The sequence below is a fragment of the Hippoglossus hippoglossus genome, chromosome 10, assembly GCF_009819705.1.
Source record: "Hippoglossus hippoglossus isolate fHipHip1 chromosome 10, fHipHip1.pri, whole genome shotgun sequence".
NCBI lineage: Eukaryota > Metazoa > Chordata > Actinopteri > Pleuronectiformes > Pleuronectidae > Hippoglossus > Hippoglossus hippoglossus.
The window spans coordinates 10,627,461-10,729,410 of NC_047160.1; the positions used below are offsets into that span (position 1 = coordinate 10,627,461).

The following is a 101,950-nucleotide window of genomic DNA, read 5'->3' on the forward strand; positions in this document are numbered from 1 at the left end:
ACACTGGTGTTTTCTCTTTATGTAGCCACCAGTATACTACTTCCTGTATGTGCACAGTAATACTGAACTACTAACGTACAACTAACACTAACTGCTGTCCTAGAAAAAACAGCTTAGTAACAACTTTCAAATGTTTGTAAAATAATGTTATCATACTACTAATTTGTTTCTTTAACCCAATGAATGAGAAAACAAGTGAGAGTGGGTTGGTAGAGGATCTGTAATGTGCTGTGTGTGCTTTAGTAAACATATTCCTGTTTTAAAAGGTATACAATATATTTTTCGTACACTAAAATACTGCTTAAACGTATTTAGATTCAAGTGATGAGTTACATGAATCAAATATAACCACTCACGACAATTGACAATAACGTGTATGACCATATAGTGTGGCCCAGTGACCACAACAATCTGGTAAAATGTCTTCTACAGAAGTTGCTGCATGAAAAGCTGAACCTGAGGATACAGGAAATGTCAGCTATCCTTTAGTTCTAAGGGCAGCAAACCTTGCATTTATTTTCTCATCTTACCTACTTAAAAAAAAAAACCCGGTTTCAAGAATTTGCCTCACAGCACAAAGACATAAGAGTGAGCAGATGACATGTGAGAGACGGCAATTATCAGACTGAAGCACACACTGTTGCAAGCCTGCACGTCACCCTGCAGAGACACATGTCCAGTCTGCAGCTGATAATCATTAGCTGTGAGCTACTTAATTCAAAATGTGCTTTTGTTTGCCAACCACTGACTCCAACTGTCCTCTCGTCTTCTTTAAACCAGGGACATCATCGCGGCAAAATCTCTAATAACAAGTAAAAAACATCAGGCAATGCACATGCTTCAGGTTTAACTCTAACAGGCTCTTTGCAGCCTTTTTTAACAGCAAATCTAAAACCCAGATACCAAGAAACCTGTAATAGTACATTTCTCCCAGGATCATGTCTAATTTATAATGATGATATAAATACAGTCTTTAAAACCTCCATTTTGTGTTATTTTAGTTGATTTTTCATAGATAGGTAACATTTCAATGGGTTGTGATCTTATGGTTTGCTATAATGACAAATATATTTAACATAAAAATACAGAAATATTGATCCAGTTTAAAAAGACATAATATAATAAACAGAAAAACACCCCCTAAGGATTAAATGTCAACTAGTTGAGTTTTTTTAATGCATATAGAGCAGAAATCTATATTTTCCCTGTGCTACATTTGGCATCCATGTTATGCTCCAAACAGGAAAACACAAATTTCAGTGACATCACAAAAATGCTCATAACCTACTTTGTATCTTAAGAAGACAATGCCATAAACAACGATAACACGTCGAATATGTTCTGTGGCTGCATCTCAAAATGTTAAAACAAATAAACAACAACTCACCCACACAGCCTGTGTCGGAGAGGCACTTTTTAAGGAAACTGGTGAATCGGGGGGGAAGCATTTCACTGTGAGGCTCGGGGAATTCCCATAACCCAGTAAAATGGCCTGTACTGTATAGTCTGAACAGAACCCGGTGTGTGTGTCCGACTTAGCGGTTCCTTCGTGCACCAACAACACGACTCATGGAAAAATAATTAATAACAAGTCAATATTGTATCTGTATGTTATAATCTGGACATCAGCTTGCAGTATGTACACCACACTGCATACAGCAGAGCATGTCAACAGAACTGAGTGACTCGAGGAGGCCACACAACTCTGACAAAACTAAGAGCACCATTCAAGAAAAGTGTGCATGTGACTTCTAACTTATACCAGCTTGTAAACACAATAAAGTACATGGTTTGTTTGCATGATCACATCTCGCCGCCGTGAGACTCAGAGACTGCAAATACAAACGTCAGAGACTGAAGCAACACCCATAGTTCACGCTGACATAACAGCTACAGTCTGTTTAGTTCACGCTGTTCTGAACAACACCACAGAACAAAGTTCCCCCGGCCATCAAAAAAGGGAAATTCAAAGAAGTGTATGTTTTGACATCCCCTGAGTTTTTAACAATGTGCCATTGGAGTAATCTCTCGAATCTTTTATAATCAACAGCAAATGGAGCAATTTCAGGTTGGGTGTGCCAATAAAACCAGTGTGTGTGTGCGTGTGTGTGCGTGTGTGTGCGTGTGTGTGCGTGTGTGTGTGTGTGTGTGTGTGTGTGTGTGTGTGTGTGTGTGTGTATATGACTGCTGCAGACTTTGTTGCCTTGGATTTTGGCGTAGTGCAGGGGATTTCCTTGCCACATACGTTTTTTTTCTTCCCTTTCCTCTTTTAACTCAAAGATGGCCTGACAACAGCTGCACTCACACATACACAATGAACTGACACACTAAAAAGAACAGACAGCTGTGTTGAACTTTTACAGTTTACAAGTTCAAAATGTGACGCATGAAATTAAGTGTTATAAGAGTAAATGATATATTTTTATGTTTGATCATTTAAATGTAAAGGTGTTTAGATAACTGCTTGCATAATTGAACATCAGGGCTGTTGTTTTATATTAAACATGCAAGAAGAAAGAGAAAATACACCATTCTTTGTTTGATTTATTTATCTGATACCTTAAAATCACAGTAATCATTGGATGGCCAACAATCTAAAGGCACTGCTTGAGTTCTTCTTGTCTCATATGCTGCACAAGTGAAGCTCCTCTCTATGCTAATGTGGACATTTAAAAGTTACATATGACTTTGTAAAAAAAAAAAACAGAAGACATCATCCAGACAGGTGGGACAATCAGACAGGTGAGCAGAAAACTGGCATTGAAGGTCTGGGACGGGAGGTCACAGGCCACCTGGTTTGGCTGAGGAGTGGCAGCAGCTGGGAACAAATAAGATGCTGACGTTTACCGACGCAGTTTCACTCCACGTTCACACTTTTTGTCTTGTGGTTTGACACCGAAGTCTGCGTACGAAGCTACAGGGACATGACGTGTTTAATCTTCCCCTCCGCAGAGCACCAGCAGCGTTTTACGGTAGTCTCCCGAAGTGTCACCCTGAAACAGATGACAAAAAAAAACCACACACACAGGCGGGAGCTTAAATTCATGGGAAATACTCCGTTCATACGTCTGCTCCTGACATTCAGCACAGAGCTTAAACCAAAAAGCAGGTTTTACTTCTCACTCTCGCACAGAAGCAGAACTCTTAAAGTCACTAATACTGAAAAGAATGAGAGTCATGGGGGAGAAGCAGGACTCAGTCAGTCAAAGTCACAAAATCTATAAAAATAAGTGAGTTAAAACTGGAATTGCCCTTCACATCAGCTGACACTCACCCTTTTCATCATCATCACAATTCAATAAAACTGTTATTTTTAAATAAAAAGTTCCTCATTTTGAGAAGTGGGCTTATGTGTGAGTTTGATGAGAAGACAGATCACTCGTGTCTGTGCGGTACAGATATACAGGTACAGATACACACAGCAGCTGGTTAGCTTAGCATAAAACACTGGAAACAGACAGAAACAACTAGCCTGTGAGGGTGATTTACTACAAAAGACATTTGATTGGTTTGTAACTTCAATTCCAAGTGGGTTTCTCAAAATGTCAAATTATTGCATTATATTTCAACTTATTTTTGTTTTTATTTACTCTGGGATGTCAGTGACTAACAAAATTTTTGTACATTTATAATATTGCCAATTTATTAAATGAATCCACAAATTGCTTGAATCAATGTCTCTTCTGTCAATCTCAACATATGCTATTTAATTTGAGCAGTCTCTCTGAACAGAGCTACACAACTCTCAAAACTTAATGTATGAAATATTGTATTTTTTGTCATTTTAACACTTGAGATTAAGCAAGATATGGCAACCTTTGCTGTTGCATAATCTGAGAATATTCCTGTTAAAGCCAATCCAGGGCACTCTACTTATTTTTGATGTGTTAGTGTCACGGTGATTTCATTCGTGAATTATTATAGAACTGCTTCTGGGTACTTCCTGCCTCTGCGGCTGTCAACCAATCATGCAGCGGATATAGAGAGGAAGTTAAGCATGCAAGGGAAATTCCTAAACAGCTGTGCAGTGACCACAGACCTATAGTCCACCGCAGGAAGCTATAGATTAAAGCACCGCACCACAGCAGAAGAAGGATGTGCATCACACACACAGTCACAGAGCATGACACAAACTCCACAGAGACTCACATGAGATGAGACCACGACAAACCAAGCTGGAGTGTTAGTAGACATTGTCTCAGACTTACGATCATGGTTTCTACCTGGATGAATTCATGGAGGGAGGTGTCGTGTGTTTCCTTGAACTCCTTGCGAATGTTGAAAAGGTCGATCTCGCTACGGGACACCATGATGCGGATCAGAGCTCTGTCGTCTGTGCCAAGGCCCTGCGGGGGAGATCAATTCAGACTTTGTGTTTTCTGGCAGCTGCTGCTAATGTTTAACTGTGCTCCAAATGAAGAATTCACAGAATACGACCTAAATATATTACATGCACCAACAAATATGACCTTATCACTTGCTTCTAGTGCCAAGGGCCCAGGTAATGTGCATTAGGCTAGAAATAATAAATATATACTACAGCATAAGCTTTCAATCTTTAAATCACTATGAATAAATACCTTCATGGCTTTGTACAAACGGTCTGCTAAGTAAGAAGGCTGGTTCTTCACACTGCGAACTGCAAAGCAAAGAGAGAGCAAGCAGGGACTGAGGAGGAGTCACAGAGTCGAGATTGTCAGCAGTATGAATTGTGATGTGCAGAAAGTTACATGTCAAAGTTGGTCATTACCTATTGCATAAAAGGAATTTTTCACATCGCCCGACATTTCGTTTTTGATAATCTGTTCAATGTCCTTATTGGTGTATCTGACAAACTCCTGGAAAACTGTGAATAGAGCAGAGAATGATCAGATTTATATATTTCTTTTAAATATTGGTTCCTCGCTGTGATCCATCTGTCTTGACCTTTACCTTTCCTGAGATGGGGGAAGCTCCTGGTGCACAGGACACTCATGAACTTTACCTCCATGTCATCAGAGTCAGCGTTGCATGCGTCGGCAAGTTCCTGAAAAGGTTTAGGAGGAACAAGAACAAAACATTTAAACCCATTCTTCTATTTCACCACTTTAACACAATAAAATGTCACAGACTAAATCACCTGAGCATCTGTGTTGGCTCTTTCCATGTCTGCAGAGCCCTCCTCTCTTGCACCCTGAACAGAGTTAAAAAAAAGTAAAATATGAATTTAATTATGCATAACTAAATATCACTAGGTCACTGCCAGAATGTTTAGTTTTTTCAATGAGTAATTGTGAAAGAAAATTGTGGAGGCGACCAAATCTGCTACTGTCATCAGAAAGACTGCAGACAGTGAGTAGGTGTGGAAATCAAACACAGTCGAAGTTCTCATGATGGCAAGATTCACCTGCACGAGGGAAACGAGGATGCGGCAGAAGAGGCCTGATGTGTCTGACTGAATGGCGTCTTCCAGAGACTTCTTATAGGCTGTGAAAGGATATAGATATAAATATATATATATAGTTTTCTCAAACAGGGAAGTGACTTTAAAGCCGTCTGTGAGTTTTCAAACTCACCGTCCCGATAAGCAGCATTCATGGCCTGTATTTCCTCGTTGCTCCTGGTGACCAGGATCTCGATGAGAGCGTGTTCGTCTGTCCCAGCACCCTGTTGAAATTCATTTTTATAAAGTGAGTCCCCACAAAAAAGCAAAGAAGTTTCACTAACTATAATTAAAACCCTGCAGTTGTATGCCTCCACCGATGAGTGCATTTTCAGGCTACTGACACAGGCTTCAGAAACTATTTTTTTCCAGCATCATTTGAGGTCACCATGACCTTTGATCACTGAAATGTAATCGGTTAATCTTTGAGTCCAAGTGACAGAAGAAAGGAAGAAATGTCCTTAAGACAGACATGAGATATCACACTCAAGAGGCCAAAGACATGTTTGGTGAGCCCACCTTGTCCTTGACCTTTTGACCACCCAAATCTAATAAATTAATGCATAAGTCTATGTGAACATTTGTGCCAAATTTGTAAGGATACTCCTGTGGCATTGAAAGGTCACAGTGACCTAAAATCAAATTCGAATCAGTTCATCCGTGAGTCCAATTGAACATTTGTACCGAATTTGAAGAAATTCCCTCAAGGCGTTCTTGAGATATTGTGTTCACAATGGGACGGTCACAAAACATGGTGTCTATGGCCACTGGCTGTGTTGTATGTTGATTTGTATCAATGACTTCTCATAAGCGAATTCCTCTGAACCCAATTCTTCTCTGTTCAGAGTAAAGGGTGAATCATGGTTTCCAGAAGAGGAAATGCTGTCAATGTCTGATAAGTTATAAATCCATAAAAATGCAAATTTATTTGACTTTCAGATGCGTTCCGTGTTTGTTGATTTGTATCAGCTGTACCTCCATTGCTTTCCTCATCATTTTGGCATCGAACTCTGCGGGAGTCAACATGAGGGCGATGATCAGCCTCTCTAGGTTCTTGGACAGTTCAGACTTCAGGTCCTTCATCAGATCCTGAGAAAATAACAAAACTAAAATTAGAGACTTAACAGTTTTTTGAATTCAACAGAAGTTAATCTGCAGCAAAAAATGAAGAGGTATCAGATGTGCTACAACTTGAATCCTCATTTATTTTTTATTTATTTTCAAATATTAATTTCTCTCACCCTTCCCAGTAGGGATTTGAACGCCTGCCTGATCTCTTGCCTCTGGGCATTGCTTCTCTGTGCAACAATGTCAATGATTGCATCTTCATCTGTGCCTGTGGTTGAAAAAGAGGTGATAACAGTTGAAAAATGTGTCTTGAAGAAATTGTGGTAACAGTGTAAATGTGCTGTAGTTTTCAGGGGGCTGCATACCAAATCCTTTCATTGCTTTCCTCAGAGCTTGTGCATCAGCAGCAGGGTCAAAGTTGTGTGTGGGGCCGATTGTTGGCCTTAGCTAAATAGAGGAAATGACAAAATTGGCAGAATGAGAATCACTATTCCACATAAACGCAAATATAATGTGAAGTGGCAAGTCGAGACTGTCAAGCTTGAATTGAATATAGCAGATAAACATGCAGAGGCCTGCAAAGCATGCAACATGTACATTTTAATTAATGGTTTACTGTTAAAAGGGTATTTAGATCAAAACAATCCTAAAACAGCATGCTAAGCTTTATGGTAATTATCTCCTGACATTTGAGTGGGATTGCACCCTCTTGAGGTTAGAAGCCACCAACAATTAAAAGGTGGGCAGACTGAAACACAAGTCAGTCACGAACAGCGTGAGACAGCCTTTTGTTGACAAAAATGCTGAGATCTTTTTGACATTCACCAACTCCTCAGACGAGGTGACATGAGCGGTTGCTTTGGGAGAACATTATGACAAAACTTTCAGTGAACAGAATTCTGATATCCTCCCATTGACAAAGCCTTCACTGTGCAATGCAAGATGCAGATCATTGCAGGGTAGGCGTACAATTAAGGTGCATGCCACCGCCAAGCCAAACATGCAATGACACATCTAAAGTGAGAGCAAACGGGGGCCCAAACCTGCACTTTGGTCATGGCACTTAATTCCCACATCTTGTAGGCCATCTGAGCGGCTTCAGGGAAGAACTCTCCAGCTAAGCTGTAATGATCAGTTTGACACAGCACAGGAGACTCAGCAAAGCCAGAAACCTCAAGCTGTAAATGGTGGATACATTTCTAGGAAGGGGAGACTATTATACTAATATAAATAATTAACTCAACACTGCTTTACAATCAAACAAATGGCTCCATTACAATGACAACAAACGTCTCTCTATGTGGTAATAAACATTTTCTGCAGCTTTAACATTTCAGTAACTCTTGAAAAGTGGTGTTCTAGCACCCCCTTCTGGTGGCTGCTTCGGTCTGCAGCCTTACTGTGACTTACTCATCATCTCCTCCACACAAATGAAGCAGAGTCCTCTTGTAATCCCCTGATGTGTCGTCCTGTTTGGTTTAAACACACACAAAATTATATTAGTGTCAAACTTTATCTTATTCTTCGAGCATTTGAAAATCTTGGTAGTTTTTTTCCTCACCATAATCATGTTATAAAGCGATTTCTCGTATCTGAGGCGGAAAAACTCTCGGATGTCCAGCATGTCTATTTCAGAGCGAGAAATCATGATCCTGATCAGGGTGTTGTCCGCTGTGCCGAGACCCTGGAAATGAAGGAGGCAGAATAATGTGGCAATGATACAGAGTCCTGACCAATTTCAATACAGAGGATAAAAATGTGTTCTAATGACTGTGTTGCTCAGGAAGGTCTGTAAATAGCTGGAACCAGACTGAATGTCTCTTTTTACATAGTGTGCGTTTACCTTCATTGACTTGTAAAGGCGCCCGGCAAAGAACATGGGGACGCTCCTTATGCAATGGACTGTGATAGAACATCAGGAGAGAGGCCGGCATTAGTTGACAACTTGACATCACACAGCAAACTCAAGCCATGAAGTGGTGCGTTCGCTGCAGGAATGTCTGAAGCTTGTCGAGTGTGCTGAGTGTTTCATTACCAACGGCCAGCATCAGCCTCTCAAAGTCTCCAGACAGCTCGTTCTTGATGCTGTCCTCGATGGACACCTCTGCAATCTTCTCGTATGCATCAAAAACTAAACCAACAACAGACAGTCAGCGAGGCAGCAACTGTGTTTGTCTTGTATTGGTTACACTGATGGATTGTTGTCATTTCACTCTTCTAAATGTAAAAAAACAATCTCTCAGGACTTTAAACACAATGCATTCAAGAGACACGATCTGCTTGTACTGGAGCAAACTTGTCAGAAGTTACATTTCCTTCCTTCTTCTGCCATATTTCATTCTACCTTTACCTAAAAACATTTTGCACAGTTAAAGCAAATGCAGTTTTTTTCCTGTGATGATCATTTTTAAACTTGAGCAGGCCTCAGTAGAGTATATATCAACTGTTGAGTGTCGCTGTGATGAATTTCACTACAACTTGACATCACTCGACAATTACACTAATTTAACCACTTTTAATGTGCCATTACCTCCTGAGGTCAGTGTGGGAATGTGTCAAATGCCTCGGTGTTGTGTTAATTTCCCCGAGAGTCGTACTCACCCATGTGGAGGTGGGTCATGCTGCGGTTTCCCAGGATCATGATGAATTTGGACTCGTCGGTCCCCCACTGCTCCTCTCCTGCTGCAAACAGGTCCTATGCAGGGGTGAGAGAACACAGCATGACATGAGAATGAGTAAGGAAAATAAAAGTTTGAGAAAATCCCCTATGGTCTATCATTGTATGCAGGGCACGTCTAACTTAAAATTGCATTTATACAGACAAAAGCATATCAACATCTTTGGTTGAACTGCCATGAAGTTCCATACATTACATTTTCATTAATGAAAGTAATACTGTCTTACCACATCACATTATCTTCTTTTTTACTTACAGTTACAGTAAAATAAAAACTGTTTTTGTACTTTCCATTAGTCAATTAAATTCATTTCAATAAGCTTTACTGGAATGACATTTATGATCAATGTTTTTTTTTTAAACAAACAAACAATCTTTAACTGTTTCAAATTCTCACTTGTGCATCCTGTTCCACCAGGTCTGCGTCCACCACTCCTGACTCATCTCTGGTCCCCTGAAACCATGGCAACACAGTCACCATCAGACAATAAAAACAACACAGTACTCTGGCTACGACAGGCGCTGCATGGCTGACAGGATATTTCACTGGTGATCACATCAACTCCTGGGTGAACTGACCTGAAGTAAAACAACCAGCATCTTCTTAAAGTGACCCGAGGTGTCCATGATTATGTCCTCCTCCATGTCTCTGCCATAGGCTACAGACAAACACAGATGTCGATGTGGAATGTTGACAGATGCGAAACAAATGGCATCCTTTTAAACATTCCTTACCATCGTTGTACGCTGCAACCATCTCGTGCATCTGTTTGTTGTTTCTAGATGCCAGGACTTCAATCAGGCACCTCTCGTGTGTTCCAGCTCCCTGAAAACCGAGCATGGACTTAAAATACCTAAAGTAACCTCTGGAGTATGAGCAAGAATCTGACAATGAGGTAAACGTCTTACTTTTACTGCATCGTGGATTTCTTTGGCATCGTGGTAGGCTGGAGTTCTCATCAGACTGACGATGAGCCGCTCAAAGTTGCCTGTCAGCTCATACTTCAGATCCTCAATCAGGTCCTGGTGAAACATTAGATTTATGTCTAAAAGTGAAGGAAGTAACTACCTGGCATGAACAGAGAATAAAAACTTATAATTTGGATGAATAACGTGATGATGAGATGTATTTTTGCACCTTTCCAAAGTTGCTCTTGTACGCTGCAATCGTTTCCTGCCTCTGTGCGCTGCTTCTTGAAGTGACCAGGTCCAAGATGGCCTCTTTGTCACTACCTGAGAAACACAAGGCATCATTTTTAAACATCGAAATCACATCACTTATACTGATCTCTGATTGTGTCACTGTCAATCACAAATGGGGGCAGTTGGGTTTTTCTATAATATTTAAGGTAACGACCTTACTATGTGAAGTGTATTGAGATAATGTATCTTGTGATTTGTCGCTATACAAATAAAATTGAAGTTAATAGTATTGATGTTGAAAGAGGACCATTACGCCTCCATGGCCAAAGATCGTGGATCAGTGAGGGACTCACCAATGCCTTTCATAGCATTGTAAAGCGCCTCAGCATCAGCGCTGGCATCAAAGTCTGGAGCATCTGTTATTGTGCCTCTGAACACCTGCAAGGGAAATAGTTTGAACTTTTTTCAGAGGTGAGACATTTCTAAGTGAGATGAGTCTAAGACAGAGAGCACAGTGATGTGACACAGCACGTGTAGAAATACAACTTTGTCACTCTAAAGTTATCTCTCTATAATCTAAAACTTTGTTGGTTTGAACAGCAGCCAACTGGACTGTGGTTACCGATGTGAGGCTACTAGCCACAGTTTAGGTCATAGCATCAAAATAGTGGTAGAAAAAACATTTTAAATAAGTATGTAGGTCTTGGTATAGGGTAAATATGTTATTTTCATTTTTGCCACACTAGCCACATGTCTATAGGGATGTCCATTCATTCACTGTGTAATGTGAATTTGGTAAAAACCAGTCATGGTTCCAAGAGGATAAAACCTAATGAGTTTGATGATTCTGGGAGCATGTTTCATTGTGACCACGTTAGCACTCTGGTGTCTGTATTTAGCTTAAAGCTTCTCAGTCTGCAGAGATAGTTATCACCCCGGCTGTGACCAACTTCTTCTTCTTCCTTTTTGATATTATGAAGTTGAGAAAGAGGTTGGATGTAAACTGGTTGGATATGAACCTTCTCAGGAAATCAGGGTGTCTTTCAGGGTGTCTTTCAGGGTGGGAGTAGAGGACTGTGTAAAAAGTGGAAGAGCCATGGAGATGAGGCCAAGTCTGCCATGACAGCAGCTGCTGTGTGTGTATGCATCTGTGTGTGTGTGTGTGGGTGTGTTCGAGTGGCAGGGAGTCAGGTTTCACACTCAGCACCTCTCTTTGCAGGGGTCTGACATACAGTGGCTCAAATACAGTGAAACAAGTCAGAGTTTACAAACACACCATCGATCATTAAGCTTATGCATAAAGACGCTGTGTTAAAATATAAATATAAATATAAAGTAACTGCTCACATTTAAGACATTTTCGTCCGATGAAGTTATGAGCTTTGACTTTAGCAAATAGGAAAACTTGGCCTATACGTACTGGAGCTCAAACTGCAGCTGCTGCCGTAGAGATTACTGCATTGAGGCAAACTGCCAAAGTGTTCCCTCCACCCTGCACATGCTCTGATCCTCTGCTTCACGACAAAGACCATCACTCCTCACGACAGCTGGGAGGCTTCACCCACATCGTAACAGGACCACATTACAACCACCAAGCAACAGACGTCTCAGCCCTAACGAGGATTTAACATCACGAAATACATTTCTACCCATTCCTTCCTTCCTCTCTGAGTGTTGTTTGTCTCCTCTGTTGCCAGGGCCACAACTTTCCAGAATACATTTAACGGCAAGTGCGTGTTTCACGTCAGGTAGGAGAAGAATGGCAGCGCACTGACCTACAGCTTGGACAATAACGTTGGATACCTGCCACATGGTTTAAATAACTCTATGAATACATCAACTTTGGAAAGACGCTGTAAGGTGTGTGTGCCACTGGTATCGTTGACACCCTACACTGCTGCCTTTATGAGGAGGAGGGCTCACATGGTGACAGGTGGCAGAAAAATGACCTGACTCTGTCCCACACCTCATTCAAGGGTGCACAAAACCATCAATGTTCCATAGCCACGAGATCTGCTCTGCAGCACGATATATATTCCACATCATACTTACATAATGCAAGAGGAGAAAGGATCAGATCACTTACCATTTCTATATTTGGTCTTCTGTGTCAACACTGCAGGAATCAATAGTTTGAGGCCTGGAGAGAGAGAGAGAAAAGCTGATGTAGGTCTGGGGGACAGCATTTGCAAAACATCCACGCCTGAGTGAAGGTGTCACTCTCCTCCGACGTGTGGGAAAAGTGTGTTGCAAAGAGACATGGAGATGAAGCTAATGAGGTGGTCCTGTTCAATGTGTTGCCTGACAGATCACTGGTCACTAACTCAGAGCAGGAGCACGGCACCAGAAAAATAACAAGGAGTTTCTCTTATCCTTCACCTCCCATTCACCTAAAATGGAATTAGCAGTAAACCAATTGGCAGGAAAACGATCTCGTCACATTTTCCGTGCGGACACACTCAAACCTATAGTGCGGCCTTTCAGAAGAGTAATGAGGCACAGCTAGTATGAATAAGCCTGTTCCAGATCAGCTGACTTTCACATACTACAAACAGTAGAGTTAGAATGTAAATGAATGAAATCTGGATGATATCAGTTTGACACATGTTTGACTCTGTTCAGATTTTTCTAAGTAGAAAGAGGGGGTTAAACTCCATGCTGGGTTTAAATGTTGTACTGTTTGTTTAAGAGAGAAGATAAGCTCTGTAAAAATAGCATGCACACTTTGACTTCATGTCATAACCAAGGTCTGGTGTGGGGGGCCATGGGGCCTTGGCCTCTCTATACTCAGAGCCACACCCTTCTCCTGTACCCCACTTGGCAGAATAAACTCCACATCCTTTATATCTAACTAACGATGTATTTGTCCCCAACTTTTATGCTAAGATACACTGAACTATCACTATTGCTCACATTTACTTATAAGCTTAATTAAATCAGGGGTATGTTGCCGGCTGCAGCAATTCATTGGCACAGGCAGCAATAATGACGCATCAGCAAACTTGAAGAGGCAGCCGAGATAAGACTGGTGAAGAATCACAGATGTGAAAGCTTACCTTCTCTGTGCAGGAGGTGTGTTGGGTTGTAGTGGTCCTGCTGTCTCTGCTCTGTCCCCGCTAACCCGCTCTGTCTGTCTGTCTGTGGGTCTGTGTGTCTCCCAGCTGTGTGTCTCGCAGCCGAGGTCCCGTTACGTGTCCACCTCCTCCGTGACGCAGCGACTGCAGCGCACTCTCGCGGCGCATCTCCAAAGTGTGCTTGTGCTTGTGTGTGTGTGTGTGTGTGTGTGTGTGTGTGTGTGTGTGTGTGTGTGTGCGTGCGTGTGTGTGTGCGTGTGTGCGTACGTGTGTGTGGTGTGTCTTATACAGTCTGTGCGTCCTAACTAAAGTGAAATCTACCAGACGAGGCAGGCGTGCCTAAATTACGCATGGTTTTACGCACACGTTTTTCTGCATCCAAAAAGACGCATACAGCAGCAGTTTCCTGTCTTGCTTTCTTGTTTCCCCTTCCAACTGAAGACGTGAAGCAGCAGTAACTCATAAAAAAATGATAACATTACAGACCTTAAATGTGATTTTAACACAGGTGGGGCGGGTGGGGGGGGGTGGGGGGGGGGGGGGGTGACACCGATTCTGCGTGCTCTATTTCTGTCCTGTCAGGCGTCTATTCCAGTAAACGGGGAGAGACATCAGCACAGCCTGGTGGAGGAGGTGGGGGGAGGTGTTACTGTCAGCATTGTTGGCTACAGAAGGCTCAAAGTACCAAATGTGAAAGAAATGTACCAGTAGCTTTCACAATCCCCCTTAAACTCTCAGTGGTGGTTTGATGGGGGTCACAGACAAGACATATCCCACAGTTTAGGTCTGAGTTGACTTGTGCTGAGGGGCGGAGACCAGATAGATATGGCCCACTTCAGACAATGATGCAGCACTTCTGGGCTTTTTGTGGCCCACACGAAATGGACATGGGCCTAAAGTGGCCTACATGTAAAATAGCAAATATAGACCAAATATCCCAAAACAAGTGTGGGACTTTTTTGGCAAACATGCAGTGCTCTAGGCAAGGTGTAATCTGGATGTGAACCTAAAGTGGCCCATGTGGTAAATGGTGAATATGGCCCAAATAGCACAAATCTGACTGCCTTTGGTTGACATGCAGTACTGCTATTGCTTACTTGTGGCCCAAATCTGGCAAACAGGAGCCGATCATGAATGCCATCATTCCACACAGTCTTGTACCTGACCTCCATTCATACAGCTATTTTAAGAGATCATGTTGTATCCAGGAATGACTTCAGCACAACCCTCAAAAGACAAGAGGGTGGATGGATATTGTATCCAGTCTTTAAAGAAATATAATTGTTTGACTTCTTTCTCCCCTTATTCTAATGTCATCATATCATACTATCCTGGAGCAACTTTCATTTTGCCTCCCCCAGTGTTCAGACAGGGGACCATATGAGGCAGTGAAGGGTAATTGTTATGTACTGCCCTCTTGTGCTTTGAAAATGCATTGCACTGATCAGGAAAGCCATTTAGGAAATTGTTAGGGCCTTCGCACCGACAGTGCGAAGGCCTGCCAGTGCTGCTTGCAGCCCTAGTTTATATTATTATGGTTTATCTTATTTAGTTTTATTTTATTTCTACAACACAAGACAGTACGCAAGAGGTTAAAGACAAAAATATATACAGTAAAATAAAGCATAGTTCCTTGCTTGGGGTACACTACATCAATCAGTCCTTCAGAACAGTGCTTCTTGGCTCTACCAACAGGGTTTATATGTATTCTATTTATGATCTAAAACAGAGCCTTAAAGGTCCAGTGTGTAAGATTTAGGTGAAAGGGATCTATTGACAGAAATTTTATATAAAATTAAATGCTCTTCAACATCTATCAGCTCCAACACGATCCGCTTAGTAACACTTGCCATCGTTCTGAAGTAAACAGTGACGCCAGAGAATTTGTAAATAAGTGGACCAGAAACCGGAAGACACTCAACACCAGCATAGAAACTCTACTGCCACTAGCATTCTGGCGGTGTAATTGCAGCACGACTCACATTCACCTGGGCTTTAGGAGAGCAGAAACATAGAGGTCAGACCACAACATGAAAACCACTCATCAGCAGGACAAATTTGGAAGGACAGACTAGAATTGGCAAATAGTATAAGCTCTGGAACGACGTTTTGTCAACCGGTGAGACCAAGATACACTTCTGCCAAATTGTGGAGAAAGAAATTATCTGATCATGATCCAGAACACAAAAGTTGATCACGGTCACTCTCTCATGTGATGTGAACTCATGATGTCAGCAGCAGAAATAATTCAGAAGGCTGCACTAACACGTTGTCATCATGCGGCAGGACATTGACACACTGCACAACACAATCAATCAATCAAATTTTATTTGTATAGCCCAATTGACAAATCCCAATTTGTCTCATAGGGCTTAAGAAGGTGCGACATCTTCTGTCATTAACCATCAACAGGAGTAAGGAAAACCAGCCCGAAAAAAAACAGGGGGGAAATTGTCTGATATAGATGAAGGGAGCAACACTGACGATTGAAATAGAGAAGTCATTGCCAGTAATGGTAGAATCCACGATCCAGCATCACAATCTCTGAGGAGAGGAGCCACCAGAGACAAACAAGAGTTAGAATGACACTCGCTATTGAGTACATACCTTTGCCAAGGAGATATGCACCCAATTTAAATTGAATCAAGCCACACCATATTTCATACAACAATAGATACCAGTAAAAGTGTGCTTGGTTTCTTTCAGAAAGATAATTGCATTAATTAATGAGAAATTGACAAATATTTTGCAAATGTTATTTCTTGTAATGGAAAACAAGAAAAAAAGACCTGTATCTGCCCCATAATTTCATCCACTCAAAGGGGGTTCTTAAGTGGTAAAGTAGTTTTTACGTAATCCTCAAATAGATGTACAAACAACCTCCCAACTAGAAGAGGCTGCAGCAAAGTGAGAGAAAAGCTTCACTCATGAAAAATCAAACAGTTTGTTGAAATCAGTGGATCACAGCCTTGCAACCAAATATTCAGTTAAGTTATTTTAATTCAATACTTTATGTTTCTTTATTTTTGCTCGCCTAAAATGCTGTTTGATACAAAAGAGGCAACATCCTGAATTGTTAAACACATCAAGATGTAAATACCAGGGAAATAAAGCTGAAATCCTGAATTTTTCTTTCATATTAATTTTCTGATTGTAAACCCAAATGTCTCCAGCGCACAACAAAAACAAAGGAACTGTCTTTTTCTTCCAATAGTTGTCAAGGGTATTAAATAGAATTATTTAAAAACAATATTGTTCGTCATGAATGTACCTATTGTCCCATAAATACTTGTGTGTTGAATGAATAACATTGTTATTGTCATTCATCTTTTTTCAAACTAACTATTTAGATTTAACATGGTTTTGCCCTGGAACACTGTCACAACTATAGTTTACACCAGACCACCAAACTAACAACTTCTGAGGTTTTACTGAGATTTCATGTCATCCACTTGGTGATTTAAAGGACAAATAGGGTTAGTTTACCCCATTTAACTCTGTTTTTGGTCTCCACCAACTCCAAGCCAATGACATTCCTATTAATTAAATATATCATCAGCTGCTAAATGCTCCACTGTGGTCACCAGCTTGTTAGCTAACTTTTTGGATCACTTGTTTGTTACATTGCAAAAATTTGAACTGATCATATAATAGTATTTATTTGTATTGCTTTAAGTACTTTTTTAAATCATGAATAATTTGCTAAGAAAGTGCTCCAAATGTAAACATACATGCTATCTATGATCTAAATATGAAATCTATAAACATTATTATGATTTGTTTCACTCCAACACTGTGTTAATTGATCAGGGCCATGAATCCTGTATCTATATTCAGAAAGACAGAGGTAGATGTTACTGTACTAGTTATATTTATTCATAAAATTTAACATATTTACAACATTCACATCACTAAAATATTTATAATATTGTACAAAGGGGGAACGGGGGAGGGGTTTGTTTTGAGGAGTAGGAAAAGGGTGAGGGTGGCGGGGCCAAGGAGGGAAGGAGTGGGTGAGGTAAGAATGGATGAAATAGTGTGTAAGATTTAGGTGAAATTGATCTATTGACAAACATTCAATATAAAACAATTGACACAGAGAGTGAGACATACAGAGACACCCAGAGAGTGAGACACAGAGAGATAGAGAGAGACAGACTGGCTGGTTTAAGAGAGAGAGAGACACACAGAAAGAGTGAGACACACAGAGAGACACAGAGAGAGAGACATACAGAGAGACCCAGAGAGTGAGAGAGACACAGAGACACCCAGAGAGAGAGACAGAGAAAGAGAGACAGACTGGCTGGTTTAAGAGAGAGCGAGAGCGAGAGCGAGAGCGAGAGAGAGAGGGACTCCCCTCCTGCTATGTGTGTATCTGGTTGCCATGGAAGCTCAACTGAATGCACCTGTTCTCTCCCCACTGGGAAGAGACAAATCTAAACTCTGAGTGCAGCACTCAAACAACTATAATTCAAAAACTATAAGTCCTATCTGTGAAATAAAGACACCGTGAGAATCCCAAGACGTTGCCACACACACAGATATATTTGGGATTTGTGAGAGTAAAAAAATGGGACCGTGGGAGCGAGTTATGCGAGTTGATGCTCCTTCCAGAAATGTTTTCTCTGAAATAACATTAGACCCAATGGAGAGGGATTGGTTTTTCCTTAAAGGAGCTACACACCTCATGTAATGTGCTCCTAGCATTAGCTTAAGCTCCCGTCAACTTGTCCTTAAACACATTCAAACTCCCCATAAACCAATTAAAACTCACTAGTAAAAAAAATGCATTTTCTGAAATAAATGACTGGGAAAACTTCCCTCATCAATCACCATGGCAACCAGATGCTTTGATATGAATTTGAATCTGAATTTGATTGGCAGTGATGGCAGTTGTTTTTTTATTACTTTCTCTGCAATACTATAGTTAAATACCAAGGTTAATCTTCCCACTGTTACAAAAATCACATTGTTTGGTAGAATAAGATGTGAAATGTGAAAATATCCTGGTGCTAAAGATGTGTTTTCCACAAGGCCTCGCTCTGCCTGGCCTAGGCGACCTAACGCTACTTAGCATCACGCTATCACGTATCACTCATTCATTATCACGTATCACAACATAAAATGACAAGAATACCACAGGAATCAAAGATAAGCAGCAGAAAACACAAAACAAGCCAACAACAATATTCCCACATTTGTCATAGAAGCAACAGAAACCAGCACAGAAACCGGCACATTATCAACATTTAACAGCAGCAGGTAACAGCAGCAACTTCATATTATACAGTGGTCTCATTTCAAACTTAAATTATGAGCCTGAATTGTATCGGTTAGCATGCTGGGTAAATACAGAGAGAGAGTGAGACAATGGCGGGCTTCCTGTTGCTTTTTTCAAAGTGCACCTCTAGACTTTTTTGTTTGTCTGGTCATGATACACCTGTGTATCGATTTTTGTGAGGTTCGGTCAATGTGAACGCGTTCTAGGGGGCGCAGGGGGCGCTGTTAAGCCATTTTGCCACGCCCATTTAAAATTACTCCGGAATACGTAAATTTTCACCACTTTCTAATTTTCTGCAAACTTTGGTATTTGAGCATGTTAAAGCCCTCAAAAAGCCAATTCATTTGCCTGAAAAAAAATTTAAATAATAATCCTTACAATTTCAATAGGGCCTCCCACTGTCTCCTACTGTTCGGTGCTCGGGCCCTAATAATACCTTTGTATCTAATTTTGAAAATATAGAAATTAACTACCTTTTATTTACATTATACATTATGCAACAGCCCCTTTTATAAGTGGACATTGTAGTGGGAAAAAAAGTGTGGTGGAAAACTATTTTGTAGTTGAAAAGTAACTTTTTGTTTACCTGTCTGAGACTTTTATGACCTGAACTGTTTGTGACCTGAAACCTATGTGACCTGTCTTGATCTCATGATCAACACATTACTATATATGCCACTATATATTATGTATATAGTATTATTATTATGATTTATTACATTATATCGGTACACCATTAGGAGTAATAGTGTCTGTCTAATTCCATAGATACTCCCTTCTCTCCAAGCAGTACCCAAGGTCAGGTTATAGATAAAGGAGCAACCAACAGTGCATTGTACTGTCTAAGTTGAAGGGATGACGCAAGTAGAGGAAGATATACTGGGATGCTGTGGAAGACATCTTCAGACTTGGGGGTGACAAATGCTAATGTTACCCTGTTTGCGTTTTTATATTGTTTCATGTTCTGGTCTCCTTGATGCATCAAGTCTACATTAAAATCGTCTGCATAAGACATCAGCTGCTGCCTGAGTGGAACATGTATTGATGAGATATTAATTTCTTTGATGTGATAAGGAGAAAGGGAAGGGAAGCTCCATGTGTCCCCTGACATTCTAGACCTATAGCAGCATAACTAAGAGCAGGTCTAAGACAAACCTGGATCAGCTCTAGCTATAAGCTTTATCATAAAGGAAGGTTTCAAGCCTACTCTTAAACGTACAGAGGGTGTCTTCCTCCTGAACTGAAACTGGGAGATGATTCCACAGGAGAGGAGCTTGATAGCTGAAAGCTCTGGCTCCTACTCTACTTTAGAGACTTTAGGATCAACAAGTAAGCCTGAACTCTGGGAGCGCAGAGCTCTAGTGGGGTGATATGGTACTATCAGCTCTTTGAGGTATGATGGTGCCATATCATTTGTGTTTTACTTGTAGGTTGAGGAATACAATTTTAAATTCTATTCTAGATTTAAACGGAAGCCAGTGTAGTGAAGCTAATACAGGAGAAATGTGATCTCTTTTCATTATCTGAAATTAACGTTTTAGCCCATGTGGACTTTTTTTGGAAGAAACCCTCTGACATATTCAATGTGTCTATACACAGCAGGGATTGAGAATTAATCTCTGTGACAGTTGCTCTCAATTTATAAGAATGAACGTCCTTAATGTATGAAATTCCTCTCTTTATGAAAATGTTTTATTCCAAATCATTTAAATTCAGGAAGTCCCTCTTATGGCCTGTCTCAAAGCAGTTGCATTTATCTTATTTCCCAGATTTTTACGCTATCTTTTCTCAACCACAAAAAAATGGATTTTATGAGTGAATGCCACTTTATTGAAAGATGTCCAGTATGGTCATGATAAGACCTGTCACATGATCAGAGTCCAGGCCTGAACAGCTACATATGTCAATATTAACTCAGGGTCATAGCGCCTCCTACTGATTCGCCATGAAACAGGAGGTTTTTTTAAGATCCACGGTACATTGTCCAAACAGCCCAAAACCTGAACAGATCTATTAGTCTGTATGTAGTGATAGTGATAGCGCCACCTACTGGCAACAGGAAGCAAGCCTTATTTTACAACTTTACAACAATATAACAATTTACATTAAATTTTCACAGTGTGGTCTGCACTTGATGGCACGGACTGTAATGCGTGATTATTATCCATAATAGATGCATCTTTTTTGCATAATTAAAACAGCATTACACATTTCTCCTAAAATACACAATATATAACATCTACTTATCCATGCTACAAACTTATACATTTGAAAGTACTGAATGAAATACAAAACTCATGAAAACAAAACAAAATAACAAATGGAGTGAGCACAAAAGCATTTTTGACATTCTGAATAGGATTTGCTGTTCACTGTTCTCACCCTGTGCCCTCAGTGCAATAATGAGCACATTATGATCCAAAGTGGTCGGCAGTGAGAAAGGCTACTTTGTAAGTAAATCCATTGAGTGGGAGGGTCACACAGGCCTGTGTTGTAGATATCGCAGTAAAAATCATGTTTCCTTCATCCAAGTCAACAGAGTGGATATTTTTGTACCAGTGCGCTGTTTTCAACTCACCACTCCTCAGTCACTCCTCGTGGGCCTGAGGACAAGGTAAAGATCTGTCTATTTGAATATTATAACCACCAGCAAGATAGATTCAAGTCAGTATCTTGTGCTCTAATCTTCATCTCTGACTTTTATGTTGTACAGTATTACATCTGAGCTGTTTCTTTAATGTGCTGTAGAAAGCGATAAAAAACACATCATTGACTATTTACTGATCTTCACTCTGATTACCATCAACCCTCTGATCATAAATCTGCACAGCACGTGTGTAGTAGCTGGTGTTAAGTTAACTATTACCTCCCCATTGTCCTTCTGGAAACAGTATATCAAGAAGCAATATCTGCAGATAGGAGAGCCACAAGCTTTATGTTTGGTCAAAGGTACTTTGGCCGTGGACGCAGGCTGCGTTCCCACTCGCCTCCTGCCAGCTGAGGTAGATGCCAGGAGGGATTAGGTGAGCCCAAATCCCCTGATGGGAGATGAGAAGGTGAAAGCTACCTCTCAAAGAGTAAGTGTGCAGCCTGCTGCATGCATGTAAGCCATGAAAGCTGCTTTGTCCTCCACCATTTCATTAACTCACAGTGTGGCGAGGTCACACTTTCAGGTAGAGAAGTGGACATGGCAGGAAAACTCCAACATAGCTGCAGTGATAAGTCCCCAGTCTTGTTTCGGAGCAACACATGTATGTAAACACACAGTGACAACATACAGTAGAGTTTTGGGGGCATGATCTGAAGAAGAAACAGTTGCAGGCTTCCACAGGTACTGGATGTGTGTAAAAATGTTTCTATTATTGGTACAGACTTTTTTAACTGGTTCCTATTCATGAAGGCCAATCCCCAATGTCATAGAAGAATGTATAAGTTAAAGATTATCTTGAAGTCATAATCATGTGAAGATTATCAAACCAGCTGCTCTCACTTGTATTACAAGTTACCCACGGGACTAGTCACTTTCCTTTTCTGTACATAAGATCCTAGAGAACTAAAACAAAAACTGTCTTTTTAATGTCATCAGAGGTGAGTTAATTTTCTCTGTTTCATTAATTTCACCAACCCCTCCCACCCTTTAACCCAGCACAGTGTGGAGGGATGAGACGGAAGAGCAGGGGACAGGTCTAATATTAATTTCTCAATTTTATTCTTTCCACTTCGCTTTTAGCTCTGACCGATCTCAAATTATTCCGAGAAGAGGGATAGTCTCGGACAAGATGCTGCTCCAACGACGTGAGAGCACACTTTGAAAACTAAATCTTTAATTTTATTGCCAGGTGAAGAATAAAATGTGGAATGTTCAGGGAAGTATAATTGTGTAAGGAATTAAAGGTTGAGTAAAGTGCAGTTCTCCGGGAACAGGGGCGTTGTTTTCTGTGTTGTGGGCGGCAGTGCAAAGTCAAGGCATCAGCACTATCATATCAGAGGGGTGATAAAGAAGGACACGTATAAAAGAATATTGTGATTTATGGGAGTGACGAATCCTATTATTTATTCTCTTCCAAGCACACCTGTGAGGCAGGGGACCACACAGAGGAGGTGAGTGAATGCATTCATCCTTTTTTTGGGGTTTAAAGTCATAATATTAGTAGCACATGTCATTTAAGTTACATATATATCATATTAATCCTATTTTTCCAATCTTCCTTTTGCCTGGGGCCACTGTTAGAGTAAAAAAAGATATATTTGAAAATGGAAATGTTCTACCGAGAGGATGACCTGACAATTATTCACTGACATGTTCACTGATCTACCCGTCCTTCCCCATTCCTTTCCCCCAGCTCTTCCTTCCACTCACTCTGTCAACAACAGCGACCCTCACTCCCCCCTGTCTCGTCCTCTACAGTGTGATTCCCCACATCTTTCCATCCAGATATAAACCCCCCTCCACTATAGGAGCATGCCGTGCGGCGGGGCGAAGTCCTTTCTGGTGAGCCTGTCCCGGAGGAAGCCCCTGGAGCCCGAGGGGGAGCAGTCCACATTTAACCGATGCCTGACCACCCTGGACTTGGTGGCCCTCGGTGTGGGCAGCACCTTGGGGGCCGGGGTCTACGTCCTGTCTGGAGAGGTGGCCAGAGACACCGCTGGGCCCAGCATCATCATCTCGTTCTTCATCGCCGCTCTGGCCTCTATATTTGCCGGACTGTGCTATGCAGAGTTTGGCTCCCGGGTTCCCAAAACAGGCTCAGCGTACCTCTATAGCTATGTGACAGTGGGAGAACTGTTGGCTTTCATCACCGGGTGGAATCTGTTACTCTCCTACGTCATCGGTGAGTGTGATACACAATAATTATTTATCAATGACAATAGATTATAAAGTCTTTCATTTGCTAATATGAGAACTAGTCCTGTTCTAATAATTGTTGATTGCTGAATCAAGATTCTTTTTCTTTGTCTTTATGTACAAAACTATTAGGAGGAAATCATTTCTTCAACTTAGTCTTTGTCTTTGTCTTAATATTGATATATGTGACTTGAGATTCCCATCCTCTGAAAATAAAAACCTGTTATTTTCCTCTTATGTAACATGTTTGGTTCATGGGAAGCCCATAAATGATCAACATGAGACCTTTAAATGCTCCTTGACCTTTTACTAGCTGTCAAAACAGACTCTTAAAGTTACTTCTTTAAAAAGTAATATTGGAAGTTTGACGATTCAAGTATGAAAATTTAGCTTTCATCAACTCAAAATGCTATTTGCCTTTTTTTATGATCTGCATGGTTTGCATGTTAATGACCACTAAAAAGCAGGAGAGTGGTTTTAAATGACTGAGCCATAAAAGTGTGAATCACGCATGAGAGGGAAAATCACCATCAGTGTTTTCTGTTTATGACTACAGTTACACAATGACTCAGGCTAATTGCTTTATTGCATGTGTCTCTCACCATCTGTGCAGGAACATCCAGCGTTGCACTGGCGTGGAGCGGGACATTTGATGACCTCATAGGGGGCGTCATATCAAAATACTTGGAAGCAAATGCAGCCATGGGCCTTCCTGGTCTGGCACCTTACCCAGATCTCTTTGCTGCAGCTCTCATCTTGCTACTCTCAGGTAAAATGAAGGCGCTGGTGTCATTACGATGGTGATGAGAGGGTATAATACAAAAATCATACACCTCATTTGTTTTGTTTTTTTCCCGTCTCAAGGTCTTTTGGCCTTTGGAGTGAGAGAGTCAACGACAATCAACAAGATCTTCACAGCAATCAACATCCTGGTTCTGCTGTTTGTGATCATCTCTGGATTCATCAAGGGAGACATCTCCAACTGGGAGATCAGTGAAGAGGCTCTGATAAATGCCACTGTGGAACTCAAGTAATATAAGAGTGACATAGTCCTGTCTGTTTGCTAGCATGCAGAGCCCTGTCTTACATGATTACAGGTGCATTACCATCCAGGTTATTTCTCATTGCAAATAACCACATTGTGATACTGTCCCCCTCTGTGCAGCAACCTGAACTCCACTGCTGATGTAATAAGTGAGTTTGGAGTCGGTGGATTTTTCCCTTATGGCATTTCTGGAACCTTGGCTGGAGCTGCAACGTGTTTCTACGCCTTTGTTGGATTTGACTGCATCGCTACAACAGGTGAGAGGAAGACTTGTCATTTGAAAAAGAACAACACTGAGGTTCACTCTGATTTTTATCAAATTTAAAAGTATGCCCAACTTTGTCATGTTGTTCAGTGTTGTACTGCAAGATTGAATTGTATTTTGTAGGTTATGATGGATGGGATATTTTTGATATCAGCAACTAACAAAACAAAAGAATTCCCAAGCAAAGTTTTCTGTGTAATGTAAAAATCCACCAAAATGTAATGGATTTTATTCAGTGAAGGAAACAACTATCCATACTTGACTAAAAATGAATGGTGTCATTTAATAAATTGGCCATTTACTGGGATTTTCACAAAGCTTTCAGCCTCATCTTATGGCCTTCATCTGAAAAGAGTTAGCTCACTTTTTAGGGTAATAATTCTCATGTTACCTTAGTGTGCATTTTTCGTTCCTGCGATAGCGAATTGTCTTACATGGTGGGGAGATATGTGTACATCATTTACAATCACATGTAATTACATGAGCTAAATCTCCATGATAAAGACCGTTGGAAGTGGTTGAAAGCTCCAGAAACCCTCATTTCACTCTTCATTTATTCAAAGGCCCTTTGCAAACCATCATTCAAATTCCACCCCAGTCACACATCAATATTCAAAACTCCTGGTTTATGTTTTAAGCACATTTAAAAGAACCACATTTGACGTGAAGTGTGTACAATAAAAAAAAAGGAACTATAAAAGCATAACAAAAACAAAAGACACAACTTAACAAAACAATGTGAATACACAAGCATTACAAGCATTTTTAACTATCAAGCAAATATTTGACAAACAGCTGAAGGAGGACCAACATTAAAAGAGTCACTGACGTCTTGGTATCGTTCTCCACAGGTGAGGAGGTGAAGAACCCTCAGAAGTCCATCCCTGTGGGCATCGTGGCCTCACTGCTCATCTGTTTCGTGGCCTACTTTGCTGTGTCTGCTGCACTCACCCTGATGATGCCATACTACATGCTCAGTGAGAAGAGCCCCCTGCCTGTGGCCTTCGAGTATGTCGGCTGGGGTCCCGCCAAATATGTCGTGGCAGTGGGATCACTCTGTGCCCTGTCCACCAGGTAGGAAGACACTGGTGGGAGAGTCAGGGTCGTGTGATGTGATCCCTGTTAGAGAGTATACTTTGTACTCAGGGATTATTACCTTAGGCAAACCACTTTGGTCTAAGGTAATATTTGATGCAAATACATGTAGGTAACATGTGATTTATAATACTGTACATCACCAACCAATATATCCAATGAAAACCAAGTGAGTCCCACATCTGAACAAATGTGGATACAGACACATTAGATGAATACAGTCAGGAAAGGATGAGGAGTCATAATGAAACAGCCACTGGACAGAATAATGAGTCTACAGGTTAAGGTGATTATATGTTTCTCCAAAACATTTGACCTTTTACAACTAACTCACTTCCGCAGATGTGTTTTAACTGAAGACCCATGTGTTCTCTCAAGCTTTTGACTGTCCTTGGTTGTTTTTTATTCACTCTTTTGCCTTTTGTTTACTTATCTTTATCACATTTATTCCTGTATTCCTGTTTATTTATTGTACAGCAATTTGGTCAACTTTGGTGGTTTTAAATGTGCCTTATAAATTCAAGTTTAAAATTGTCCTTAGGGGGAAATAGTACAGCCAGCAGTAACTGTATAATAACAACGAATACATCAACAAATATAAATAAAATTGACTACTTGACTTGACGTAAAGAGCCATCACACATGTTATTGAAATAAATGGCTCCTTTTTAAAATCCCTGCTTTAGTTCTAGGAACTAACAAAGTGTGTTCCGGTCGCATCAATATTTACTCAGAAAATCTACTTCACGCAAAACCTGGAAAGCATTCAGGGCTGCTACGTGTGTGCAAAGTCACACAAGGACACTTGACATCATTCATTATATTCTTCTCGTGTGTCCAGCCTGCTAGGATCCATGTTCCCAATGCCCAGGGTGCTCTTTGCCATGGCGAGAGACGGCCTGCTTTTCCAGCCCCTGACCAAAGTCACGGCCAAAGGCAGCCCCGCCATCGCTACGATATCATCTGGAGTTGTGGCAGGTACAGATGTTCCAGCTGTTCCTCAGGGTCTGTGCACATGTAGTGAGGTTTATGAACTTGGAGTTACTCTGTATTCTTTGTTTCTTCTTCCTCTTTAGCCATCATGGCTCTGCTCTTTGACTTGGAGGCCTTGGTGGAAATGATGTCCATCGGGACTCTGTTTGCCTACACACTTGTGGCCATATGCATTTTAATACTGAGGTAGAAAATGATTTTCTCCTGCAGCCTTTACAGAGAATGTTGAGCTTAAAAATGATCATATTGTGTTTTACATATATTTCACTTTGCAAACAAGGTACCAGCCAAGTCCATCAGAAGATACAGACCTGCAGGTCAAAGAATCGAACACTAGCTTCCTGAGGCCTCCATCAGTTCCTAACTCATCCACGGCACGAACAGTCACTATCTTGACCATAATGGCAGGTAAAACAAAGTAAAACACTTGATCTAGTACATCGTCTAGTCAGGTACATTTTACTTTTATCTCTCTAGGCCACAAACCGACGTCTCTCATTTATTTCTTCTTTTTCTGAAGTTGCGTGTGTGATTGGACTGTGCGTCACCCTGTCTCTGGGCCTTGGCGCTGTGTCCCGTGTGGAGCCATGGAGTGTGGCGCTTGTTTGCATCCTCGGCGTCGCCGTGGTGCTCCTCGTTTTCTTCATCTGGAGGCACCCACAGAATCCAACCAAGGCATCTTTTATGGTGAGTATTTTCATTTGTGTATGCTTGCAATTCTCAATCAACTAGAACTGTTGAATTATTTACATTCTTAAATTTTTGTATTCCTTATATTTTGTGTATATTCGTGGAATATGCTCTCATATTTACTTTTTATTATTTTTAATTTGTACCTATCTATCTATCTATCTATCTATCTATCTAGCTTCCTACCTATCCAACCACACACCAATCCATCCATCCACTCACCCATCTCGAAAAAGTCTAACACATTATACCTGTTTTCTCTTTTCATAGGTTCCATTACTTCCCGGTCTGCCGATAGTGAGCACATTCATCAATGTCTACCTGATGGTGCAGTTGGGTGGAGACACCTGGTTAAGATATGCCATTTGGATGTTAGTGGGTAAGATACAATTTCTGCTTGAAAGGTTTAATGGAGTCATACTGAAATGCAATGACTGTAATGAATATAACGACCAATCTCTGTCCTCTGCGCAGGGTTAGTCATCTACTTCGCCTATGGGATGCGTAACAGCGTTCAGAAGAAGCGCCTCACGGGCAGGCAGGTGAATATTGAAACCGTCAGCGGCGTAGAAGACAGTTCGACAAACGTCATTAAAGAAGAGAAATTCTGAGCCTGTGTGGAGCCGAGAGAGTCTGACTTAGATGTTACAGTGACTAACTGAGCTTTAAGTTTGTAAATATGAGCTGCTGCTGCTGCTGTTTACCTGTGTCTGCAGTGTTCAGTGTGAGGATGACAGGGTGACAGGTGTACAGTGTTCAAGGATGAAAAAGCAAACCTGCTAAATTTGATTTCATACACACTTTCATATATGTAGATGGAGTTTGTAATATATGTGATATTTTCAGACCTTCGAGACATTCAAGGAGGGAATTAGGCTACGTGTGCAGGAATCATTACAGATCTGGAGGCACAGATTTGAAAAAATGAAACCTCTCTGTACATTTACATACCATCATTTACCTGTATCAGCTTCAGAGCCATGTAAACCTACACCCATGTTTTAAAATGGCTCAGAGTATTTCCTGCAGAGTATCTCATTACATCTAAACAACACATTTACACTTTTCATATTAATTGTAAATTATGAATGGGCATTTCAAGTTTATACAATTGTAATAATGATTATAAATGTTTTTTTTACATATAAATTCATACCCTGAGACTGATGACGTTGATACAGAAAAACCTTTTTGAGAAATGTAATATTTTGTTGTTCTTAGGCTGTTTAAATGTTCGCTTCATTAATTGTGTATTGTTTGAAAGTGTAAATATGAAAATTGCTCGTTTTCTAATTATTTGTTATAAATGTATTTAATTAAAACTGAAATAATCCAACCTTCAAGACAGTCTGGAGTTCATTCATCTACAGAGCATGTTGATAAAAGAAAGGAAAAAAAGTCCAGTCCCACTTATAATCTCATGGATAAAAGTGCCAGAGACGGCTCAGTACCCAGAGTTCACTGGGAACAAAAGGACCTTTCAAGGCAGCTTACCTGTGTCATGTTCAAAATCGAGGTCACTCAAACATCAAGCATTGCGTTGTTCACACTTTTATATCTTTTCCTTTGCAGAAACATGTCATTTATGGGGGGCCATTTGAAAATGATGGTGTGTGTTACTTATATCTGAAAGCTTTGTACAGTAGATCTTTTTTTTTTTTTTTAAGTTGGTTTAAGCTGTGACCTAGAGAGCTTGTGTTTTTTTCTACCTGTAAAAAAAACATTAGTGTCAGAACACAAGGTTTATTGGGCACCAAATGCTTTTTAATTACCCTCTGCCCACTGCCCCCGTCTGGGCTGTGTGGTGTGTTTTTCGTCGCTCGCACACTTCCAGTCCAGCAGCTAAGCAAACAGGCAACGCGATTCTACACAGTGGGGCCTCTGCCTCTGGACCCTCATTGGTCCGGCGAGGCTTGAAAGCCTCCATTGAGCCGGTCAGGAGGAATTTGGGGTACTAATGCCATTCTCAGGAGGAGGAATTTTGTGTGATTCTGGTAAACAGCTGACGGCTCACTTTGCGAGCTCGGCTCTCCTCCTCCTCCTCCTCTCTCCCTCGTTCCTTCCCTCCTTTGGTTTCTGCAGTGCGTTCTCTGCGTTGAACTGTGTGAACTAACAATCCGTACAGCACTCTGATTATTCACTCATCACTGAATCATGCCTCTGGTGAACTTGTATGGGTCAAAGTGGAGGCTGGTGCTGTGCACTCTGCTTATTTGTGCAGTAATCTTCGAGTTGGGTAAGTGACTTTATTTCCCTTTGCTGAGCCGTTCTGTCAACATGTGTTCCTGGAAGTACCAAGATGGCTTAATGCATGATATGGCTTACTGTAGAAGTTAGCATCTGATAAAAGAAATTATAGTATAACCACACACTGCAATCTCACTGTTTGTGAACTGTTTACCATGTGTAGCTTATTGTCAAAAAGATGCCCAGAAGCAGAAGGCTACCCCGGGGAGGAAGTCCAAGCCGAGCAAAAACAAACCAGAGAAGTCAACAAACGAAGGGTCCAGCACTGCAACAGCCAAACCAAAGAACAAAGCTACACCTGCAGCCAAGGCACAGGCCTTTCTCACACAGGTACTTTATATACGCAAGACCTTTGACATCAAGGGTGCATCAATTTATGCGATATCATGTATAACTGTTTGATTTTGTGTCTGACACGTGAAGGTGCTAAACAGAGGGAAGTTTAAGAAGGTGGGTGAGACTATAAGCGTGCAGACAGGAGATACTCTGGAGCTGAGGTGCAGGGGCAAACCTGTGCAGTGGGGCGTCCCCTTATACCTGGAGGAGGATGATGAAGGAAGGCTAAGGTATGCTATTCCATTTTTATTTATTCATAAACCTGATTGAGATTCTGTATGTCCGTTGACTTTTTCCTGTTTCGGCTTCTGCAGGATTGTCCAACACGAGCGATACGGCGTTCTGACATTAGTCAACACCACTGGCGCAGACACAGGGGAGTACACCTGCTACCCAATGTATTGCGAAGACACAGACTGCAGGAAGGAGTACGACAAAGCTATCAAGGTCTTCGTCTTCTTTCCTGGTACTATTAATAAACTTTATTGATGCTGACACACGCCCTTCTCAGAGTTGCAGGCTTCTGCTTTATTTCACCTCCATCTTGATAGGAAGCCTTTTCACATCCACGTGATATCTTATCGCCAATTTGCCATATCTTCTTGTTCTATATCAACCAGACCCACAGGAACTATTTGTTCCATCATCGGACTACTATGAGGTGATTCAGCTGAGGACCAACTGGCCCACGGTCCTCCCCTGCCAGGTTACGTCACCGGAGGCCAAAGTGTCTTTGCACCGTGAGTTTCCACCTGTGGAGGTGGCGGTGGACGGGACGGAGATCTCCTTTAATGTCAAGAAAGGCTACACCATACATCGACCCCGGCCTTATCACGCTGGAGCCTTGTACTGTGTCGCCAGTCTGGGCAACCTGAGGCAGAGCTCCACCAAGTACATGCTCATCTATGTCAACTGTGAGTTGTTGTTGTTGTTGCTTTTACCTGCTGATTCCTGTTCACAGACATAGGTCATATGGATCCCAGAATGCATCAGGCAGACAGCAGGGAAAACTAAGCGGCAACCAAACTAGCACAAGGCTAAAAGAGCAGATGATCACAATCACACCTGAGTCATAGAGCGTCCAGTCAGTCTAACTCAAGGGTGTAAGAAGGGCTAAAACTACTGGTCCGTTATTAACATGCAAACAGGCCATTACAGTCAACATTTCAACTCCTTTCACACACTGACAGACACTTTCAGGACTTCGAGGACACTTCTTCCAGCTCAGAACTTCAACTGAATCTTTTTATCCACTTTAATTTCAGATAAGACTTTATCAATCGTCAATCAATCAAATTTTATTTATTTTGAATCACAATCACAATCTGCTCATAGGGCTCAACAAGATGTGACATCTTCTGCCCTTAACCCTCAACAAGAGTAAAGAAAAACTATCAAAAACAAACCTATTAACAGGGGGAAAAATAGTAGAAACCTCAGAGAGAGCCACATCCCTCTCCCAGGACAGATAGAAGTGTAATAGATGCCACGTGAAGCTGAACCTATCTACAAAATTACAAGATTTACAACATTGATAAGAAGAAACAGTTTTCAATTGAATGGTGTGTCAATCATTAAAGTATTTAAACGCAATAAAAGAGATGATTGGAGCAGCAATGTCCCCTGCTCTTAAAATTGACAGTTCAACATTTAACGCTTAATTGTAATCACTAGTTCAACTTATTTTGTATTTTTAAGTCACTGTCATAGTCTCACTTTAAGTACAGCTTCAGCTGTTGGAGTATTTCAGCTTGTTATGATCTGATCCAGATCCAAACCAAAATTGAATGGGTTCTTCTTTGGGTCATGCCCCACCCCTCCACAACCTTTCGGGAGTATCGAGTAGTTTTTGCGTAATCCTGCTTCCAGACAAACCAACCAACAAACAAATAGATGAAATTAAATATTGGTAATTGCAGCATTCAAAGTGTTTATTTGTATTAGCACTCATATTACTGTCATTGGGTAGTTTTTTTTACACTTGTACATAAAGTAGTACTGCTACTTGACAAGGGTACTGTAGTAATGTATTGCTTCTCTATTGACATTTTTACTTTGTTTTCCATTAGACCCCATGGCTCCTCCTGCTCCAGTGATCCAGGCCTCATCCAGTTTGGTGGTTGTGGGGGAGAACCTGCGTGTCAGCTGCAGTGTGGTGGGAGAACAGGATGTGGTTGTGGAGTTCACCTGGGAATACCCCGGACAGCAGGTCAGGCACTCCTGGAGACAGATATAATTAGCTTATCATCTTGATAACACAATACACCTTCAGTGGGTCTATCTTATGTTATTAAATGTTAATAAGTCATTTATTAATTCTCTACACATCAGTATTGAGCCATGTAGCCTTATGAAAAACATGAATTTCAGCTTGGTTGTGAAACAAATTACACGGAGGATCCGTACAGGTGGTCTACACCCTCTGTGGTTACAGCTTACTGTGTGCTAGCTCATTATCAGTTAAGAGGCATCTAACCTATGGACTGTAGAACATGCAGGTCTACTACACACTGGACCACAAATATGTAAGCTATAAACTATAAATTTCCTGTTGTGGGGTATGTGTTTATTTCTGAACGGAGCATGTCTGCTGGTTGCAGATTGGGAGGCCTCTGTACACACAGGAGAGCATCAGTCCGGTCGGCGGAGGAGCGGCTCGTCAGCAGTCTCAGTCTGTTCTCCTGGTGGACGAGGTGAGGGACGTGGACCAGGGCACATACACCTGCACCGCTCAGAACCTGCAAGGAGCCAAATCAGTGTCCGCCACTGTCAAAGTGGTCCCCAAAGCAAAACCGAAGAAACCGTGACCCACCACAGCTATATGACAACACTATGAGAGAGAGAGAGAGAGAGAGAGAGAGAGAGAGAGAGAGAGCGAGAGCGAGAGAGAGTCCAGTATGTGTCCAGTATTTTCCTCTGCCACAGAACTGAAGTCTTTTATCATCTTTGAAAAGCTGCTGTAATCATAAATATATTATCTTCTGAGCTTATAATACACACTTTGACATCCCAATCATACAATCAATCTGTTGTTTACATGAATGTATGAGGCACATCCAGTTTGTAAATGTGTTATTAACATTTTCGAGCATTAAATATTTTATATACACACACATTTGTATTTTTCTAGTTATTTCTTATTGTGCATGATCCTGCCAAAGATGACGGTATACAAATAAAAAACAAGTGTTGAGTGATTTCACATGGTTCATTTTTCCTCAAGTCAGACTTGTTCCACACATGAGTCACTGCATCTGAAATATCATCATGTAGTTGCAGTATGTGATATTTTTTATATTATGTTGTATTAATCTCTAATTATGAGGAACCAACTTACTTTTTTCATAACTTATGTAATTACAGAAATTGTGCTTGAAAACAAATCCCACCTGATAAAAATAATTATGACACTGATGTTTTTCAATGTTATTTAGTTATGGTCAAACTAACCTGTCAGGTGACAAGGGCCTACAATGGCAGGCCCTTACTGAGGCAAACATTTATTAAAATAAATCAATACATTAACTACTATCTATATACAAATAAATAATGTCAAAAATACCTTAGCATTTTTTCTATTTTGCATTTAACTATTATATATATAATTTTTAGAACAAATGAAATGTGGCATAAGCCATGTAGAGCATATAAAGTATGTTATATGGCTTCCAGAGGGTACACGGTGTGGTGTTTTCCATTTAGAGCAGCAGTTCCTCATGATTCTTATGCAGGAAATATGAGATGTTTTGTAATCAAGGTTTTTAAACAGTGAAATTATAATTTTGGACTTTTTAACGATGCACCAAATAAGCAAATGTATATATAAACAAATAATATTTAGATTTTTTTTTTAACATCTTTTACTACCTCACAGTACCTTGTGTAAATCATCTATCCAATGGGTTTTGGACAAATCGGACACACAAACCTCTCTCTAATCGTAGAAGTAGGATTAAAGGTGTTATCACAGTATTATAACACATGGTCCCTCAGTAAGACAGGGGACAGTAACTGATGAAGGTGGGCCTGCTTTATCTCACGTCACGTCTATGTGACCCCAGGGTCTGTCTGCATGGGGCCCATGTTCTAGCCACTTCAGCTGAACCCCTGTAGATGGCGCTGTCCCGCAGTACATATCAGACTGTGTGCCCGTGCAGTCACCAGGGGGAGGTCAGGCACACACCTCCCATGTTTCTCTCTCTGCTGTCTCCCCCCTGTTCAAACCTCGGAGAGGGAAAACACTGTGTCCCAGTCAGCGCTGCTCTCCACACCGCCAGGCTGCCGCGCCGAGCCCCGTCTGCGTCCTGGAGGAAACCACCACGTCAACACACTTTTCATTACATAACCAACGAGGGACTAAACTGCTGCAGAGCTCCGCTGTTGACCAAGAGATGTTCCGCATGCTGGACATGGTGAGGATTCTTTTAATCTAATCTTTTCGTGATCCGCTCCCCTTGTTTGCACATGCAGCGCTGCAGCCCAGCCAGGGCTGGTGCATGGTGTGTGTGTGAGTGTGTGTTGGGCTGCGTGACGGAGGCACGTTTATAACTTTCTGCAGAGTGAATGGAACTTGAGGACAAATAAAGTCGAACTGTGCAGATTAAGAGCCTGTGAGCTACTGACACATCCAGCTGGATCACAGAGTTAATGTGCTCAGGTGAGACTTGTTCCACTGTTATCCCGACATTTGCAAAGGGTTTTCTCTGTGTGTGTGTGTGTGTGTGTGTGTGTGTGTGTGTGTGTGTGTGTGTGTGTGTGTGTGTGTGTGTGTGTGTGTGTGTGTGTGTGAGTGAAGACATGCACGAACAGTGGTTCTGCTTCTGCCATGTATCTCCTGTCACTGTGCAGCTCTGGTGGTCTCCAGCACCTCCACACTGTATGGAAAAGTGTTTTGTCCCTCTGGGCTGTAAATGTTTTGGTTGTTGAAGCTCACACTCCAGGCTCCCCCTTTGATTCGCAGGAGTTCGGGTGGACAAAAGCTGTTTCTGTGTGTGAAAGTGTGTTTGTGTGTGGGTGAGGAAGGGGGAGTGAGACTCCAGCTCCCAGTCTTGGGGACTGCCTGGCTGTTGTCTTGGAGACCAGAGGCCACAGGTGACCTCTGACCTGAGGACTCATGGAGCGTTGCAAAGAACAGTCCTTTTTAGTTTGAGTGTGGTGGGTATGGGTGCGTGCTGATGACGCAAGTGAAGGAGCGGACCTGACAATGGAGAGGCAATAGATGTGTGAGCTGACGTTTGGAGGCTGCGTGGTGTTAAATTCCTGTAATTTAAAGGAATGGTTAATAGGAGAATTGAAAGAAGGTGGTGGCAGTGGGGTGGGATACACTTCTGTCTCTGCTTGTGTGAGCGTGGATGACTGAACACTGAGTGGCAATCACTTTGACAGCCTAAGTATTGTTTAGGGTTGAAGTCACCGTGAAAAAATGCATCTCTCCATCCCATCCAGCCCACGTCTCTATGACACAGAGCGGGTCACTGAGGGTTGGGGCCGACAGGTTTGATTTTGTAAAAACAACTCCAGCATCCTTAATGGCATTCTCTTATTTACCTTAAACATTGCAGATAAGTTCATGGTTTTTGTGCAGAGTTACTAGTGTCTGGAATGTCTGCAACCACACCCTGCAAGATGAAGATGAGTCAAATTTAATTTAGCAATTACTCCATTATAATTAGCTACAGGCATGGCTAGATAGTGTTATCTCAGAAAATGTGTTTGTGTTATTTCGGCGAACTGGCCCTTTAAGGTTCAATTAAAGTAAAGTGGGGTGAAACTTCTTTAATTGATCAGAGTTATAATAATAAATGAAATCATTGTTTATAATCTATAAACGATAGACTTGTGTTGTTATAATATCATGATGATTTTCAAAAAAAGCATCCAATATATTATTGTAGGAACCGTCACCTTATTTAGTGTGAAGTGTGTCTCCGTATTTCTTCATAACTGATTAGTTAATAATTAATTAGCTTCGACGTAAAGTTGCTTTTCTCTGTTTGGTGACATTGTGAATTTGATTGTCAGTCTAAATAAGCACTTACCTCCATCAATATCCTTAAATTCAATATACTCATAGACATCGGTCCTCTAAATATGCCTGATGATCAAGATCCATGCAGTATTTGTTCCACTGGAAATTGGTGAAAATATTATGGGGAAAAAGCCCAATCTCACAATGTTCAAGAAAAGGGGAGAAAATCCTGGATCCGCCCTCAATCCACATCCGCACCAAAATGTCTCTCCTGGCACATGTCCCATCGTTCCATCAAGTTTCGTGGAAATCTGTCTGGTAATTTTCTTTGACCTTTAATTCCCTGTGGTGACCACATGTTGTCATTTGTAACATTTCATAGACTGATAATCAATCATTTTATATTTTAAGTCCTTGCTATTCATATATCTCGTCAAAACTCACTTGTGATGTTTGCTTTTGTCAATATGGCAATGTCCTTAATTTGGTTAAAAGCTTGTGGAGACGTCAAACCTATTTGCGCAGTTTCTTTACTGCTCTTCACTCAGCAGAATCTGCCTGACAGCTGCTGTGATGTCTCCCTTCAACTGTTTGAGATCCCGGAGGGGGGGCTGACACTCCCCTGTGTGTGTGTGTGTGCGTGTGCGTGTGCGTGTGCGTGTGCGTGTGCGTGTGGGTGTGTCTGTGTGTGTGTGTGTTTGCTGCGCCTGCATACATGCGTCCTCTTAAAGCTCAAACAGCTGATGAAACACAGATTCTGCTGACCATCAGATATCTGCTGACCATTTGCTCGGTGTTGCCCGATTAAACAATGAGAGGAAACCAGCTCCTCCTCGTGATGCGAGTTTGAATGAACTTCACTCCTCCATGCTCCCACGTTATGTTTGTTCCCATTTGAACGTTCACAATAGAGGCACCTAAATGTTCTGTCTTGACCGAGTCCAGCAAATCAAACGTCCCATGTCACCACTTTAAACTGCGGCACAGTAACAGGCCTCCTGTCTTGTTTCGTGGCATGTAAGTGACGGCAGGTCACTCATGCATACTACAGTGTAGCAGATGGTGCAGTGAGGAGAGGGCGGCCATAATGGCACTGTACTGGTCGACAGGGTTTCTCCCTCAGGCCACCCAGCTAATCAAACACTAATCGGCCCTTCTTCCCCTCAGTGGGTTCGGTAGGTCTCCCCCTCCTCAGCTCTGTTTCTTTCTCTCGTCCGATTTTCCTCCCCTCTTTTTCTCACTGTTTGCTCCTAATCTCGGGATTATCCTGTTACACTCTTCTTTCTCTCCTGCACTCACTCGTAGACTCTTCATAGACAAAGCCATGCCTGATCACTCTGAAGAGAAAGTGTTGTGCTCATAGACTAAGTGATTTAAATCCTCGGTCGTCAGATCCAGGCCGTGGCTGGCCGTCTTGATCCGCTGTCTGGGCCGTCTGTTGCTGCGATTAAAGTCTGGCCAGGTTAGGAAAATCACTGCGGGGCCTGGCCGAGCGCGGCAGGGTTGTCTGCCTTAAATCTGAATGTAAGAGTGTTCAGCTTTCAAAGCTCAGAGCTATCACAGTAAATGGTCATCGTGTGCGCGGCTGTCAGCGGAATCCAAAAGACAGCGTTCATCTCTGTAAGTATCTGCAGGACACGTGTAATTCTGCAGCAGATGTTCAGTTGTGCAGCCCCACAGACCAACCAGTCCACACTCTCACGTGGTCAACCTCACGCTCAGAGTTTCACAGCAGCTAAGATTAAACAAGCCTCAATAAAACATTGATATATTCTACGCAGATTCAGCTGGGTCAGGTTGCAGAGGTTACAAGCTTCAGCTAAATTATTTTCCAAGTGCAAAGACAGAGAGCACACCTCAGTTAATCATTACCCCCAAGTGACAGGTGTTTCCTTATAGCTGAAGATATGTTGACATAACGAGAATAACAACTTCATAGATTAAAACTAAAATGCAGTATTTTTTTCAACCTCTCATATATAGTTCAGAAACTACTAGCTTTTTGTCAAATCTATCTTCTTCGTCTCATAATTTAATCAAGGAGTTGCTTGTAAAGAATTGTCTCCAAACAACAGTTTTTTTTTTCCAGCAGCAGAAAACAAGCTGTAATCAAACCTCTCTGTGAGTCTCAGGAATGCGTTCAACATTGTAGAATAACAATGTTCACCAGCGTGCAGGTATCTCAGCTCCGATCGCATTTCGTTCCATGGAATATTTGCCGACCAACTGGAATGTCGCCTTGTCAATAATTATATGTCCATCACGATTGAGTTTTAACGCATCAAACATTATCTGCCAGAAAACAGAAGCAACTTTATAAAATGTTAATATAAATAAAAATAGTTACTGATATTTTATAACAGTCTGCGTGAGTGATGAGTGTGCATGGGTGGATTTGGCTTAACAAGGAGATAGGTTTGGGCCCACACACTTATTTCTATCAATCAAAATATCTCCCACTGCCAGAGTAACCACCTGCCAGATTATTTAATCATGGTTAAGTCTACCATGCAGCAGTGTTTCCTGGGTTTCCACTGATTTCTTGTTCCTCTGACCTGCCACCTGAGTGCTGAACAATGGTGACATCCTCATGAGACAGGCGGGACCCCCTGACCTTCAGAGGGGAAAGGTCTGAGAGTGTCGTAGGCTGGACGGACCCCATACGGGGGCCTTTGTCTCTAAATGTCACCAGCTCAGGGGCAGACGGAAATAGCTGATCTCGGCCATTAACTCCGGCAGAATCTCATCCTGGGATTATTGTCTTGTTAAACGAACGTAGCTCTTTATTCCTGTGAGTCAGCCGTGGTGTGTTCACTTCAGCTCGGCCTTATCGTTTCCTCGGGTTTGTTTATCCGCATAATTTATCGTCTTATCTCCCCGAGAGGAGCTCCCACAATCACCTGCCCCTCTGTGTGTGTTGTGTGCGTGTTGGGATGAATTATGCGTGTGCTTAAGTACTCAGCCCTTGTCTCATTCTTTTAGTCTGGAGAGTTGTAGCGTTGTGGAACAAAAGGCCACGAGGTGAAGCCCTCCTCTGCGAGTGGGCACTGTTGCTTATTTATATCTGCCAGCGCGAGTTGTGGCCGTCGAGGCAGCTGCAGCGTTCTTCTCTCCGACAGTATTTCAGTTTGGTGTCACATCCTGTTCTTTTACATAAAATCAATACAGATATTTTAAAGGTTAGAGTCAGGTCACAGTCGCACAAAAACTGAAAACAGAACTGGTAACAAAACCTGCCCGCACCATTTTTACATTTTGGTTTTGGTTTAAATTAAACAAATTAATAATGCATTATATAAATGAATGAGTTTTGAATGTGCTGGTAGGAAGATTTTAGATTTTCATTGGCCAACTGTTTCCCTCTGTTTCTGTTTGTGCTCGGAAAAAATATCTCAGGATGAAAAAGAGCTGCCAAACACATAGAAGACGCTGACGAGGGTCTTAACGTGAAAGGACGAGTTTCGAGAGCTCAGCAGTAGAACTTATACGTCATATCCTGCCTCTTGCGCACTCTACTCAGGCACCACCCCTCACCTGAATATTACGGAAATGTTCCTGTTTGAACGTGTCTGACGTGGACAATCTCCTGCTGCGTTCTTTATATGTGAAAGGAAAATGTCTGGACCCAATTTCCTGGACATCTCAGTCTAAAAACAGGTTAAAATGGTCCGACCAACTTCTCTACAACAACTAAAGCCAAGCTAGCAGATGCACTGAGCTGAAGTGGGTGTCTGACCCTGCAGGGTACTGTTATTTCTGTAGTTCCAGACAGCCAGCATGCCTCCCATAGCTGCTTCCTGCAATGTTATTGTCCTCAAGAGCTTATAGGCAGAGGAAATGAGTCTAGCCCGGGTTGTCGTCTTGTTTAGTTGACTGGTCAGACAGGTACAGTATCTGTAAGCAGGCTCTGACTCGTCCCTCTCAGTCATTCCTGCCTCTTTATCTCCCATCTGCAGTCACTTTTCCATCCACTCACACACAAATGCACCTACATGAAAACACCTCTACGTTATCAGACATCAGCTGCTCTGTCCGCTCACTGGGAAACTTCCTGAGAATCTGTGGAATCTGACAATGGATGTGCCCCTGGGGCCCGGAGCTAATGACAGGGGTACAGCAGCACCTGCTCAGGTGTTAGACTGGGCCGGCTGGCTTTGATGGGGTTATCCCCGCTTTTGATTTTTCAGCTGATTTTTCTTCAAATTGCGCTCAGCGGGCCAGAAGGCACAGTAACACATCACATTCTTGCTGTGGAATGTCTTTCATAGCTTGCCAATCTCTGCATCTCTGGTTGGCAAGGTGCTTTATTAACTGAGATTCTTGTGTGCCCACCTATTGGTACCAGCTTAAAGACGTCCAGATACCTCCCTCACTCGCCTCAGCTCTTTGGCCTGCATCGCATGGAGAAGACAGAAAAAAGGAGTCGCTTTCCTCTGGTTAAGGGGCAGAGAACAATGTACTCTCTTGTCTCTTCCCTCAGATGCGTTTGAGTTATGTAACTTGATACGATGCAGAGCCTGTCCAGTAACTCAGCCTCAGGAAGGCAGACTTACACTCAGGCTATTGTCCGGACGGTCCACACTGAGACAACCCCCTGCCTGCTCAAATTTTCCACTCCTTCCTCCCCTTGATTTTTTCCATCCCTCATCCTTCTTTTTCTGTGTACCTGCTGCCTGACGTCTGTTCCCTCATTATTGTCTGATTCATCCACGGGCAAACAAGACGCATTGAGCTGTCAGTGTTTGTTTGGTGATGTTGGCTCTCGTGTATCAATGCAGGGTTTGGATTGACCGCCTCAAAGCCGGTTAACACGCTGGGCTTTTGTTTCTGGAACTGGGAGAACAAGTCCGACTGTGCCGGCCCCTGAGAGGTCTCAAAGTGCACAAAAAGATGAATGGGTCAGGAGTTAAAAAGAAGAGGTATAGGGTGAACAGGAAAGTGCCAGGCTCTCTCAGGGGAGTAGAGACTGACAATCGAGGACAACTTCCAGTTTCCAAACAAACAGGTAAATTCCCAGTGAGTGGAACTGGCACGCTGCTAAAAAAAACAGCTTTGTCCTCTATTTAGATCCGTGCAATGTCATCCTGTTGTGGCCTCCAGGTCAGTTGGTGAGATCGGGCCACTCCCTCCCCTCCACACTCCTCCCAGTACTGCCATCACAGAGCGAGAAACAGGAAGTCATGTGGCATGTGATAATGAGAAAGACAGAGAGTGAGAGTGAAACGTGGGATCAGGTTCAGGGCAGTGAAGTCTCAGGTGTGCAGACACACAGGTAAACAAATGATCTCTTATTTTCCTACCTGCCATTATATTCAAATGATTCTGTGATATATCTTTGCACCTCTCATGTCATCGAATAATTTGGGTTTTTATTTGCTTTCACCGTGTGATTCTGTGTGATACTGGGCTTCACATCAAAGTAAGAACCAATGTGTATATATTTTGTAAATTCTTCTGATCGCCTCTGGGAAACTTTGACTTATTTACATGCTGGCAGGCTCAACATGGTCAGGAGTCACACTATGATTTAGCTGTTTCAAAGAACAGCTTAAACTGCACAGAGAAGAAGAGGAAGCAGCCTGATTGTTAATTACTCAGCCCACAAGGTGTTCCTCTTCTTTGCAGTGGAGCTGAATTGGAATTAGTTAACTTTTTAACTAAATCTTTTCTCCTGGACGAATGACGTCACGCTGAGCATCAGCCTCAGCTTCTCTTTTCACTTTCACAGCACAGAACAAATATGCTAATTAGCCATTGAATGTCTCAAAATGGAACCACGCAGTTCTTAAAGATTATCTGCACGGCTGGTGCATCTTGGTTTGGTGAATTCCCTCTTTCCACTTCATTTGTCATTTTCTCTTTTAATGACTCCTGGTCTGATGGTCTGCTTGTGTTCCTGGAATCCCCTCTGAGGACTGATTATTGTTTTCTGTTGTGCACCCCAGCTGAGCAACACGGTTTCATGTTTTGACTTTCTGTGTGCAGCTGGAGGTAAAATGTCCCTAATGCACTAGGTGAAACTCGTCCTGTGTTGATGTTTCACTGTCGCTTCCAGTTGGGGTGTTGTCACTGTAAACTCTGCACAGTAAAGCTGAACTACGTGGTTTCCCACTGTGGTGCCTCCCAGCGCCAACAAACAACAAACATTGACTTTATTTACAGAGAAACTCCACTGGTGGAAAAAAGTGCTGATGGTCTGACTCTGCATCAGCGAGCGTCAGCAGCAACAGTGTTTACTGGCTGACATGCTGACATGCAGCCCAGCTCCTCCTCTGCTGTGTCAGAGCGCATGAGATCCAAGTAAAGATTTTTATCTATTGCATTTTTTTCCGGCCTAGTCATACTGTGGGTAATTTCATATGTGTGTGTGCCTTTGAATACCAATCGCTGTTCCTCTACAGCAGTGGTGACCAGCCTTTTCGAGCCCAAGATCACTTTTTAATTCCAAACTTAAGCCGAGATCTACCATTACATTACATTTCATTTAGGTGACACTTTTATCCAAAGCGACTTACAATAAGTGCATCAAACATGAGGAACAAACCCGGAACAACAAGAATCAAGAAAGTACTATTTCTTCAAAAAAGCAAAACTACAAAGTGCTATAAGTAAGTGCCATTTAAGTGCTACTAAATTGTTAGTTTAAACTTTTATTCAAGGTATAGTCGGAAGAGGTGTGTTTTTAGTTTGCGGCGGAAGATGTATACACTTTCTGCTGTCCTGATGTCATTGGGGAGCTCATTCCACCATTTAGGAGCAAACAGTCGTGATTTTGTTGATATCTTCCAAAAAATCCACTTAGGAGGGTCATACTTATTATTTTTTGCAATTTCTGTTAAAGGCTGAATGTACAAGAAATAAATATACACAAAGAGAGGCAGTTGTGCAAATGTTTCTATTCACTGCACAATATTCAAATTAATATCAATTCATATTTACAATGCAAAATATGTAGCTTCTCAGTTCCACAACATGTTCTGCACTGCAGTACAATGTTTTTAAAAAATATAGGCTTTGATTTGAATATGGCCACAAATATGATTATTGCCTTGTATGAAAGAAGTCCCTTGTACTAAAATAAATACCAGTACTACACAGCATGAAGCCGTGCATCTTCCGCTCCAGCAAATATTTCACAATAAAAAACCCTTTTTAAACAAGGGAATGGATTCCATCAACAGAAACGCTCGAGTGCTTTTATTTTGAAAAGGCATACAAAAAGTGTTGCAACCATTTGTTTGTGACATAAATTCATCAGATAAACATTAAAAATCAGTTGAAAGATCATCTTCTCTGTTTATTCTGCTGTGAACCACACTGTTAATCTCTCTATGACACCAACGTATTTACATCACTTCCTGAACCCGTTTCAAAGTAAAAGCACTCCAGCATTTCACCTTCTGAATCCACTCATTTGTTCCAACGGGGCTTTGTTTGTTATCGACAGACCGAAAGATGTGCATCTTCATACCGTAGAGTCCTGACATTTACTTTAGTACATGAACCAACTTGTTCTTGAAGGAAATGCAGGAGATAAACCTGCAGCTCCACCGCCAGTAGCAGACACACAGCGCGTCTGAAAAACAGACAACGGACACACAGACACGACAGCCAGTAAGTTCAGAGAGTTCGGGGATCGACAGTGAAGACTGCGAGATCGACCGGTAGATCGCGATCGACGGGTTGGCGACCACTGCTCTACAGGAACCCTAACCCCTAACCTTCCACACGTTTTCCTGCAGCAGAACCGGTTCAGGTGTGGGTCGATGTGGGAACTGCTCGCTTTCGATTGCTGTGTTCACAGAACAGTGACTCCTACATGAACCACTCCAGGAAACAAAGAAGCCACAGAGAGAGAAGAGAAAGAGTCTCAGCCCCCTTCCTCGCTGTAATTAATTTAATAAGAAGCTGACTCTCCTGTGCTTTTGTCTTTATCAGCTCAATTTAACACTAAATGGCTCTCCTGCTCTGGTAAAATGATCAGTCTGATATTGTGCTCGTGGGAACTAAGGTGCTTTGGATAATACACATGACCCACAACACATGAGGGCCTGGAGCAGAGCAGGGACTGTTCACTTCACCCGTATCAGTGGGTTTTTATCTGTTTATGTCTAAGGCACATTAATAATTAGCCGGTGAGACATTTAAGGAATGTGAGTTTGTTTCCTCACATCGCTCTCTCCCTTTACATTCCTCTCTGTGAAGGTCTGCTCTGCAGTGAACATGGCCCTGCTGATAGCGCCGGTTGGCAAACACTGCGCAGGCTTCGCTAACAAGGTGAATGAAATCCAAATACAGAACTTGAACTCGATTAGGGCTTAGGTCAAATAAACGGCGTGTCATTCTGTTGTTTGCTCGCCCGCAGATTCCTCTGACGTTACTCAAAGGAAATGTTTTTGGTATGATTCCGTTTTCTCAGACTTCCTGGGTGATGAGAACTGTGTGAGTGTGTTTATCCTGTGGGACATCTGACTTTGCAAGTGGAATCGGGTAAATAAACGATCTGGGGGAAAAACTGGAGGAAAAAGGAAAACATCATTATAATATTATGAGAACGTGTTTACTTATAATACTCTTATCCTGAGAAGCACTTCACATATATTAACATCTAAGGTCAGGATAAGGGAATGGCAAGTGGATTTCACTTAAACAACACTGAGGTCATTTACTTATCCTTATGCTGCCCACACTAATCTCTTTATCACACACACACACACACACACACACACACACACACACACACACACACACACACACACACACACACACACACACACACACACACACACACAAAGTTAGGGATTAATCAATTAATCAATCCTATTTCACACCACAAATTGAAGAATCTTTGATACTTAAACTAAACAGACTCTTTGTACAGTGTGAACAGAGCAGGAGCAGCAGGACTGTTGTTTGGCTGTTGAATGATTTTCTCTATACTTAACACTAATAATACATTTTGAGATAAGACACACTGTCATCTTCTCACACTGAAGCAGCTTCATGTAACAACCATCAAGTCCAGATCAATGAGGTTCCAGGAATCACCAGTTCAACCAGTCACCCCAGATGACCCCAGCATGGCTACAGTATAGCCAGAGCCAGTTATTGAATTGTGTGCAGAAATACAATACTGTAAAGTCAGCAGTAAAAGGCCGAGGCACACTGCCATCAATAGGCCAACAGGCACAGAGTGAGGAAGCCCACCTCCACTGGTCCACCCCAGAGGGAAAACTAGACAGCTGATTTAGTGGAGTGAGTCCAGGACAAAGCCAGTCATCATGGTCAGGACTGTGAGACTAATAAAGCTGTGCTCATAAATGTTAAACCTGCTGTTACTGCAGATCCTCTGAGGTCGCCATTCGCTATTTAACTTGTGCAAAGAAACGTTTCCTTCAAGATTCAAGGTCTTTCTCTTCTGGGTCAGTAATTATGAATTACTAAAGAATGACGAAGGCTGCTGTGGAAATTATGAATGAGAATGTGTAGCATTCAAATTGTAGTGTATTTTATTACTGTGCGGGGGGGTTGATTATAGTGCCACCACCAGACCAATTGTAATCACATTTTGTGGGGAGCATTCGCACATCATTTCTAGTCCAACTTTCATGTCTCAAGCGAGCAACTGATCATTATGTCACTTCAAATTTTGGCTGTTAGAACGCTAACTAAGCTGTAAACGACATGTGTGGCAGCATTTTGTAAGAGAGGATTTGTCTTCAAGAAGCTCAGGATGAACTTACATAGATATTGGCTACTTCTGTTAGAGTTCACCCTGGACTGGTCACCAGTCCATCACACAGCCAACATACAGAGAGAAACAAGTGGTAATCACGGTAATGGACTGTATAGGCCAGTGCTTTTCCAGTCTTACTTACCACTCACAGTGCTTTAGTGTCTTGCCCAAGGACACTTCAAAATGCAGACGAGCGAGTGGATGACCCTCTCAACCTCCTGAACTACAGTCGCCTCTACCCTGTGATCGTTTTTTTTCTGAAATATGGACTGTTTAGTCTATAGTCGCTATCTTCTGAAAACTATGCATCTCGTGCTATTATTTATCATCTCCACAGTGTACATTTTTATGTTCTACAAAAACAGTCATGCTTTCAGCTTTGAGAGGACACATTCCTGTAACTAATCCATTGGGAGTTTAATTGTTAAATATAGTGAATAGATGGTAACAACCCATACAGAGAACAGCTACTCTTTCTCTTCGTCTGACTTGTCAGAATAAAACGTCTGCGTCTGCTCTCGACTGTCTGAGTGTTCAATAGCGCTCTGTATCTGCGGCAATGGCCAAATAAGCCCTTTGACCTCTGTAAAGACCGAAGTGTTTGTAATCAATGGAGACAGTGTGAGACCGAACACTGCGCCTTCAGATTTTGCACCACCATATACAACCGGCAGTGATTTATGAGCCATGAGACCGCTCGTCATCTTGACTGTCACGAAAAGAAAGTCGACCTTTTATTCTGTCTGCTCTTACATTGAAAAGTCTGACCAAATCTTTCCACGTTACCGTGCGTCGCTTGTACGTATGATACATGACACAAACTCCATTCAGATGCAGAGAAGAAGGAACATTTCATGACCATTTCTTTCAATAATCTTGGCTCCTCTGAAAGGCCTCGGGGTGGAGAGGAATGAGCACTGTCTGCCTGATCGTCTCCCATCCATAATGAATAACCTGCTAACAATTAGAGGGCTTCTACCGAGCACTCCTCTGCTGTCGTGCCCCACAGCCAGAGACACTCTCCCACTCAATCATTACATGCTCGTGTGTAATATTCAATCAGAGAGTGGAGCGCTTTGCTTCGCGTGCAGGACGGCTGCTTCCCAAAGCTCATCCTGTTACCTCTGCTGTTGATGACAGATGAGATCGTCGACACGCATTCATATCAGACCAATCGCTCTTTGTTTTACAAGAATTTAATTGGTCAATTTCTGCTCTCTGCGGTAGTAACACTTCCCCATTCGTTACTATTTTTTTAACTTTGCACTTTAACTTTAAACTCTACCTGTGGCTTTGTCTGTCTCTGCTGTAACTTCCAGGGCAAACGACATATGCTGAAGGAAAAACACACAGCTAGCCAGCTAGCCAATCAACTTTTGTTCCTTCAAACTGTTTGTATTGATCTCGAAATGGATCAGGATTATTCATTGCCATTTGCTGCATTATGTGAATAAAACTTTTATACATTACCTCTTCCGTGAACAGGATTTGCACCTGAGTCGTGTGATTTTCATCTGCAGTGCTGATGAAGACAACAACTCCCATGAGCCCATGCAGGTCTTTTGTGATTGTATTGATTGAGACCCCTAGTGGCCAAAGATACATTCAGTAAAAGTCTTAAAACGTCTCAAGTGGCTACCTCTTGTGAAGGGTCCTCCGAAGGTCCTATTTCTCTAGTTGTTAAGTTATTGTTCCAACTTGGGTGTGTTCAAGTGCTTTGAATGTGGAAAAAACACTGTCAACAACATGTGTGTATTTAAGTGCTCGTGAAAACGTCTGTATTGGCTAAAAAGTGTGGTGTTAGGTGCTTGATTGACATGCATTTGACAAAGGTTTGCTGTTTCGACTTGAGATGGCGCTCACGTGAATTTTTTTCCAGTTTGGAACACATTTTTCCAATTATTCCAACATTACACAAATGCACAATTCATCTTTTGTGGGGGAAGATGTGTCCACTTCTTATATTTTGGCAACTTATTTGGTTGAGAAGAAGTCCTCGTTGGGGTCTCTGCTTGGTCACAGTTCTCAGAGATCACTGAACAGGTAACAAGTACTGTACCTGTGACACTGCAGGCCTTGTTTGCTGATAGGAAGTGTCCTGTAATGTCAGGCTGTCGGGCTATCAGTGTGGGAGGCAAATATAAGACCACAGGCCTCTGTAGAATAGATTAAATAAGGCTCGTGGCTGATTTGGTAATCGCTCCGTAGTGTTTCACACAACTAACAGCTGTGAAAACCAGCGAGCGTTGCTTTGATAGAGCTTATATAATGTAACAGAGTGTGTGCTGTGTGGGAGTTGGGAGATGTAACCTGCAAAGTTACCCCACAAACGTAAACAAACTTTGATCATGGAGCAGGGGAAGAGAGAACGCAGAGGGAAGAGGGCAGAAGATCTGGCGCTGCGAGCCGAGCGTATATATATATATATATATATATATATATATATATATATGTTTTCGGGGCCGTGTGGAGTGACACACCAGTGTGAGTTAGCGTCCGTGGGAGTGAGAGCGTTCTGCATTTAAAAAAAACTGACGAGCCTGAGCTTGTGTTCTGTGAAGCATCTTTGGAATTTTGCTCCCGTGTCCTCTCCTGTGTCTCAGGCCCGGTGCTGCTGACCTGTGTGTCTCTGAGGGTTTGAGGTGTCCTCTCTTCACGCTCAGGCATTTCGTTGAAAGCTTTGTTTTCCTCACAGGAGACCTGATGATAATGTTTTAGGAGAGAGTGTCCTCGAAACCCTCCACTTGAACCCTCCACACACAACAATCTTTTATTTTATTTGTTTAATGTAGTAAAGTTGTAGTTGTTGCTGGTTTTCTAGAGGAGTAAGTATATCATCCTGAGAGGACTCACATCAAACCTAAAGGATCACTGAAGGCCCTTTAAAGAAGACTCACAGTTTCCAGCAGCCTGTTCATATCTTTACTCTGTCGTATGCACTGCTCTAAAGCACTAATACTTAAGACAAATTAAATTATTTTATATCATGAATTATTATTTCAAGGTTATTGTAAGTAAAGAATTTTAACTTCCCAAAACAACATTGTTCCTACTACATCATAATCTCATTCCCATCTTACAGAGCAAGAATAGAAAGTTCATATTAAAGGGAGGGTTGGTAACTTATTTCTAAAACATATGTATCTTATTTGTTAAAATCCTCTTCACGTCCCGATAGCAATAAATAAATAAAGAAAAAGGTCGGTGTCTGTGGCCCTTGCAGGAGTGTAATAATAGTTTAATTTGGACCGAATAAAATGATTGGACAGATGTACGTTGATGTGTTTTCGGGGCGGAGCTTTGATGAGAGGGCTGATGGGAGGGGCTGGGATGTATCGTTGTATAGTTTTAGTTTAGCCTCCTCCTGCTGCATTTTCCAGGAATACCCTTTAATGACCTTTTCAGTTTGGGAATTACAGTTGTCACCGTTTCCCAATCTCAAGATATATATTACACAATCCTACAAGGTAATCATACTGATGTTCAGCCTGACAGTGTGTGCTGACTAGATATAGTCAATAAATCCGCGAATTTATTCAATTCGTGTACGGCTTTCACTTGTACTGTCACCGGAAACATGGCCACATACCCAGGTGCTGTTTGCGTCAGAGCGATTGAGTTTCATGCGTTCATCTGTGCCTTTGCAGCGCAACACTTTGATACACTGATCAAACATTTTCATGTTTTCATCAAAGTTAGCAGCTTTTCAAAAAAAAGCTCATCATTGCTTTGAAAGAAGCATAAATCAAGAACAGAACAGTTTTCAATTAGACTGTAGCTGTTCAAGGCCGGTAGTGTGTGTGTGTGTGTGTGTGTGTGTGTGTGTGTGTGTGTGTGTGTGTGTGTGTGTGTGTGTGTGTGTGTGTGTGTGTGTGTGTGTGTGTGTGTGTGTGTGTGTGTGTGTGTGTGTGTGTGTGTGTGTGTGTGTGTGTGTGCGTGTGTGATTTAAGGAGGTGTGTTGCATTTCAGGGCCCCTTGGCTAGTCGCGGCTGGGCTGTAAATCTTGCCGTGTCTCCTGGTTTACTCTGGGCCATAAACTAGATGGCAATTATAGAAAACAAGTGGATTCAAGATTTCTTCAGTCCTGCAGGTTTGGGGGCTGCAGCCTAAAAGGATTTTTACCCTCCTATCTTCCCAAAAGGAATTACTTTATACCTCACCCCTGATCCCTTTCCCGTCAAACATCGATTGACCTCTCGTGTCTCGAGACCAAAACTGAGTTAAACAGCGGATATCAAAAATCCTGCGTCAGACCTTGGCTCGTGGCCATTAGGTTTGTCACACTCATGATTTATTCATATGGCATCAGACACGCACACACTCAACATGACTTGCATTGACTCACATCCATCATGTCTCACTTTAACCCTGAAAACTGTAAGACAGTGAAGTCGGAGATATACTTGCTGTTAACTACGTGTGCGCATGATGGCTTCCTCTTGTATCCTGTGTCAGTTTGGAGCGTCGGTTGTGCACGTTCTCAGAAATTAAATCTACGTTTACTCTTTTTCTGTCGTGATCTCAGAATGAAGAAAATAGTAACCTCCTCAACTTTTGCCATGTTCATTGTTTACTTCATGCAAATACGGAAGTTCTATATGGTCTGATTTCTCCGGTGTGCCCTCTAGTGGTATCCTCCGGTAACACACGTAGTACATCGGCAAGTATGTGAACAAGTACATTCATGACGCAGCCGGTTGTCTACGCGAACGCATGTTTAAAAAGCAAGTATATCTCTGGCCTAGGACTTCCTGGTCAGACAGCATCAGAGCTGATACACTCATTCATAGAGTGCCACATTATATTTAATTATATTCATCATTGCTGTTTATCAGGTTCCTTTGCTCAGTCTGACTTCAGCCTGTGTTATATTGGCTTATTAGGAGCCGGATGCTTTAGTGGAAAGTTTTACATTGGGGGGAAATAGTGCCTCATGAATATAAACATGAGCAGCTTGGGCTGCTTTGATCTGGGCCTGGCTGAGAGCCCTGAGTGTGGAGTGGGCTGGAGCTGCCGGTGCACAGCTCTCTCTGCCTATTTTAACCATTTGCATAATTGTTGTAACTGTCGAGGCCAGCGGTGCAACGCACTTGACGAGTGTGGATTGTATCAGAAGCAAGAGGAGATGACACCGCGGGAGCCTGTTCTCTTACACAGGGGATTTGTGTCTGATGCTGAACGAGAGAGAAATTGCTTTAAGGTGGCGTGTGCGCCTCATGAGTGTGTGCAGACAGGCAGGAAGCAGGACGGCCCAGTCATTAGGCGATATGAGGCGCAGGTTTGATCCCTCAGGGGTCCTTCCATGATGACGTCAGTTAATTTCTGACATGTTTATATTGTATGTTTACTAATTCATTACTTTTTACTGAGGTTTCTTATTTTCACCATCCCCTTTGCTGCTGTGACAAATTTCACCGTAGGGGGACTGACAAAGGATTATCTTATCTTATCTTCTCTTATCACAGTACTGACTCTGGAGATTATCAGACCATTTTCTGACTTAATGCTTATTGAAGAAATCATCACCAGTGTACTCAATAAGGAAGCACAATTTGCACGTATGTTCTGGGTTTAATTCCCAACATCTCCATTCTATAGCATGTGACTGACCTTGTCACTTAAAAATGAGTTATTTAAATGTTATGTTGCCATCAAAATAATTTTGACCATTATTAAATATAAACAGGTCTTTACCTTGCTATGGTCTTTCAACTCATTTTGTTCTTTTCCTATTTACAGACCAATATGATTCAATATCTTAAATCATATGTACAATCCTGTTTACACTGTATAGATTCTCTTTACTTTGTGTCAGGTTTTATCTTTTTTTTAACTAATCGAATAATGAGAAAATCATCCCCAGTGTAATCAATAACAATCCACTTTTCCATTAAGTTGTTCCTTGTGGTTTCTGACCGATGGAATAATGGAATACCAACAGGAAACAGTTCGAAAACTCATTTCGTTGGTGCACTTAAGTTCTCCCAAACAGTTCCTAATGCGAGCTGGTCTCAGACACACATAATATTTTACAGCATTAATGATCTGTTGCTTTTAGGTTGAGAAATCTGGACAGGAAGTGTGGGGATGTAGCTCAGTGGTAGAGCGCATGCTTCGCATGTATGAGGTCCTGAGTTCAATCCCCAGCATCTCCATTCTTGATAAGGAGTGGGTGCTTGGTATGGTAGTGGTGACTCACTTTGGTCAAAATGAGTAATTTATATGAAATGTTGCTATCGAGAGCACTGTCATCTTGGTGATCGTTATTAAATATAAACAGGTTCTTGCTATGGTCACTCAACTCATTTTGTTCTTGTCCGGTTTTCCCACAGATCAAAATAATTCTATATCTTAAATCGTATGATCAAATTAATCCTGTTTACACTGTATATATTCTGCACATCTTATCTTATCTGCACATCTTGCATACAGTGTAAACTTTAATAAAAACTGTTTCCACTGTTGCTTTTTTATCTGAAACGTTTTATTCCTTTACTTACATTACATTAAGAAGTACCTTGTTGTTTCTGAGCAATGGAAAAATGGAATACCAGCGTTCTCCCTAATGCGAGGAGATTTCAGATTCACGTAATATTTTACAGCATTATTGACTCTTTATGTTAACTCTTTTTACAACATACCTGTACAGTAAAGTGGTTTTTAATAGCCATATCTCAAATATCAGTTGTATGATGTCTTTGAATGTTTTACTGCTAAAAATAACATATCTTTGGGTTGCCTTTAAGCGTGGTTGTAAGAATTAATGTAAAACCAATAGTAGTCTATAAGGTAGGAAATTACCATGAGATTTGTGGTCGGGTGGTGGTGGCTTTCAAAATTGGTTGTTAACGGGTTAAAATGTAAAGTGCAACGTCTGCTACAGCCCTTTAAACTCTAACTGTTCTGTGGGAGCCACACTCATGAGCACAAAGGGAGAATTTGCCTCCTGCGGGTTCTGTTTATAGTCGGAGAGGTTGCAGAGAGTGTGTGTGTTTTATGGTCGGGAGAATGTTTTATGACTACCGGAGGTGTTTATGCACGGGAAGAGAGAGAGGGTCAGAGGGGTGAAATCAATAGTGATCCTTAATGAGGTTGTCTGAAAAAGAAGGAGGAGAAGGGGATATGTGGGTGATTTGATGACGCCGCTTGTGTGGAGGTTGTGCGGAGACTGTTTGCTGTGTGGAGCTGAAGAGGCTCAAACGGAAGTTGACAAAACAATAGCGCCTGGTAGGTAGGTGTCGGGGTAACTTGGCAACTGGATTAGTTTTGTGAAAGTCGAGAGAAAGTGGTCATCCTTTTATTTTTACTTCGCTCTGTAGGATGTTTCCTGCGACCTGGACAACAAGTTCAACTTGACTCGGATATCTTTTTGTTATCTGCGTTCAGTGAACCTAACATCAAGCTGTAATAGTGGTGATGTTTTTATTCAGTGAGACAAACTATCCTGATCTTAGTTTTAAAACCAGAGAGGACGCATGAAAAGTCTGGAACAGCAAAATGATTCCAGTCATCTCTAAAGATATCTGCCGCTCTTTATTCTTTCTCACTTTACTCTAAACTCTTTTGTCCCTGTCAGGATCCTGTAGACCAATGACTTAAACCTGTTAAACCTGACGTTACCTCGATAACTGCATATCCTGCTTTGTGGTTCAGGCCCCTGTTGGAACTGAAATCTGATGTAATGCAAAGAGCGATCATATCTCCACACGTTTACATTCGGGTGTCTGAAGACATACCTTGAGATCAGTACACTGAATACACATGATTAACATGGGAGACAGGACATTTGCAGACCAAGTCTCCATAACACTTGATTAAATCAATTTGTATATGCCAAAGCTCCTCCATGTGTTTTTTTTGTTTTTTTTTAAGGAAGCCCCGCTATAGTAACCACATGGAATCAGTGTTATGTAACAGGCTTATAATGTGACATATGCTGCCCTACCTCAGAGAGTACAACATGACCCTCACAGAGGCCACGGTTCAACCTGCAGTCTTTTGCTGTTGGGAGGAGCTGCAATGAGATTCTAAGAGGCAACAGAGACTCTGCAGCGAGTGCATCACAAAATAAAGGTTTAGAAATGTGTGTGGGTTTGTCCTCTGTGTGAAGGCGTTTACAGCTCTCCTGTAACATGGGGGTCAGTCTGTGTGACTGTGTTTATTTTGTGGTGAGCTGAGGTGCTGTTGTGGGAGTTATTGTAGCTGTGCTTGGAGACAGCTGGTCTGTGGGGAGAGACACAGCTGATGAAACGTCTGACAGCTCCCACTGTTCCTCCAGAGATCAACATCCATTCAGGAGAGTAGAACAACAAGAGGTGGAGGAAACACAAACGTCTTCTACATCTTCATCAATTTGACGACAGTTCCACCACCACTGACCAGTAGCAGACTTCAATAACTTCACAAAGCGTTGAACTATAGTCAGGTTCATCACTTTTTTGGGTCCCCTGGAGACATTTCTGGTGTCGTTTTCACAATATGCAGCGCATTTGTGTAACTGCATGTGTTGTGAGTTTTTGCAGCACATGTATCGTCAAACAGATAAAGTTGTTTTCTTAATTTGCACATGTTTTTTCTATCAGCATGTGTTTTCTTCATTTGCAGTGCGTTGAGCTCTTTTGGCCACCGTACCATAGGGATCCCTCACTTGGGACTCCCTGGAGTTTCTGCATTTTTTCCCCTGTTCAAAGATTTTTGAGACGTTTTTCCTCACTCTAGTCAATCAATCACTGAGGACAGTGGATGTCGTACCATGTACAGATTGTTAAGCCCTAAGAGGCAAACTGTGATTTGTGAATAATCATCATCTATACCACTTATCCTCTTGAGGGCCGCAGGGGAGCTGGAACCAATAGATTTGTGAATGTGGGCAACACAAATACTATTTGATGTGTTTTAACAGAAAATCATCAGCAGTGTAATCATTAACGATAGACAAATGTGAATTCTATCAGAACCAGAGAACATCCAGATTGAAAACGTGGGGCTGTAGCTCAGTGGTAGAGCGCGTGCTTCGCATGTATGAGGTCCTGGGTTCAATCCCCAGCATCTCCATTCTTGGTAGACAGGATACTGTGTCATCAGCATTATTTTCACTTATTTATAATAATAATTTGTACATTTCCCCTTTCCTACAGATCACCTCACCCCCCCAAAGAGCCCTGTAACCAATGGCAGCTTCAGTCCAGACTCTTCCTCTGACCCGTGGCTCCGACAAAAACTTCCGTAACCCTTTCCCAGCCCCGCCCCTCTCCTCCCGTTTCGGCATGGGAAGCGTAGGCAGTCTGGTGGAGAGGCCCGATGTGTCTCCCACTAAAGGCAGCCGCGCCGTCCCCCAGGTGAGACCCAAGCAGACCAACGGCCTCCTGAAGAAGGGCTTCACCCAGAGAGAGCTGCTCAACTACCTGAACATCACCAGGTGGGTGCTGTGTCTCACTACGTTTCACATGCTACAATTGTGAAGGCGAATAATAATTATTTAAAGTACGACAAAATGTGACCTCAGTTGACCTCAGCTGACCCTCTATGCTCCCAAACAGAAAAGAACCTAAAACCCACCCAGGCAGTGATGGAAAGAAGGACATTATCTCAGGCCTCAGCTCTGCCAGCGGCCGTGAAGATGACATGTACGCCAAGGTCTTCCATAAAGACGGCACCGAAGTAGATCTGACAAAGAACTCACTGCCAAGTGGGGGCAAGTATGAAAAGGTGAATATTATTACCTCCATCAAGGAGGTTATGTCTTCGTTCATGCGTTTGTTTGTTTGATAGTTAGAAGGATTGCACAAAAACTACAGAACTCATTTTTGTGCACATTTTTGTGGGAGGGTGGGACATGACTGAAGGAAGAACTTAGTCGATTTTGGTGCAAATTTTGATCAAGGAGCAGATACAGGATTTTTGTTTTCACTTTTTTCAACATTTTCGTTGAATACTAAGGGAATAATTAATTGATCTCGAGGGGAAAAATGTTTGTGCAATTTGGTACAGATCCAAATACAAATCTGGATCAAGTGAGTTTAAATGTGGTTTCATCAGGGGACTGTTGGGCTTGGGCGGAGGTATGCGCTCTGCTGAGTGACATTCTACTTATATATATATATATAACATACATACATTTTATACGAGTTTCATTCACTGGTTCAGGCTCAGATGCAGATGAATGACTTCCTATTGTTTTTTATACAAATGACATGTAGCCTGTGGCTGGTTGAGGCTCTGTTAAATTGATCTACATCACATTTACACATCTCTGACAGGATGAAACACCCCCATAGTCTCTTACCTGCATAAATCAACCTGAAACCATTCGGAGCTCAACAGCACAGATTGAGAATCTGCCACGGGCTGAGTTATGAATTTATAGCTGCAATCAAATCACTGTTGTCGTTTTTTTGCTTGGATGCTAAGAAGATAGGAGGTGGAGGGTATTGATTTAATGGAAACATTGTGAGTGAGTGGGGTCTTTCTCCGCCCCTTCTCCACCACCTTTCTTTTTCCTACTTTCTTGTCATTTCTTGCTTCTGTTTCTTTACAGGCTCGTTTTAGATCATCGGCCTTCAAGCCCGTCACCCCGAAAAACTTCAGCTCCATGCAAAACCTCTATCCTTCTTCCAAGTCGGAGGATGTGGACCATGTGTCCAACGGGCTGCACAGAGCTTACGCCGATGTCCCTAAAGCTGTCTCCACCTCCTCCTCGTCTTCCTCACCCTCACGTCCTGGACCGACATCCAGTGGTAACAAGGTATCTTCATCCAGTTCCCAGTTATAACGACAACTGATACATTTAACTAACTCTCAATACAAAGTGAGTAAGTGTCAGGAAGTGTCTTTTGTTTTATATCCAGAGATCTTTGGATTTGAAATTAAGTTATTATTTGCCTGAAGATGACGTCATTGTATTTGGATTGTAATTTGATGTATTACTCCAGCTCATTTTGTTTTCCATATCTTTGATACGACTGCAGTAATTACCAGTTATAACCACATTTACCACAGCTACTTTAGACTTCAGTGAAACTAATGCAAAGTTGAGCTATGGGCCAGCGACTTTCTACATCTACATTCCATGTTTCTGTTTTTTATTCAGCCATTATTTGTATCTTAGATATATTTTTTCTCAACTTCATTCATGTTAAAGTGAGGAATAACAGCGTAAATATGTGTGCAGGCCGTCTCCTCTGTGCGTGGGCTGAGCCAGGAGGATGATAACCTGTCAGACTCCGGTCATAACTCCATGAGCAGCCTGCCGCCGTACCGACCTCCCTTCCGCCCACACCTGGCTCACATCAGGTCTGCTGCAGCCTTCTCGTCTGAGCTTTACTTTATATTCAAATGGGGCGTTGCTATAATACATAATTTGAGACATAATGACTGTGTGAGAAGTGATAATAGAAGGAATTTTTGATGGCTTTCATGTTTGTTTTTTTTACTCTAGTGCGTCTATGGGACACATCAACACCATCGGCTCCCTGGACCGCACCTCTATGAAGGCGAAGGCCATAGGGTCAGAGGGCGTGGCTATTGGGGAGGTGGCGTGTCGGAGCATGGCAACCCTGAGCCGTCTCGCTCCATACGGAGGGGAGGCTCCACCCCCTTATGAATGGACACTGTCCCTGTCTGTGGAGGAGGTGGTGAGTACTGGTCAAAATGGACGAGCAGGTTGGTGCGATTTACAGCTCGCTCAGTCAGTTGTTCTGCTGTCCTGTCCAGGTGCGGGATCTGGAGGAGCGTCTGGTGGAGAAAGAACATGAGCTGAAGCAGATGAAAAGAAACCTGGACGAGAGTGAGGGCGCCATCGTTCAGGTGAATCTCATTGTGTTCGTCTGTTCTTTGCCATTAATCTTTATATGTCTGCCTCTCCTCCAAATTCTAACCCCCATCTGCTCGCCTCATGCAGGTGTTCGAAGGGAAGCAGCGTCTGTGGGAGAAGGAGGTGGAGGAGCTGAAGCGCCTGTACGCCGCCAAGCTGCGTCAGGTTTCCCAGCATGCCCAGCGTTCCCAGCGCAGCCTCCAGTTGCAGTTGTTTAAGGCCCAGCAGGAGAAGAACCGACTGCAAGAGGAGCTCGACGGCCTGACAAAGGAAAGGAGCCAGGAAGCTGGAGCCATAGTAAAGACAACCAGCCCAACCCTGGAGGAGACACAGTGGGAGGTGGGGCCTTACTGACAAAATATCAGAATTCCTTCCTTGTTTGTTTGTCCTGTTAAAATATTTACAACTAGGTCTGTAACATCTGTAAAAATCTGTTTCATCTGCCTCTATCCCTTCTTTTCCCATTGCTCCGTCTCTCAGGTTTGCCAAAAGTCAGGGGAGATCTCCTTGCTGAAGCAGCAGCTGAGGGGCTCGCAGGCAGAGGTGACCCAGAAGCTGAGCGAGATCTTCCAGCTGAAGACGCAGCTCAGGGAGACGCGCATGGAGCTGCGCAGCAGGGAGGGCCAGTTCGACGCACTGAAGCTCGCCCTGCAGGGGACACAGCGTCGCAGGTGTTCCTCTCAGAATGCACGTGAAGACGGAAAAGGAGCTGAGGAGACTACTTCTGCTACAGGTAGTTTTTATGTGGCGGCCAGTAAATGTTGCACTGATGGTGTCAGGATCGTGTGATTTGATTATTTAAAGGTAAACAGATCACTTAGTTCCTGCTAAGTTGTCACAAGCCTGGATGAGTGTTCAAATTGCAATCCATTTCCATCATGTGTTAGAGCCGTCAGCAAGGCACCCACTCGTTCACAGTGTATACTCCGGATAATCTCCAATGTCTCCATAGACATTTGCGTTCTCACAGACAGCCCCTCTGGAAAACTTCAGGAGATTATCAGTGCATGTCTGAAAGAAGCTATAAAGACTTATGTAAAGCTAAATACATCTTACTGATCAACACCAAATCATATTAAAATATAGTTACAAAGCCATAATAAGTATTAAAAAAACATACTAAAACCTGCTTAAGCCAAGGGGGCGTACATGGAAAGTGTAAAGAAGATGATATTTATATGCTACAGATGTGTCTAATGACAAACTAGTCTTATCAACGCAGCAGGAGCTTGTCTTGTTCTTTTGAGTTGGAGTGCTCACACACTTGCATCCAAAATCAGGTTATTTGAGTAACCAGGTCAGGAGCAGGGTTCACAGTGTGTATATATGTGCATGTGTTTTAAAAGCAGCCAAAGTCTTTCATTATACTTCCCCTATGGCACTGCCGGACTGTAGTTGAAGCCATGTGAACCTCTGTGTTGCAGGAGGGTGTGGGGGGCCCACGGAGGAGCGTCTGCGGGCGGAGCTCCTGCTGGAGCGACGCCAGAGCGAGGCCCAGGTCATGGCTTTCGAGGAGGAGAGGCACACATGGCAGACGGAAAAGGACAAGGTCATCCGTTACCAGAAGGAGCTGCAGGCCGGCTACCTGGAGATGTACCACCGCAATGAGGCGCTGGAGAGGGAACTGCACCAGCTGAGGGCAGGCAGAGAGCAAGGAGCAGGAGAAGGAGGAGGCGGAGGGAGCAGAAACGGAACATTGGAAAGAGAAGTGCCAGAGCAGAGGAGTGAGAGCGTGGGGGAAGAACAAGAGCAAAGACCTTCCTCTGCTTTGCCGTGGATAGAGAGGATCGAATCATCTGAAATTTGATTGGGACACATTTGCGATGCAAACTATTTTCTCCCTGAAGTATGGAAGCTACGGAAGAACAGGTCTACCAGGAAAAGAAAGAAAAAACATCCAAAAATCTAAATGAAATCTGTAAAAGACCAAATTTTACTGGAATAATTAGTAAAAGAAAATTGTAGAAATTATGATATTGAAGATCAAAAATATTACTTCCTGAGAGGAGATTATGTGATGCAAATTAATTTTTTTACAGACTATGTATTATTATTAGTATCAATAATACCAAAGTTTTACCTAAAATACCTCAAAATCGTGAGTTACGAAATAATCAGATAAGATGTGAAAATAATAGGCGATAATAAATCTGGGTTAATGTCGTGAGTCAAACAATTTGACTCAAATTAAATGTAAGTAAAATTAGGTACAATCTCATTATTATGACCAGAAAGTCAACATTCTGACAAATTTCCCCTCCTTTTATCTGAAATCATCTTTGGATGCATTGAATTAAGTTTTTGTTTTTAACTTTTCATTGATTTGTTTTTCTTTTCGTGGTGGAATTAGGCTTCTACAGGTCCTGCCTGCTTCTGCCCATGCACCCTAGTTTATTGTTTAACGCTGTTTCCTATAAGCTCGTACAGAAACACAGTAATGGCTGAACAGGAGTACAGTCTGTGCCTCGTCTGTAGAGTTCAGATTGTGATAGTGTCAGTTTTGTATAAAATGCAGCTGAGCTCCAGCAAAGCACCTCGACTGTCCTGCTTCAGACTTCTGTCCAAATATAAATCTGTAAATGTACTGTGACTGATTTGTGTTTATTTGGTTGCTACTGTTTGGTTTGGACAGTAAACTAAGGATTCAAAGGGAAGCGCAGGAACACCTCTGCACCTGTGTGTGCAGACGGTCAGCTCTGTGGATTCACCTGGGCTCTGGGAGGAAAGCTGCGTCTCTGGGTTAAGTATGGAGGATTAAAGCTGTCTGGTGCCAAGGTACTAATGCTGACTCTGTTTACCCCGCTGAAGAAACTGGAAATGTCGGACTTCTGATACCAATATATTTTGTACATAACTGTCGTTTGATTTGCCTTCTCTCATTGTACAGCACTCTGTTGTCTTAAACGGACCTTTTCCCATATCTTCTGATTGCAATGGAAACAATCAGCAGATTCAGATGATGAATACGACTGCTCTGCTTATTGGTGCGACCTGTTGCACATCACCGAACCAACAACATCAAATGCATGACGTGGGTGGAGTTGTTCCTATCGTATTGTTTATCATTAATATAAGAACGTTCCGAAACCAGCTCTCAATCCACCTTTCAACAAACTGTGACTCTCGTGTGTTTACTGGAATTAAAACTGTATTCTTTCTAACTGGATTCATAATAAACTGCTTTGAAGTGGTGTAACAGGAGTTGAGTTGGTGGCATATCTGGTGTAAATCAATGGTTTATGTTTGACTCATCTGTCTCCTGAATTTAACAGCTAGAAATGTCAAAATGTTAGAGGCGTAACTGATGGCGTTCACCCTCCGAGACGCCCAGCTGATCTGAAGGGGCTTAAAATCTCCAGAGCCTGCCAATAAAACCCAAGGTCGGGAGCTTTATGGTGGAATGAACAACAGAGCGGCAGAGGCTTTTGGGACTAATGTGGCTTTTAGAGGTTTAGCCCTGGATCCTTATCTCTGCCTCTCTCTGTAAGGCCCTCCCTGCTCCACCCCTGCCAGCCCTTACATACCATCCACTGCAGCACAGACGGCAGAGGGGTGGAAGGTCGGCTGAGATAGGAACACAGGCGGATCGCTGTTTGCTCAGGAAAATCAGCACTTCAATGGAAACCATCAGATGTCTAAACCAGAACACAGCTTCAGGGATAACTTGGCAGCAGTGGGGATTTAGATTTATTCTTTTTTAAAGGTGTTACATGTGTTGTATTTATGAGTCTGCACAAGTGAGCATTTATATAAACGTGTGGAAAGTGAGAAACAGCACAAGCAAGTGTTGTTTTTTTAGGGTCTGGTTATCTGAATAGTTATGGGCTGCGTCTGACTCACAAGGCCCTTCTACCTTGGCATTTAAAACATTATATAAACTGGGGCTTAATATAACTGCACAGCTCAGGAGAGGTTGAGTGACTTACTGAAGTGGGATGAGGAGAGATTCTTAGCAGACGCGTTATCACTCCGGAGGACGGCAGCGCTGAACGGCGTCAGCAGGACTGCTGTTTATCTGATGAAGTGACAGTTGTTTAATACTAGTGAATTATTTATGAATACAAATGTGAAAACTTCAAATTGAAACCTCTTACTTGAGATTTAATAAACTGAGGCTATATAGTACAAGTATCAATAATGTAGCACTAGCGCCATCAAGTGGTGAAGATGGGGGGAAAAGGCCCGAGCAGCTACAGTCAAGTGAGACATGGTAGGAGCAGTCCACCACCAAAGGCCATTCCAAGCCTCCAAAACTGCATTGGAGTATAAATTTTTATTTTTTTTTATTTTCAGATGCAAGTATATGAAACAGGGTCGAGGATAAATATTTACAATAAAGGCTGCATAACACACAAAAAGCAGGAAATGCAATCATTCGACAAAAACTTAACAGAAAGTACGGAGCGCTAGCAGTCGATCCGAGGGAACACTCGAGAGAAGCGATGAATGACTGTAAACATAAGGGAAAAAAAACAACAACAAAAAACAGGAGGAAACTCTGAAGTTCCACACGAGACAAACGTTAAACCAGGAGTCGTTTATCATAAACTGCGACTTCAAACCAAGCGTAATGTTGCAATAGTCGGTGTGAGCAGTGCTGGTGCAGTGCTTGTTGAAGAAATTTGCCTCACTGGAGTGTGAGGTGACATCACCATTTTCAAGAGGACACTCGCACAATTAGTGTGAATCACCGAAACCGTATTGTACATCCAGAAGCCTCGCTTGTGACACCCTTTCCCCAAGTGTTGGCTTCACACATCACCAGTTGAATAATATATACAAACTCCCATAACACCCAATCTATCAGCCTCAATAGTGAAATGTGTAATGTTTCTTGTAACTGCCAGGTGTGGTATGAACTGTTACAATGAGCCCTGAGGAAATGTATAGATCTTTTTTTTTTTTTTTTTAAATGCTTCATCTCTTCTGACTTCATCTCAAATAAAAAGGCAAACCTATGCAGCAGAGGCATTTTCTAAGTATATATCAAACAACAGCCACAAAGATCAGAGGACCCACGACCGCCCCCCCCCCCGTCCAAAACCCACCCACGACGAGTAAAGCTGAATCACGAGCCTACAGTCACTGCAAGTCAGACCATACGGCTACTGTCACACACTTCACATCTCCAAGTCACATGGCGTGCAAGCTCAGGGAACACGATGCGGGGGTCAGAGTGAGGCGATGGCGCGCTCCAACCATTAGCTCTGAAAGTTACACAGGAGAGTTGATTACACACGTTGCTCCTCAGTTTAATTTACTATTTTACATGAGCTGGTGCTGGCGGTTGCAATGAAAAATAGAAACGAAGCACATTTCACAGTAGTATATATTTTTTGTTTCCTTTTTGTCATCGTTTGTTAAATACATACACAGAACAAGACACATGGCTTCTATAATGAGGGAGATCTTGCTGGTGCAGTCAGTCACAAAAAGAAAAGAAAAAAAAGCCGTTCCTCCATTGATAAGTTAGTTAATCGTTCCACTGATCAAGTGGATACATCAGCCGACTTTCAAGCTACGTGAGGCCTGTATTACATTATGGAGGAGTAATCGGTCAACAATCAAGACTTTGATTTCAGACCTCCACAGTCCCCCCTCGCCACCAAATAATAAACCTACTACACAGTTTGTTACTCTGTTGTTCTCATGTGTAACAGAAGTTTATTACCATCCTGAAGTCAAAAACTGCTTATCTATGCCTTTGCCCCACACACACCCATCCATAGTCATTTCACTGCTTCCGTCAGGAAAAAAGAAAAAGAAAAAAGAAGCAGTCATCCAACTCAAGCAAACAAACACTATAAAGTATTACATATTTAAAAAGATAAGCCAATAACTCTGCAGGCATTTGCAAATGAGTTTCAATGAATGATCCTTTTTCAGAGGTGCTTCTTTGTGAGGATGCCCTCATGACTGAGAGACTCCTCACTCTACGACAGGTTGTAGTTCTCGCTGGAATCTGTGTACTACGCAAACTTGAGAGGGTCCGAGGTGGAAACGGGGCGGCCAAGGCTGTCCAGTGAAGCACTGGGGTAAAACCTTAATGCTTACAATAACAGGCCCGAGAGGCCAGGGGCAGAGGAAAGTTGCCAGAGCAAAAAATGGTCCTGGAAATGTGAAGAGCTCCAGGGAACTTCATCCTTACTCGTGAGTAGAGTGAGCGGTATCAAAAGTAGATCTGCTTGGCATGTGACGGGTTCTGCTCCATGGGGCAGTACGGGCATTTCAACCTGAGGAGGAGGAGATCAGGTACAGGATGTTAGAAACTTATACACTTTATATCACCTTTCCTAAAGCAAATTATTTGTACTTATATACAAAATGTGGGATTCTCCAAACTAAGGTTGGTCTCAACGAAGAAATTGATTGTCCTCTTTTCTCATAACTTGATTTTATAGGATGTGTTTGTGTTCTCGTCTCTTTAATGTGGTGTCTATATTTGTATATTTTTCTACAGTGTTGTCTAATAGTGGCTATTTCCTCTAATTTGAGTCACCTGCTCTGTCTATTTTGATAATGTGCCCATGATGTCACTTGACCTGTCACCTAATATCACCCAGGCCCATATATGTCTTGTTCTTCCTTTGATTCTGGTTAGTCACCCTAATGTCAGCCAGTGTGCCGCAACACAGAGGTGCATTTCTGTATCATTGCCATGCATTAGCCACTCTAACCGAGGTTTTTTTTACTTTTTCCACATCAAGAATGCCTTAGTTTATTTCCTTTTTTGCACAGGAAGCTAGTTGCATTTCGAACTTACTTTCCAGCGTTAGTCAGTTTGTTAAGGGCATCTCTGGAGATGACGTGGCCACAGATGAGCTTCATGGGAGGGTTGCTCTCTGAGGTCTGCTGCCGAAGGATTGGACAGGCGAAAACCGAGTGGTACCAGCATTTCTTACCGAGGTCAATTTCAATCTAAATGAACAGAGAGGGGGGTGAATTTAGCGAATGCTGAAAGAAAAAGAAAAGTAAGGTCTTTGAGGTCATTCAGAAGAGACTCACAGGCAGCTCGTCTTTGTGTGTCCAGACTCCGCTGCACTGTCTCTGCTCTATCACCTGCTTGATGTTCATCAGCACTGGCAAAGCCATACAGCCTGATGCAAAACTGCAGAGAAATATCAAGCAAACAGGATTAAATAATGCTGCATAGTGACAATGCAGTAGTATTGTTTATGTTACATCTTGACCTGACAAAAAAAATCGACTAATTAACTGTTTCAACTTTAGTCTCGACTTTGGTATGAAGGTAAAGATATTACAGGAGATCCGAGATGAGATCTTCCTACCTAACACTAAGTGGAGACTCTACGGAGAGGCCCAGTAAAGCGCAGGCATCTCTGGTGAAGATGTTGCAGATCTCTGCCCACTGATTTGTCTCCAGCAGACTGCGGTACGGCGAGTTCTCGATGCCATGACGCAGATACACCAGACTGCCCATCAGGATCTGGATGTCTGAAGGGACAAACAAGTGTAGGGGTTGACAATAAGGAAAATAATTAAAATGTCATTATGAGGAAGGGTTTGCTATTGTGATTGCTATTCAACGAATACCAAATAATTTCTAGGGTCCTTAATTCTCAACAAAAACAGTACAACACAACTCAGGTCAAGCATCTTGTGTGTTTGTGTTGGGAACGTCACAGTGATTATGCCTCTATATGGTTCCTACCTCTCTGGTGCTGAGAGGCGAAGGGCTGAAAGTGCCTGGCGTACTGCAGGGCCTCCATTTGGTTGCCGATTCCTCCACTGAGCAGACTGATGAAGTACAAGCGGTGCAACTTGAACTCTAAACTGCTGTTTAGGTCCAGGAGGCGCTGCCGATTCGTCACAGCCCACCTCGGAAGACACAAACATGAAGTACAGTCAGATTTAAAGTCAACACGTTGGTTAAGCGGATCATTCTAAAGTTAGTAATTTATCAGCATCACCATCATTGGTTTAAATATAATATATTTGACATTAAACAAGTATCAATCATCGATATTGAAATTCTGTAAATGTGTTAAACATCTAGAGTCAACTCCACTATGAAACAAGTTTTTTAGTCATTTATTTTTTCACTTTTCTGAGGCAATACATTTTGATTCAATAAACCTATACAGAATCATCTCTGCAGTGTGAGAAATCAGTTAAAATTCTTAACCAAAGCTGATACAGAAAAAGAAAACATACTCTAGTGCCGGCCGGAGGTCCTGCATCCTCAGAGCTTCCAGGATCCTGTTCAGCTCCAGGAAAGGCTGCTTCATACTCATGTCTATAACTACACCAGACTCCTAGAAAATGACACAACTTATATCTTGAGAAAAACAGTGTCAACATTAAACTTAACTTGCGACTTTCAGAAGGAGGTTATCGCACAGTCTTGCAGGTAAGTTCACACCAAACAACATGAGATTAAAAGTATCACTGTTAATTACCTGACACAGATCCTCTGCTACACTGAGCATCCCTTGTCTGTACAGGTGCTCCACAATGGTCTCACTCAGGTATTTCTGTCTCTCTGGGGTGTCCCACACTGTCTCTGCCACCACAGCACTGATTTCTGCATCAAAATTCTGTAACGATGCATTTCAGAGATGATTCTTTGTGTATCGAACTTGTTTGATTATTAAGTTAATTTTGAAGTTGTTGCCTGTCCTTACTCTGTCAATGGCTTTGCCCACTTTCGACACACTGCCATGGATGTCCTTATGTCGGGAGGCGAGCATCTGGACTGTTTCTTTGATATTCTTACAACACTGGGCCATAGTCTGAGACAAGACCGACAAGTCTGCGTCTTGTACTCCTAAGAGAGAAAAGGGAGAAATTGTCACCGTCTACAACAATATGTGTCTGTTTTGTTATGATGAACAAATAAATCAAAACTAATATAAAAATTTGATTTAATGCACTCAACTTACAAAAGTTGTATCTTAATTATTCAGTCACTGTATGTGTGCAAGATTTTCTTACCAAATGCCACTAGCTGTCCTCGGATCTCACACACACTGCGCAGGAGTTCATCTAACCTTTCCTCAGACTGGTGGCCGTACATTACGAAGCGATGGAGCACTTTCTCCAGCTCCCGCTCCACACATGCACACTGTTCCATGATTCTGGCTGGAACACTCACACACACACACACAACACTGACACCTAGATTTAAGAGAAAAACAGTTCATGGAATTAGCAGCAAAACTTTACTGATGCAGGACTTTTGACATTTTTCGGTAGCTATGAGTTTGATAACAGTATATCCGCTGATGCTTATATATATTATATCCATTTTCATTGCAGACATGAATCTTCTAGTTCACACAATTTTAAGTTGATGTCTTCCAATTACTTGTCAAACGTTACATGAGAGAAAGAAAAGCCCAAAAATATTCACGTTTGTGCAGCTGAAACGACACAATGAGGTTATTTTGAAAAAATAACTTGTTCTTAATCAACTAAGAATTTTACCTTGTTACATAAAAAATAATCCTTTTTGGTAGTGATTCATGAAATGCTTTGTTTTTTTAAGAATACTGATGAAGATATGTGCTGAGCAGGCCAAAGAATATCCTTGTCAGTAGAAAAGAATTAAACAATTACTTAGTATAATACATCAGACATACGTTTGGTATTTCCCAACAACAATGTCCTCTCGCCAGCCCAGCCAATGTTTCAACCAGGCTCTAGATTGTGATGTTATTGTTTTTTTCTTTACAGTTTATGTAGTTTGTAGTTTGCTGCAACACAAAATGAAAACGTACAAATTCGTTCCATGGCCCTGATTAAAGGATTAGGGATCCCATTGTGTTTAATACAGAGTTAAAGCCCATGTTGAAATGAACTGATATGTTATTGACAGCCTGACTGTCACGCTGCTGCTGTCAGAAGCTCTGAGGCACAGTGATGCGTTTAAAGACCGTTGACAGTCGTTATTTTCAGCAGAGATAAGGAAAAGACGAACTTCTCCTTCCCTGCCCTGACTCAAAGTTTGGCCTGGTGTGGCTCCACTAACAACCACCGAGGCCTGAACATAATGACAACCAGGCACACAGTGTACTCTGCGGCCTGGTGTTTACTAACGTGAGCCGCCGCTAGCTTCTCAAAGTTTGATGAAATCCCGAGGCAGAGAATGATAAATTGACCTGGGATTACGTTCCCTGTTGTTATTACTGCCGTATCACGTTAAAACTATGAATCGTTTCGGGCTCAGCTTTGCTGTAAACTCACCGTCTGTGAGCTCAACACAGAAAATGTCCACCTACGGCAACAACATAAACGCAAGCAGCACTGATGTTTCACCGATCAAACACCACGTTACGTAGTTTTATTAGCGGCTACTACTGATAGACTTGAAGTGGCACCAACCGCTGACAATATGGTTTTATTCGACGCGGACATTGCGAATATTTAGCAACAGCAGAGCTAACATAAACAAACGCTATCACAGTCTCTAGCCACAAAAGCTCGCCATTGCTAGCGGCTAGTTAGCTAGTTGACGTTAGCTGCTGCTCTCTGACACGGTCCAAATTATTTCAGGAGAGAATGACAACCCGCTCATTTCGTATCATCCCAACACTTACAACATCCAGAACCGTTTAATTCATTTTTAAGATGTGGTAGAATAAAAAACACTCACCTGTCGTGCTGATTAGTTAGCAAACATTAGCGTTAGCCACTTGCCTGTAATGGCAACACTTCACCAGCAGTTGTAATGCGGATCTTCCGGTGTCGCATTCGGCCTCAGCTGGACGTTTCACAATAAAAGTCGTATTTCCTCCGGGACATCCAAGGCTAGTAGCTTTCATCACGATGTTTTTCCCACACGATGAAGTTTTGAAGCTGTGTCACAATCCACTCCCTGAATGTTGCCACAGGATACTGAAGCATCAGCGTGTAAATACCCTTTTCATTTTGTATTTGGGCAAAACGGAGCTGTTTGTTTAATATGAAGGATCGAGTTTTAGGTTTAGTTTGACCTGTAGCAAATGCAATGGATCTTATTTGTAAATCAATATAATTTAACGATTTAATCTAAAAAATTACTTGGAATTACTTCAGTAAACTATGTAGTGGAGCATAATATTAGTACATATTCTCATCCACCAAAATTAGAATATAGCCAATATTTTTTATTGTGTTGCTTGTCTAGACTTTGCTGATGCATATCATAGCACCCTAAAAAAGCAACTAGGTCAGTTCAAAAAGATAGATTTGCAATGTGATCCTATGTTTATATTCTTTGTGTTTGTCATGAATACTAGCACCTAAATAACTCCTCATGAGACTGGACCCTTGTTGGGCGTCAACAACTCCAGACAGAGCCTCTGCAGGAAAAAGCAGCTGTGATGAATTTCTAAAAAGTAACTCATGTTTATTTATCTTCACACACACAAGGAAGTGTCACAGAACATAAGCATCCCCGCCAAAACCTTGATTTAAAAGTTGTACATGTTTGTTCACTAATAGCTGCCCAGGCACGGCTTGTCGGTGTGTGTTGCTTTGTGAGAGGGTGAGGCCTTTAGACTTGGGGCAGGCTGGTGTGATCTAATCTCTCAGTGATGTAGACTAAAGCTCCCCATTGCTGAGGTGCTCATCATTCTTTCCCTGTGAGTCCTCCTCCAGTCTGCTGTGCTGCCATGACCGCAGAGGTTCAAATTTATCAGCATCTCTGTACAGTTTAGTTTGCACTCTCTCATAACTCACATACCCATATCATGTATGTACTGTATGCATTTCATCCTCTGTAACCATTTGCAACTATATTGTGCTCAAAGGCCATTGTTTTACACTTTTACTCCACAGTACCCAAGTGATACCAATGTGTATTTACAAATCGCAATGAAATAGTGTATTGTAGTTTACTGTACATGCTTTAAATCCAATCTTCTCTGCTCAGACTTCAGAGGGATGATCATCCACGCTTGTCATGCCATTCCAGCCTCCAGTGAAATCTTAAATTACTTAACAGACATTTTTGAAAGTGGATCTGGAGTCTATAAACATCAATTGATTTATAGAGAATGAATGGTGAAAAGAGGTATGTAGCTGTTGAAAAGGTCTGCAAGTTTAAAGCCGTTGCATTAACCGCACCAAGGTCAGAGACTCGTGTCCTGACAGCTACACCGACAATGTATGCACTCGTGACAATGTTAGACTCTTCAGAGAGAAGATTCGGCCAAAATAACAAATGCATGATGACACACATACCATAGCTTGTTTCCATACTAAAGATATAATATACCCACAGTGACAACTTTATGCAACATTCAATCCGGGCTGCAATCAAAGATTTTCCATCGGTGTAGAACTCATCGGCGTCATCATCAGTATGACTGATGATGAATGGTAATGTTATGAGGTGTTGGGTTAGGGACAGAGGCTTAAACTCACTACCATCAAACATGCTCAGACAGACTCAGTGGGGCTCAGAGAGTACTGTTATTCTAAAACGTACAATAACTGATGTGACCCCATTTGTTGTGACAGTCAAGCTTAAGTGTGAAAATTGAAATTATATTTGACTAGTTTTCTTGAAAAAGAAGATATCCAGACATTGACAGGATAAACGTCACAGAAAACATGTGAGCACCATAACATGCATAACTTATGCAAGTGTTGCTACCTAAGGAGTTTTGCATGTGAGCGCTGTAAGTCGGGTGGTCTTTCTTAACCTTTGACCTGTTGTACCCCAGTTACACCATAGCATTCACACCCTCACTCATACACACACATATACACACATGCATACATGTGTACAATAACTGTAGTGTTCATGCTTAATATAGCCTCTTAGTAGTGGTCAAGTGGACAATGTGTGGCTGCACTTTGAGTTTGGTATTTCCCCTTTCTTTCCCCACCACCGTGCCCAGCTAAAGCTATGGCTATCATGGCCCTGATAATATGGGTCTATATATAGAGGAGCCCTGTGACTGAGCCGGCTCTAAGTGTCAAATTCCAGGCACACTCATCCTGGCTGGATCAGCACCTGCTTCTAACTATAAACCCACCCACCCCCTGCGCTGCACCCCAGGCCAGCTCCCACTGAAAAGCCACTGCCCAACCAAACTCCAGTTTGGAGAAGAAAAAAGATCCTGGTTAGAGTCAGTGAGTGCTTACCCCGTGGCCAGCTCAGAAGGGAGGGGCAGAAATAGAGATGGGGGCATTGGAGGATGTAACATGTCTGAGCGAGATGCCCGTGTTTGCTTTTTCTATTCAAGTCTGATACATGGCAGCGTGGCACTGCCAGACTGAGCGGAGCTGCTCAGTCCTGGATTCTGCATATGCACCGAGGTCTCGTAAGCTTGGAGCGTGCTGGTGATTTTGAGAGGCAACTCACTGGATGACAGACAGACATTTCAACACAGAGCAACTCAATGCCCTTGGGAAAGAGTCATCATTGGCCAAAGGTATAGTACCATTCATTCTGTCGCTCTCTACTTGTGCATTGAGCAGCCCTTCCTTCTCCTGTCAGTCTCTCACCAAGGCAATGTGGAGAGCTTAGATAAAAGGTATGTACAGTATCTGGCAGAGCAAATAATGTAAGATAAATTTATCTCAAATTATAATGTAATTAAAATTTGAAATAAGATGCATTTATATTATAGTTCTTATATATATAAGAATATCTTGATGATTAATCTTATGAACCTTTAAGCACATGTGGAAAAACACTAAATTTCTGGTATGTAACTTGTAACTTGTGTTTGCCAACTTTTAGTGAACATTTGTATATTCTCTTCAGTTCATTCATTTCAGTTTGCTTGCTGCTGCTTTTTAAGGCATAGTGACAGAGTGAGTTATATTTATGTTCTGAACCCCTTTTGGGGGTTGAAGATATTCTTTTACTGCTGGCAACAAAACAGAAACACTTGTCTGCAGCGCTGCCTGTCAAATGTTGCTCTTGGTTTAAATGAATGAGATACACATCCTCCAGGTGACCATATCTTCTTTCCAGTCCAGGAACAGATCCCAGAGCAGACTCAGAGAGTGGACTGGACTGGCCACAGTGATAATTTGAATTTTGTGGACTAGCGATGGACAGCTGGACTCTTCAAGGAGACAGCTACTCCTTCCTGCGCAGTGCGCCCCGCACCTTTACCCTTTGCCATCGTGACGGCACCCCCAACCACGTAGAACTCTTTGACATCATCAACGTCCCCACTCAGCGCAGCGCCATCTCCGAGACCACTTGCCTGTGTGACATTTTTGGAGACGACTGTGAGTCGCCCTCCCTCTCCAGCAGCCCTGCTGTAGGGGCCTTTGTCCTTTCTAAGAGGGAGGTGGACGGGACAGCTGCTGCATCACCTCTGGTGGATGATTTGAATGACTCAGGCTCTTACCACACTGCACACGGCTCCAGTGAAGGAGAGGAGGGATTTGAAGATTCAAGAGAAAGGCTTTACAGCCCCCCGTTGCAGAGCCCGTCTTCAGAGACGTGGCAGTCAGAGGGCGAGGGACTGAGTTCAGAGCATCTAGACATCTCAGAGGACAGTAGCCCAAACTTCGAACGAAAAAGCAAATCACCAGTCCCTCAGCTTAGTAGAGCTAGTCCACCACCTGAAGCCCTCAACACTGGTGAGAGAACGCCCTTTCCTGGAGATAAAAGCTCCTACACCATTACTCCAGAGGGGAGAACATCCCCCTCCTCTTCTTCTGCAGTGGAGATAAGACATTCACCGTCATCACCTAGTCCAAGACAAAATCAGTTAGAAGCTGAACCAGAGAGACTCACTCCTGTTTCGAAAGACAAACACAACAGCCCCGCACATCAATTCTTAAATCCAAGTCCGTGCTCTGAGCCGAGGACCTGTGTCAGCTCATCCTCCACTGAATCAGTGAACACCCAGTCTTCACCTGACTTCAGGGTGGCACAAAACTCACCTCATCCAAGGAACCAACAAAGCAGTCCCTTGCCTGAGTCCACACCTGACAATTTTTCGCTAGATTTTACAGAGTCAGCCTTTGAATCTAAAGCCAATCTTTCATCTCCAATACCTGGATCCAGTAGTACAGAGTCTCATTCAAGAGAAACTTCAGTCACACCTGAGCTGAAGAATAACCAATACTCCCCCGATACTCAAGCATCATCTCCTTTTCTTGAGCTAAGTAGGAGGGTTTCCCTGCCTGATCTTTTCAGCAGAGGCTACACACCAGATATAGAAGAGCCTCCCCACTCTCCTGAGCTGATTTTAAATCCTTCATCTGCAGAAGGAGACACCACAACTACTCCTGAGAGCCCAAAAACAGAGTTATCATTTGAAGGAGGCAGCACTGTTTCTACACCTGCTCCACGATACACACCTCCCTCACCTGTCATTTCAGTAACAACATCTCCTGAGCTGGTGGAGACCAGTGTCTCACCTGAATTTAGACACACAGCTCCCTCACCTGGCTTGCTCAGTGCTGCCTCTCCGGTTACCACAGGGACGAGAACTCCCTCCCCTGGCCCCTCACTGAAAATAAGATACCCTTTAACGCCTACTGAGAACAGGAGCCAGGATTCCTCGCCTGTGGTAAGTTATACTTTATCTCCATCACCTGGAGCTAGGAGCTACTGCTCTCCAGTAGAGCACAGACATACCGCTCCTTCACCTGAAATCAGGATTACAGCATCCTCACCTGAGCTTCTCACTTACTCTGCCTCATCAAGAAGCCTCGACTCATCCCCTCACATCACAGGGATTTCTTACAGCATTGTTCAGCCAGAGGAGAGGGACACATCCCCTTTTCCGGAGCTCTCTCGTCTCTCCACCACTGAGCCTCACAGGACACTTGTGTCCCCAGAGGCAGGGAGCCGTACTCACAGCAGAGGCAGTGTACAGAGCAGCACAGCAGGGTCCACTGGTACGCCACGACACTCGCCTCATACATCAGGCTTCACAAACTCTGTCCTGCAGCCTGAAATAACTTTGTCATATCAACCCAGGTACCAAACGCCTTCACCTCAGCCACAGCAACAGACTCCCACACCTGAGCCAGGATACCAAACCCCTTCCTCTCAAAAGCATCAAAGTCCCTCACCTCAGCATCTCCCAAGTAAAGACCTGTCACTTGTTTCCCCATCTCCTGAGCAGAGATCCCCAGCAACCCTATTCGCAGAGTACCGCTCTCAGTATACACAGCCTACTCCTCCTCTGAGAAACACACCAGAGTTCGAGAAGGAGTCCTCTTCGGGGGATATTACAGAAATACAGTACCCCACACATTCGTCAAAAGACGTGTCACCCTTATTTGAATTAGACAAAGGAGTCACATCAGTTCTTCCTGAAATCAAAAGCAGTTCACCAGTGGTCATAGTTAGTTCACCTGTATTTACGTCACCTTTCTTAGCAGAGGACAAGATAGAGAGTTCATTTGCACAACAAAGCACAGAGATAGAAGCACAAACAAAGGAAGTAAACATTCAAGATAACTTGAGTTTAGTCTCCTTCTCTGAGGAAAAGCAAGACTTTGGCTATAATTTTTGTCCTAAAGAAGACTGTTCTAATAATCCAACAATTGAAATCAAGTCTCATTCCCCTAATGTTCTAGTCTCTAAGGACAGGAGCCCCACCATTTCACCTGTCCACAGGGCTACATCCATCTCACCTGTGCAGAGACTGGAGAAACCAGAGCCTCCGTTCACTTCTCGTTCACCAAATTCTGAAAAGAGCAGTTTCTTGAAATCATCTTGTACACCTGAGCTCTCAAGAAGACATCCGTCAACAAAAGTTAGACGTGAAAACAGAGAGAGGTTCACTGAGAACATGGCCCACCGTGCTCACAGAAGACGGACGCCCTCTCCACCACTCACCAGGTTTACACCTGTCCACATCATAGCTCCTGAGAAACCATACCGACAGTGGCAGAACAGAAGCCACAGCCCCTCTCAGGTTGTAGCATCCTCACTAAGTGGTAATTTGAATACAGTGGTGACAAACAGGGAAAACCCCAATGTTGCCCCTGTTGACAATAATAGCCAGGCCTACTGTGGAAGAGGAGGGCAATTGCAGATGGAAAGGGAAATGCAGCTGGAGGAGGAGAGAGCAGTAGTTAGGGAGAGGCAAAGGGATAGGGAGATGAAGAGAGAGAGAAAGAGGGAGGAGCGCGTCCCTGAAAAGGGGGAGGGGTGGCAGGGGGACGCCAGTTACAGAGGGGAACAGGTTGAGCTGTCATTCAATGCCAGGAATAGAAAAGGGCCTGCGAGTCGCAGTGCAGCTCCCACAAGCAGAGAGACCCGTCAGGGACTGCCAACAGTGCATTCCTGTTCAGAGAGCTTACTTGCTACCAGACAGCTACAGCAACAACAGAGTCTCCTGAGACTTGCCTCCCAACAGGACCCCAGAGGTGGTGGTCCAGGCAGACGGCTTCAACCTCCGACACACCAGAACAAAAAAAGTGCTCTAGGACGCACAGCTGCAAGCAGGCCCTGCAGGAGTTCCAGCTCCAGCATGGGAAGTGAGCTGGATGAAGCAGATGATGAGGTGAAATGGTTCACAGACTTGGCTTTCCGCAGCCTGTCAAGTCCCGAGCTAGATTACCTTGACATGTACAACTCCAGCCACCGTTCATCAACCAACATTTCTCAACCATCTACCCAGGAGAGCCCCGCTGGGGTAAATCCCACCTGGCAGGCATACGCTGACTTCAGGGGTTCTGCTCCAAAACTGGACAATGATGAACTCTCCTACCAGCAATCATCTGCGTACTACTCACATGGACTAGATCCATCAAGGCGCTATGAGCTGGGCAGCTTTGAGTGCGTAGATGTGTCTATGGAAAGAGACGACACCAGGAAGGTGAGAAGAGGAGTTCCAAAGAGACAGATCCAGCTGAAGAGAAAGAATAATGCTGACGGGAAGCAGGATGAGAGTAGTGAAAATAGTAGTCCTGGAATACCAGTCATGGTGGAAAGCCCGTCTCTAGAGAGTCACACCAGAGAGACACTCATGAGACAACACAGTACACCAGCAGTAACACAAGATTGCTACCGCTCTGAGTGCAGCCCTGAGCCCAATCAAAAAAATGAGAGAAGATTCAAACTCCAGAAATCTGCCTCACTGGATGAAACAGGCACTAAAACCAAGATGGCCACCTGTCTCATTAAGAGTGTACTGTCCAAGAAGATGCAATGTGTTGACAAAGAACCTGATGACCAGGCAGAAGACGTGAGCCCTGCTTTTGATGAAAACAGCCCACCAACAGAGAGCACAATACAGAAAGTATCCCCAAATCCTGACAGGCATAATCTTAGTTCCACGCCTCTGTCAGATTATGGTCTCTCACCTGAGTGTCTTCCTTTGAGAGGAGAACCAAGCACAAAGGACGAAGCCAAATCACCAAAAAGCTTTGGAATGAGAACCAGTAACAGGCCAAGTTCATCCAGCAGCAGCAGAAGTGTAAATGTCTCTCAGACTGACAGTGAAGATGCTGATTCTCCGAGCAGGAATGCAACTGCCTTAAGATCTGACATGAGATCAGAATTGAAAGTGCCATTTGATAGTAAAATGTCCAGAACTGGAGTACGGCGAGCAGATGGCATTAAAATCTGGGACGAAAGGGAGGGTGGTGACTCAGCAAATTCCGCTTCCGGGAACACAGGAGCTGCTTTTGCTACTGGAGCTGGCAGTGGGCAGGCCTGGATGACAAACAGAGACCAGGAATGTGAAAACACAGAGGACCATAAACAACTGCAGGAGGGGGACGAGGGTGCCTGCACTTCAAAACCACAACAGTTTACACTCAGAGCTGTGGAGAAAAAGAAAACCTCTCTAAATGTCTGCCTTACACCTGAGGTAGAAAACAAACTTGAGGCTCCTTTACTGGATATAACTAACAGGGAAAAGGCAGACAGGGCAGAGACTAGTGTGTATGAGAAAACAGAAGAAGATGAAGGAAATGCCAATAATAAAATTAAGGCCCCCATACACAAAGTTAGAGACGTGAGGCAGCTTGTAAAAAATACTTATAATCTGTCTTTCAAGGCACCTCGTGCTGGGTTGCCATCAGATGTGAATGACGAAAAGATGGAAACTTTTAATGAGGAAAGGAGGGAAGAAGTAAAAGAGAAGAGGGGGAAAGAGGTCATAGCAGGGAACGAACATGGAGTAAGCCAAGAAATGAGGATGGAAGCAAGGGAAGAGGCCTACAGGGTGGAGAGGGAAGAGGAAAAGAAAGAGGAGGTAAAATATTCCAAACTGCCAACCTTTCCTCCACCTCTTCAAAGCAAAGCAAAGCCTCTGCATCGTCCTCAGCCAATGCAAATAGAATACAAGGCTGTTTGCTGGAAAGAAGACAAATATAAAATGTCATGCAGCAAGAAAGCAAACCCAGGTGACAAACCTCTGGCTTCTCCAGAACGTGTCACTGAGGTGAGCAGAGAATCACAACAAGAGAAAAACACAATAGGAGACACAACAAATGGCAAATCCTGTCAACATGATCTAAAAAAGGCAGCAGAGACACAAGAGGCTGTGACAGAAATGCACAAAATGCCAGACAAAGAGGTCGAACCTATTGTTGTGACCACTGACAGAAAACCTCCCCTGCTCAGAAGCCTTCCCAAACCGCCCAGTAAGGAAAGAGAGGTGTCCACTGCTGTGGTGTTAATAAGAGATGGATCCAAAACATCTGCATCTCCAGTGCAGGAAAAGATTCCCACCCCAATCCAAGTCCCTGCTCCTTCACTTTCACCTGGGCCCACCACCTCTGGCAGCAGTGGCCACTCAGTCTCCATGTTATTGAAGGAGAAAGGCTACCAAGCTGATATTGGAGCAGTGGTGGGGGGCGATGTACAGAATGCAGCTGGAGGGAAAGGGCCGCCCCGTAAGCATGTAAACTGCATGGAGATCCCCCTTCAGACCACCCTGTCTTCAGATGGTTGGAGAGGCGAGTCTCATAGAGAGAGGACGTTCTCCTCATCCTCCACCACGTCTGGCCTCTCATCAGTGTCTGAAAACACAGACACGCTTACAAAGACCACAGAAGCTGAGGTAGTTAACATTAAACCTCCAATCAGAGATGTAGGAAAACAAAAAAGCACTCCTCTACCACTGAGGAATTCCCAGGAGCAAACGCCACCTCTCACAAAACAGAAGGATGTAGGAGATTTTGAAGCAGTGAAAAGACTAGATCCTACCTTCCCCCCGAGGTCCCCCGCAATAAGGAGATTCAGACCACAGCCAATTGAGGTGAAGTCACTGTCTAAAGAAACACAGAAACAAGAGATGCCAGCAAACACCACGGTAAACAATAGACCTCAAACCATTGAAGTTAAATCCATAGCTAAAAATTCTGCAAAGCCAATTGTGCCTCCAAAACCAAGTTGCAAATTTAAACCTGCTGATGTAGGAGCAACGCCAAATGAAGCACAGAGACCATCAGTAGCAACATCGACTGTGAAACCACAAGTTGAAGAGAGGGCTCAAACAATTGTGGTGTCCTCACCGACTATCTATAGAAAGATCTCCAATGAGTCCACAGCAACATCAAACTATACACGAAAACTGGCTGTGTCTGCAGTGTCCAGCCTCAAACCTCCACCAAGCAAAACAACAGCAACCACCATCTCCAATCTCTCAAACCAGTCGACAGCACCACCAGAGGCAGAAGCATGTAACGACAGAGGACAACAACAACCTGCTGCCTCGCCTCAAAGCTCCAGATACATACAAAGACCTACAACCTTAGCTCCAACATCAACCACCAGTCCTGATTTAACCTCAGCTCCAGGTCCAATTTCTGAACTGATGCCAAGCCAAATCCCTGGACCTACCTCAGCTGGAGCCAACCAGCCAAGCCAACCAGCTGTTGTGAATCCAGACAGCCAACCAGTTCATCCTAGAATGGCATGCGCTCATGAACAAGCTATGCCGGCGACTTCAAACAATGTGAAACAACCCGCTGCTGTTCACACGACACAAGTACCAGGATACACACGCCAATCGTACCGCAGATCACTGTCTGGCGAGCGTCCCAACAGAGCAGATGACCTACGTTTTTATGCCTCGGATGATCCTCCAAGCTACGATGAAAGAGAAAGCTTCAGTCCCCTCATGCTCCCCGATCTGAGCCTCAGGAGGTCAAATCGCTATCAGCCCTCCTCCCATCATCCTCCCTGCTCCTGCACAGCCGGCTGCCCTTCCCACCCTGGTCTCACAGCTCCTCACCATCACCGCAGCCCTCACAACCTCACGCCTCCTGCCCCTCCACACTCTCCGGGCCAGGCGCTGCCTTACCAGGGGCCTCTGCCCCCTCTTCGCCCCCACCAGTGCAGACCTGACCCTCTGCCAATGAGCTACCATCCCAGTTCCCCCAAATCAAGTCCTCTTGGTCCCAGCCAGCCACCTACCCTGTACCAGCCTCTCCACCAGCCTCCTCCCTGCCCTCCCCACCCCTCACTCATGCAGGCCTGCACTGCTGACCGGCCACTGCAACCACCGCAGCATATTGACCACAGACGAGCCCCTATGCACAGGTCCCCCCAGCAGCAACCACCCGGCATGTCTGGGGCTCCTTACAGTGATCCTGGCCACAGCCACTCACCTGGCCTTCCTACTATGGATCCCCAGTACTTGTGTGGTCCTCAAAGCCTGGGGCCTTCCTATGGCTCTGAATACGGGGGTGACAGCTCTAGTTTGTACTCCGAGAGCAGCTATGGACAAGCACCTCGCAGAGTGCTCCTAGATCCTGAGACTGGGAAGTACTTTTATATCGAGGTGCCTGTGCAACCCCTAAGGAAAATGTTGTTTGACCCAGAGACTGGCCAGTATGTAGAGGTGCTCATCCCACAGCAAGCAATGTCCCATTCAGGCCTGTATCCTCCATCAGCAGCCCCTTACCCATCTCTCCACAATCCCAACATGTACGCCCCTGCTCCCCAGTACATGCCCTATGCAGCTCCTCCTCCCACAGCCCACACCCAGACTCAGCCACAGCCACCTCGCTATCCCGAGGCCTCTGCTGAAGCAACGATGCATCCAAGTGGACCTGGGGTCAGCTATAGGAACCGCTCTGGTCAGGGGTCCAAGTCAGATTCCCAGAACCATCCACCATTGGACCAGAGCTACCTGGAGAGTATGTATTACGTCCCGACAGGGATGAATGCGAGCCCCAATCCCACCCCACCAGACTATTACCACAAACATCCCCCCAACCTTCCCCCAACAGGGGGGAAAAGGTCCTGAAATAGAGGATAGAGGCCGACTTCCTGGAGCCTGTTGGGTTTTAAATACACAGTATATAAAGGGGGTGTCTAATGTTAGCCTGCACTGTTATTTGAGTTTTCACATTGCAACTGAAGACTGCGATTCTTTGTTTGTTGTTTATTTGCTGTTGCTTGTTCTGTGCTCGGCTGCTTTAATCGAAAGAAATGATTTTGAATACGAGAGTAAGCGTAACGCAAGTAAGTGATTACTGCCTATCCTCAAAATGGTCTATAAAGATTTTTTGTCATTTTTGATACAGGGTAAGAACAGCACACTGTTACTTCACCAGTAAAGCACAGATGCTATAAATCAATAGGTTTACTAATTAACTGATGCGTGTACTTTCATAACAAATATCTCCAAAAAACTTGAAAATACTGTTTTAAAAGAACCTCATATTTATTTTATTATTGTTTTTCTCTAATATTGAATGAGTGAGTTTGTGCTAATTATGTCTGCAACGACAACAATGCTAATAAAATGTGTCACTTTACGCATGGCTCCTTTTTCTTGCTTAATGTGAAACATTACATCTGTGGCTCTGTGTGTTAAAATACGTATTGGTGAATTCAGCAGCTACAACTGAGAGTTTCATCTTAGGTTACCTCTGCAATAAGAGCAATGTCATAGTAAAATACAAAATAAGAAAAATAAAACTAAATTAGTTAAATAAAATATAGCTCAATATAGATCTAATTAAAAATATGTGTATTGCCTTTAGGGAAATACTGCAATGCATCAAACATGTATATATACAGTATATAAATGGTGTCCATACAACAGATTTACAAAAGGTGTGGGTTTGAGTAAACCAATTCTGAGAATTATTAATCATGAATTATTGCTTGATATTAAAACTGTGTTGCAGCTTTGAAACCAGCAGCAGCATCTCTTATCTCTTATCTCTCTGCCTCTAGAGGGCGCTTTACCTCCAAACAATGTGCAGCAGCTATGAGTGAAAGGATCACTATGAGAATCATCATTCAATCATTACCGTAAGGGGTTCAATATTGAGTTGGATTCACTTGAGATGAAAATTAGTGAAAATAAATTATTACATTCCCACGACAGAGAACACTAATATTCATATTTTTTATTTATTCATTTTTGCATTTGTTATTGAAGTTAGCACATTTTTCATTAAACAACACAATGGGGATTCTCGTCACATTTCATGTCAGTCTGATGAAAACATGTGATTATGACAAACGCATATAAAAGGTTAAAAAAAATAATAGGAAGACATGCAGACAAAAGATTTTTACGAGGGAGATGATGAGATCAACACATGATGCAAATGCAGATGGTCCAAATATGCAGTAATGAGAGTTTGAGGCAGGGCATTGTACCACCATGACCACTAGAGGGTACCACAGACCACTACAACAGTCCCCATCCTGAGGGTATGGAGACTTTTCGTGACAAGACCCAGTAAAAGACAGAATGATGATTTCTTAATCAAAACCTGACCCTGTAAATAGAAACCAGAGCCTAATTCTTTTAACCCAGAGGATCAAAACTGGCCGCCCACTCTCTTTGATGTGGATAGCAGTAAAAATAATGAGAGGTCTGACCAGGAGCTGCGAGGGCCATTTAGTGTGTATGTGTATGGTTGTGGTTCTCTGTGAGTGTGTGTGCTGAACAAGACACTGTTTCATCTGTAAGAGGAGCTCATAGCCTTACAGGGACACAAGAGTTTGTTCATTCACATCTGGTGGGTTTATCACACTACAGCACCTGGCAGAGTGTGTCCTCTCTTTATGTAGGTCACTTTCACCGCTAGAAACCTATACTACCAGAGTGCTCTGAAACTAACTCCTACATCCTTTATCAGTAATGTCTACTTAGCCCTTTGTTAGCTATTTCTGGTGCTCCACTTTCCTACAGTGCTGCCTTGTCCGACATCTATTGCTTCTTGCCAGAAGACGTATTATTTTAGCCTGGAAATCTCCGACTCCACCCTTGCACTCTACCTGGCCCAGTGACAACAGATTTTTCCTTCAGCCGGAGAAGATAAAGTTTAAACTCTCAGGATCAGTAGACCCTTTTAACAAAATCTGTCAGTCGTCCCTCCTGATTAGAACTTTTAGAACCTGCACTGCTTAAGTCTAAGAAGAGAGGGTCACTCAACAGAAGGCCGGTGGTTTGATCCCTGGTTCCTCCATTCATCAATCAGTCAATCCATCAGTCAATCCATCCATCAATCCAATCCAATTCTTTTTTTGTGGGGTAAGTGACTGTTCATTTTTTATGTGATTAGGAAAACTACTACTCACGATATCACTTGCACTCTGCACTCGCATCGATAAAGTGTTGAAACTGTCCACTGAGCCAAAAGTGACGCTGGGATGTCTCAGTTATAAAAGAAACGGGCCTGATCACTACAATGTGTGTTACTAAGGAACGAAGACATGTAACAACCAAACACAAGTGATATCATTCAGCTTCAAAGATAATCTCATTTTCAGAATGACCCTATGTTCATGTTCGCTCAAAATAAACTTGGACCAAAGCTGTCTCTTTAGTACCTCCTTCTTTTAAAATGACAACTGGAATGCAAAGCTTAGGCATTTAAGTTTATTGCCATCATCCTGTATTGTCACAATCTGGATAACGAATGGAGACGCACCTTAGGAAAACACAGTAATCTTTATAAACTTCCTGCTACGCCTACTGAATATCACCTCCAGACAAACACACACACTTACACACACCTTGGGCCTGTTCCAAGGGGGTTATCTACATTTTCTTAATATATCCCAACTTTTATGCTCAACTCCGATGTAAAAAGACCTGTTCTGTGGTGTGTTTTCTAGAATTTTGCAAAAATGCTTCGTGAAAAGGATCCCACTCTTATGTGGGTTTATTGTTCAGTGGGCCAAAGTTCACTCAAATTTATAAACCATGTCAGACTCGTAGTAAGAGAGTCAAACTTCAACAGCCTCTGTTTGCACGGAGGGCACTTCGGATCCCTGGGAGAGCGATAACAGCATTCCTGTAATTCACCTGTGCTTCAGTGTTTTTGCTTGAAATTATATCAACATATCAAATTTAATAATGTAGCTTCCCATGAACTTAGTTTAGTTTATTTTGAACATTTGAGATAAAGTAAAATTAAATTGTTAGAAATTAAGCACAAAAAACATAAGCAGCAACATTAGTAATAAAAAAAGCAAAATAAATCACATATATACTCAATAACAAATGAACATAACTTATTATTTCATCTTCTGTCTGAAAAGGGTTAGGAAGAGGAGCAACATGCTTCTACTCTATCCTCTTCTACACTAAATCATCTAATAAAAGTCAACAAATATCCCCCTGGTGTCCATCCATCCACTACGCAGCTGTATTCTTCTTCTCTTCTTACATGTGTCAACTTGCTTTCCATTCCTCCTCTTGTTTTCTGTACCTCTCTTTTATATCTATCTAACTTTTTATACTATCTGACAATTTGCCTTGCTTTCCACAAAATCACCTTGAAGATTGATACGCATATACCTTTGAGATTGTTTTTTGTATTTCAAATAAAATGTTCCTTTTCAAGTTATAACCCCCCTCCCCAAAAACTTTTTGTATGTTATCAGGAAATAATTGTTTATTGATTTATACATTTTCTGCACAGTTTTAATGTAATGCACATGTAATCAACATCCTCCCCATCTTGTGTGACTGTGCTGAATTCCAATCATATATACACACACATACAAAACAGACATCATAACATCATTAGGAGGGCTCTGGGCTCTGGGCTCTTTCCAGTACGTCTGTTATTGTTATGGTTCTGTGGCCCTTTTTCTAACCCACAACACACACACACACACACACACACACACACACACACACACACACACACACACACACACACACACACACACACACACACATACACACACACACACACACACACACACACACACACACACACACACACACACACACACACACACACACACAGACACACATCTGTAGGACTCCCATCATCCCTGCCGCACCCAGGAGTGAGTGGGTGAGTGTGACTCCTGCAGCCTCATTTGATGTGGACCCACTGGAGGGCTGATTGGTCAGTGGAAAAGTTCTCTCTGCATTGTCTTTCTGGTATCAGGGATGTGATGAAGAGTGGGTGGCCTGGGCCAGGCTGCTCGATAACAGTATTCAGGCATGATAAGGAATAAATTGTGCCGTGTGCTTCATGACATTTTCCAGCCTTTCCATGTGATTAGATGTCAATAGTTTTAGAAATGTAAAATTCTAACTAACGGTGACTGTAGTGATGTCTCAGAGTGAAATAAGGAAGAACCTGGTGTGTCAGTCAGTCTGTCCATGACTGTCTGCGTGTGTGTACAGTATGTGTAATGTATTGATGAAATGGAGGAAACCAGATCATGAGCTCAATGTGTGGTCCCTGACACTGATATTAGTAACCTCTGTCTGGGTGGAAACCTCTATAGTGGACATGTTGTTGTGGGAGGTTTGAGAAAGGCTGCCAACATTGATAAGTCCGTATTTTAAGTGAAGCAATGTGTCACGGGTTGTGAGCATACAACATTTCCACCTGGGTTAGGGCTAACCCTTCCCCTCAACTTAGAATATTTAATTTAAAAAAAACTGTTACAAAGGCAAAAACGATCCAGTAAAAACGCTACATTGACAAAAAGTCAATAAGTCAAAGTCAATAAGTCAAATTAAATACTTATTTTGAGGCAGAACATTTTTCATCACCTAATATGGCTCTAGAAACCCCTTTAGGTTTATGTTGTGACCATAGACTGGATACAAAGATGAACGACACCACTGCTCCCCAAAAGTGAAGCTAAAATGTTTCAATTGCCACCTGGAAGATCATAAATCCTGCCTCCTCATTGTTAATGAATGTGAGATGGACCAAACTTAAACGTCAAAGTACACGTTAAATAGATTTTTCCAAAAGATGGTTTCTGTAATTTTAGGTACTTTGTACTTTATTGTTTTGACTTCGACGCTTGGTCCATCTTTATATACAGTGAATATGACCCACAGGAGGGGATCTTGATGCCTAGGATGGAAACCAGTGACCTGTTACAGCAATACCTTTTATAAACGACCATATGATCACTGACTTTTATGCTGAAGAAACCAAGATGTGCCAAAAGACGTCTGATCTGTGTTATGATCGTCATTCTGCTTTCCTTTCCATCTATCCATGTCCTCTACCATTACCAGTTTCCTTCATATCAATAGGACTATTCGGAAATCTTTATTGCCTGATGCTCCCATGACAACCGAGACTAACATTGGCTATATTGATAATGATGGTCCATAAAACGGTCTGGGAGAAGTGAGTCTTCTTCACTCTTCACAGTGAAGGAAACCATACTTTAAGAGGGTTGCCTTACCTTAGCTCATGCCCATAGAAGGCTTTCCTCCTAGAGGAAGTGGGCCTGCCGAAGGGCGGCGTGCATGTGCATACATGTGAGCGTGTGATAAGAGAAAGGGCTGTGTGCAATTCCTCCTGGGAATCAGCCTTTGGTCTCATCCAGTGATCAGGTTTGTTACGGGGTGTTGTGTGTGTGTGTGTGTGTGTGTGTGTGTGGGTCACTGGATTCCTCCAGCATGAGGTAAAAGTGATGAGTCATGCACGAGTGGCCTCACAGACTGTCGACGTTTAATATTACAACGGTTAGACATCGTAAAAAAGGCATTAACTTAAATGCGTCACTCAGCCATTTTTTTAAGGAAACACTAATATTTATGTTTCCCTCCTCACTTAAGAATACTAATCATAAAGAAAGAGTGTGCGTAATCTGGTCCAGACAATCCACAGCACGGAGAGGACTTGAGATCCTGCTGCACATCGCCACATCGGCAACTATGCAGCTTTACCACTGGTCAACGCCAGGGCCATGTGTGCCAGCAGCATGGACTTTGTACTGTTCAGTGAGTTCAGTATTCATTGATCAAGTGGGTCAAAGTTAACAGTAATTTCTGAATGTGTATTCTGCCAAACGTAAACGGGACACACAGGAGCTAATGTATTATCATGATCCCATCGATTTACCAGAATAATGGAGACTTTTAAGAAGAATAAACTGAACATGAATTTTCGGTAAAAACTCCCAGTTTAGATGAAACTCATCGATAAGAATGTGCATTCAGTGTATCACCATCTTACTGAGAGAGTTGTCGTGCTCCTGGCTCCTAAGTTGCTGAAAATGTTGTCTGCCAATTGGTGCTGGGCAGGTATAGTGTAAAGTAGGTTTTGCTGAATCAAAACATTTAACCATTTGCTTTTAATTTATTTTAGATTTTGCCTTTATATATCACATCATTTTTTTACCATGTCATTGTTTGGTATCAACATTTCCTATATGACCAGACAATATCTATATATTTTTTTTAACTTCATTTTCAAAGTAAATGTAAATAAAGGTTGCAAATATGAAGATATAATTGTAAAACAGATGCAATATCCACCTATTTGAAACAGAGAGCAGGAGCAATCATAGGTGGGGTTTTTCTTTGTAGCTATGCAGCTCTTCAAAATGTGCTCAGTTAGACTAATAACTATAGATAATGACTATAAACTTTGAATACTAAAACCAAAACAATAAGATGCTGAAACATTAACTTTATAGCACATAACTGGGTTTGATCCATTGTTATTGGCAACAGCAGCTTGAAGGAAGACGACATTTTTTAGATTTATTTCCAAATGTTAGTCATACAAATGTTATTGGTGTTTAAACATGTCTTGTAGTTCTACTTTACCACCCTATTTACCATACCGACATGATTTCCTGCATTCCATTTTAAAGTTACACATTAATTACAGGCGTGAGCCCTTCGGATTAGGGATTAATAACCGGTCTGATCCCGTTGGTCAGATTAATTGTGGCATCGACAAGACAAGACAAGTTGCAAGAGAAACAAACAAACAATACGTGTCGGAAACTCAACCTAATAGTTTTGTTGACTGGATCATTTGTCATGAAACTCTCTGCCCCCGGATTGTTTGTGCGAAGTGAAGGGGTGTCACTGTATGTGTGATTTTATTTCCCATCCCCGAGCCAGGGTGATGTTTTTTTTCTCAGCCTCCATACCACACATTCGTAGAGCGTTAAGAAAACCAAATATACAGTGTGTTTATGTTTGTTAAAGATGAGAAATCACCTGTAATCTCCTGTATGATAGGTAAAGTAATTTGCTCTAGAAATAGGAGAAGACAGAACACAAAACATCACACGTCAGGATTTGAAGGTTTGTCATGATGTTGACGGGTGGAGGTCTGATGTGATAACAGAGTAATGGGCTCTCTGTCATACTTTCCCCTAGTAAGCTGCACTGCCAAGGCGTAGCACATTTTTTGACAGGCTTACCAGAGCCAAGCAAGGAAAAACAAACAGAAGTCAAAAAGTTGTTTTGGAAAAATGTTATGCAGGTTCGTATCAACCACCATGCTGTACAAAATACAGCAGTACAAAATACAGCATGGTGGTTTGGTAATGAATTATCGATCATTATCACAGAAGACATTTTGACCTATCACAGTACAAAAAACAAGGCTGCGTAATAAAATCAGGATTGGCCGAATTTCATTTAACGTTGAGACGTTCTGGGACAGAGCGATTATTAAAGAAGACATCTGTCGTCTATTTGTGGGCATTGCATTTTTCCCATGAGTCCCACCTATGTTCCAGACATAGAGGTGGTGGATACAATGTCACTGCACCATGTAGGCAATAATAAACTAAACATGTGCTTTGACTTTGCAGGAATGATGCAAACTGTGCTTGTTGTGGTTTTGAGCAGTGACCATATTAATGTCACAGCTTTGAAATCCTCAGTCTCTGTTGCGCATTGCACATGAGAGCCCATCAAAACCTCTCTTTGAAAATTTTGAGAATAGATCAAGTTACCCAATGAGGTATTTGACCACTAGTGACACTATGGAGAATTGCATTTTTGAGTGGGTTACCCATTTTGAAGCATTCATGCGCACAAGCATGCACATGAATGCTTGCATATGAGATGTTTCTGTCACTCAAACAATTTCTCCTGCCAGTTTTCTCCATCACAAAGAAATACCATTAAACATTGAAGTAAACATGAAGGATTTAAGATATTTGTTAAAAATGGCGTTGCAAATTTTAAATTCATTGCTTCATTGCACGTTTGTTACATTTAAAGGACCAATGCAGCTTCCTATGTTTGGTAACACTGAATGGAAACACAAGTTTTTTCTATGTTTACATTGAGGGCTCCTTTAAAAAGCCTATTTTCCAGTGTGCCATGCTCAAAGCAGAGAAAGAATTGCTGAAAAACAGCAGCCAAGTGACCTCAGGTGTTCATATAATCATTTAAGACAAGCTAATGTGAGTTTAGTAAAATGTTTGAAACTTTATACTTTCTCGTGCATTCATCTTCATAGTAAATAGGTTTAAACAGCAGCAAAGTGGAGGAAGCGGGGACATGTTTGGGTGATTGCTGCGCCTAAACGAGTCAGCAGGGTGGAAGCAGGCGGAGAAGGCCATCTATTGTTGCGGAGAGAATGGAAACTCTCACACAGCCAGATTCCATCCTACCAGTGTGGTCACGGTGGCAGCACTCTGATAAGCGTCTTCTGAACCAATTTCAATGAGTCTGTTGTCCTTTTGTAAAAGATCAACATTATTTCACTCCCTTTGAATACCTCCTTGGCCTATTTTTAAGACAACAGCAACACAGACGTGATGGTGGCACACTGTCCCAGGCTGAGTTTACATTGATGGCTATTTGATCTGACAAAGCGTCTGTGTCGACAGGCCACCTGTGTGAAGTGTCTTTGTTCTTCTGCTTGATACCTCATAAAGCAGGTGTGGTTGTTTGAGGCCATGTAGAACGATCACACCTGAAATAACTCTCGGGTGCCGCTCGAACATCACAGCCTCTCTACTTGCGTCACTCGCTGTGGTCACCGCTGGTCGGCTGTCTCCATTTCTCCACCCACAGCATCCATTCCGCAGTATCAGTGCATGTGAAAGAGTTTGGATGGAAACCATGGCAATGACTTGTTACCACAGCAGTGACTCGCCACCACTGCCACCACAGCACTGGGCAAAGTTTCTGTAGACAGTGGCAGAACCGCAGTGTTTTCCCCCACTGCTCTCAAAAAACTGTATCACTCTGTACTTTCTAAGGTTGTTGGTTCTGCAAACCTTAAACCATGTTATTTGCTTCATTACAAAACAGCTTTCTTACTCTTTTTTTCTCTGTTAGTTTTATGCGACAAACTGTCCAAACAACAGTCGAGAATTGAATCTGGAAGTATTTATTTTGGATGTATATTTAGCTGATGACCACCGGCCTGGATCACGCCAACCATGCTAACTAGCTGGGGCAGGGCTATATTTACAGAGGGCTGGGCATCCATCATCGCAGCGCAAAATCACAGACGGCCAGAGAGCGAGGAAGGGAAAGTGTGGCCCGTCAGTCAGCACAGTGCAATCTCAGGGCTTGCCTATTTAAATCACCTCACAATTTGACCACAACAGTGCCACAGGTCACGCTGTAGTACCGCACCTACAGCACAGCAGTAAACATCTTTGTCCTTACACCTAATGTGCACATGTGTATTCCTGTACGTTTTTCACACATGTGTGATTCATCACCAGAAAGCCTCTAAGGTGTCCGGTGACGGACGAAAAGGCACCTGGGCTTTCTGCCCTGGCACACTACACCTGAATGACATCACTCAGACACACAGACAAAATAAAACATCATCTGTCAAATACAGACGGGATCGACAGTCTGATACTGCAAATAGACGACTAGACAGATAAGCGGGCACCCAGCCTGCAATGACAGATAGTGTAAAAGAAGACAGACAGATGGACAAGGTCAGAGACAGGCTGACAGACGGACAGACATGCTGTGTCACTGCAGGAGACAGACCAGAACTGAGAGCAACTTTCCTGCATTGTGTTTGACCTGAACTGTAGGACAGGTGTAGAACCTGAGACCTCGCTGTATGAGGAGAAATTCCCAAAATGCACAACTATATTATATATCTGACAGAAAGAATATATTCCATTATTATTTTTAATGCATTTTGCAGCAAGTGCAGAGCAGGACACTTGCACAAGGAAAATTTAAGTGCCCCAGTAGTAAAACAGCAAAAGTAACAATGAGACAAATAAGATAAAGACTTGTGTAGTTTCGTAATATTACAATTTTTGCTTGTGTTGTTTTATTTATTTATTTGAAAAACTGAGAGTGCATATTTGCTCTTTGTTCAAGTTTATTTGTGGGAGCTGCCCAGTGCGACAGCAGTCTTCTGCTGCCGACCACTGAACCGTCCCAGCGGGCCAGTTGGGGTTTCAGAACCTTGCCTACCAACAATAACCATTGTTGAGGTAGATGACAGTGGTTGTCATCCATCCCACACAGATGTTTCCACGCAGGCTCTTCGGGAGTTTAAATCACATTTAATGCCTTTTTATGTGCTTTATGTTCAGCGCCCAGTGTGCATCTAAGTTTTGTTCTGAGCGATCACTGCCTTGTATGTGGACATGCATGCGTTCTTGCGCAGGATTCTATAGGTTGTACCGGTAGAGCTCTGCAGGAACAACTCCTAAAATAAATAAATGAGTCAGCATTTTTGCACTTCCCTCATCCCGAGGTCAATGTTTTTTTCAATGGGTTTTAAATAAAATAAATCAGTAAACAACCCACTTGTGATTATTCGAAGCTTTCACATGTAATAAAAACGCAGCTAACATGTGGCTAAATGAGACTTCAGAGGATGTTGGGGAGAATAAAGATCATCACGGAAAAAACTAAAGCACTCACAACTCTGCCTTTACAGCCTTGTGGTGTTTATACTTTCACTCTTCCAAACAAACTTTCAAAGAGGAAAGGCTTTTGTAGAAGAGGTGAGCGCGCCAAGTCAGAAGCGGTTGGAGGCTAAGTGATGTTGATACTGAAGTCATGTGACAGTATTTTTATCACCTAACATTAGCTTTTTACTTCTGGCAAATGTATTTAAGCCTCAACAGTCATAAAATGTGGAAGAGTCATAAAGTTTCATTGGTCCCAGAGCTTATTTTCTGTAATAATCCAAATAACAATGAAAAATCCCATTCGCTTCTTTACTCCCTTAGTCTACACGCTGGCATCTGATGGGTTGGCATCTTCGATATGGAGATTTTGGCAATGTTGGCAGCAGTGGAGAAGATACCTGCCATATAGGGACATTTGTCTGTGAGTTTAGAAACACTGAAACCCAAGAAGGCCCCCCAAATCCCCCCAACTGAGTGCCTCTGGTGTATTAATAACACATGCACACTCCGATCCAACTACTTATTAACAATAACTCCATGTGAAGTGTTTACTCAGACAAGCGATGGGAAAAAAGAAGATTGCCCATAAAGCACTAGATCTGGAAAATCGAAATAAAATGACCTTTTCACCTTCTCCCTGCTCCAGACGGACTTTCTAGGGAAGGAGACGCTTCAAAAGCAGAGTGTGGGGTTCATGTTAATGTTGGGGTCAAGTCTGGGCTGTGACATGACTGTGAGTAAGTGTCTAGTTTAATGACATCATGTTTACTTGTAAATTAGCACCCTCAGCTGCGTGCTGTCCCCTGACCATGTGAATGCACCAGCCTCCTGGATGGTGAGGTCATGAGGGTCTGTAGATCCTTGTCATAAAGAGGGGGGTCAGCGGCTAAATACAGAGTAAGGGTGGGGGGAATGCTGGCTATGCAGACCCAGAATACTCTATATTAAGTATGGTTCCCCCAACTTCACCTTTTTACTCAGTGCACCCGCTCACAGCACCTACTGTGTGTGCTTTATCTCTAAGCCGTTGCTGGACCTGTTCTGCATGTTGTCTATGTTTTAGATGCACTGGGATAACAAACTGTGGATGGAACATAAAAAGATGAGATTGTCTTGACAATAAACTTGAGCCACAGCTGCTCCAGTCGATGAATTTCTGTTTTATGGCCACTGGGCTATGAACAGGACACATCCAGCGGCTCAGATACAGCAGTGCTGTAAATCATGCATGTGTTGACAACTGTAATCTGTGATGTGTGGAGGTGGCGGGGTCACTGTAGGCTCTAGAAACAAGATGACAGAGCGAATGAAATGCAAGAGGTGAAGAGTAAAAGTGAATGTCGTTATCCCAGAGGACAGGGTTACATAAAAAAAAGTTTATTGTTTATCAGCCCTTTTTGTGTTGCATTGGAAAAGTACCCCAGTTGTGTTTTGGAAAAGTACTGCTGACAGGCTCCTGGAAGACAGGGAAGCCTGTGCTGCATTCTTGAGTCATGAGAGGGGCAATCAGTCAGTGTGATGTCATGACAGGTTCGCAGGTTGTGTGCGCCCACATGTTCAGACAGAACACGGGTGTCAACACCTCACCACACACCTTCACCAGGCAGGAACGTTTTATTTCCTCTACATGAGTTGTCTTTCCCAAAGAACACAACAGTCACGGAAATGAAGATGAGTAAAACAAGATAAATGACTATATTGCTACTGCATTGTTGCTGTACATCAGCGACACTTGATTTGACCCACAGACTATGTCTAAAGATGGTCAACATCACAGCTCCCCAAAAGTAAAGCCCCCTGGTGGCTGGCTGCAGTACAAGTCTAAACCCTGCCACCTCCATGTTAAGAGATTGAACCAAACTAATAAGTCGAAGTACCCTTTATTCCAAAGATAGCGTTTGCCATTTTAGGTTGTTCTTATCACACTGATGTATGGTACATTGTTCATATTTCTTGTAATTTTGGTTTTAATTAGTTATTTCATGCTATAAAAAGCTGTCATGATTGACAGCTGAGACTAATTAACAATTGGTCGAGAAAGTGTGTGGGTACAACCCAGATATCATGGCTCCTCTTCACGATCACTACTGCACAGATCCTGGCTTCAAATGAAGTCACCAGAGCAAGATGGCAGCACCCATATCTGCGAACATTTGGCTTCATATATGCACAGTGGGAGGAAAAGGAAAGCGTCACCATCTTTATGTACTGTCTAAGATTTGACCACATTCACATTGCACTAGCGATTATGCGTATATATTGGCGTTTGTGAGTTGTTGCTTGTATGGTACGTTGCAAATAGAGGGGTGGTATAATAATTTTCGCATAGAGCGGCAGAAGTGCATGTACCGGTCCTGACTATGAGGTTGACATTTGTCACTTACTTGATTCTTGTTGTTCTTACTTGATTCTTGTTGTTCTGGGTTTGTTCCCTCGTGGTTGAATGCACTTGTTGTAAGTCGCTTTGGATAAAAGCGTCAGCTAAATGAAATGTAATGTAATGTCATTTTGAGCGTATTAGCATGTTGACATTAGCCTTTAGCTCAGAAGAGGGCCCAGATCTGTCTGGTTGGACAGCTGCTGCAGGTATAATCTAATGTGTAAAATTAGCTGTGACGGATGTGAACTTGTAACAACAAGTGAGTCAGTGTTATATCCATTGTATAATCTTGCTGTGTGATGTTTGAATCAAAACATTGTTCCAGTATCTAAAATGTCAGACTCGTAAAGTTCAGACTTGTGTCTGGAGTGACGAATGCAGACGCTGATATAGTCTGTTTAATGTGAGCGACCTCTCTGTTGTTATTTCATCGCAGTGGTCAGCTCCTGTGTGTGAGCAAAGTCATCAGACTGTTTGTCTGCTCGGATGGTTTTATTTCCTGTATGATTCCCGTCAAACAGAATATGTCTGTCTCCCACACATCCTCTGCATATTTCACATAATCCACGAGACGCAGCTGAGACCATCAGCATATTCCCTCCCGACAGGACGTGAGTGTGGTCCACGACAGAATAATAAACAGGGCTTTTCATCATGGGAGGCATCGCTCAGTCAAGGAAACCCGGGCAGACAGACTTGTCTCACTCATGACAAATGGGTTTTCTCTCGCTTTTTTTGTCCAAATCAACACAATTCTGCTCCATGAAACCATTTGACGCTGGTTTGTGAAGGAGTAAAAGAAAAACCACATTGTTGAAGAAAGAGACTTCAGACCCATGGAAAGCTTGCTTGTGTTGGCAATGCACCATTTAATTGCTGGGCTTCTAAAGAACACTATTTGTCCCAGGGATTCCCCTCTCCTACACACACACATACACACACACACACACAAAGAGTGACTGACTGGCTTGTATGCAAAGACATTTAGTCTTTCAAAAGCAGTATTGTGTGAAGGTCAGGAGAGTCTGTGGCATGGAGATCTATAGTGACATTCTCCATTCTATAAACAAGGCTGGATATCGAGCTCCTATTACATAGGCACCAGAGGTGTGTGTGTGTGTGTGTGTGTGTGTGTGTGTGTGTGTGTGCGTGTGCGTGTCTGTCTGATAGCCTACCCTTTGGGGACATTTTTCCGACTAATAACCAGTTAATTAGGGACATCTTGCCCCCCCCCCCCCCCGAAAAAAGTTGATTTCAGGTTAAAGTTTAGGTTAAAGTTGGTTAAGTGGTAAACATAAGTCTCCTGGAAATTAATGCAAGTCTATGCAATGTCCCGACCCCGTGTGTGTGTGTCTGTGCATGTGTGTGTGTCAGAGAGAATTACAGACAGTGACGACTGAGATACTGATCTTATTGTGACTTTGTGTGTTTCAGACACAACCGAGATGAGTGAGTAAAACACAGGAGTATCAGTGGTGTCTTCCTTCAAAGCATGTGTTCACAACAAAAGAAACACTCCTTCAGCACAAACCACTTGTTATATTGAAACTGGTTCTATCAAATATTAACTGAAAGTGGGTTAAATCTCTGTCTTGTTACTGAACTTCCAGGCACAGAAACTGTACTATGAGCTAATCCTGATGATGCCATCAGTTCTGTGAGTTTATACGACACAATATCAGATTGCTGCAAAGTCCAGCAAGACAGCTGCCAACACTCAGTGTTACGTAGTTCAGTGTTTGACATATGTTTGTGGTTACTGGGTTTATTTTGTAATGAGCTGATAGCTATTATCTCCAAACCCAGCAAAAATAGCACCTGACTTGTCTTCATGCTAGATATTCTATGTGGGATAAATAAGAATGTTTTGGGAAAATTTGGTAATTTGGGTCAAGAAAAATGTTTTTTATGCTTTAGCAATTATGGGTGGGATAAACATGTGACATGTTTTTTGAGAAATGAAACCACAGGGAGGTCAAGGATTTGCAAATATGTCACATTGCAATACAGAGAAGAACCAAAGCCTCCCTTTGTCACTTGTTTTCTCTCTGTATCTTCCTCTTTTTGTCCTCTCTATTTCTTTTCACTTTATCTGATCTGTCATGACTCTGTATTTTCCTGGCATCCACACCCAACTGTGTCTTTCCTGGTTGGCAGTAGATCAGCTCAGGAATACGTTACAGGAATGACACGCACAAAATAGAGCTGACAAGCAACCGTATCGATCTCACTTGGCTGCAGTAATGCTTTCCTTTTCTCTGTGACTGCTGAGATCTGATATCACCATTAGTGCACCACTGTGAATCTTCCCTTGACAAGAGAAAAGGCTGTTATTTGTCAAACCGCACAGAATTTATCTAGGAGAGCCATGAAAGCCGTAAAGCAGCCATCCTCATTTAGAGTTTTGCAACCCAGGAATTCCGCTGATGATACAGGTATGGCCAGTGGGGCTTCCTGTAGGTGTGTCTAAGCCCAGTTAAACTACCTGAGTCACTGGGTCATCCTGTTTAACCCAACCTTAAACTGTAAACTGACAAAGATTGAAAGGGAAGTTGATTTTATCTTCTGAGCCACTCACCATTAGAGCCCAAACCAGAATTATAGCAGTCTATTCACAACTATGCGGAAAAGTATACTACAGCTACACATGTATAAGATTGTGTTGTATTTTCCACTCCACTCATTGCCAAAAATATCCTAGGAATTTATTGTGTCTTAACATTGAACAGTTGAGTCCTAGAGTAAAACATTAACTCAGTGTAGGGTGACTGGTATACTTGGAGCAGTGTCAAAGTTTTTATGGACATGAAACTCTCCCGGTTCCACAAAAGATGAGGAACTGCATTACAAAATGGCTTTTTTTTTCTTTGGTAATAACACCCAAGCTTGTGTTTGATTTGACCTCAAGAAGTGCAGTTGATTTTTTCTCTAATGATGCATGAGGGCTATAAATTCAGCACTGAACACAGTATTTGTATGAACACAGTATCTGGTGTAATGTGTAAAATCCCAATGGCATGTTCTCAATTTGCTTTTATGGGTACAGCATAAAGTTATAGCATTATTGAACTAGACTGACACTCGTGGATTCCTCCTCCAAGGTCCACCCGACCCCTAAATATGCCTTTTTTCCATCAAGATCCATGTATTGTTTCCTTTTTGTGCCATTCAGAAGTAACTGAAAGAGAAAAACAAAGATGGGAGTAAAAACATGAATGTCTCTGTTGCTTGTATAATTAATTACCTTTGACCTTCATGTGCATTGTCAGATACTAAGCCATACCCCTTACCCTACTGATGTGTCCTCTGTGCACCATGTCTTTACACATCAGATTAACATCTTTTTGAATTGTGCCACGTTACTTCCTCAATGTCACTGCATTGCATCATATCACTCTCCCGGTGTGATGCAATGCGAGTTGTTTTACAGCACCACCAAGAACCTTCAGGTATCCCGTGATAGTTTCAGTGATGTGGCTGTCGCAAATGTCCCACATACCTGGCGCGCTTTTGCAAGGCCAGAGACAGACACATGTTGTAGAAACAATTTAAATAATCCATGGATCGTGTATGGAGGAATGCTGTGCAACCTCTAAACTATTCCATGCTCTCTATGAGACATTCAGGAGTGCTCTGCCCTTTGTTATAGTAAATACCTGTGGACATCTTGCTTGTGCTTTATTGTTCTTTCGCTACATTTGCCAGGTGCCTCGCTGGGAGATCAAACTTCAATAAAGCCTTACATGATCACAGCAGGGTCTTCACCTGGTCTGGAGAGTCAGAACACACAGAGGTGCGATCAAACAATTCACCGCTGATTCTGTCGTGTTGAACAAAAGCAATTAAACACAGGCTCTGACTGAGAGCTGCTCAACATTCCAGCAGAGAAATGCGAAACATTTGTTGGGAAAGGAGCTTTGAACTTGGCTGGCTGCTGCCTAGTCATAGGTTTACTCAGGTTACTACAGCTGGCTCACAAGGGCTTCACATGCGGACACAGAGAGGACAAAATAACATCTGTGTAAAACAGAGTAATCTCAGTGAGTCAGGCCATCTTAAGTAGATTATGTCCCTATTAGGTTTTACCTGTACAGAGGTAGAAGAAGGTGGCCTCAGGCTACACTTGCCACACTTCCCTTCTGTCCCTCCCTTCCACCTTCTGACTCCACCCCTTACTTAGAACATTCTTCCGTTTTCCTGTCACAACCTGCATCTGGACTGAAACACCGTCAGTATGTTTCTGTATGAGTGTGTCTAGGTCCCCACAACTCATGTTGTGGGGACCTGTTTATCATGTCACATTATGTCTTCCTCATGGGGACAAAAAGTTAAGGTTAAGGTTAGGTTATTATTTGGTTAAAGTTAGGTTAATATTAGGTTAGGGTTAGTTAATATAAGGTTGGGTTAAGGTTGTGTTAAGGTTAGAGTAAGTCTGTAGGAAGTCAGTGTAAATAAATGTTATGTCTTCTGGTGTGTGTGTGTGTGTGTGTGTGTGTGTGTGTGTGTGTGTGTGTGTGTGTGTGTGTGTGTGTGTGTGTGTGTGTGTGAGAGTGAGAGTGTGTGACAGTGTGAGAGAGAGAGAGAGAGAGAGAGAGCGAGAGAGAGAGAGTGGCAATGAAATTAATGAAAATGTTTTCTCCATTCAAACCAAAATACTACTTTTCGATGTACTTTATTCCAAAACGTTAGCGAACACAACAGCCGAATTGACAACACTCCGAAGTCAGACACACGTCCGTCTTTGAAGCAGTCAAAGTCAAGTGTCTTGATAATAGTTGAAGTTATAAGTCAATGGCATGAATCAGAAACTGTGTGGCCGTAAAAAAAACTTTTTCACTGTATCTTCTAATAATAAAGTGTCAGCAGCGAACTATCAAAATAGTATCATAACCTGAAGTCATGCAACATAAAGCAACATGATTTTGATACTAACGAAGCTTAATGAGCTCCCATTACTTTATTTTTTCCAATGTCCAGTCTATGAAATGATTTAACCTGAGCATGTATACGCACAAACACATTTACCATCACTGCATAATATATTCAGCTTTAAAAGCCCTGGTGCCTGGCCGTCTCCTCACATTACAATGTAACATTATAATGTTGCTTAGTCATGTTTGGCATGCCAGCAGTGTGTTGGCTGAAGTGGGAGCATGCTTAGAATAAAACAAGGCCCGGACAGGATTTTACACACATTCCATAGAAATAAGACAAAAACTCATAAAGAAAAGACTCAAACGGGAAACTCAGCTCTTAAACCTTTTTCTGAACAAGACGCTTTCCTGCTCTGGAGACCAAGAATGCCAGAAACAACCAGGAAGTGTGTTTCTGATTCCTACTGTATGTGTAAAAATACTGACATAAAACTGAAATAGCAACTTCCCATTGGCTGTGCCCGTACCCAAGGGTGTTATGGGAAAGTGCTACTACAACTGCATGTACGTCTGTGTGTGTGTCTGTGTGTATTGTGCCAGGCAGTGCTTTATTTGAAGGTTGAACACTTTCTTGGATGAGGCCGGCAGACAAAAAGCTGGATGAAACCCCCCTCCCTCCTCTCATCCTCACAACAATTACACTTCCTCACTTCAAACACGATGTTATTTCAGCTTCTCTGTGTTTGTAGCCTGAAGAGCCACTGATGTATGAGGAGCTAATGAGGCCATATCCTCTTAAATTGTACTCTGCTGTTAGCTCCAACCATCTATAAACATCAGCCGCACTGTGTTTATAAGGTTTAAGCTGAAAATGACCATGCAGCGCCTGCGTCAGGGCCACCAGCGTCTCCATGGCATCACAGGAGCAGTGACCTCACCGGGCCACCCTCTTTTGACGTTGCTCCTCTTTCTTTCCTTCTCCAGTGTCAGTGCTGTTTTGAGACGGCACACAGGAACTGGTCAGGGTGGAATGTTGACGGCACAGCAGCATGACACAGCCAGAGCACCCACACAGAGACGACAGAATTGGAAAGAGAAGGAGGGGAAAAGAATGAGAAAAATGCATCGCAGGGGGCGATACTTGCCAATGAGATACTGCGACTTTCTGACTCAGTCTTTCAAGTGAAATAGAGGGGAAAAACTGTTTTCGTCATTGTACAAAGGAAGTTAAGGTATTAATGTAACCGCAACGGTTAAAATAAGTGGAAGTGGCTTCTGCATGGTCTCTTACATTCCTGTTGTCATCTTTCTGAAGAATAAAAAATCAACCCCCGACACATGAACTATGACGACTATTCATTGACTCGTCCAGCTGCACATGCATATGTGTGTGAGCATGTGTGTTGTTGTTTTGGCCCTTTACAGTGACTCAGGACCCCAATTATGGTTTGAGGTTAAACGAGGGACCAAATTGAGAGGCCATTTTTGGGGAGATTATTTAACTGTGAGCGACAAACAGCTATAATTTTGCTCCTGCTTGTTCCCTGCAGGAGCAGTGATGTTGCATGTAAGTGTGATACAGTCACTGGTGCGTCATATGGTAAAAATGCAATGACCACCGCGTGTCTTTCATTTTATCATTGTCACACCAGTATGCATAACATGTACATGTACACTAGATTCTTGGTCACATTGTGGTCTCATGACCCTGGAGGGGAAAAAAACATAAAAGTGGTATGTCAGGAGGACACGTTGTGCACTGTCAGGAGGACTTTGTGCACTTTCGGTGAACCAGGAGAAGCCCATTAACTGTCGCAAATCAAATGCTTTAGGGTCATTACTGGCAACTGATTAACCTGAAACAATACATTTCCCCTGAAGAGGTGTGGAAAATAACAAATAGCTGTAGTGACCATGCAGCCACTGTCCAGCCATGTTAGATGAGTCTGTAAGAAACTATTTCCATAGCGTCTGCTCCATGTTTCCAAAAGGTTCAGCATGTGCACCCACTGTAAATATCGGAATCCATCTCCCCTGCCGCTGTGTGTGAACTGTTGGCAACAAGCCAGTTCAACATTGGAGTTGAACTTGATCGCTGACTTGATCTCTGACTCTAGTGGGCGCTGTGGACATATCTACATTATGCATAATAATAATTTTATTTATATAGCACTTATCTAGACAAGGTTACAAAGTGCTTCACGAAATCCACAGTAAAAAACAAAAGAAAAGAAATGTAAGGTATTCAATTCAGTTACATTTTAAGCACCAAGTCACAACATATTAAGGTTGAGACCTTAAAATGTAGAGAACCCAACAGTTCCAACACAGAGCAAGCTTTTTGGTCACTGTGGAGAGAAAAAACCTCATTAACTGGAAGAAACCCGCTCAGTAGATCAGACATCGTTACCTCTATGCCTTTTTAAACTAAACACCCACTGTCATAGGCAGCAGAGTAAAAGGCTGCCCCATTTAAGAAACTACAAACAATATAGTTGCAGTAAAAAGAAGGTAAGAAGGAATAGAAGGATAAAAGGAATTATAACACAATAGCACCAGAGTTACAGATCACATGTTGAAAATGCTTTCCTATAAAAATATGTTTTGAGGCGTGATTTAAAGACAGGTAGTGAGTTGGCGAGCCTAATCTCGTCAGGCAAGGGAGTTCCAGAGCCTCGGACCCTGACAAAGAAAAGAAAGCCCGGTCACCCTGAGTAGTCAGCCTTGACCTAGGGACAGCTAGCAAGGACCGGCTGGCCGATCTCAGGTTGTAAGTAGGGGCCAGCCCACGTTGAGCTTTGAAAGCAATCAGAAAGCAGGAGCAGGAGAAAAAGATCTCTTACTTCAACAGCAACTGGCCTGTAGGCGTCATTTGGCCACTGGGGTATTTTGGAAGGAGGCCGAAAAGTAAGTGGTCGTTTCAGGAGCTGATCATTGGACCAACCAGCCAATCATCAATGACAGTGAGCCACACACAGCTTGTGCGGACAAAAATAATTCATATTTTAGAGCTACTCACCAGTCCCAATTACAAACTGGCTGAAGGTTATGCACTTAGCATGCGTGAAGAAGCTTATGCTGTTTGCTTGCACTGTGTAAGTTAGTTAATTAATGTTCTGAGACAAAGAGCTCGAAATCAAGACCAAACATTATCCTAGTTGGAGTGAGAAAATTTTGTTAGTAGTAGTGAAAAGAATACAACACACATACTGCACATATTTTCATCATTATGTTCTCTTTTTTTTTTACTGAAACATATTTGATCAGAACAATTTGAAATATGCTTTAATTACAAAATATTTATTTTCATATTGAGGTACCACAGTTTTTTCCACCATAAGAGATTATACAGTGCAGAGTGATTCCAGGAGGTTCTGACAGATCTGTAGGAAACTGTATCTGCAAAAGTTTGACCTCAACAACAGTAATAAGAGAAAAGTGACAAATCATGATAAAAGGTTAAACAAGTAGAAACACAAGTAACCATGTATAACAATAACAAATAACAATGTATAATCACTTCAGATGTAATCAGTTGACCTCAACTTGTGTGCAGCATTTGTTCACACAAAGTGCATTGTGTGTCTGTTTGTGTGTGTTTCTGCACGCTGTGACACTGAGCATTAACACAAACTAAACGTTCAGACATTAGTTTCTGTGCCTCCACATCCTCTTCTTCCCCCGGTTTCCGTCTTTCCGTTTATTTTTAGGTCATTTCAAACTTTGTATTTTTAGTGTGTTTGCTGTTACTTCAGGCTGCTAACACCCACTTGTAAAGAAACCCTCTGAAAATAGTGCCACTGACAGACCGATGGAGGAAAACCTAGCTACATCGGTATGGCACAGGGTACTGGAAAAAAGGAAAACAAAGAACAATCTTTGCAAGATGAGCCTTTTTTAGGGTGTGCGGGGTCAGTAGTGTGTCATCTGACTGTGTGTGTGTGTCTGTGTTTCCATCTGTGGTGCTCATGACCACGCAGTAATCAGCCAGGAGGAAGCGCCTGTCCAAGTGCAGACACCGTATCTCTTCCCGCTCAAG

General features: G+C 42.5%; 6 protein-coding genes and 2 non-coding genes across 19 annotated transcripts; 6 read left to right on the forward strand and 2 right to left on the reverse strand.

Moving 5' to 3' along the window:
* Positions 1-2,534: 2,534 nt before the first annotated feature.
* anxa6 (annexin A6) lies at positions 2,535-13,574 on the reverse strand. 4 transcript variants are annotated; one of them, XM_034598470.1, is made up of 26 exons: positions 13,367-13,566; positions 12,397-12,450; positions 10,664-10,748; positions 10,306-10,400; positions 10,077-10,190; positions 9,903-9,993; positions 9,747-9,826; positions 9,565-9,621; positions 9,092-9,185; positions 8,526-8,621; positions 8,334-8,392; positions 8,052-8,174; positions 7,901-7,959; positions 7,534-7,612; positions 6,856-6,937; positions 6,664-6,758; positions 6,398-6,511; positions 5,556-5,646; positions 5,387-5,466; positions 5,120-5,173; positions 4,933-5,026; positions 4,751-4,846; positions 4,581-4,639; positions 4,224-4,346; positions 2,911-2,993; positions 2,535-2,818 (listed from the first exon to the last, which is right to left on the reverse strand). In XM_034598470.1, exons 2-25 carry the CDS (start codon positions 12,397-12,399, stop codon positions 2,934-2,936), a joined length of 1,983 nt encoding a protein of 660 aa, XP_034454361.1. In that variant the 5' UTR covers positions 12,400-12,450; positions 13,367-13,566; the 3' UTR covers positions 2,535-2,818; positions 2,911-2,933. The 4 variants fall into 4 exon arrangements, with proteins under 4 accessions (XP_034454361.1, XP_034454359.1, XP_034454360.1 ...); XM_034598468.1 differs by having other exon boundaries at positions 4,209-4,346; positions 13,367-13,565; XM_034598469.1 differs by having other exon boundaries at positions 2,535-2,993; positions 13,367-13,564.
* Positions 13,575-21,135: 7,561 nt separating this feature from the next.
* On the forward strand, positions 21,136-29,046 carry LOC117769611 (cationic amino acid transporter 2-like). Of its 6 annotated transcripts, none has more exons than XM_034598616.1 (14): positions 21,136-21,279; positions 21,615-21,742; positions 22,396-22,460; positions 23,009-23,497; positions 24,125-24,280; positions 24,376-24,541; positions 24,677-24,813; positions 25,673-25,895; positions 26,758-26,894; positions 26,993-27,095; positions 27,190-27,317; positions 27,430-27,596; positions 27,870-27,978; positions 28,074-28,210. In XM_034598616.1, the coding sequence occupies exons 4-14, from the start codon at positions 23,128-23,130 to the stop codon at positions 28,208-28,210; spliced, it is 1,833 nt and encodes a 610-aa protein (XP_034454507.1). In that variant the 5' UTR covers positions 21,136-21,279; positions 21,615-21,742; positions 22,396-22,460; positions 23,009-23,127. The 6 variants fall into 6 exon arrangements, with proteins under 6 accessions (XP_034454507.1, XP_034454508.1, XP_034454506.1 ...); XM_034598617.1 differs by having other exon boundaries at positions 23,124-23,497; XM_034598615.1 differs by lacking the exon at positions 21,615-21,742 and adding an exon at positions 22,734-22,766.
* Positions 29,047-29,443: 397 nt separating this feature from the next.
* LOC117769660 (platelet-derived growth factor receptor-like protein) lies at positions 29,444-33,073 on the forward strand. 2 transcript variants are annotated; one of them, XM_034598728.1, is made up of 7 exons: positions 29,450-29,835; positions 30,010-30,176; positions 30,270-30,412; positions 30,497-30,648; positions 30,803-31,096; positions 32,252-32,391; positions 32,783-33,073. In XM_034598728.1, exons 1-7 carry the CDS (start codon positions 29,754-29,756, stop codon positions 32,987-32,989), a joined length of 1,185 nt encoding a protein of 394 aa, XP_034454619.1. In that variant the 5' UTR covers positions 29,450-29,753; the 3' UTR covers positions 32,990-33,073. The 2 variants fall into 2 exon arrangements, with proteins under 2 accessions (XP_034454620.1, XP_034454619.1); XM_034598729.1 differs by lacking the exon at positions 32,252-32,391 and having other exon boundaries at positions 29,444-29,835.
* Positions 33,074-34,336: 1,263 nt separating this feature from the next.
* Positions 34,337-60,904, forward strand: n4bp3 (NEDD4 binding protein 3). Of its 2 annotated transcripts, XM_034598477.1 has the most exons (11): positions 34,337-34,594; positions 41,251-41,422; positions 55,024-55,304; positions 55,426-55,594; positions 56,424-56,630; positions 57,057-57,178; positions 57,324-57,519; positions 57,599-57,691; positions 57,786-58,037; positions 58,179-58,431; positions 59,123-60,904. In XM_034598477.1, the coding sequence occupies exons 3-11, from the start codon at positions 55,057-55,059 to the stop codon at positions 59,503-59,505; spliced, it is 1,923 nt and encodes a 640-aa protein (XP_034454368.1). In that variant the 5' UTR covers positions 34,337-34,594; positions 41,251-41,422; positions 55,024-55,056; the 3' UTR covers positions 59,506-60,904. The 2 variants fall into 2 exon arrangements, with proteins under 2 accessions (XP_034454368.1, XP_034454367.1); XM_034598476.1 differs by lacking the exon at positions 41,251-41,422.
* On the forward strand, positions 51,970-52,041 carry trnaa-cgc. Its single transcript has one exon. It is a non-coding gene; the product is annotated as a tRNA-Ala (tRNA).
* Positions 54,869-54,940, forward strand: trnaa-cgc. The gene has a single exon. It is a non-coding gene; the product is annotated as a tRNA-Ala (tRNA).
* Positions 60,905-62,609: 1,705 nt separating the features above from the next.
* Positions 62,610-68,445, reverse strand: rmnd5b (required for meiotic nuclear division 5 homolog B). 2 transcript variants are annotated; one of them, XM_034598012.1, is made up of 10 exons: positions 68,314-68,445; positions 66,654-66,836; positions 66,344-66,486; positions 66,119-66,256; positions 65,874-65,974; positions 65,371-65,537; positions 64,988-65,153; positions 64,704-64,806; positions 64,462-64,616; positions 62,610-63,931 (listed from the first exon to the last, which is right to left on the reverse strand). In XM_034598012.1, the coding sequence occupies exons 2-10, from the start codon at positions 66,790-66,792 to the stop codon at positions 63,868-63,870; spliced, it is 1,176 nt and encodes a 391-aa protein (XP_034453903.1). In that variant the 5' UTR covers positions 66,793-66,836; positions 68,314-68,445; the 3' UTR covers positions 62,610-63,867. The 2 variants fall into 2 exon arrangements, with proteins under 2 accessions (XP_034453903.1, XP_034453904.1); XM_034598013.1 differs by lacking the exon at positions 68,314-68,445 and adding an exon at positions 67,905-68,250.
* A 5,986-nt stretch (positions 68,446-74,431) lies between these two features.
* On the forward strand, positions 74,432-80,360 carry si:ch73-43g23.1 (SH3 domain-containing protein C23A1.17). Its single transcript, XM_034598011.1, has one exon. It carries the CDS (start codon positions 74,669-74,671, stop codon positions 79,838-79,840), a length of 5,172 nt encoding a protein of 1,723 aa, XP_034453902.1. The 5' UTR covers positions 74,432-74,668; the 3' UTR covers positions 79,841-80,360.
* Positions 80,361-101,950: the final 21,590 nt, after the last annotated feature.

What these genes read in the sequence shown, in the direction of transcription:
- anxa6 (XM_034598468.1), bottom strand. An exon ending in AAATTCCTTTTATGCAATAG is followed by an intron (nt 4,640 to 4,750) that starts GTAATGACCAAC and finishes TTTGCTTTGCAG; the next exon opens with TTCGCAGTGTGAAGAACCAG. An exon ending in GTTTGTACAAAGCCATGAAG is followed by an intron (nt 4,347 to 4,580) that starts GTATTTATTCAT and finishes TCTCCCCCGCAG; the next exon opens with GGCCTTGGCACAGACGACAG.
- LOC117769611 (XM_034598616.1), top strand. Translation starts at nt 23,128, where the DNA reads ATGCCGTGCGGCGGGGCGAAGTCCTTTCTGGTGAGCCTGTCCCGGAGG. An exon ending in TATCTTGACCATAATGGCAG is followed by an intron (nt 27,318 to 27,429) that starts GTAAAACAAAGT and finishes CTTTTTCTGAAG; the next exon opens with TTGCGTGTGTGATTGGACTG. An exon ending in CAACCAAGGCATCTTTTATG is followed by an intron (nt 27,597 to 27,869) that starts GTGAGTATTTTC and finishes CTCTTTTCATAG; the next exon opens with GTTCCATTACTTCCCGGTCT.
- LOC117769660 (XM_034598728.1), top strand. Translation starts at nt 29,754, where the DNA reads ATGCCTCTGGTGAACTTGTATGGGTCAAAGTGGAGGCTGGTGCTGTGC. An exon ending in TGCAGTAATCTTCGAGTTGG is followed by an intron (nt 29,836 to 30,009) that starts GTAAGTGACTTT and finishes TACCATGTGTAG; the next exon opens with CTTATTGTCAAAAAGATGCC. An exon ending in GATGATGAAGGAAGGCTAAG is followed by an intron (nt 30,413 to 30,496) that starts GTATGCTATTCC and finishes CGGCTTCTGCAG; the next exon opens with GATTGTCCAACACGAGCGAT.
- n4bp3 (XM_034598477.1), top strand. Translation starts at nt 55,057, where the DNA reads ATGGCAGCTTCAGTCCAGACTCTTCCTCTGACCCGTGGCTCCGACAAA. An exon ending in GTGGGGGCAAGTATGAAAAG is followed by an intron (nt 55,595 to 56,423) that starts GTGAATATTATT and finishes GTTTCTTTACAG; the next exon opens with GCTCGTTTTAGATCATCGGC. An exon ending in CCACACCTGGCTCACATCAG is followed by an intron (nt 57,179 to 57,323) that starts GTCTGCTGCAGC and finishes TTTTTACTCTAG; the next exon opens with TGCGTCTATGGGACACATCA.
- rmnd5b (XM_034598012.1), bottom strand. Translation starts at nt 66,792, where the DNA reads ATGGAACAGTGTGCATGTGTGGAGCGGGAGCTGGAGAAAGTGCTCCAT. An exon ending in AGGACAGCTAGTGGCATTTG is followed by an intron (nt 66,487 to 66,653) that starts GTAAGAAAATCT and finishes TTTCTCTCTTAG; the next exon opens with GAGTACAAGACGCAGACTTG. An exon ending in GAGTCTCCACTTAGTGTTAG is followed by an intron (nt 64,807 to 64,987) that starts GTAGGAAGATCT and finishes ATTTCTCTGCAG; the next exon opens with TTTTGCATCAGGCTGTATGG.
- si:ch73-43g23.1 (XM_034598011.1), top strand. Translation starts at nt 74,669, where the DNA reads ATGGAAAGGGAAATGCAGCTGGAGGAGGAGAGAGCAGTAGTTAGGGAG.